The 144,179-nt window shown below is 44.9% G+C and overlaps 1 protein-coding gene across 1 annotated transcript; it reads right to left on the bottom strand.

Moving 5' to 3' along the window:
• Positions 1–91,505: 91,505 nt before the first annotated feature.
• Positions 91,506–143,914, bottom strand: LOC144599948 (kazal-type serine protease inhibitor domain-containing protein 1-like). Its single transcript, XM_078411226.1, has 4 exons — positions 143,452–143,914; positions 110,641–110,801; positions 107,783–107,930; positions 91,506–91,630 (listed from the first exon to the last, which is right to left on the bottom strand). The coding sequence occupies exons 1-4, from the start codon at positions 143,912–143,914 to the stop codon at positions 91,506–91,508; spliced, it is 897 nt and encodes a 298-aa protein (XP_078267352.1).
• Between the last annotated feature and the right edge of the window lie 265 nt (positions 143,915–144,179).

Here is a 144,179-nt window from a genome sequence, read left to right as displayed (position 1 = left end):
CGCAAGGCTCTTGATTCCCAGGGTAGGGGAATCAATATGTTGAAGATAATAGAATAAAATATTCTGTGAGACAAATAATAACAATGTGCACAAGCTCACTGGCAATGAGAAGATGATGTCTGGCGCCACCTAGTGGCGTGTTCATTTTAAAGGAAAGCACGTGCAAGACATTCCAACATTTAAACTTTTCAGCAAGTTCAACCCCATTTTTTTAGAATCTCTCTCAAATACTAAGATGTGCCTCTCTTAATAAATCAATTGAAACTTGTAAATCTGTCTTTTAACAACAGATACCTTAAGAAGGAACTTTTGTGATTCAAAGCCTGTAACTAGCAATAGACTACAAGGGATTGGCGCAGGGAACCTAGGTCTTTCTAATATGTATAAGCAATATAGATGCTAACGGAGGAGGTATGATGTGCAAGCTTGCACAGGGCACAATTGGTGGTATTGTTGATAGTGAGAAATGGCAGATGAATTGCACAATATATATATATATATTTTTTCATATTTCAGATACAGCGCGGAAACAGGCCTTTTCGGCCCACCAAGTCCGCGCCACCCAGCGATCCCCGCACATTAACACTATCCTACACACACTAGGGACAATTTTTACATTTACCCAGTCAAATTAACCTACATACTTGTACGTCTTTGGAGTGTGGGAGGAAACCGAAGATCTCGGAGAAAACCCACACAGGTCACGGGGAGAACGTACAAACTCCTTACAGTACAGCACCCGTAGTCAGGATCGAACCTGAGTCTCCGGCGCTGCATTCGCTGTAATGCAGCAACTCTACCGTTGCGCCACCGTGCCGCCCAATGATAAGGATTAGTTGATAAATTGGAAGGACAATGGCAGATCAATTTAATTTTGAGGGGAACCTAAAAAGGGTACATAATGAATGGAAGGACTCAAGGGAGCATCGAGAAACAAATGTACAAGTCCAAAGATTTCTGAAGATGGCAGCCCGGGTAGATTTAGTTTAGGTTAGTTTCGAGATATAGTATGGAAACAGGCCCTTCAGCCCACCGAGTTGGTGCTGACCAGTGATCGTCCCGTACACTAACACTATCCTACACAGTAGGGACAATTTACAATCTTTACCAAAGCCAATTAACCTATAAACCTGTACGTCTTAGGACTGTGGGAGAAAACCGGACACCCAGAGAAAACCCGCGCGGTTACAGGGAGAACGTACAAACTCCATACGGACACCACCTGTAGTCAGGATCAAACCTAAGTCTCTAGCGCTCTAAAGCTGGAAATCGTCCACAGTGCCACTGTGCTGCCCTTAATGGGGTAATACAATCATTGTGATAATCATAAAACACCCCAACAGCTCCTCTACTTCCATAGAAGTTTGAGGAGATTCACTATGTCGACAAATACTCTCTTGAACCTCTTCAGCAGTATGATAGAGAGCATATGACTGGTTGCTTCACGGCCCGATTCGGCCTTGGAACGAAGAATTATAAAAAGTGGAGGATTCTGCCCGGGTACTCACTGCCCCCACATTCAAAGGGATTTCGATTTTAGATTTAGAGATACAGCACGGAAACAGGCCCTTTGGCCCACCAAGTCCGCGCCGCCCAGCGATCCCCGCACATTAACACTATCCTACACACACTAGGGACAATTTTTTTAAACATATTACCCAGTCAATTAACCTACATACCTGTACGTCTTTGGATTGTGGGTGGAAACCGAAGATCTCGGAGAAAACCCACGCAGGTCAAGGGGAGAACGTACAAGCTCCGTACAGACGGCGCCCGTAGTCAGGATCGAACCTGAGTCTCCGGCGCTGCATTCGCTGTAAGGCAGCAACTCTACCGCTGCGCCACCGTGCCGCCGAAGAATATAGAAGACGCTGCCTCAAAAAGGCAGCCAGCGTCATCAAAGACCCACACTACCCTGACCATGCTCTCATTTCACTCCTGCCTTCAGGAAGAAGGTAGAGGAGATGAAAACTATGATGTCCAGGTTCCAGAGCAACAACTAACAATAACAAATTCCCACCAACTCTCAAGCTATTGAACACTACAAACACTAACTATACTTCAAACTGTAAACGGTCTAGATTGCACTAGAGATTTGGGGCTTTTGTTTTGCACTAAATTGGGTTTATTTTAATCATTGAACTTTTTTTCTGTTTGTTTACTATGTTATCTATTGAGTACTGTATTATAAACCTGTTGACCTGTTGTGTAACAAACCTGGTGTGCTGCTGCATAAGGTCATAAGTGATAGGAGCAGAATTAGACCATTCAGCCCATCAAGTCTACTCCAGCATTCAATCATGGCTGATTTATCTCTCCCTCTCAACTCCATTCTCCTGCCTTCTCCCCATAACCCCTGATACCCGAACTAATCACGGATCTATCTGCCGTAAAAATATCCACTGACTTAGCCTCCACAGCCTTCTGTGGCAAAGAAGTCCAGAGATTCACCAACACTAACTAAAGGAATTGCTCCTCATCTCCTTCCTAAAGGAATGTCCTTTTATTTTGAGGCCATGACCTCTGTTCCTGGACTCTCCCAATTGTGGAAACATCCTCTCCACATCCACTCTTTCCAAGCCTTTCACTCTTAGGTAAGTTTCAATGTATTCAGTGTATTACTTGTGTGGATTAAATTTCCTCTGCCACCACTTGATGAATGCAACGGGAGGGAAATCAAGAACCAGAGGACATAGTTTAGTTTAGAGAAACAGTGCGGAAACAGGCCCACCAAGTCCGCACCGACCAGCGATCCCCGCACATTAACACTACCCTAAACACACCAAGGACAATTTACATTTATACCGCCAATTAACCTACAAACCTGTACGTCTTTGAAGTGTGGGAGGAAACCGAAGATCTTGAAGAAAACCTACTCAGTCACGGGGAGAACGTAGAAACTCCATACAGACAGCACCCGTAGTCGGGATCGAACTCGGGTCTCTGGTGCCGAAAGTGCTGTAAGGCAGCAACACTACCGCTGCGCCACCGTGCCGTTTAAGGTTTATTGGTTTAAGATGAGAGGGGCAAGAATTAATAGGAGCCTGAATTAACCTTTTTTATTCAGAGGGTGGTGGGTAAATGACGTAAGCTGCTAGAGGAGGCATTTAAGGCAGATACTATAACAGCAATTAAAAGATACTTGGACAGGTACATAGATTGGAAATGTTCAGGGGGCATGGATGAGATGGGCCGAAGGACCAGTTTCCATGCTGTATGTATCTCTGATAGAGTCATCTACTTAGGCATCTCGGCTTACTATCTATAACTTTGCGTCTTCAACAAACTTATTTATCAGACCACAGATGTTCACAAGCAAGTCATTTATATATCCGACAAATAACAATGATCTTTGGTCCGATCCTTGTGGGACTGCTGTCTACAGACTTCCAGTCAGAGAAACAAACCTCCTTCACTATCCACTGCCTCCTTATCACCAAGCCAATTTTGGATCCAGTTTGACAAAATCACCTTGGATTCCATGTGTCCCGACTTCCTAGACCAGCCTACCATATGAGACCTTGTTAAAAGCCAAGCGAAAGTCCATGTGTACCACATCCACCTCCTTTCCTTCATTAATTTTCTTACTAAACTTCCGCAGAAAACACAGAATTGTGAGGCAGGAATTCCCATGCACAAAACTATTCTGACGTTCCCTAATCAGTTCCTGCCCTTCCAAATGATCATAAGTGTTATCCCTAATAATTTTTCCAATGGTTTCCAGATTACTGAGTAAAGTTCCTGTAAATTTCCTGGCTTTTCTACCACCTAATTTCCTACCACCTAATTTGAATATGTGAACAAATTATTTACCCTCCAGTTTTCCAGTCTAACTTCACGAATGGCTAAAATTGGGGGTAAATCTCTGACACAGCCACAGTAATCTCCTTCCGTGCTTCCCATAGGCTACATGTCCCCAGGATGAATTTCTTCAGGCAATGGCAATTTGTCTACTTAATTTACTTGACACATTTTTAAACTTTATTAAATATTGGTGAGACCACAGCTGGAATTTCTGGTTGCCACACGATAAGCAAGAGGAGATTGCAGAGTAGATTCACCATGATCATGAGAGTGTCCATTATGAGGAGAGACTGAATAGGACTTTTTTTCTCTTTGAAGCATAGAGCCTAAGAGGCGACTTGATGGAAGAATATAAAACAGAGCGAGATGTCCATCAGGGAATGTTGCCGACTGGCCCACTGCAGACTGCAGGAGTACGTGCTGAGGGACGCACTGAAGCTTGGTGCAGCCAACACCAAGGTTTTGTGCGGGAGAGTCACAGTCTAGGGTCCTTCCACTGCCGGGCATGGGGGGCAGGGTGTGGTGGTGAAGCCCCTCCAAATAAGGGAAGGGATTTCATGCCAGTGGGCCACAAGAATGGAAATGGTGTTGGTTAATTTTGTGTAATTGTTGTGTAATTGTTGTGTAATTGTTGTGTAATTGTTGTGTAATTGTTGTTTTGAATATCTGTATAGCCTCCGAGAATGTCGGATGGCGTTTTGGAAGGAATATGTTTTGTATATATTTATTTCTTGAATAAAGTACTTTTTGATAATAATTTTTTTTAAAGAATATAAAGCAATGAGAAGCATAGATGGAGGAGTTGGGAAAACAGAGGTATACGTTTAAGAAGAAGTTTAGAGGGGAGCTGAAGACGAATAAGTTCATTCGGAGTTTCGTTAAAATTTGAAGTGTGCTTCCTGAAAGGTCGGTGTTGGTAGTTACTACCATAATGTTTAAGCAGCATCTGGATCAACATCTAAATTGCCAGGTATAGTAAGCTGTGGACCAAGAGGTAATAAATAGGATTGGTATTTGCTGGTCAGCAAAGACAGGAGAGGTCAAAGGACTTGTTTCTACAATATATATTATCTTTGAGTTGGGGAAATAAGCTTAGAATTCGAGCTAGGCCATTTATTTGTGTAATCAGAATGTTATGGAAATCTGCAACCCCAGAGCTGCTGGGTCTGGGAGTTAAGGAGCAGGTGACATCATTTAGAAAATCTTTTTTTTTTTACTATTGGGAAAGCAATCAGCCTCAGTAACTGGAATAAACAGACAGGAGGACTAAAGAGTTTGGGGCTGTCATGGGAAGTGGCTTGAGAGCAGTCAGTCTCATGGCTGAGGAAGTGCTGAAGCTCCTGACGCGTATAAACAGTAGACAAATCTCCCAGGCCGGAGCAGATATACCAGATACATTGGTGAGGCCGCATTTAAGAGTATTGTGTTCAGTTCTGGGCACTATGTCAACCTGGAAATGATGCAGGGAATATTTACGAGGATGTTGGCAGGACTTAAGAGCCTGAGCTATAAGAATAGTTGAGCAGGCTATGATTCTATTCCTTGGAGTGCAGGAGGATGAGGGGTGATCTTATAGAGGCGTCCAAAATCATGAGAGGAATAGATCAGGTAGACGGTCTCTTGCTCAGAGTAGGGGAATCGAGTGCGAGGGTACATAGAGTTAGGGAGAGGGGGGCAAGATTTAATAGGAACCTGAGGGGTAAATGTTTCACATTTTTTAGTGGGCCAAATGCAGGGTGGTGGGACTAGTGTAGATGGTACATGTTGGTTGGTGTGGGCAAGTTGGACCGAAGGGCCTGTTTCCACACTGTATCACTCTGACTATAATCCATTTGCCAGAAAATAGGTAAAACAGATTCACCATGGACACCATTCTATGTATTTTAATTAATGCCTCCTCAAACAGTCCAAACCACTAAATATATTGTTCTATTAGCCGTGGAGGACGATTTCGGTTTCGTCCTAACACGGCATGTTCTTATAAACTCTCACTTCAGATAATATCATTAGCAAATCCACAACAGATTGGGTCTATTCTCTTCAGAGAAAAATGGCTTACTGATGTGGAGGCATGGAGATGCTGCCTTACAACGACAGACACCTGACTACAGGTGTTGTCTGTACAGAGTTTGTACGTTCTCCCCGTGACCACATGGGTTTTCATCAGGTGCTCCAGTTTCCTTCCACATTCCAAAAACGAACAGGATTGTAGGTTAATTGGTTTTGGTAAAGATTGTAAATTGTCCCTAATGTGTAAGATAGTGCTAGTGTAAGGGGATCGCTGGTCAGCGTGGATTTGTTGGGCCGAAGAGCCTGTTTCCGCGCTATATCTCTAAACTAAACCTCAGTGACATCTCACTACAGATACTAAATCGCAGTTTATAAATTGTACTGTGACTTCAGTTAATTTGATCTACTTTCCAATGATCGACTCAATTACCATTATGCTGGCGAAGACACAAAGGACTCATCTAAGTAAAACAGCATTAAAAAATGCAAGCATGTAAATAATACCCAAGTAAGTTCATAAGTTCACAAGTCATAGGAGCAGAATTTGGCCCATCAAGTCCACTCTGCCTTTCAATTATGGCTGATTCATCTTTCCCTCTCAACCCCATTCTCCTGCCTTCTCCCTATAATCTTTGACACCCACACTAACCAAAAATCTGTCAATTTCCACATTAAAAATACCCACGTACACCCACATGGCCTCCAGAGCCATCTGTGGCAATGAATTCCACAGATTCAGCACCCTCTGACTAAAGATATCCCTCCACATCTCCATCATTAGGGGCGGCACGGTGGCACAGCATCAGAGACCCGGTTTGATCCTGACTACGGGTGCAGTCTGTATGGAGCTTGTAAGTTCTCCCCGTGACCGCATGGTTTTTCTCCAAGTACTCCGGTTTCCTCCCACCCTCCAAAAGATGTACAGGGTTGTAGGTTAATTTGCTTCAGTAAAATTGTAAATTGTCCTTAATGTATGGAATGAACTGCCAGAGGAGATAGTTGAAGCAGGGACTATCCCAACGTTAAAGAAACAGTTGGATAGGTACATGGATAGGACAGGTAGACACAAAATGCTGGAGTAACTCAGCGGGTCAGGCATCTCTGGAGAGAATGGGTGACGTTTCTGAAGAAGGGTCTCAACCCGAAACGTCACCCATTCCTTCTCTCCAGAGATGCGGCCTGACCCGCTGAGTTACTCCAGCATCTTGTCTACCTTTGATTTAAACCAGCATCTGCAGTTTTCTTTCCTACACATGGATAGGACAGGTTTGAAGGGATTTGGTCCAAACATGGGCAGGTGGGACTAATGTAGCTGGGACATGATGGCCGGTGTGGGCAAGTTGGGCTGAAGGACCTGTTTCCACGCTGTATGACTATGACTCTAGTGAGTAGGAGAGTGCTAGTATACGGGGAGCGGTGGTCGGCGCGGACACTGTGGGGCGTAGGGTCTGTTTCCGCTCTGTATCTCTAAACTAAACTAAACTACTTTCCTAAGGAAAAGCATAGCCATGGGCACTCGCATGGGCCCCAGCTATGCCTACCTCTTTGTAGGGTACGTCGAACAATCCCTGTTCCAGGTGTACACTGGCCTTATACCCGAACTCGATCTCCGTTACATTGACAACTGCATCGGTGCTACCTACTGCACCAACGCAGAACTCGTGGACTTCATTACTAATTTCCATCGTGCACTCAAATTCACTTTACCATCTCTGTATCTCCCTACCGTTTCTTGATCTCCATCACAGGAGATAGACTATTGACTGACGTCTATTACAAATCCACTGACTCCCCCTATCTAGACTACACTTCTTCCCACCCTGCTTCCTGCAAAGACTCTATCCCCTACTCCTAATTCCTCCGTCTGCGCTCCATATGCGCCCAAGATGAGGTGTTCCATACCAGGACACCCAAGATGTACTCATTCTTAAGGGAATGGTGGTTCCTCTCTTCTATCATAGATGAGGACCTGACTGCTGTCTAGTCGGTCTAGTCGGTACCCCGCAGCTCTGCTCTTGCTCCCCCTCGCCCCAGTCACAAGAGTCCCTCTAGTCCTCACCTTTCACCCCATTAGCCGTTGCATACAACACATAATCCTCCAACATTTTCGCCACCTCCAACGGGATCCCACCACTATTCTCACCTTCCCATCTCCACCCCATTCCGCTTTCCGCAGACCGTTCCCTCCGCAGCTCCCTGGTAAACTCATCCCTTCCCACCCAAACCACCCCCTCCCCAGGTACCTTCCCCTGCAACCGCAGGAGATGCAACATCTGTCCCCATACATCATCCCTCAACTCCGTCCAGGAACCCCAACAGCCTTTTTAGGTGAGGCAGAGGTTCACTTGCACCTCCTCCGACCTCATCTACTGTATCCGCTATTCCAGGTGTGGACTCCCATATATCGGTGAGACCAAACGCAGACTGGACGATCATTTCGCCTTGGCCAACGTGATCTCCCAGTTGCCAAACATTTTAACTCCCCTTCCCATACTGACCTTGGCCTCCTCCACTGTCACAGTGAGGCCTAACGCAAATTGGAGGACCAGCACCTCATATTTTGCTTGGCCAGATTACAACCAACCTTACAATATTGATTTCACTAATTTCAAGTAATCCCTGCATTCCCTCTTTCTCCATCCCTCCCCCACCAGTCATCGTGCCAGTTCTGAATCCTCTCTACATTTAGAAAATAGTCTGCGCCTTTATTCCTACTACCAAATTGCATGACTCCACAGTTGTGGACCACAATTCGGGTTCCATATCCTGCTTCTAAATATACAACAATAGAAGTAGGCAAACAAAAACAAAATTAAAATTGTTTGCATATGTGGCATTGCACTAGTCTTTTTGTTTAGCTGCAAGAAAATATTAGTCTTCTTGCGACCCGAAGCGTCACCCATTTCATTTCTCCAGAGATGCTGCCTGACCTGCTGAGTTAATCCAGCATTTTGTGTCTATCTTTGGTGTAAACCAGCAACTGTAGTTCCTTCCTACTCCTTTCAAAGGTACATCCTTTTATTCTGAGGCTATGTGCTCTGATCCTAGACTCTCCCATTAGTGGAAACAGCCACTCCACGTGCTCTCTATCTAGCCTTTCACCGTTTCAGTAAGTTTCAATTAGGTCCCCCCTCATCCTTCTAAACTCCAGTGAGTACAGGCCCAGTGCCTTCACAGGTTAACCCAATCATCCCTGGGATCATTCTCGTAAACCTCATCTGGATCCTCTCCAAAGCCAGCACATCCTTCCTCAGATATGGGGCCCAAAACTGCTCAATATGCTCCAAATCCAGTCTGACCAGGGCCTTACAAAACCTCAGCATTACATCCCTGATTTTATATTCTAGCCCTTTCAAAGTAAATGCTAGCATTGAATTTGCCTTCCTTACTACAAATCCAACTTGCAAATTAACCTTCTGTGAATCCTGCACCAGCACTCCCAAGTCTCTTTGCACCTCCGATTTCTGAATCCTCTCTACATTTAGAAAATAGTCTGCGCCTTTATTCCTACTAGCAAATTGCATGACTCCACACAGTTGCGGACCACAATTCGGGTTCCATATCCTGCTTCTAAATATACAACAATAGAAGTAGGCAAACAAAAACAAAATTAAAATTGTTTGCATATGTGGCATTGCACTAGTCTTTTTGTTTAGCTGCAAGAAAATATTAGTCCAGAATAGGAAAGTCTATATTTTCACATGCATTATCCACGATTTATCCCCATCTCCACCTCATAATGAAACTACCCCAATGGCAGGACAGAAAACAGCGGCAAATGCTGTAGCTTTTCTTTTCTTCATTATGTGGCATTCTGATGGCAAACAACAAGTGATGGCAAACGACAATCACAATCAGTGAAAATCAGAATAAAACATCAAATACTGGAAATCAGAAACAAAAACAGAATGTGCTGGAAAAAAATCAGCAGGTCAGAATTAAATCACAATTAAACATCGCCTCTACCTGTGCTTTACTGTTGTCGATACAAAATGCTGGAGCAACTCATCGGGCCAGGCAGCGTCTCTGGAGAGAAGGAATGGGTGACGTTTCGGGTAGAGACTGTTGGTATCTTGAAAAATAAAACATAAAATCAACTGATATTATATTTGACTCAAATCTTAAAACTGTCATAAATGCAAATGCAAATTCCAGAAGATATCCCTCATGTAATATTTCAGACTGTGGCCATGTGTTTCCTACAAGACAGAACAGCTCAGGAGTACAAAATGATATTTATTTCTTGCAGTTGACAGAGAATGTTTGCGATTTGACATGGTTTTATTTTGAATTTTATCAGCTATTCTTTTGCTTCACTTCATTCCAAAACAAAGGATTCAGGTTAAAATCCAGGATGACAGGAGTAAAATGCCTCTTAATATAACTTTACACAGCAGTATGCTAAAAATTCACAACATAAGTATGACATCCTTCTTACAAATAGTTTGCAACGTCAATCGTATGTCAACTTTACAGAAATTATTTGTTATTCAGATCGTCACAGATGGAAAATGCAATTTGTTTTACTTGAAGCTAGCAATGTATTGTGAATAAAAACAGCATCATAAAGAATTTCCAGAAGAAATAAAGACATCTCTGAAATGTAAAGTAAAAAATGTAGTTCCATACAGAACACCTTATTTTCACATCAGATTTTCATTAAATTGACTGTTTCAAACTGAATCAATGCAAACAGACTAAACTTGCTGACTGCCTATCAGTCTCTTAAGCTCAAATAAATAAAGATCTCAATTTTTCTTACCTACAGCCCAACAAGAGAAAAACACTGATTAGCGAAACACTGCACTACAATAAATCTAACATTTAAACCTACTACAGAGCCAAATATAATTAGGAGATGACTCCTGGGGGCAATGTAGAAGAACGGATACTAAAATAAGTCTCACCATCATCTAAATCTACAACATTTGTAGAAAATGAGGACAAATCAAATGAGATCAGGCATATATTTCTTATTTCTCTCCTGCCAGTAAGAATAAGGGCTAAAGCACTCAATGTACTACCAAGGTTACACTGCACACTTTGGGTTGCACTATGCTGTTCTGGTTTACCTAGAATAACTAATATTTTAAATTGTTGTGTAATAATTGTGTGCCTGCAGAGCTGCAGCAAGTAAGAATTTCATTGCTCCGGTCCTGGTACAAATAATGCTGACAATCTGCTTGCATCTTTACTCTGATATGAGAAACGGTTGGGTAAACTTCGCCCTTTTTAAATCTGAAGAGGATAATTGAGAAGGACCTTATGCTAACCGGCATATAAGATGTGTTGACCCTATTACCTCTATAGGGTATCAACTGACGTGTCGAACAAAAGACTCTAAACCAAGGTTTAGTACAACTTAATCTTTATTAAAGGTAGACACAAAATGCTGGAGTAACTCAGCAGGTCAGGCAGCATCTCGGGAGATCTTTATTAACAATTGAGTAACTTAAACATGCATGCAAACTATTGACTTGGATGCAGATATTACCCGTAAGAATGAATTAGCCCGACCCACTCTGTTGGAAGGGGTTGTCTTCTCTGGGCTTTGAACTCGGGTCCCTCCGTCTTGCCCTGGTTGTTCCCTCGTTGTGGCCCCTAAGTCTCCGATAGCCCTTTTTTTATACTAATTTTCCTTCAAACTTCTAAAAGAAGCCTTTATTCTAACCCAAGGTTCTCACAATTCTGAAGTAAATCATTTCAAGTGGTTAATATCGTGGAGATCGCGGTCCCTTGATTAGGGTTCGACTTCGGGAGCTCAAGGCTGCAGGAGCTTTGAGCGCCCCGATCGCAGGAGCTTCGACTGCCCCAACGTGGGGGTTTCAATCGCCGGCTGTGGGAGCTTCGATCGCCCCGACTGCGGATGGTTCGACTGCCCCGACCGCGGGAGAATAAAGAGTGAAGATTAGACATTGTTGCCTTCCATCACAGTGAGGAATGCTGGGAAACTGCTGTGGAGGATGTTTATGTTAACTTTTATGTAGTTGTGTGTGTTGTGTGTCTTGTTGCTTTGAGTACGGCTGTATGGTAAATCGAGTTTCACTGTACCTTAATTGGTACACGTGACAACAAAATACCTTTGAACCTTTGAAGTTGTCACTCATCCAAGTGCTGAATAAACAAAAGGCATCTTCATTCCTTATCAGGCTAGAGAGTTCTTAATTATGTTGCCTGTTCATATTTTCAATTGCATTATACAGTTCCTTTGCAAAATGGCTGTTCCAGACACCTTATCTTCTCAAGGCCACACTACATAGACATGAAGTAATCTTCAGCTCTGTTCTCACCAGATGGCCGTCACGTGACCATCTTCTTTGTTTTCCTGGTCTCGGCATTTCTCTGTCTCTCTCTCTCTAGCTAGTAGCATACTCCCAAAGCTTGTCAGGATACTTGACATCAAGTCTCCGGCCACAAATGGCAAACAGAGCAGAAACAAGTTTACAATGAGGTTATAAATTAAGTTGTAGATTCAGTATAAAGATATACTGTAACTTCAATTTAGAAAAATGGAAACAAATACGCGATGTCCCAAAATGTTTTGCCAAGTTTACATCTTCAGTGTGTCCAAGTTTTTGAGCAGGTGAAGGAAATGAAGATGGAAAAGTGCAAATATACATTAAATTAGGATAACTAATATTTTATAAAGAGTGGCTAAACAATTGTTTTTATTCAAATGGCAGCCCAGCTTCAGTTAAACATCTCACCTAAAATATGGCATTTCCATCAATACACATTGCCATGAGTACCCCAATGAATTATGCACTTTTCAGTACTGAATATTTAAACAATCTGCATCAGGAAGCACTGACCGAATAATATACAAAATTAATCGATTTTGTTTCTATGAAATTAATAATGTCAAAATTCAAAAATGACACAAAGTGCTGGAGTAACTCAGCAGGTCAGGCAACATTTCTAGTGAACATGAGCAGGTGACTTTGCGGGTCGGGACCCTTCTTCAGACTGAGTCTGAATCGCAACCGAGTGAGGTGGAAGGAACTGCAGATGCTGGTTTACACCGAAGATACACACAAAATACTGGAGTAACTCAGCGGGACAGGCAGCATGTCTGGAGAGAAGGAATGATTGATGTTTCGGGTCGAGACCCTTCTTCAGACTGAGAGTCAAGGGAGAGGGAGACACAGAGATAAGGAAGGGTAAGGTGTGAAAATAAGATATCAAAGGAGATGTGAGATCAAGGAAAATGTAGAAAAGTTCATTGTTAGCTAGGAGGTGACAACGAAGGATACAGAGATACAATTTAATCAGGGGAACAGTCCGAATGGTCAGAGAACTAGGAAGGGGGAGGGATGGAGAGGGCGGGAAAGCAAGGGTTACTTGAAGTTAGAGAAGTCAATATTCATACCGCTGGGGTGTAAGTTGCCCAAGCAAAATATGAGGCTGTTCCTCCAATTTGCGCTGGGCCTCACTCTGACAGTGGAAGAGGCCCAGGAGAGAAAGATCAGTATGGGAATGGGAGGGGTGTTAAATATTTAGCAACTGAGAGATCAGGTAGTTTTAGGCAGACTGAGTAGAGGTGTTCAGCGAAACGATCGCTGAGCTTGCGTTTGGTCTCCACACCAGGAACAGCGGATACAGTCGATGAGGTTGGAGGAGGTGCAGGTGAACCTCTGCCTCACCTGAAAAGACTGTCGGGGTCCTTGGACAGAGTCGAGGGAGGTGGATTCGGGACAGGTGTTGCATCTCCTGCGGTTGCAGGGAAAGTACCTGGGGAGGGGGTGGTTTGGGTGGGAAGGGATGAGTTAACCAGGGAGTCGCGGAGGGAATGGTCTCTGCAGAAAGCGGAAAGGGATGGAGATTGGAAAATGTGGCTGGTGGTGGAATCCCGTTGGAATCGGCGGAAATGTCGGAGGAGTATGCGCTGTTTGCAACGGCTGATGGGGTGAAAGGTAAGGTCGAGGGTATGGGATGAAAGGTGAGGACTAGGGTATGGATGAATAAGGATCCCGACCTGGAACATCACTTATCCATTATCTTCATGGATGCTGCTTGTCTCTCTGAGCTTCTCCAGCACTTTGTGTCCTTTTTTTGTAAACAAGCATCAGCAGCTCCTTGATTCTACATATTAAAATTGAATATAGGAAAAATATCAGGAAACCTAACCAATAAAACAGAGCTACAAAAGGAACGATCAGAGTTTCACCTTTTTCCACTAGTGAACAAACAGTTACACAACATACACCTCATATTAGAAGGTGTATAATTCATCATAATTAGCATCTCAAAGCTGTATAAAAGGTTTTTGTTAAGTATGTCCTACTGGTAAACTAATTCCCCTCCATGGCATCTTATTCACCTGTGCAAGTAAATGCTAACCTTCCTCTAATTACAGCACCACACTGTACGCCAGCCAAGTCATGCGGCCTAAAGATATAAAGAAATAAATGCTAATTTCTTAATCCTTAAAAGGAAAAACTGTCATGAAATTATGAAATGCAATACTGGAATAGCAACTTCAAATGCTAGAAATGTTGAACAGGTCAGACAGCATCCATGGAGAAAGAAACAAAGTTGGTGTTTCAGATTGATGGCGTACATAATACAATATGATAATGTGTTTTCAATCATCTATATACTAAAACTCTCGTTTGTTCCTAAACTACAGGCAAAATGGTACGCGATAGCGCGACAATTTTAGGCCCACCTTACTCACCGTCGTCCCTTTCGTGCTAATGGAAGAAGTTTCATTGAAATCGGTGTTATATTTTTAGTTATTCACGTTTTAAAGTTTAAATCTTTCTCCTAGGGAGGGAGGGGGGGAGGTAGGGAGGGGGGGGGGAGGGAGGGGGGAGGAGCAGGGGGGGTTGAGGGGAATGGAGTGGGGAGGGAGTGTAAGGGGGAGGGGAGGTGGAGAGCGGTGGAGGGAGGGGGGAAGGGGAAGGGAGGAGAGGGGAGGGGTGGAGAGAGAAGGTGCTGCACCAATGCAGGAGAGGTTTGGGCCCAATGGGTCCACTTGGTCTATACAGACTGAATTTGTACAACTGGATGGTATCATGAATACATTAATCACACTGGGTCTTTATTCTTTTTTGATGCATCTTCCATTTGGCTTCAAATGGGATTAGCAAATTAAACCATCTGGACTCAGAAGAGAATTAAGGCGATGGTCCTCAGTGGGCCTAATACTTTTCGATCACTACCGTCTGCTTGGCTCCTACAAAAAGCACATGTGAAATTAATTGATGTACAACTGTGTTGCATGTGTTTTGGATCGGTACTTTCAGCCTGAGATCAGCTTTGTGGCCAGTTTTATTTTCATTAGGATTATTCAATTTTGTGAGTCATGTAGAAAGTTTCTGTCTTCGTAATCTTTTTGACTTGGCCAATGTATGGCAACTTCATGAGGGGAATCACAAAGGATTTCATGTGGATTAAGTGTCAGTGGGGATCATTTAAGAACTGGTGAACATGGAACAGTACGGTTTGGAATACCAATGGAAAATGACTAGAAGCAATCTAGTAAAAAAGGCAATTTAGTGCCAATTTGACTGGGTGAAAATGGATCTCAGAAGGACTTGCAGGCAAGACAGTAATGAACAAAGAGTAACCTTTAATTTGAATATGGGATAGGCTAAAATTTGATCAAAGGGAGGTAGTAAACTGTGTTTAAGGTAAATAGATAGGTAGATCGATTCTGTGACTTAACTTAACTGTAAATATAGCAAGAATCTGAGATATACCATTAATAAATTAATCTCCAAAAAGTGCTCTATTAGCTGAGGCAATTAGAAATGGATAATCAATGCTTTATTACACATCAGATTTATATATTCCTTGTTAACTTTTCAATATGACATCTATTTTGTTCTAAGGCCTGCAATGCTTCCTAACATGCATAACAGCAACAGCCATTCCTGAGCCTGGTACAGTGTTAACAAAATACTAATACAAACATCTTAGGTACCACCTCAACACAGTCCTATTTTCTTAATCCGTATCAATCCCCATATCCAGTATTTTCAGCTGGACCATGCTCAAGATCCAAAAACATGACTGACTGGGCTTCATTATTTTTCCAAATTATATTTTGTTCATAAAATTTGCTAATGCACAATACAGAATATTCACACAGAGTCATGAGCAGTAAGTCTAAGGGGTCTTTGCACAGGTTTCATCCCCTCAGTGTGAAATGGTGAAGTGCCGCCCATTGTCAGTGTTGGTCTCAGCAACTTTGTTACTGCAACCGTGGAAGAATTAACATGAATGCAATATCTGGAATGTCAAGTCAAGTCAAGCACATTTAAAAACAACCCATGTTGACCAAAGTGCTGTACATCTGTTTAGGTACTAAGGAAAAAATGAAACATACAGTAGCACACAAACATAACAGCACATACAAAACAGTTCACAGCGCCTCCTCAGTGGGCCTCAAACGCTAGGGAGTAGAAATAGGTTTTGAGCCTGGACTTAAAGGAGTCGATGGAGGGGGCAGTTCTGATGGGGAGAGGGATGTACTGCTATTTACATCATTCCATAAAAACATTTCACGAACTCATGAGATGTTGATGAGTGAGCTTCAAGCCTTGTGGACCATGCTTTACACTGTACCTCGGTATATGTGAGAATAAAACTGTAGCCTTTACCTATAGAACTTCTGTGAGGACTACACCAAGCTTCAATGTGTCCGTGTGTGTGTAGTCCTGGATCGTGGAATGTACCAGATAAAATCCATCGGGTGGCGTCAAATCTCAAAAGAGATTTTTTCAATCTCTTACCTCGACGGAGATGCGATTTTTCTCCGTATCGTATCTCCGTCCCCTCTGCGGCCTAACATTGAGGAGTTGGTGGCCTTTCCTGGAGACCGGCCCTGGCGCAGACTTTAACATCGCGGAGCTGCGATCCTTTGCCGAGGATCGACTGTGGAGAGTGGGGCCTGTGAACTTAACATCGTGAAGCCCGGTCTCTGGTAAGAAGAGGCTGACTCGGGGGCTCCATGCAATGGAGATTGTTTCAACCGGCCCGACACGGGGAGTTTTAATCATCCCGACGCGAGGGCTTCGAACATCGGACCGTCGGCTGCGGTGACTGCGGATGGTTCAACAGCGAGTGAACAAAGAAGATGATTGAACTTTATTACCTTCCATCACAGTGAGGAATGTGGAATCCGCTGTGGTGGATGTTTTCTGTAAAACTTTACTTTATATGGCTGTTGCTTTTCACTTAGTATGGCTGTATGGTAACTCAAATTTCACTGTACCTTAATTGATACATGTGACAATAAATTGATCTTGAAATCTTTTTAAAAATTGTCATGGACTGCTGCTTGCACTGGAAGATCAGTAAGTTTCAGCGAGGCCAAAATGCTTCTTTCATCCAGTTAATAATCATACAGCAGTAGTTGATATATGCTTGTTTCTCTCGAAATAAGCCTTTGTTACCTTGCTGTTTGGGATGAACTTCAACAATGACTACTGCATCTCCTTCCATGTTTGCATGGCAAATATGCAATCCAGAAAGAGATGGATGACAGTATCATCCTCACCAGAGCTGCCTTGGGTGTATTTAAAGTCCGCTGTGCATGTAAGACAAGAGCGGAGGACAACTCTCACTATCGGCCAAGCAAGGTCTTTATGCTTGCTTCCAATTCCGGTATTAAGGCATCACACTAAATAACTTGACATTCAGCTCAGGGAATCATCTAACATGATCCACCATCTCCTTTTCACCGAGGCCCTTGAAACTATTTCATTTAAACACAAAATGCTGTAGTAACTCAGCGGGACAGGCAGCATCTCTGGATAGAAGGAATGGGTGACATTTCAGGTTGAGACCCTCTGTGTATATCTTCGATGTAAGTCAGCATCTGCAGTGTCTTCCTACACTATTTCATTTAAATCACTGTCTGATTTACTGCGGTTAAAACTGTTTGAGAGATAAGAGCTAAATTGGGTGTAATGCTCTCGCCCCATTCTTTTGGAGATCTGTACATAATGCACCAGTGGACACAATCCATTTACAATCTACAGATTAAATGGAAGACTTGAATATGCTACAAACCAGAAACAGGGTACGCCAGCGTACACATCCTACACCAAAAGCATCCTGCACTTGCTGACTGGGTTCTTTTCCACAATCAAGAACCACTCCTGCATTTCCAGTGTAAGCTGCATTTTGGCTCTGCACTCCAGCCAATTCACGTGCCAATCTGAACTAGATGCTCATGTGTGCAGGTAATCGGACATGACAGTAAAGGAGGCAAAGGATCAGATAGACTAGCTACCAACACTGAATGGACTTCTGCTTGGCAACAATTGTAGCTTGTACTTTCCAGCATTACCAGAGCCAGGTTCATCTCCTTCAATAACCATGACATAGGCATTCCACTATCAAGAAGAGATTATTTTTCTCAATCAGTGAAGCAGCACAGTCAGCAAATGGACAAAACTGATCCCATATGCTCAAACTTCAAGCTTAAAAACAAGGGTCAACATTCTAGAGGCCAATCTCTTAGATATCAGGGGTTATGTCAGATAATTGAAGGAATGCAAATGTTACAACTTTGCTCAAAATTAATAGTCATTTATGACCTTGAGGAATGAATAAAAGATTCTGAATTGGGATGGCCTTTAGGGGATCGGGGCATCACTGGTATTCCACAGGAAATCTAAAGCGATATATGTTGGTAGGAAGACACTTTTCTCATAGGAACCTGTAAAAAGTCCGTTTAAAATAAATCATATAACATAAGACTGCAGGTTTATGGGTTGGTTCTGCTCTCTGCATTCTACTTGAGTCTGTTATGCAGTGAAGATTTTAAACATGTATAGTTTAATGGACAACATCCACATTGCAACTCTAGGAGACGATTCTCAGCCCCGCGGAGGAAGTAGTTAAAAAGTTTTCCTTTGGTAAAATCCTTGGTAATTACAGCAACTGAAAACCCCCTTTCCTGAAGGTAATCACTGGCAGTGGGATATTCGATCATAAATTCATATCAGACATGTGCCATGTTTTATGCTTCAGTGGAGTTTTCATCTACTCCAGAAATTGGTTTTCTGCTGTCAGATGATTTTCATAGTCCTCAGGGTGGGCTAGCATCAAGGTTGTTGCAAAAAGTGTATTGTAGCTCGTGTATCGATTGTGGAGATCCTCAAAATACTCCTTCCAATGGGTGCTTGTTGCCTTCTTCCGTGAAAAGCTCATCTCCATTTTGGCTCTCAATGAGGTTAATCCTTGGATGATTGGACATTAGGTGGCTTTGATAACCCTGAAGAAACCAGGCATATTATAGCTATGAATTGCAGGATCTCTTACATGCCCTACATCTACAATCCATTTTGTACATCTGTACAGTTGTCAGAAGAGTGTCATTTAAACTCAGAAGGCAGTGGAGGCCAATTCTCTGAATGCATTCAAGAGAGAGCTGGATAGAGCTCTTAAGAATAACGGAGTCAGGGGGTATGGGGAGAAGGCAGGAACGGGGTACTGATTGAGAATGATCAGCCATGATCACATTGAATGGCGGTGCTGGCTCGAAGGGCCGAATGGCCTCCTCCTGCACCTATTGTCTATTGTCTAAAACTGGAATTACTATTTATAATTAAAAAACAAATTAATTTTATTTCATTTCAACCCAGCCGTCAAGCAGTCACTGACCGCCACTCAAATATATCTCTCACATTGTCATTAGGTTCCATCTACTCCATGTAGAGTATCGCATGTAGAAATTAATAATCTGATGGAGGATAGTTTTCAACAGCTACAGCCCATGGTGCTCCCCAGGTGGGGAACAAAAAAAATACAAATTTAATCTGAAATAATGCATCTTCTCATTATTTTACATATGATTTAGGCAGTTCATTTAAGGATACCCATAATTATCAAGAATACTTCCAGGAATCCATTGCTCCGATAATTGGTGAACTGGGAAAACCATGGGCTAAAATCTTTTTGACGATTTAGTAGTTGTAGAGAAAGCCAGAGAGATACATCTGTTCAGGTAAGATTTTTGTTTTGCACTAAATGAGCTAATTCAACTAATTCAGTACTATATTGTGTTGGGAACCGAGATTTGCAAGAGATCATGTACATAATTATCATGCTGGAAATTGTGCTGGAAATTGGACAAAAAGAGAAATGCAAAAGAGTTCAAAGCTCTGATGAGCTCCATACCCTGCCTTGGCCTACAGATGAGTATAAGCAGAAACTAATCTTGTAGTGCACTCTGCAGTACCTTCTGGTTATCAGCATGCACTGAAGATAGAGGAGATGCACTTGACTGGCCTTAGCAACTGCTGTTGATGTCATTTGCTTCCATTCAAAGAATATTGACAAGGAAACGTATGGTAACATTTCTCAGCTGTGTCCTTTATTTTCTAGTTGGATGTAGCTTTATGACACCAACCCCATCCTCCTTCTCTCACTCCCTCGCCGTCCGCTTTGCCAAGAAAAGGAAACAGAAAAGGGCGGCACGGTGGCGCAGCCGTTAAACTACTGCCTCACAGTGCCAGAGACCCGGGTTCGATCCTGACTATGAGTGCTGTCTAGATGGAGTTTGTACGTTCTCCCCATGACCGCGTGGGTTTTCTCTGAGATCTTTGGCTTCCTCCCACATTCCAAGGACGTAGAGGTTTGTAGGCTAATTGGCTTGGAATAAGTATAAATAGTCCCTCAGATAGTGTTTAGGATATCTCTAAACTAAAGTGTGTAGGATATCTCTAAACTAAACTAAACAGCCAGGAAACGCCATCCAGGTTTCCTAGTCTGGGCAATGCTGATTTGTTAGATTGTATTTTTGGCAAACAATTATATTAGTACATAAATTTTCTGAAATTCGCTTACCTCAACCAACAACTCCCATCCTCCTCAACAGCTGAAGCCCTGAGCCAGAGATGCAGGAAATGGCCCTTTCACCATTCGGGAGACCAATTGCAAGAAGAAGTCACATTGGAATTGGATCACTGAATGGCAGGGGCTGTCTGCCGATGTAAAGACCTGGCAATTCTGCCTCACTGGTGGGCAGCCGGAGGAGAGCTGACTGGCTCAGCAGTCGGCAAGCTGCTCCACTCTTCCAGTGTCACTCTCATTGGAAAAGAGGCAAAGTGTTGGCGGCTACTTCTGCAACTGCTGCATGCGGCTTGAATAATCTGATCCAAAGAATAGCCATTTGGTTGAGGCAGCTTAGACTTGTTTAGTTTAGAGATACAGCGTGGAAACAGGCCCTTCGGCCCACCAAGTCCGCATCGACCAGCGATCCCCGCACATTAACACTGCCCTACGCACATCGAGAACAATTTACATTAACACCAAGCCAATTAACCTACGAGCCTGTACGTCTGTGTGTGAGAGTGTGGGAGGAAACCGAAGATCTCGGAGTAAAACCCACGCAGGTCACAGGGAGAACGTACAAACTCCGTACAGTAGTCGGGATCGAACCCGAGTCTCCGGCGCTGCAAGCGCTGTAAGGCAGCAACTCTACCGCTGCGGCACCGTGCCACCCTGAATCAATTCTTGTTATTACTGGAACCATCCATACCCCAGCTCAGTGTGTTTAAATGAAAACAGTAAGGATTGATAAAATAAAATAGCAATGTAAGCATTTGATATTCTATTTTAACAGTGTTCTTGTAACAGCACTTCATCTAAACATTATATTATCCCTAGAGCAACCATATTTTTAAAACCTTGTTCAGAGTTTATATAATTTTTTGAATGTGTATGAACAGTTTTGTGGCCATCATACTTAATTTGCAGACTGCTGTTAGCGACTCTCCACTGCTTGTGCTTTGCCTTTGTGGAGATGGATTTCTTCCCACTTTCATTGTATATGGAAGATAGAAATATTATTTGCAGAGGTACATCTTTCTCCACTTGTGAAAGTGTTTTAGACAGGTGGCCACTTATTTCACTGTGTTAAGTACACCAGAGCACACAGTGTGACCATTCTTCTCCTTTAGTACAGACAGAAAGTACTGCATAGCAAAATATATTTCTTCATTTTCTATCCAGAGTCCCTGCTCTTGTATCATGGATGACAACTGCTCAAACACTGTGTGTAGTGATCCATATCATCAGCACAGATTTCAGTTCTCCATCTAACGAGCTCTTAATTTGTCAGAAACTAAAGTTGGATGGTGACTGCTCTGATAAATCTACAGCAATTCCTCTGTTGATTCATGGTTTGTGTTTCAGGATATCATTGCTAAATAAAACATGTTTTTTTCCAAAGCTATACTGCTTAACTGCGCCTTTCACCAATAAATTGATTCAGATCATCCTTGAAGCAAAATTGTTAAGAGCTTGGTGGCTTTGGGTATTTTACTGGGAAAGTAATTCAGCAAGATAAATTCCGCTTTCATGATGATTTTGTCAGTATCGAGGGACAGTTGTTTTAACGTGTGAACATTTAAACTCATGGTGTTGTTATGTATTGAACACGAGTACTGGCAAAAAAATCTAAATGACGGAAAATGTGATTTATAGTGATACAGTGTGAAAACAGGCCCATCGGCCCAACTTGCCCACACCTGCCAACATGTCCCATCTACACTAGTCCACACCTTGAACCTATGTCCTCTGGTCCTCAATTCCCTTACTCTGGGGCAAGAGACTGTGCATCTACCCGATCTATTCCTCTCATGATTTTGTACAGCTCTATAAGATCACCCCTCATCCTCCTGTGCTCCATTGAATAGAGACCCAGCCAACTCAACCTCTCCCTATAGCTCACACCCTCTAGTCCTGGCAACATCCTCATAAATCTTATCTGAATCCTTTCAAGCTTGACAATATCTTTTCTATAACATGGGGCCCAGAACTGAACACAATATTCTAAATGCGGTCTCACCAACATCTTATACAACTGCAACATGACCTCCCAACTTCCTCTACGCACTCCTCTGACTGATGAAGGCCAAAGTGGCAAAAGCCATTTTGACCACCTTATCCACCTGCGACTCGACCTTCAACGAACCATGCACCTGTACTACGAGATTCCTCTGCTCTACAACACTACCCAGAGGCCTACCATTCACTGTGTAGGCCCTGCCCTTGTTAGATGTCCCAAAATGTAACACCTCACATTTCTCTTCACTATTAAATTCCATCAACCATTCCTCCGCCCACCTGGCCAATCGATTCAGATGCTGCTGCAATCTTTCATCTTCCCTGTCTGCAAAACCACCCACTTTTGTATCATCAGCAAACTTGCTAATCTTGCCATGTAGGTTCTCATCCAAATCATTGATGTAGATGACAAACAGTAACGGACCCAGCATCGAACCCTGAGGCACACCACTTGTCACTGGCCTCCGGTTCGAGAAGCAACCTTCCACCATCACCCTCTACTTCCTTCCATAAAGCCAATTTGCTATCCATTCAGCTATCTCTCCTTGGATCCCATGAGAACTAACCTTCAAGAGCAGCCTACCATGCGGAACCTTGTTGAATGTCTTACTGAAATCCATGTATATAACATCTACAACTCTGCCCTCATCGACCTTTTTGGTCATGTCTTCATAAAAATCTTTCAGATTTGTGAGACATGACTTCCCATGAACAAAACCATGCTGTCTATCCCTAATCAGCCCTTGCCCACCCAAATGCCTGCATAACCTATCCCTCAGAATACTCTCTAGTAACTTACCAACTACAGATGTTAAGCTCATCGGCCTATAGTTCCCAGCATTTTCCCTGCAGTCCTTCTTGAAAAGAGGCACAACATTTGCCACCCTCCAGTCTTCCGGCACCTCTCCTGTATTTTAGACTGACTCGTAAATTTCAACGAGGGCTCCCGCAATTTCCTCTCTAGTTTCCCACAATGTCCTTGGATATATCTGATCAGGCCCTGATGATTCGTCTACCTTCATACACAACAGTATCTTCAGTACTTCTTCAACGGTAACACTGACTGCCCTCAAAACACTTCCATTGACTGCCCCAAGTTCATCCGTCCTACTGTCTTTCTCCTCAGAGCTACTGGAGATGAGCAAAGACCTCAATGAATATTTCTATCCTGTTTTTACCTTGGAAAGCATGAAGACCAGAGAGCCTGGGAAATTTAAGAGTGATGGCTAGAGGAAAATCTGTACGAGGTGAGTAAAGTTCAGGAGCTTTTTAAAGAGCGCCGGTCAGCCCGGGGCAATTACCTTGAAGGTTGCAGAGGATCAGCAGCCAGACCAGCCAGGGAGTGGATTGGCTGAAGGAAGGCTTTCTCCTACATATCTTCAGGGCCGGGACATACCTTGCGCGGCAATTGAAGGAGATTGGCTGCAAAAGCTAAATTAATTAATTAATTGGTAAGTTAGTTAATTAGTAAGTCGATCAGCAAATAAAAGTAGGGCTTGCTCTAGGGGAGAGGCCCTATTGAGGTGAAGTGTGAGCCTTTGGCTCAAGAGGCCGAGGAAAAGTGAGAGTTTTTGGCTCAAGAGTCTGGCTCAAGAGTCTTTGGCAATGAGGCTGAGGGAAGGAGGCTACACTTGAACTGGTTCTGCATGTGTCTGATATTTAAACTTGTGACTTATTGCAGTACAGAAGGAGGCTATCGGCAGCAGAGAAGGGAATAGGTTTCACTCAAATCTGAGTGTGTCTCATTCGTAATTTGTGATTTCGTCCACTGAAGTAATGGCAGGCAAGTTGTTACAGTGTCTCCTGCAGGATGTGGGAAGTCAGTGACACTGCTGGTGCCTCTGACAACTACACCTGCAGAAATTGTGTCAAGGTGCAGCTCCTGAATGAACGTGTTAGGGAACTGGAGCAGCAGCTGCATGACCTCAGGACCATCCGGGAAAACGAGAGTTTCCTGGACAAGACCTACAGTGAGGTTGTCACACTGACGATACAGGAAGAGTGAAGGTGGGTGACAACGAGGAAGAGAAGTAAACGTGGAGTGCAAGAGCCCCCTGATGGCTGTACCCATTGAAAACAGGTACACTCCTTTAGGAGCTGTCGGAGCGGACAACACGACAAGATTGAGTGGCTGTGACTCCAACCCTGGTGCTGAGTCACAACGGGGAAGAGTGACGTCAGGCAGAGCCGTAGTGGTGCGGGACTCGATTGTCAGAGGTGCGGACAGGAGTTTCTGCGGCAGCAGGCGAGACTCCAGGATGGTGGTTGCCTCCCTGGTGCCAGGGTCCAGGATGTCTCGGAGTGGCTGCAAGGCATCCTCAAGAGTGAGGGGGAGCAGCCAGAGGTTGTTGTGCATGTTGGCATGAATGACAGAGGTAGGAAGAGGAAGGAGGTTCTGCAAAATGAGTATGGAATTGGGTCGAAGACGGAAAAGCAGGACCTGCAGGGTAGTGATCTCAGGATTGCTTCTAGTACCTCGTGCTAGTGAAGGTAAGAACAGGAAGATAGGGGAAATGAATGCGTGGCTGAGGAGATGGTGCAGGGGGCCAGAGAGTTTTATATTTCAGGATCATTGGGATCTCTTCGGGGGCAGGGGTGACCTGTACAAAAGGGACGTGTTGCACCTGAACAGGAGGGGGACCAACATCCTAGCGGGCAAGTTTGCAAATGCTACACAGGAGGGTTTAAACTAGATTGGCAAGGGGGTGGGATCTCGTGCAGGACAGAGGCATGTGAGATGTTAGAAGTTGGTATGGAGGGTGGTGTGGGAATGGTTTGTGGACAGAATAGGCAGGTGAAAGGCGGAGAGTGAGGAAGGAGGGTTGGTTTAAACTGCACGTATTTTAACGCAAGGGGCCTGACGGGTAAGGCAGATGAGCTTAGGGCATGGATAGGTACGAGCGACTGGGACGTTGTAGCCATGACTGAAACCTGGTTAAGGGAGGGGCAGGACTGGCAGCTCGATGTTCCGGGGTACAGGAGCTCCAGGAGAGACAGGGGTGAGGGAAAAAGAGGAGGGGAGGTTTGCATTGTTGGTTGAGGAGGATGTCACGGCAGTGATCAGAGGTGACATTACGGACGGTTCGCCTCGTGAGGCTAAATGGGTGCAGCTGAGGAACAAAGAAGGGATGATCACCTTGATGGGGGTTTACTACAGACTCCTAAATAGTCAACGGGAATTAGAAGAATAAATGTGCCAGGAGATTGCAGACAGCTGCAGGTCAAATAAGGTTGTTGTAGTAGGGGATTTTAACTTTCCCAATATAGACTGGGAAAATCATTGTGTGAAGTGTTTAAATTCCTCAAGTGTTCAGGAGAGTTTTGTTAGGCAGTATGGAGAGGCCCTCACATGTGAGAGGGCAACGCTGGATCTAGTATTGGGAAATTGGGAAGGGCAAGTGAATGAACTGTTTGTGGAGGAGCCTTTTGGGGCCAATGACCACAGTTCGATCAGGTTTAAGATAGTTGTGGATAGGGACGGAGAAGGTCCACATGTTAAAATACTCACCTGGGGTAAGGCCAACTTTGAGGGTATGAGAGAAGGTCTCGCTCAAGTTGACTGGAGCAGGTTATTTGAGGGGAAAGGAATATCAGCCAAGTGGGATGTTTTTAAAAGGGTGCCGACAAAAGCTCAGGATATGCACGTCCCCGTTAGAGTGAAGGGCAAAGCAGGCAAACGTAAGGAAGCTTGGCTGACGAGGGGAATTGAGGCAGTGGTCAAAAACAAGAAGGATGCATGGGACAGGTCTAAGCAGATGGGATCAAGTGCATCCCTGGAGGAGTTTTGGGAACTAAGGAGTAAACTGAAAAAGGAGATCAGAAGGGCAAAAAGGGGCCAGGAAATAGCTCTGGTGGGTCACATTAAGGGCAATCCCAAAAGATTTAAATAAATGTATAATGGGGAAAAAGGGTAACTGGAGAAAGAGTGGGACCTCTCAGGAATCAAAGTTGTCACCTCTGTGTGGAGCCCACAGGAGATGGGCAAGGTCCTCAATGAGTATTTCTCCTCTGTATTTACCGAAGAGAAGGACAGTGGGACGGAGGAACTTGGGGCAGTCAATGGAAGGGTTTTGAGAGGTGTCAGTGTTATGGTCGAAGAGGTGCTGAAGGTGCTATCGTGTATGAAGGTAGACAAATCTCCAGGGCCTGATCAGATATATCAGAGGACATTGTGGGAAACGAGAGAGGAAATTGCGGGAGCCCTGGTTGAAATTTATGAGTCGTCCTTAAATACAGGAGAGGTGCTGGAAAACTTGGCCAAGCGGGCTGAGGAATGGTTAACGGAATTTAATTCAGAGAAATGTGAGTTGTTACATTTTTGGAAGTCTAACATGGTCAGGACCTACACAGTGAATGGTAGGGCTCTGGGGAGTGTTGTGGTGCAGAGGGATCAAGAGTGTAGGTGCATGGTTCGTAGTTAAATAAGGAGATCAAAAAGGCAGAGTATTGAGTATGGAAGTTGTGAGGTCATGCTGCAGTTGTGAGAAATTGGTGAGGCCACATTTAGAGCATTGTGTTCAGTTCTGGGCACTGTGTTATAGGAAATATGTTGTCAAGCTGGGAGATTTAAAGGATGTTGCCAGGAGTGGAGGGTCTGAGCTATAGGGAGAGGTTGAATAGGCTGGAGCGCAGGAGGATGAGGGGTGATCTTATAGAGGTATATAAAATCATGAGAGGAATAGGTCGGGTAGATGGATAGAATCTCTTGCCCAGAGTAGGGGGATTGAGGACCAGAGGACATAGGTTTAGTTTAGTTTAGAGCTATAGCGCAGAAACAGGCCCTTAGGCCCACCAAGTCCGCGCTGACCAGCGATCCCGGCATATTAGCACTATCCTACACCCACTAGGGACAATTTTTACATTTACCAAGCCAATTAACCTACAAACCTGGACGTGTTTGGAGTGTGGGAGGAAACCAAAGATCTCAGAGAAAACCCACGCAGGTCACGGGGAGAACGTACAAACTCCTTACAGACAGCACCGGATCAAACCCGGGTATCCGGCGCTGCATTCGCTGTGAGGCAGCAACTCTACCGCTGTGCCACCGTTAAGAGGAAAAGATTTAATTAGGAATCTGAAGGGTAACTTTTTCATACAAACGGTGGTGGGTGTATGGAACAAGCTGCCAGAGGAGGTAGTTGAGGCTGGAACTATCCCAACATTTAAGAAACAATTAGACAGGATAGGACAGGTTTGGAGGGGTATGGACCAAACTCAGGCAGGTGGGACTAGTGCAGCTGGGATATGTTGGCCAGTGTGGGAAAGTTGGGCCAAAGGGCCTGCTTCTATGCTGTATAACTATGACTATGACTAATAGTTCAGGGCATGCATGTTCCTGTTAGAGTGAAGAGCAAGGCAGGGAGCCGTTAGGAAGTTTGGACAATGAGAGAAATAAGAAGGAGGCATGGGGCCGGTATAGGTAGCTGAGATCAAGTGTAACCCTGGAGGAGTTTCAGAAACTGAGGAGCACATTAATGAAGGAAATCAGGAGGGCAAAAAAGTGCATGGAGGTATGGAGGTAGACAAATTTCCCAGGCCTGATCAGATATGTTGGTCAACGTGGGCAAGTTGGGCCAAAGGACCCGATTCCACACTATATGATGCTATGACTCGGGGTTCTGTACTGGGTCCCTTTCTGTTTGTCATCTATATCAAGGATTTGATTGAGAATGTACAAGGCATGATTGGTAAGATTGGTAAGTGTGCAGAAAAGTGGGTGGTATTGTAGCTAGCGAAGATGGGTGTCAAAAATTGTTGTAGGATCGTGATCGGTTGGACAGGTGGACTGAGGAATAGTTGATGGATTTTAATGTAGTTGGGTGTGAGCTGTTGCACTTTGGGAAGTTATACCAGGGCAAGACCTACATAGTGAATGGCATGGCTCTGGGGAGCGTTGTAGAGCAGAGGGATTTGGGAGTGCAGGTACATAGTTTCTTGGAAGTGGCATCATAGGTAGATGGGGTAGTTAAGAAGGCCACATTGGCCTTTATCAATCAGAGTATTGAGTGAAGAAGTTGGGAGGTCATGTTACAGTTGTACAAGACATTGGTGATGCCACATTTAGAGTATTGCTTTCAGTTTTGATCACCCTGAAAAGATATTGTTAAGTTGAAAAGAGTTCAAAGATGATTTACGAGGATGTTGTTAGGACTTGAGGGCCTGAGCTTTAGGGAGAGATTGAGCAGGCTAGGACTTTATTCCTTGGTGTGCAAGAGGATGAGTGTGATCTTGTAGAGATGTATAACATCACGAGAGGAATAGACAAGGTAAAAAAGTATATTAACCAGAGTAGAGGAATCAAAAACATAGGTTTTAAGGTGAGGGGGGAAAGGTTTCATAAGAACCTGAAGGGCGACTTATTAAACACAAAGAGTGGTAGGTATTTGGAATGAGCTGCTGGATGAGGTAGTTGGGGCAGGTACTATCACAACATTTGGGAAACAATTGGACAGGTACATGGATAGGATCGGTTTAGTGGAATATGGTCCAAAAGCAGGCAGGTGGAACTAGTGTAGCTGGGGTATGTTGGTCAGCTAGGGCAAATTGGGTCAAAGGCCCTTTTCCCAGTGTATTATTATGACTCTATGATAAAAAATCTTGAATATCTGAAATAAATCTGAAAATGTTGTGAATGTATGATTCGGAAAGGTCTCACCTAAACTGTTACTCTTCAAATTATTCATATTGCAAACATTTATTGTATTTACCCTCCAAAATCCATTAGAAGGCTAAATAAACTGAAAACATTCCATACAAGTGGTCTTCTCCAGTAGCAAGATCAAAATGAACAAACCTAGGTCAAACTACTCAAATCTTGAAATACTCATTGTAGATCAAGCACAGTAAGGTATGTTGCTCGTTCTGTGTTACTAAGTAATGAGCTCCTCACTGAAGCAAGTTGGGCTAAACAGGAGAACTGAGAAAATGATGGTACAATATGATGAAACACAAGAATACTTTGCAATAAAACTCACCGCTTCCTATTTTTGCTACTCTTGGGCTAACAGGATATCAATTATTCATTAGCAGAATTCACTTACAATGAAGGTAAACATCTACGGTCCTCAACTAAATAATGAGGGTGAAAAGCTTCCATTTACTTTGGTACAATTTACTTTACAAATTATTAATCCTTGAGAATTCATTTGACCTATGGTATTTTACAATCAATTTCCTGTCATCTTTCCCATGCTATATCCCATGTTTATCAGTCTACATGGGAATTTAAACCTCCAGCCATTTAAATAACAGCAACAGGAATAGTATACTTGTACATGATTTAAGTGCATAGAAATACCCTGAAATCATTTGACTGACTATAATATTAGGTACCATTACTAGCAGGAATGAAATGCCACTTTGCCACTCTGTGCAAAACTACTGCCCAACCCACTATTTTCTTTGCACCATCAAAAAATAGTCAATGTATTGTTCATCTCATTTGTTACTTGCATTATGTGGCTGTATGCAAATTGCTTGCCTTGACTGCTTGTTTACTTATTAAAATGAATTAATTGGTTGTGAAATACACTTTTACCATGCCTCTCATGATTCAATATGCTTCAATAATGTCACCCTTCAGTCTCCTACACTCCAAAGAAAAAGGTTCCAGCCTAGGCACAGTGACACAGCGGTAGAGTTGCTTCCTTACAGCGCCAGAGACCTGGATTCGATACTGACTACAGGTGCTGTCTGCACGTTCTCCCTGTGACCACATGGATTTCCTCTGGGTGCTCCGGTTTCCTCCTACATTTCAAGGACATACAAGTTTGTAGGTTAATTGGCTTCTGTAACAATTGTCCCTAGTGTGTAGGATAAAACTGGATAAAATAGGGTGATTGTTGGTCGGCATGGACATGGTGAGCCAAATGACCCGGTTCCACACTGTATCACTAAACTAAACCTATCCATCCTCTACGTTTAACTCAAACATACAAGTCCAGACACCACATCCAATTTAATGACATTCTTCCTACAGCTGGGTGACCAGAACTGCACACAGTACTCCAAGGGTTGTCTCATTAAGTGGAAGACTCTATCCATGGTTGATAGAATTATTAACCCACTTCATTTAAGTTTAATTATAAATTCAATAGAAACATTCATTGGCTACCGGGAGGAAAGTTAGGACAAGGATACCTTTGTTTCTACATAGAAGTGTGAAAAACCTGAATCACAATGTCAAGCAGTCTTCAATACACCTGCTAATGATTTCAATGGTGGCAAGAGAGTGGGTGTGGGTAAATACAAATAGATTCATTGTCTTGAATGGTATTATAATATTACATCTGATCTGGCAGCTGAAGGAGTGGAAAAGTGCTGATCCCAGAAATAAAACTTTTTCCGTTTATATGCATGATCCAGCTTTGTTTCATCTGACTTCTTCTGCAAATCCTTCAAAACTTCTTTGCCTAAATCATTCTGATCCTTGCTCCAGGCTCAAATTCCCCCATCTCACTCTGACTTGACATCCAATCTCCTTGATGGTTTTCGAGTCTCTCCATTCCAAATATGAGCCGATCTTACTTGGTCCCTCCCTCCTTGCCTTCCAGCTGTGGCTTTGCTCCAAAGCCCAACATACCTGACACCCAGCCAGACGTTAAACTTGCCTGGGAGTGGGAAGGGAATAGAGATAGAAATTGTTACCCAGATCCTTTTATTAATTTTAACGATGCACTCCGTTTTGGCTTTGAAAACAGAGCACGAAAGGTTCTAATAACATGCCCCACCCTCTAGTGAGAAAACAAAAATCTATATACAAATATAAGTTACCCGTCCCATCTGAGTGAGAGTGCCAATTTGCTGTCAGGTTAAAACTGATATTGTGCTGTGGATCAAGAAGTACAAGGAACAGGATTCATCCTGTCCAATTATCTCTAAAAGTGTAAGTACGATTCAAACGTATGTCCCCTGAGGTAAGTAAATGCTGTTTAACAGCTATTTTGTTAGCTAAGCTACTTAATATGTTTCAATTTACAGCCAAAATCATGCAGCAGGACATTGCAATGGAGAAAATAAAGGGGGGATACTGGAGAAAATTTGAAAGAAAAAACAAGATTTATATTCATTTGTTAAGCAGGGGCTTGAGTTTGTCTGAATACAGGAGTCTGAAGAAAGGACCCGACCTGAAAAGTCATTTGTCCGATTTATCTCTACAGACGCTGCCTGACCCACTGAATTCCTCTAGCACTTTTTGTTCAAGATTATAGCATCTGCATTCTCTTATGTCTCTGAATAAAGACAATATCAAAGACAGAAGATTTCATTTTTGATCAATTTTGGTAAATCGAGTTTCACTGTACCTTAATTGGTACACGTGACAAAAAAATACCTTTGAACCTTTTGAACACCCAGCAAGAATCAGAATATTCAGGAGAGAAACGATTTGCAGAAAACAAAAAAATCATAGATAAACATGGATAAGATAACACAGTGAAGTAACCAGCCACCTAACCGAATAATCCAAACAGCAGAGTTTAAAACCCACCGAGCCAACAAAATTTGTAAATCAAAGCATTGGTAATTCTAAAAGTTGTTGCGAGATTATGATAATACTGTAAAACCCAATCAGTTAACCAATATATTTTTGGGAAGGAACATGTGAACTTTGAATTGTGCCAGTGGTGGTATATAAAAAATAAGGGCAATCCAAAACACACAATGTCTTAAAAATTGCCATCCTGTGCAAGAACAAGATTCTTTTTAGCACCATACTTGAAAGCACATTTTATGAACCCAAAATGAAGTCGCAATTGTTCAGTGCTTTGGCTGCGGTCTTGCATCAGTCTACAATACTACGTGCACAGAATTAATTCTGATACCAATAAGCATAGCTAATCTTAAATTCTTACAACATCATGCCCATTCTTTGTTATAAAAAATTTAAATATCTTTCTTTCCCTGTTCTCAGGTTGCGAAAAACATGACTATTCGCACATGGAAAAACTGTTTGTCTTCACAATATCCTTAATAGTGTGCAACGCCACCATTGCCTTAAAAAGACACAAACTATTATGGAATGCATGGAATTGAAACCAGAAAGAAATCTGCACTCTATTATAATTGTTTTTTCAAGTATTTCGGTCCTTTCCTAAAATCACTTTGTCAATTGATCCCATATTTTCTCATTCCACAACAACGCACCCCACTTCCCGAAATTAGTCCGAAAGTAGATGCAAAATGCTGGAGTAACTCAGCAGGATAGGCAGCATCTCTGGAGAGAATGGGTGATGTTTCGGGTTGAGCCCCTTCCCATTATAGTGCAATTGTTGTTAATTTGCTTGATCTGAATATTGCATGTGATAATTACAAAGTATGTGCAACACCGGCTAACAATGTTTAAAACATATTATTTATAAAGAGACACATATCATGCTCATTTCCTGTGTTAATTCAGACATGATCTTCCACACTGCACTAAAGCAATATAACATTTAAATACACTGAGTTAATTTTACAGTTCAACAACAATTCAAAGAAGAATTGAATATAAAATGCAGGACCTGTTCCTGCCCACTTTCCGCTGAGACTGTTCCCTCTGCAACTCCCTCGTCAACTCATCCCTTCCCACCAGAAGCACTCCCTCCCCAGGTACTTTCCCCTGCAACCGCAGGAGATGCAACACCTGTCCCCTATACATCCTCCCTCAACTCAGTCCAGGGACCCTGACAGTCCTTTCAGGGTGAGGCAGAGGTTCACTTGCACCTCTTCCAACCTCATCTACTGTATCCGCTGTTCCAGGTGTGGACTCCTATATATCGGCGAGAGCAAGCACAGACTAGGCAATCATTTCACTGAGCACCTTTGCTCAGTCCGGCTGGACCTACCTGATCTCCCAGTTGCCAAACACTATAAATCCACTTCCCATTCCCATACTGACCTTTCTATCCTGGGCCTCGTCCACTGTCAGAGTGAAGCCAAACGCAAATTGGAGGTACAGCTCCTTATATTTGGCTGTGGGGAATGTGATAACGAGTAATACGAACAGTAGAACTCAAGAGGACTATAGTGAAACTAGTAGGACGATTAGGATGGGAGGGACAGTGAGAGAGGGGATGCAAGGGTTAGTTGCAGTTAGTGAAATCATAATTAAGCTGCTCAAGCTGGGTGGGAAGGGATGTGTTTGATGAATTTAAGTGCAGGATAGAAATTGGTAGTGGTTAATGAAGTGAAGTTCATGTATAGTCTTTCCACTGACTGGGTAGCATGCAACAAAAAAGCTTTTCACTGTACCTCGGTATATGTGATAATAAACTAAGCTAAACTAAACTAAACTAAGGGGGAACACCCAGGGTGGGGCGTCTTTCATTATTTTGGCTTCTTTTTCAAGACAGCGTGAAATGTGGATGGAGTCATTGGTGGAGTCTGGTTTGTGTGATGGACTGGGCTATATCTACAACACTCTGTAATTTCTTGCTGTTCCTAATCAAGCTGTGATGTAGCCCAACAGCATGGTGCATCTGTATGAGTTTGTGAAAGTCATTGGAGACATGCCCAATTTCCTCAGTCTCGTCAGTAAGTAAGTGGTGTGCCTTTAAGCAATGTGGTTAGTCCACAACAGATCATAGGTAATATTAACAGCAAAGTACCTTGAAGCTCTCAACCATTTCCACTTCTGCACCATTAATGCTGATTGGGGAATATACTCTCCCATGCTTCCTGAAGTTAATCATCAACTCCTTCCTCTTACTAATCTTGAGGAAGAGGTTATTGTCCTGATCTCATATTACTAAGTTCTCTATCTCCTTCCAATATTCTTTCTCATCATTGTTCATGATCCAGCCCACCACATTGGTGTCATCTGCAAACTTAATGGGGCATCTTTATTGGCATGGACAAGTTGGGTTAAGGGCCTTGTTTCTGTGCCAAATGACTTGATGACTACTACAGCACTCCTCATTGAAAGCATCTATATGGGGCGCAGTCTCAAGTCATACAGCGTGGAAACAGGCCCTTCGGCCCAACTTGCCCGCGCTGACCAACATACCCCATCTACACTAGTCCCATTTGCCTGCATTTGGCAGATATCCCTCTAAACCTATCCTGTCCAAATGTTTTTTTAAACATTGTAATAGTAACCACCTCAACTACCTCCTCCGGCAGCTCATTCCATATACCTACATATAGTTACATGAAGCTGTCAACATAATCTTATTTTGTGCTCCCATTTATACTTATAATTTTACTTGACTTCCAGCACTAGACAGACTTAAAATCAATGATATACACTGGATATAAATGAAAATGGAAACTTGTTGGAAAATTTAAAACAATTTTCTGAATAGTAATATCTGAGAAACCACATTTGATACAGAGAATGCTTAAGCTCCATCTGGCTTCTTTCCTGTATCTCTGAGACTGTCTCATGTTCTCAGTATGTCAAAGGATTGATATTTGATATATCACCCAATCACCCCACCCAAAAACCTTCTTAGACCTCCCACACCTCAAACCTTCTCTAAGCTCCCCATTCTGGCCAGTGTCCAGTTTAGCACCCAAGTCAGTCACTTTAAGGCCCTCGTAGGTGGATTCCCAGCAGCAAAGCCCCTACTGAACTCAGGAAAATGAAGCCTTTCCAACATACTATATGCGAATGTTTATCGAGGAGCTTTTAAGAAATCTCTATTTTCTCAATATTACGTGATTTAATGGGGAAAAAAATCACATTTGATGAGTTCAAACCCCAATAATGTGCACTTCTGCATTTTCCTGTTTACATAGTGGATTTCAATTCTAATGAGATGAATTTAAATAACAGTAAAAGGGAACAGAAATTTGTTGTGATCCAAATAGCAGTACGGAAAGAAGTATGCCAATTTAGCTGTTCCCGAGAAATGACCTAACACAGACACATGGTAGTGCTTTGTTTAAGTACAGATTTGTGGCTACAGCTTCTGTTTCTACCGAAGATACATATCAAAACAAAATTTAAATTTGACACAGCAATCACCTCCTTAATTGTCTTTGTTTCATGATTTAACATGATAGTAATTCTATATCCAAAATAACTCTCAACAATTCTCGTGTCTCATTGATGAGGCAAATACTTGCCTCAAATCCAGGCTAGTGAAGGGGAACAATCAACTGAAACTGCAGCTTACATTTGATGATCACATCCTATTCCAATGTAAAATTAAACTTCCTTCAGAACATCTCAATTTCTGAACCTGACTTTCAGGCTGCAAGCTGATGGAAACAATCACCATCCTAAATTTACAGGAAATTTGCAGGAAATATTCAGAAATAAAGTGATTCTTTGGCAGTACAAGTTTGAAAAAGAATCAATCAATATTTATTTCTTACTAATTCCGAAGAAGTTGGAGAAACTATTTAAAAGCAATGTTTCCACACAGTTGTGGTGACTTTTGCTTTTAAATATGAAAAGAAAACAAAAATTAATAATAAAAATAGCCACTAACTGACACTGAGCCCAAGTACAACCTCAGTGTCCTAAAAGACTGTGAACTGAGTTACCAATCCCACATGATCATCATCACCGAGCCTATGTATTTCCACTTTCACCTATCGCCAAATCAACTATTCGGCTGTTAAATTTCTCAGTCTCATCTAGCTTACAAATCCATAAATATGTGCAAGCAGTCTCATAATTTTCATCTTTCATAAACATGGGTTCATCGAAAACAATACCTTCGACACCATAATTCCAAACAAACATCTTCAAACTCCTGGAGCTAGGACTCAACAGCAACTCTACAAATGGATCCTCGACTTCCTAATCCTGAGACTGCAATCAGCACATTTGACGACAAAAATCCTCCATGATAATTCTCAACATCAAGGATGCGTTCTCAGCTCTTATTATACTCCCTATATACTCATGATTCAGCAGTTAAAGTCTGCTCTAACTCCATTCAGATGACACTCACACAGTGGGCCAGATCTCAAACAGAGTACAGGAAGGAAATATAGAGCAGAGCCACATGGTGCCAAGAAAATAACCTCTACCTTGATGTCAGCAAAATGAAGGAACTAGTCATCTTCTTCAGGAAGCGGAATAGATTACACACCTTAGTCTGGATCAATGGAGCTGAAGTGGAGATGGTATTGCCATTAGTATTGGTTTATTATTGTCACGTACACCGTGAAAAGCTTTGTTTGCATGCTGTCCAGTCAATGAATTAAAAGCAATAGTGTTGGCATGATGGGCGAGTTTAACTTCCCCAATATTAACAAAGACTTCCTTAGTGCAATCTTAAACAGGGCAGACTTTGTTAGGTGTAGACCAGAAGAAACAGTTTATGGATAGACAACCAGAGGAAGGACCATACTGGACCTGGGATTGGTAAATGAGACAGGCCAGGTGACTAGCATTTCAGTTGCAGAGCATTTTGGGAATAGTGATCACAACACCATAAGTTTTAAGATAGTTACAAATAAGCAGAATCAGTAAGAATAAATCAAATAACAAAGAAGGTTACGATTAGGAATCGGCACAGATACCGTGGTCTGAAGGGCTTGTTCCTGTGCTGTACTGTTCGATGCTCTATGATAAGTCTAGATCTTGAGGGAAAGAACTAAATTGGGGTAGGGCAAGTTACAATGTTATTAAGCTGCAGCTAGGGAAATTGGGAACAACTCCTATTGACTGTCTACGTCTGACATGTGGGAGTCATTTAAAAACAAGCTGATCAGAGTTTAGGACAGGCATGTTTCAGTAAGGAGGAAGGACAAGGATGGCATGGTATGGCAACATTGGATGACCAAAGAGGTTATAAACATGGACAAAAAAGAAGGATGCAGATGTATGGTTTAAGAAGACAATGTCAGCCAAGGCCTTTGAGAAATATAAAGAAAGCATGAAAACCAGAGAGTTAACCATGAAATGTTAATGGCAAATCAGATTAAAGGGAATCCCAACGCTTCTAATACATTCATTAAAAACAAGATGGTAACACCACCCAAGGATAAAGGAAGGAATTTCTACTTGGAGGCAGAGAATGTAGCTGAGGTACTTAATGAGTATTTACCAAGGAGAAGGACACCGAGAATAATAAGATCGATGTGGGGTATAGCAATATATTTGTCCATTTTGAGATGAAGAAGAAGTTGGTGTTGGGTCTCTAGAAGAGCATTTAGGTGAATAAGCCCCTGGGGTCTGTCTATTGAGAGAGGCAAGGAAGAAGATTTCTGGGTTCTTGTATCCTCTCTAGCCACAAACAAGTTTTGATCGATCGATTGAAAGATACAGCACGGAAACCGGTTCTTTGGTCCACGGAGCCCATGTCAACCCATCAATCACCTGTTCCCACTAGTTCTAAGTTATCCCATTTTCACATCCACTCCCTACACAACAGGGGAAGCTTAAAGAGACCAATTAACCTACTGTAGAACGTGGGAGGAAACTGGAGTATCTGGAGGAAACCTAAAAACCTGCAAACGTCACACATATAGCTGTTGAGATCAGTATCGACCCCGGGTCTCTGGCACTACCAAGCAGCAGTTCTATAAGCTGCTCCACTGTTTCACAAGCAGGGCTGGGGAGTAACCAATGTTGTTCCTTTATTTAGAAGGGAAGTAAGGTTAATCCAGTTTTTTAGGCTGGTGAGTTGCACATCAGTGGGTGGGAAGCTATTGGAAAGGATTTACTTTTGTAGCAGGATTTACTTTTGTTTGTAAGAAAATGGGTTAATTATGGCTGGTCAGTATTATGTGAGATTTCGGTGCCCCATTTCAGGAACGATGCGGCTTGACAGAGGGTGCAGAAGAACCATAGAAAAAAAATAGGTGCAGGTGTAGGCCATTCCCCTAATTCCCCATTTACTAGTGCCCTCCCCAAATTCCCTGTTTACTGGTGCCCTCTTGTATTGTTCTACTTTCTATTTTCTATGTAAAATTACCCTTCCCATTCCCAGGTTTAAAGCTGGGCTGGGATATTAAAATTCACACGCAGACTGGGAATTTTGGAACAGCACTGTGGCACAACAATAGAGTTGCTGTGTAACAGTGCCAAAGATTAATGTGGGTGTCAGAGGTTATGGGGAGAAGGCAGGAGAATGTGGTTAGGAGGGAGAGATAGATCAGCCATGATTGAATGGCGTTGACTTTATGGGCCGAATGGCTTCGTTCTACTCCTATCAGAGAGTTAGATGTAGCTCTTAGGGCTAAAGGATTCAAGGGATATGGGGAGAAAGCAGGAACGGGGTACTGATTTTGCATGATCAGCCATGATCATATTGAATGGCAGTGCTGGCTCGAAGGGCCGAAGGACCTACTCCTGCACCTATTTTCAATGTTTCAATGTTTCTATCACCTCAACATTTGCTTGGGCAGCTTACAACCCAATGGTATGACTCTAGATTTCTCTCGATTTGAAGTAACCCTTGTATTTTCTCTCTCTCCGCCCCTCCCCTACCCTAGTCGTCCTGCTCGTTTAATGAACATGTTGCAGGAAAGAGATAAGGACAGCATATGAAAACAGTTGTATTTTTGTGTGAAATTATGTTTAAGTATTTGCAGTAAGACAACTCCGAATGTCTGGACTGTAATATTGTTCCTGCTCTGCAATGGCAGACAGATATGGCAGATGTTGATGGGCAGAAAGACAGATATGGCAGATGGATTGATGGGCAGAAAGGCACATAGAAATGTAGAGAATGGAGGAATATGGATCACATGAGCTAGATGAGATTAGTTTAACTTGGCACCATGTTCAAAACAGATATTGTGGGTTGAAGGTCCTCTTCCTATATGGTACTGTTCTATGTTCCATGAAACTTTGGAAAATCAGGTCTCAATCTTCAAGTGGAATTTTACCTTCAATCACTGATTGCAATGATTTGTTTTAACTTCTATGTGAAATTAAATGTTTAATTTCAAAGGAAAACCCAAGCATTTTAAAATAATTCTTTGTATTTTAGGACAAAATAATAGTTAATCTCCAGTCAGTGATTCATTTCATTTAAAGAAAAAAACACGAGGAATGTTTTTTTCTTTCATGATTCAGTGGCAGGTATAAAAAAAAAAAATCCTTTGGAAAATTGATTTAACTTACAAAACCTTTATCTTGGGAATTCTTTAAAATGATTAATCTAACATTATTTATTTAGTGTAACTACAGGATTATAATTTTCCCATGGTGTATTGTGTGGCTAATTACACAAACAATTTCAATTTATAAGTTGTTGTTGTTGTTGTTGTTCGTCCTTCGGGTTCAAAGATAGACAATAGACAATAGGTGCAGGAGTAGGCCATTCAGCCCTTCGAGCCAGCACCGCCATTCAATGCGATCATGGCTGATCACTCTCAATCAGTACCCCGTTCCTGCCTTCTCCCCATACCCCCTCACTCCGCTATCCTTAAGAGCTCTATCCAGCTCTCTCTTGAAAGCATCCAACGAACTGGCCTCCACTGCCTTCTGAGGCAGAGAATTCCACACCTTCACCACTCTCTGACTGAAAAAGTTCTTCCTCATCTCAGTTCTAAATGGCCTACCCCTTATTCTTAAACTGTGGCCCCTTGTTCTGGACTCCCCCAACATTGGGAACATGTATCCTGCCTCTAATGTGTCCAATCCCCTAATTATCTTATATGTTTCAATAAGATCCCCCCTCATCCTTCTAAATTCCAGTGTATACAAGCCTAATTGCTCCAGCCTTTCAACATACGACAGTCCCGCCATTCCGGGAATTAACCTAGTGAACCTACGTTGCACGCCCTCAATAGCAAGAATATCCTTCCTCAAATTTGGAGACCAAAACTGCACACAGTACTCCAGGTGCGGTCTCACCAGGGCCCAGTACAACTGTAGAAGGACCTCTTTGCTCCTATACTCAACTCCTCTTGTTACGAAGGCCAACATTCCATTGGCTTTCTTCACTGCCTGCTGTACCTGCATGCTTCCTTTCAGTGACTGATGCACTAGGACACCCAGATCTCGTTGAACATCCCCTCTTCCTAACTTGACACCATTCAGATAATAATCTGCCTTTCTATTCTTACTTCCAAAGTGAATAACCTCACACTTATCTACATTAAACTGCATCTGCCATGTATCCGCCCACTCACACAACCTGTCCAAGTCACCCTGCAGCCTTATTGCATCTTCCTCACAATTCACACTACCCCCCAGCTTAGTATCATCTGCAAATTTGCTAATGGTACTTTTAATCCCTTCATCTAAGTCATTAATGTATATCGTAAATAGCTGGGGTCCCAGCACCGAACCTTGCGGTACCCCACTGGTCACTGCCTGCCATTCCGAAAGGGACCCATTTATCCCCACTCTTTGCTTTCTGTCTGTCAACCAATTTTCTATCCATGTCAGTACCCTACCCCCAATACCATGTGCTCTAATTTTGCCCACTAATTTCCTATGTGGGACCTTGTCGAAAGCTTTCTGAATGTCGAGGTACACCACATCCACCGACTCTCCCCTGTCAATTTTCCTAGTTACATCCTCAAAAAATTCCAGTAGATTTGTCAAGCATGATTTCCCCTTCGTAAATCCATGCTGACTCGGAATGATCCTGTTACTGCTATCCAAATGCTCAGCAATTTCGTCTTTTATAATTGACTCCAGCATCTTCCCCACCACTGATGTCAGACTAACTGGTCTATAATTACCCGTTTTCTCTCTCCCTCCTTTTTTAAAAAGTGGGATAACATTTGCTATCCTCCAATCCACAGGAACTGATCCTGAATCTATAGAACATTGACAAATGATCTCCAATGCTTCCACTATTTCTAGAGCCACCTCCTTAAGCACCCTGGGATGCAGACCATCAGGCCCTGGGGATTTATCAGCCTTCAGTCCCATCAGTCTACCCAAAACCATTTCCTGCCTAATGTGGATTTCCTTCAGTTCCTCCATCACCCTAGGTTCTCCGGCCCCTAGAACATTTGGGAGATTGTGTGTATCTTCCTCAGTGAAGACAGATCCAAAGTAACGGTTTAACTCGTCTGCCATTTCTTTGTTCCCCATAATAAATTCCCTTGCTTCTGTCTTCAAGGTACCCACATTTGCCTTGACTATTTTTTTCCTCTTCACGTACCTAAAAAAACTTTTGCTATCCTCCTTTGACCATGATGACCATGACTTCACTTTCAGTTGGAGGATTGGTGACTGTGGGTCCGGAAGTGACTGGTGAGGCCAATCCGGGCCCGGAAGGCATGCCCACACGTAGGACACAAGTGGATGGCTGCTGCAGTGGAAGTGGAGGTAGCCCGGGCCTTGCGCGCGGTGCGTTTCCTCTGGGCCTCTGCAGTGCGTCTGTGCTCTGCTGCACGGGCTCCTGTGGTGAGCTTGCTACGCCAGGTTGGACGGTCCAGAGCAATAGACTCCCAAGTGCTGAGGTTGATGACCAAGTCTTTGAGGGACACTTTGAGGCAGTCCTTAAACCGTTTCTTCTGTCCTCCTACTGAGCGCTTGCCCTGACACAGTTCTCCATACAGAAGCTGTTTTGGCAGTCGACTCTCGGGCATTCTGACGACATGGCCTGCCCATCTGGCTTGGGCTTTCCGTAGGAGGGTGTGGACGTTGGGGATTCCGGCCCGTTCCAAGACCTCTGTGTCGGGAATTTTGTCCTGCCACCTGATGTGAAGGAGTCTACGTAGGCAGCTCAAGTAAAAGTGGTTGAGCTGTTTGGCATGTCTGCTGTAGACAGTCCAAGTCTCACTGGCATAGAGAAGAGTGGTGAGTACCACTGCACGGTAGACCTTCAGCTTGGTGGTAAGGCTGAGTCCTCTCCGCTCCCAAACATTCCCACGGAGTCGCCCAAAGGCAGCGCTGGCCTTGGCAATCCTGTTGTTGACCTCAGCGTCAATGTTCACCACTCGCGAGAGTGTACTACTCAGATAGGTAAAGCTGTCGACTGCCTGTAGGTTCTGCCCCTTCACCGTGATGTGTGGTTCCTGATAGGGCTTTCCAGGCGCTGGCTGGTACACAACTTCAACACCTTCATGCATGGCATTATTATGGAAAATGGTCTATCTTGAATAAAAATCTTATTTGTTTTTACTTGATGAATAATTCTCACTATTCTTGGACTCTGGATGACATATCTGCATGGGTCACATAGACACACATTTTTTTCTATTCCATTGCACTAATATTGGAAAGAACATAGAAGTCATGTTAACTTGACTACACAAATGCAAACTCCTAGGATCTGTGATATGATGTTCCATTTCCAGGCACATGGTATTGCCACTTTCAAAGAGAGCTAAGGACCTGGAACCCTTGATCTCTATTGATCAACATTCCTTAGTGCCCGACCAATTACTGTACATGTCATATCCCTCATTCACTTCCCCATATATATTATGTCTGTAAGTCATAGGAGCAGAATTAGGCTATTCGGCCCACTGAGTCTACTCTGCCATTCAATCATGGCTGATCTATCTTTCCCTCTCAATGCCATTGTTGTGCCATCTCCCCATAACCTTTGACACCTTAACTAATCAAGAATCTGTCAATCTCTGCTTTAGAAATACACAATCACGGCCTCCACAGCCATCTGTGGCAACGAATTCCACAGATTCACCACGCAGACTACCACAGATTCACCACAGACTAAAGAAATTCCTCCTCATCTCCTTTCTAAAGGTGCGTCCTTTTATTCTGAGGCTGAGCCCTCTGGCCCTAGACTCACCTACTTTTGGAAACATCCTCTATTACCTTTTGGACCTTGGGGTAAAATACTAGATCCAGGAAGCAGCTGTTCTTAGGTCGGTCCATATCTGACAGGTGGGAGACATTTAAAGACCAGCTCAGCAGAGTTTGGGACTGGCATGTTCCAGTAAGAGGCATTGGATGATGAAGACAGTCAATAGAATCAGGAATGTTTAATTGTCCTATGTACAGACAATGAAACAATGAAATTCTTACATGCAGCTGCATAACACACCTGTAATTCATAGATAAATGTAACAAAAATCAATAAATTCATAGCAATAGCACTAATCCATTTAGATGGACATGCAGCTTGTCAGTTGCAGCACTGATTTGTGCTGTTTTTTTAAGTTTGCAAACTGTAATATTTGATCTGAACTGTTCTGCTGCTTGCAAAATGGTCTTAATCTCCCAGTTGGTAACCATTTTAACTCCCCTTCCCATACCCATCTATATACTACTAAAACTCTGCGGTCCAACATTCCGTATGTATGTATGTATATGTGTATGTACGGAAGATTCCGAAGAATTTCTGTCCATAACTTACAAACCCTACTCCTCCCTGAAGGTACACCAAAGCGCTACGATTTTTGTACCGCCATATTCACCATTAACGTGGGCAACTATTGTAAGTACTTTCGTTCAAATTGAAGTTACCTTTTTAAAGCTAGAGAGATATTAAAGTTTAAATTTTCATTTCTAACCCTTTTCTTGAAGGGGCTTCAGCGCGTGATGTCACAATGGCACCCGTGCACCAATCAGAGATCAGCTCGGTTTTAAATTTACATCTTCAGCTTGTGACGTCACAATGCTTGTGTGAGATTGTTGCAACATTGTTGCGAAAGGCAACTGCCAGTTTTTTAAAGTTGTGCAAGTCACTTAACATACACAGATCAGCATGGGGCCCCTATTCCCTCCCTCCCCCCCCCTTCTCCCCTCAACCCCTTCCTCCCCACTCCTTCCCACCTCCATCCCCACTCCCTCCCCCCCTCCCTCCCCCCTCAATCCCAACCTCCATCACCACTCAGCCCCTAACTCCCCCCCTCCCTCCTTCCCTCCATCCCACCCTCCCCCACTCCCTCCCCCCTCCCTCCACCATTCCATCCCTCTCCCCCTCCCCCCTCCTTCCACCCTCCCTCCCCCCCTCCCGGTTACAATGGAAACTATACGGGGACGGGCCCAACGGGGAAAGAGGGGTACTGGGAAAAGGGGAGGTCCCACTTCCCCCCTCAACCCCTTCCTCCCCCCTCCTTCCCACCTCAATCCCCACTCCCTCCCCCCTCCCTCCCCCCTCAATCCCAACCTCCATCACCACTCAGCCCCTAACTCCCCCGCTCCCTCCTTCCCTCCATCCCACCCTCCCCCACTCCCTCCCCCCTCCCTCCACCATTCCATCCCTCTCCCCCTCCCCCCTCCTTCCACCCTCCCTCCCCCCTCCCGGTTACAATGGAAACCCTACGGGGACGGGCCCAACGGGGAAAGAGGGGTACTGGGAAAAGGGGAGGTCCCCCTTCCCCCCTCAACCCCTTCATCCCCCCTCCTTCCCACCTCCATCCCCACTCCCTCCCCCCCTCCTCCCCAACTCCCTCCCCCCTAACTCCCCCCTCCCTCCTTCCCTCCATCCCTCCCTCCCCCAATCCCTCCCCCTCCCTCCACCCTTCCATCCCTCTCCCCCTCCCCCCTCCTTCCACCCTCTCTCCCCCCTCCCGGTTACAATTGAAACCCTACGAGGACGGGCCCAACGGGGAAAGAGGGGTACTGGGAAAAGGGGAGGTCCCCCTCACTACCCCCTTCCCCCTCCCCTCCCCCCTTCCCCTCCCTCCCCCTCCCCCCTCCCTCCCCTCCCCCTCCCTCCCCTCCCCTCCTCCCTCCACCCCTCCCTCCTCCCTCCCTCCCCCTTCCCTCCCTCCCCTCCTCACGGTTACAATGGAAACCCTACGAGGACGGGCCCAACGGGGAAAGAGGGGTACTGGGAAAAGGGGAGATCCCCCTCCCTCCCCCTTCCCCCCTCTCCCCCTTACCTCCCCCCCTCCCTCCCCTCTCCCTCCCTCCTCCCCCCTTCCCCCCTCCCCCCCTCCCCTCCCCCTCCCCTCCTCCCTCCACACCTCCCTCCTCCCTCCCTCCCTCCCCCTTCCCTCCCTCCCCTCCTCCCGGTTACAATGGAAACCCTACGAGGACGGGCCCAATGGTGAAAGAGGGGTACTGGGAAAATGGGAGGTTCCCCTCCCTCCCCCCTCCCTCCCTTCTCCCTCCCCCCCTCCCTCCCCCTCCCCTTCCCCCCTCCCTCCCCTTCCCCCCTCCCCCCTCCCTACCCCTCCCCCCTACCCCCTTCCCTCCCCTCTCCCTCCTCCCTTCCCCCCTCCCCTCCCCCTCCCCTCCCCCTCCCCTCCCCCCTCCACACCTCCCTACTCCCTCCCTCGAAAAGCAACTGACAGAAGCACTAAGTAGCCGCGAATGTTTCAAAACCAGCACTTAACCGCGAATGTTTTTTTAAAAAGCACTTAACCGCGAATGTTTCAAAACAAGCAATTAAAAAGCACTTTTTTTAAAAAAGTATTTTTTTTTATTCCAAGAGAATGGGGGGGGGGTCTGAGAATGGGGACTGGGTAGGGGGACAACAGGGGTCGTTGCGGTGGGGGCTTGGTGGTGGGGGAAAGAGGGGTACTGGGAAAAGGGGAGGTCCCACTTCCCCCTCAACCTCTTCCTCCCCCCTCCTTCCCACCTCCATCCCGACTCTCTCCCCCCTCAATCCCAACCTCCATCACCACTCAGCCCCTAACTCACCCCTCCCTCCTTCCCTCCATCCGACCCTCCCCCACTCCCTCCCCCCCTCCCTCCACCCTTCCACCCCTCTCCCCCTCCTTCCACCCTCCCTCCCCCCCTCCCGGTTACAATGGAAACCCTACGGGGACGGGCCCAACGGTGAAAGAGGGGTACTGGGAAAAGGGGAGTTCCCCCTCCCTCCCCTCCTCCCTCCCCTCCCCCCTACCCCTCTTCCCCCCTCCCCCTCCCCTCCCTCACCCTCCCCTCCTCCCTCCACACCTCCCTCCTCCCTCCCTCCCCCCTCCCGGTTACAATGGAAACCCTACGAGGACGGGCCCAACGGGGAAAGAGGAGTACTGGGAAAAGGGGAGGTCCCCCTCCCTCCCCCCTTCCCGCTCCCCTCCCCCCTCCCCTCTCCCTCCCCCTCCCCCCTACCCCCCTCCCTCCCCTCCCCCCTCCCTCCCCTCCCCTCCTCCCTCCACACCTCCCTCCTCCCTCCCTCCCCCTTCCCGCCCTCCCGTCCTCCCGGTTACAATGGAAACCCTACGAGGACGGGCCCAACGGGGAAAGAGGGGTACTGGGAAAAGGGGAGGTCCCCCTCCCTCCCTCCCCCCTACCCACCTCCCTCCCCTCTCCCTCCCCCCTTCCCTCCTCCCTTCCCCCCTCCCCCCTCCCATCCCCCCCTCTCCCCCCTCCCTCCCCCCTACCCCCCTCCCTCCCCTCTCCCTCCCCCCTTCCCCCCTCCCCCCTCCCCTCCCTCCCCTCCTCCCTCCCCCTTCCCTCCCCTAACCCTCCCCCTTTCCTCCCCTCCCGGTTACAATGGAAACCCTACGAGGACGGGCCCAACGGGCCCACTCGGTCTAGTCTATCTATCTATATACTACTAAAACTCTGCGGTCCAACATTCCGTATGTATGTATGTATATGTGTATGTACGGAAGATTCCGAAGAATTTCTGTCCATAACTTACAAACCCTACTCCTCCCTGAAGTTACACCAAAGCGCTACGATTTTTGTACCGCCATATTCACCATTAACGTGGGCAACTATTGTAAGTACTTTCGTTCAAATTGAAGCTACCTTTTTAAAGCTAGAGAGATATTAAAGTTTAAATTTTCATTTCTAACCCTTTTCTTGAAGGGGCTTCAGCGCGTGATGTCACAATGGCACCCGTGCACCAATGAGAGATCAGCTCGGTTTTAAATTTACATCTTCAGCTTGTGACGTCACAATGCTTGTGTGAGATTGTTGCAACATTGTTGCGAAAAGCAACTGCCAGTTTTTTAAAGTTGTGCAAGTCACTTAACATACACAGGTCAGCATGGGGCCCCTATTCCCTCCCTCCCCCCCTTCCCCCCTCAACCCCTTCCTCCCCACTCCTTCCCACCTCCATCCCCACTCCCTCCCCCCTCCTCCCCAACTCCCTCCCCACCTCCCTCACCCCTCCTCCCCTAACTCCCCCCCCTCCCTCCTTCCCTCCATCCTCCCCCCCCTCCCTCCACCCTTCCATCCCTCTCCCCCTCCCCCCTCCTTCCACCCTCCCTCCCCCCCTTCTGGTTACAAAGGAAACCCTACGGGGACGGGCCCAACGGGGAAAGAGGGGTACTGGGAAAAGGGGAGGTCCCCCTCCCTCCCCTTCCCCCCTCCCCCTCCCCCCTAACCCTCTCCCTCCCCCTTCCCCCCTCCCCTCCCCCCCTCCCCTCCTCCCTCCACACCTCCCTCCTCCCTCCCTCCCCTCCTCCCGGTTACAATGGAAACCCTACGAGGACGGGCCCAACGGGGAAAGAGGGGTACTGGGAAAAGGGGAGGTCCCCCTCCCTCCCCCTTCCCCCATCCCATCCCCCCTCCCTCCCCTCTCCCTCCCCCTTCCCCCGTTCCCCCCTCCCCTTCCCCCCTCCCTCCACACCTCTCTCCTCCCTCCCTCCCCTTCCCTCCCTCCCATCCTCCCAATGCTTGTTTGAGATGGGTGCTACATTGTTTCGAAAAGCACCACTAACAGATCGCAGTGAGAAGCACTATGTGACCGCGAATGTTTCAAAACAAGCACTTAAAAAGCACTTATCTTTTTTTAAAGTATTTTTTTTTATTGCAAGTCACTTAACATACAGAAATCAGCATTGGGCCCCTATGCTCGTGGGCCACCGGGGCAAGTGTTTCGAAAAAAGCACTGAGAGTGTGTCTGGGGGAGAGAGAGAATGGGGGGGGTCTGAGAATGGGGACTGGGGAGGGGGACAACAGGGGTCGTTGCGGAGGGGGCTTGGTGGTGGGGGAAAGAGGGGTACTGGGAAAAGGGGAGGTTCCACTTCCCCCCTCAACCCCTTCCTCCCCCCTCCTTCCCACCTCCATCCCCACTCGCTCCCCCCCTCCCTCCCCCCTCAATCCCAACCTCCATCATCACACAGCCCCTAACTCCCCCCCTCCCTCCTTCCCTCCATCCCACCCTCCCCCACTCCCTGCCCCCTCCCTCCACCCTTCCATCCCTCTCCCCCTCCCACCTCCTTCCACCCTCCCTCCCCCCCTCCCGGTTACAATGGAAACCCTACGGGGACGAGCCCAACGGGGAAAGAGGGGTACTGGGAAAAGGGGAGATCCCCCTCCCTCCCCTCCCCCTACCCCCTTCCCCCCTCCCCTTCCCCCTCCCCTCCCCCCTCCCTCCCCCTCCCCTCCTCCCTTCACACCTCCCTCCTCCCTCCCCCCCCCCTCCCGGTTACAATGGAAACCCTATGAGGACAGGCCCAACGGGGAAAGAGGGGTACTGGGAAAAGGGGAGGTCCCCCTTCCCCCTCAACCCCTTCATCCCCCCTCCTTCCCACCTCCATCCCCACTCCCTCCCCCCCTCCTCCCCCTCCCTCCCCAACTCCCTCCCCCCTCCCCCCTAACTCCCCCCTCCCTCCTTCCCTCCCTCCCCAATCCCTCCCCCCCTCCCTCCACCCTTCCATCCCTCTCCCCCCTCCTTCCACCCTCCCTCCCCCCTCCCGGTTACAATTGAAACCCTACGAGGACGGGCCCAACGGGGAAAGAGGAGTACTGGGAAAAGGGGAGGTCCCCTCCCTCCCCCCTTCCCCCTCCCCTCCCCCCTCCCCTCTCCCTCCCCCTCCCCCCTACCCCCCTCCCTCCCCTCCCCCCTCCCTCCCCTCCCCTCCTCCCTCCACACCTCCCTCCTCCCTCCCTCCCCCTTCCCGCCCTCCCCTCCCGGTTACAATGGAAACCCTACGAGGACGGGCCCAACGGGGAAAGAGGGGTACTGGGAAAAGGGGAGGTCCCCCTCCCTCCCTCCCCCCTCCCCTCTCCCTCCCCCCCTTCCCTCCTCCCTTCCCCCCTCCCCCTCCCATTCCCCCCTCCCTCCCCCCTACCCCCCTCCCTCCCCTCTCCCTCCCCCCTCCCCCCCTCCCCTCCCTCCTCCCTCCCCCTTCCCTCCCCCAACCCTCCCCCTTTCCTCCCCTCCCGGTTACAATGGAAACCCTACGAGGACGGGCCCAACGGGCCCACTCGGTCTAGTATACTACTAAAACTCTGCGGTCCAACATTCCGTATGTATGGATGTATATGTGTATGTACGCAAAGATTCCGAAGAGTTTCTGTCCATAACTTACAAACCCTACTCCTCCCTGACGGTACACCAAAGCGCTACGATTTTTGTACCGCCATATTCACCATTAACATGGGCAACTATTGTAAGTACTTTCGTTCAAATTGAAGCTGCCTTTTTAAAGCTAGAGAGATATTAAAGTTTAATTTTCATTTCTAACCCTTTTCTTGAAGGGGCTTCAGCGCGTGATGTCACAATGGCACCCGTGCACCAATGAGAGATCAGCTCGGTTTTAAATTTACATCTTCAGCTTGTGACGTCACAATGCTTGTGTGAGATTGTTGCAACATTGTTGCGAAAGGCAACTGCCAGTTTTTTAAAGTTGTGCAAGTCACTTAACATACACAGATCAGCATGGGGCCCCTATTCCCTCCCTCCCCCCCCTTCCCCCCTCAACCCCTTCCTCCCCACTCCTTCCCACCTCCATCCCCACTCCCTCCACCCCTCCTCCCCAACTCCCTCCCCACCTCCCTCACCCCTCCTCCCCTAACTCCCCCCCCTCCCTCCTTCCCTCCATCCCTCCCCCCCTCCCTCCACCCTTCCATCCCTCTCCCCCTCCCCCCTCCTTCCACCCTCCCTCCCCCCTTCTGGTTACAAAGGAAACCCTACGGGGACGGGCCCAACGGGGAAAGAGGGGTACTGGGAAAAGGGGAGGTCCCCCTCCCTCCCCTCCCCTCCCCCCTCCCCCTCCCCCCTAACCCTCTCCCTCCCCCTTCCCCCCTCCCCTCCTCCCTCCACACCTCCCTCCTCCCTCCCTCCCCTCCTCCCGGTTACAATGGAAACCCTACGAGGACGGGCCCAACGGGGAAAGAGGGGTACTGGGAAAAGGGGAGGTCCCCCTCCCTCCCCCTTACACGCTCCCTCCCTCCCCCTCCCCCTCTCCCTCCCCCCTCCCCTCCCCCCTCCCTCCCCCTCCCCTCCTCCCTCCACACCTCCCTCCTCCCTCCCCCCTACCCCCCTCCCTCCCCTCTCCCTCCTCCCCCTTCCCCCTCCCTCCCCCTCCCCTCCTCCCTCCCCCTCCCCTCCTCCCTCCACACCTCCCTCCTCCCTCCCTCCCCCTTCCCTACCTCCCCTCCTCCCGGTTACAATGGAAACCCTACGACGACGGGCCCAACGGGGAAAGAGGGGTACTGGGAAAACGGGTGGTCCCCCTCCCTCCCCCCTTCCCCCCTCCCTACCCCCTCCCTCCCCTCTCCCTCCCCCTTGCCCCTTCCCCCCTCCCCCTCCCCTCCCCCCTCCACACCTCCCTCCTCCCTTCCCTCCCCCCCACTCCCCTCCCGGTTACAATGGAAACCTTACGAGGACGGGCACAACGGGGAAAGAGGGGTACTGGGAAAAGGGGAGGTCCCCCTCCCTCCCCCTTCCACCCTCACCCCTTCCCCCCACCCCTCCCCCTCTCCCTCCCCCCTCCCTCCACCTCCCCCCCTTCCCCCCTCCCCCTCCCTCCCCCTCCCCTCCTCCCTCCACACCTCCCTCTTCCCTCCCTCCCCCCTCCCTCCCTGCCTCACGGTTACAATGGAAACCCTACGAGGACGGGCCCAACGGGGAAAGGGGTGTGCTGGGGAAAGGGGGGGGGAGAGTAAGAGTGTATCTGGGGGAGAGAGAATGGGGGGGTCTGAGAATGGGGACTGGGGAGGGGGACAACAGGGGGCTTGGTGGTTTGGGAAAGAAGAGTACTGGGAAAAGGGGAGGTACCCCTCCCTCCCCACTCTCCTCCCTCCCTCATCCCTCCCTCCCTCCCGTCCCAGCAGCGCTGACCGCCGGGAGGTGTAGTCGCCGTCGCCTCTCCCGCTGTTTGATTTCATTTATAACAAAGACATTTATTTAAAATGAGGAATGTGATTTTCATTAAGTTTGATTTTATTTATTTTAAAAAAGCTGATGCTCTATAGATAAGTTTATTTCCTTTTCAACAAAGAACGCTGTTTATTTTAAAGTAAAATAGACCCTCCCCCCACCCCCCTCCCTCCCCTCTCCCTCCCCATCCCCCTCCCCTCCTTCCCCCTCCCCTCCCCCCTCCACTCCACCCTCCCCTCCCCCCCTCCCTCCCACTTCCCTCCCTCCCATCCTCCCGGTTACAATGGAAACCCTACGAGGACGGGCCCAACGGGCCCACTCGGTCTAGTATACTACTAAAACTCTGCGGTCCAACATTCCGTATGTATGTATGTATATGTGTATGTACGGAAGATTCCGAAGAATTTCTGTCCATAACTTACAAACCCTACTCCTCCCTGAAGGTACACCAAAGCGCTACGATTTTTGTACCGCCATATTCACCATTAACGTGGGCAACTATTGTAAGTACTTTCGTTCAAATTGAAGTTACCTTTTTAAAGCTAGAGAGATATTAAAGTTTAAATTTTCATTTCTAACCCTTTTCTTGAAGGGGCTTCAGCGCGTGATGTCACAATGGCACCCGTGCACCAATCAGAGATCAGCTCGGTTTTAAATTTACATCTTCAGCTTGTGACGTCACAATGCTTGTGTGAGATTGTTGCAACATTGTTGCGAAAGGCAACTGCCAGTTTTTTAAAGTTGTGCAAGTCACTTAACATACACAGATCAGCATGGGGCCCCTATTCCCTCCCTCCCCCCCCCTTCTCCCCTCAACCCCTTCCTCCCCACTCCTTCCCACCTCCATCCCCACTCCCTCCCCCCCTCCCTCCCCCCTCAATCCCAACCTCCATCACCACTCAGCCCCTAACTCCCCCCCTCCCTCCTTCCCTCCATCCCACCCTCCCCCACTCCCTCCCCCCTCCCTCCACCATTCCATCCCTCTCCCCCTCCCCCCTCCTTCCACCCTCCCTCCCCCCCTCCCGGTTACAATGGAAACTATACGGGGACGGGCCCAACGGGGAAAGAGGGGTACTGGGAAAAGGGGAGGTCCCACTTCCCCCCTCAACCCCTTCCTCCCCCCTCCTTCCCACCTCAATCCCCACTCCCTCCCCCCTCCCTCCCCCCTCAATCCCAACCTCCATCACCACTCAGCCCCTAACTCCCCCGCTCCCTCCTTCCCTCCATCCCACCCTCCCCCACTCCCTCCCCCCTCCCTCCACCATTCCATCCCTCTCCCCCTCCCCCCTCCTTCCACCCTCCCTCCCCCCTCCCGGTTACAATGGAAACCCTACGGGGACGGGCCCAACGGGGAAAGAGGGGTACTGGGAAAAGGGGAGGTCCCCCTTCCCCCCTCAACCCCTTCATCCCCCCTCCTTCCCACCTCCATCCCCACTCCCTCCCCCCCTCCTCCCCAACTCCCTCCCCCCTAACTCCCCCCTCCCTCCTTCCCTCCATCCCTCCCTCCCCCAATCCCTCCCCCTCCCTCCACCCTTCCATCCCTCTCCCCCTCCCCCCTCCTTCCACCCTCTCTCCCCCCTCCCGGTTACAATTGAAACCCTACGAGGACGGGCCCAACGGGGAAAGAGGGGTACTGGGAAAAGGGGAGGTCCCCCTCACTACCCCCTTCCCCCTCCCCTCCCCCCTTCCCCTCCCTCCCCCTCCCCCCTCCCTCCCCTCCCCCTCCCTCCCCTCCCCTCCTCCCTCCACCCCTCCCTCCTCCCTCCCTCCCCCTTCCCTCCCTCCCCTCCTCACGGTTACAATGGAAACCCTACGAGGACGGGCCCAACGGGGAAAGAGGGGTACTGGGAAAAGGGGAGATCCCCCTCCCTCCCCCTTCCCCCCTCTCCCCCTTACCTCCCCCCCTCCCTCCCCTCTCCCTCCCTCCTCCCCCTTCCCCCCTCCCCCCCTCCCCTCCCCCTCCCCTCCTCCCTCCACACCTCCCTCCTCCCTCCCTCCCTCCCCCTTCCCTCCCTCCCCTCCTCCCGGTTACAATGGAAACCCTACGAGGACGGGCCCAATGGTGAAAGAGGGGTACTGGGAAAATGGGAGGTTCCCCTCCCTCCCCCCTCCCTCCCTTCTCCCTCCCCCCCTCCCTCCCCCTCCCCTTCCCCCCTCCCTCCCCTTCCCCCCTCCCCCCTCCCTACCCCTCCCCCCTACCCCCTTCCCTCCCCTCTCCCTCCTCCCTTCCCCCCTCCCCTCCCCCTCCCCTCCCCCTCCCCTCCCCCCTCCACACCTCCCTACTCCCTCCCTCGAAAAGCAACTGACAGAAGCACTAAGTAGCCGCGAATGTTTCAAAACCAGCACTTAACCGCGAATGTTTTTTTAAAAAGCACTTAACCGCGAATGTTTCAAAACAAGCAATTAAAAAGCACTTTTTTTAAAAAAGTATTTTTTTTTATTCCAAGAGAATGGGGGGGGGGTCTGAGAATGGGGACTGGGTAGGGGGACAACAGGGGTCGTTGCGGTGGGGGCTTGGTGGTGGGGGAAAGAGGGGTACTGGGAAAAGGGGAGGTCCCACTTCCCCCTCAACCTCTTCCTCCCCCCTCCTTCCCACCTCCATCCCGACTCTCTCCCCCCTCAATCCCAACCTCCATCACCACTCAGCCCCTAACTCACCCCTCCCTCCTTCCCTCCATCCGACCCTCCCCCACTCCCTCCCCCCCTCCCTCCACCCTTCCACCCCTCTCCCCCTCCTTCCACCCTCCCTCCCCCCCTCCCGGTTACAATGGAAACCCTACGGGGACGGGCCCAACGGTGAAAGAGGGGTACTGGGAAAAGGGGAGTTCCCCCTCCCTCCCCTCCTCCCTCCCCTCCCCCCTACCCCTCTTCCCCCCTCCCCCTCCCCTCCCTCACCCTCCCCTCCTCCCTCCACACCTCCCTCCTCCCTCCCTCCCCCCTCCCGGTTACAATGGAAACCCTACGAGGACGGGCCCAACGGGGAAAGAGGAGTACTGGGAAAAGGGGAGGTCCCCCTCCCTCCCCCCTTCCCGCTCCCCTCCCCCCTCCCCTCTCCCTCCCCCTCCCCCCTACCCCCCTCCCTCCCCTCCCCCCTCCCTCCCCTCCCCTCCTCCCTCCACACCTCCCTCCTCCCTCCCTCCCCCTTCCCGCCCTCCCGTCCTCCCGGTTACAATGGAAACCCTACGAGGACGGGCCCAACGGGGAAAGAGGGGTACTGGGAAAAGGGGAGGTCCCCCTCCCTCCCTCCCCCCTACCCACCTCCCTCCCCTCTCCCTCCCCCCTTCCCTCCTCCCTTCCCCCCTCCCCCCTCCCATCCCCCCCTCTCCCCCCTCCCTCCCCCCTACCCCCCTCCCTCCCCTCTCCCTCCCCCCTTCCCCCCTCCCCCCTCCCCTCCCTCCCCTCCTCCCTCCCCCTTCCCTCCCCTAACCCTCCCCCTTTCCTCCCCTCCCGGTTACAATGGAAACCCTACGAGGACGGGCCCAACGGGCCCACTCGGTCTAGTCTATTATAAAACTACTGACTCCCACAACTATCTAGACTACAATTCTTCCCACCCTGCTTCCTGTAGAGACTCTATTCCCTACTCCGAATTCCGTCTACGCAGCATCTACGCCCAAGATGAGGTGTTCCATACCAGGGCATCCAAGATGTCATCATTCTTTGGGAAATGGGGGTTCCCCTCTTTCATCATAGATGAGGCCCACACCAAGTGTCTCCTCGACATCCCGCAGCTCCGCTCTTGCTCTCCCTCCCCCTAGTCGCACCAGAGACAAAGTCCCCCAGTCCTTAACTTTCACCCAATCAGCCGTCGCATACAGCACATAATCCTACAACATTTTCGCCACCTCCATTGGGATCCCACTACTAGTCATATCTTTCCATCTCCACCCCTTTCCGCTTTCCGCAGAGACCATTCCCTCCGCAACTCCATGATTAACTCATCCCTTCCCAACCAAACCACCCCCTCCCCAGGTACCTTCCCCTGCAACCGCAGGAGATGCAACACCTGTCGGTATACCTCCTCCCTCGGCTCTGTCTAGGGACCCCGACAGTCCATTCAGGTTAGGCAGAGGTTCACTTGCACCTCCTCCAACCTCATCTACTGTATCCGTTGTTCAAGGTGATTGAATGGGGAAGTAGACTTGATGGGCCGAACAGCCTAATTCTACTCCTATCACTTATGACCATATGACCTAATGATAGGTGATGTTTCGGCTCGGGACCCTTCTTTAGTCTGATGGAATGTCAGCTATCCTTTTTGTCCAGAGGTGCTGCTTGTCCCGCTGAGTTGCTGCAGCACTTTGTGTCTATCTTTGGTATAAACCAGCATCTACAGTTCTTTGTTTCTCCATCATGCGGCTGGGGATTATGGTGTAAAGGATGCATGATAACTTTCTCATTTGGAATCAGTATCAACCCAGATATTCTTGGACTATGATCCCACAGTTGAGCACTAGGCCTTAATCTAAAACACCATGACTGATTTCATCACTTCTGGCTGTCGGCCTTCCACAGCCTCCAACCTTATCGTTTCCCAGCCCCGCACAGCCCGTTTTGACCTGGCAGACCCAGACCTAGCAGACCCAGACCCAGTGTTTCAGCCTGCTCCTGTCCCACGGAAATTATTTCCACGTACCTCAACTCCATCGTATCTCCCCCTGGTCCAATCTCTCCCGACCTATGTCCAAGACATCTCACATGCCCTTTGTCTCTTTAATGACTTCCGCTTTCTGAGCCCCCACTCCCTCATCTTTACTATGAACGTTCAGTCACTCTATACCTCCATCCCCCACCAGGAAGGCCTTAAAGCCCTCCATTTCTTCCTCGACTGCAGAACCATCTAATTTCCCCCTACTAACACTCCACTCCACCTAGCGGAGCTGGTCCTCAACAACTTCTCCTTTGTTTCCTCCCACTTCCTCCAAGTCCAAGGCGTAGCTATGGGCACCCACATGGGCGCCAGCTATGCCTGCCTCTTTGTAGGGTATATTGAACAATCCCTATTCCAGGTGTACACTGGCCCTATCCCCAAACTCTATCTCCGTTACATTGATGACTGCATCGGTGCTACCTCTGCACCCATGCAGAACCTATGAACCTCATCAACTTCACCAATTGTCATTCTGCACTCAAATTTACTTGGACCATCTCCGACTATTCCCTCTTCTTTCTTGATCTCAGTCTGCATCACAAGAAATAGGCTATTGACTGACGTCTATTACAAACCCACTGACTCCCACAACTATCTTGACTACACTTCTTCCCACCCTGCTTCCTGCAAAGACTCTATCCCCTACTCCCAATTCCTCCGTCTATGCCGCATCTGCGCCTAAGATGAGGTGTTCCATACTAGAGCATCCAACACGTCCTCATTATTTAGGGAAGGGGGTTGAGGCCCTCACTCGTGTCTCCTTGCTACCCCACAGCTCCGCCCTTGCTCCCCCTCCCCCCAGCCGCAACAGAGACAGAGTCCCCCTAGTCATTACCTTCCGCCCCATCAGCCGTCGCATACAACACATAATCTACCGTGCAGTGGTACTCACCACTCTTCTCTATGCCAGTGAGACTTGGACTTTCACTTGAGCTGCCTACGTAGACTCCTTCACATCAGGTGGCAGGACAAAATTACCGACACAGAGGTCTTGGAACGGGCCGGAATCCCCAGCGTCCACACCCTCCTACGGAAAGCCCAAGCCAGATGGGCAGGCCATGTCGTCAGAATGCCCGAGAGTCGACTGCCAAAACAGCTTCTGTATAGAGAACTGTGTCAGGGCAAGCGCTCAGTAGGAGGACAGAAGAAACGGTTTAAGGACTGCCTCAAAGTGTTCCTCCAAGACTTGGACATCAACCTCAGCACTTGGGAGTCTCTTGCTCTGGACCGTCCAACCTGGCGTAGCAAGCTCACCACAGGAGCCCGTGCAGCAGAGAACAGACGCACTGCAGAGGCCCAGAGGAAACGCACCGCGCGCAAGGCCCGGGCTACCTCCACTTCCACTGCAGCAGCCATCCACTTGTGTCCTACGTGTGGGCGTGCCTTCCGGGCCCGGATTGGCCTCACCAGTCACTTCCGGACACACAGTCACCAATCCTCCAACTGAAAGTGAAGTCATGGTCATCTTCGAACCTGAAGGACCAACAACAACAACAACAACAACAACACATAATCCTCTGAAATTTCCACCACCTCCAATGGGATCCCTCCACTAGCAACATTAATGTACAGAAGGATCGCTTCTAGGTCCTTTGCTCCCTGAAAGTGCATGCATAGAGTGCAGAGTGAGTGTAGATAGGGTGATAAAGAAGGCATTTGATATGCTTGCCATTGTGTATAAATATGGGCCATTAGGTATCAATTTAGTTTAGTTTAGTTTAGAGGTACAGCATGAAGACAGGCCTTTTGGCCCACCAAGTCCATGCCAAGCATAGATTACCCGTTCACCCTAATTCTATGTTCTCCCACTTTCATATCCACTCCCGACACACTAAGGGGGATTTACGGAGGCCAATTAACCTAGAAACCTACAAGAGGGGGAGAGAAAGGCGAAAGAGGGAGAGAAAAAAAAAAAAGAGGGGGAGCGAAAGTCGAAAAAGCAGGAAATAAAATAAAAACGTCCACCGGGTGGCGCTTCGATGGCAGCCTCGCCTACAGCCTGTCTGTCCTTTTCGTCTTTTTTTTGTTATCTTTGGTGTGTTTAAAAAATATTTGTTAATGTTCTCTGGTTTGTTTTATGTGGGGGGTGGGCGGGAGGGGCGGGAGAAACTTTTTTTCAATCTCTTACCTTGCCGGACATGCAATTGTTGTCCGGATCGCATCTCCGGTTGCTCTGCGGCCTAACATCGTGGAGCTGGAGGCCTTGCTCAGGACTGGCTTTGAGTCCCAATGCAGGGCGTGGATTTACCATCAGAGCGAGCGATCCCTTGCCTGGGTTCGATGCTCCAACCACAGCCTACGGACTTTAACATCGAGGAACTCGCAGTCTCGGGTTGAGAAGATCGTCGGGAAGCTCCGAAGCCGCATGACGTTTGACTAGCCCCGACCCGGGTCCGATCGCCCAGCGCGGGGAGCTGAGATTTCCCCCGATGCAAGAGCTTGATCGCCCCGATGAGGAAGGCCCGCCGCCAGCTATGGGAGTAAGATCGTCCCGTCAACGGAAGTTTAGAGACCGCTGGAGGATGAAGCAGTGAAGAGATTGAACTTTTTTTCGCCTTCCATCACAGTGAGGAATGGGGAGTCACTGCGGTGGATGTTCATGTTAAAATGTTTTTTTGTGTGTTCTGTTGCTTTTTATTGGTATGACTATATGTTGAAAAACATACTTGGCTAATAAAGTATGATTATGATTATGAAGAAGGTGGCAAGGGGGCGAGGGGGTGGGGGGAGTGGTAGTTAAATTAGACCAGGACTTACACAGTAAATGGTAATGCCCTGGAGAGTGTCATATAGCAGAGACATAGCGGTACAGATACATAGTTCCCTGTAGGTGGCAACACAGGTAAACAGGATGATGAAGAAGACATTTGGCAGGCTTGCCATAATTAGTAAGGAGCACAAGAGTTGGGACATCATTCTACACTGTACAAGATTTTGATGAGATAAAATTTTGGAGTCCCCACCGACCGTTTTATGTTATTTCACTTTCTCATCAACTCCTTACACACACGGCATAATTTTACAGAGGCCAATTAACCTAAAAACACGCACATCTTTGCAATGAACCTGAGCATCAGGAGGAAACACACATGGTCACAGAAAGAGCATACAAACTCCACACAGACAGCAGCCGAGGTTAGGATTAATTTTGGGTCTCTGGCACTGTGGGGGACGAGCTCTATGAGCTGCACCCCAGTGCCCCCTAGTCCTGGTCACCCTAATATAGGTAGGATGTTATTAAGCTGGAAAGGGTTCAGCAAAGATTAATCGGGGTGCTACCAGGAATTTAGCGCTTGAGGTATAAGGAGAAGCTGAATAGACTGAGACTTTTTACCCTGGAGGGTAGAAGACTGAAGGTTGACCTTATAGTAACATACAAAATCAAGAGAGGCATCGAGAAGTTAAATGGTCATAGTCTTTTTTCCAGGACGGAGGAGTCCTGACCCAGTGGCCATAGGTTTAAGATGAGAGGGGAAAGATATAAAAGGGGCAATTTTTGAGTAAATGAAATGACCAGCTAGAAGAAACTCTGGAGGTGGGTGTCATGGCAACATTTTAAGAGACATTTAGACAGGTATTTGGATAGGAATGATTTAGACTGATATGTGCCAAACACGGGAAAATGGGATTAACTCAACTATAAACCTGATCAGCATGAAGCACTTGAACTGCAGGGCTTGTTTGGATACTGTATGATTTTATGACTCTACCTGGGCTTATTTCTGCTGCCCTTCCTATATAAAGGAATGATTTCAGCTAACCTCCAGTCTGCTGATACCTCACCTGTGGCTTACAAAAATGCAAAAACATCCATCAGGCCACCAGCTATTCCCTTCCTTGATTCACATAAAATCCTGAGATAGATCTTATCTGGGCCTGGGAAGTTATCAATCCTTATGCATTTCCATGATTTCTAATACCTTAACCTTCTTAATGCTGACCTGCTCCAACCTGTCAAAGTACCCCTCTAAGAACTCACTATCTTCCACGTTTCTTTTCCATACCTTCGTAAATTCTGAATTCTCCAATTTCAAGTAACGTTCAACACCCCAACCAGCACAGCGAGCATCCATTTCTCCCACCACCTCACAATCCCATCTCCGACAGCCTACTTCTTCCCCCTCTTCCATCTCCATTCCAGAGTTCATCTCCCTATTATCTATTTACTAAAGGGCGGCACAGTGGCGCAGCAGTAGAGTTGCTGCCTTACAGCGCCAGAGATCGGGTTCTATCCTGAATACAGGTGCTGTATGTACGGAGTTTGCACGTTCTCCCTGTGACTTGTCAAAGTCAAACTCTTCAATAAGACTCGTGGACGACTTGATTAACCATCAGCAGTGAGTTTATTTTACTTGCACAAGGAGAGAGTGTCACAGTCAAAGCCTGCGATCACAACTCTAAGATTAAGTTGGTACCGCAGAGCATTTATACACCAGAAAGATAATTACTAAGGAAGTACGAGGGTGAGATAGATTGATATGTAAATGACAGAATCTATACTTTACAATTTCATTGCACAAATGTCGAGACTTTTTAGCTCCGTCCTTAACCGGGTACAAAAGGTAAGGATAATTAGTATGTTAATAATCCCGACAGACACTAGATCGCAACCTGGCCCAGCAGGATACATGGATAATGAAAGTACCTGTGCTCAATAGTGGTTTCCAGCTGGCGGTTTCTGAGTGCTGCAATGAACTAAGGTAAAGACAATGAGTTAGCATCTTTGGGAGTTCGCGCGTAACGGAACACAAAGGTGAGGGAACAATGTGTTAATGGTATGTGCATCAGGGCTGGGGAGTAGTGGAGATGGCAAATGGTATTGGAACTGGCGGCAGGACCCAAGAGATGCAGCAGAGGGCGTAGCAGTGTTGGAAATTGTTTGGTGACATGGAAGGCACTCGCTGTTGACTTTATTAAATGTATTTAATAAATAGAGCACCTTCAACAATTTTGGGACTTCCACAGACTGCCTGGGTTTCTCCAGGTGTTCCAGTTTCTTCCCACACTCCAAAGACATTCAGGTTTGTAGGTTAATTGGCTTCGGTAAAAATTGTTGATTGTTCCCTGTATGTAGGATATTGTTAATGAATGGGGTGATCACTGGTCGTCGTGGATTCTGTTCCGTGTCTCTAAATTAAACTAACCAATAAAATGGTTCTATTCTTTGTCCCTCTGAGTAACCTTTGGAAAAAGTTAAAATCTTACAGATTTCTATCGTCCCTCCTCACTGTGTTTGACCATTTTCTGGCAAAAATAACAGCTCAGCAATAACAAAAAAGAATATTGCCTTAATCTGCCCTGTATAGCTGAGCAAAATGCAGCCAACCACAACAATGCCATGCTGGCTCAAGTCAGCTAATTCAGTACACACCAGGGGTTGGAGTCTGCATGTGTTATGTGCAATGAAAAAGAACAGTCACAAAAGAAAAGAATGAAGAGTGAAATGAATCAATACCTTAGGACACAATTTGAGTGAATAAACAGAAAAACCTACTTACCAATGTCAATTCTTTGTTGTAATGCAATGGATTCATTCGAGACACAAGGTTCATAAGGCAGGTTTCTGGCAGCAGCTGTGCATATGTGGTCTGCAATAAAAAGTATCGTTGCATTATCTTGTAACACAAACAGCAGATCCTTTCCGTCAGAAATCGGAATGTAGTTTTGGCAAGAAAATATAAAGCCAGAACATATATCAAAGCTACAAAATTTGACCTGCAGTTTAGAGATCTTCACGAGAAGCTTCCTGGTTAATTATTTAATGAAGGTAGACACAGAATGCTGGAGTAACTCAGCGGGACATGCAGAATCTCTGGAGAAAAGAATGGGTGACGTTTTGGGTTGAGACCCTTCTTCAGACTGATGTCAGAAGAGTGGGTGGGACAGAGATAGAATGGAGTAGGAGCCAGTAGGACTGGTGGGAGAACTGGGATGGGGGAGGGGATGGAAAGCGAGGGAAAGAAAGGGCTATTTGAAGTTAGAGAGGTCAATGTTCATACCACAGGGGTGTTAGCTACCCAAGCAAAATATGAGGTGCTGTTCCTCTTATTTGCGCTGGGCCTCACTCTGACAATGGAGAAGGCCCAGGACAGAATGGTCAGATTGGGAATGGGAGGGGGAGTTATGGTGTTGAGCAACGGGGAGATCAGGTAGGTTAAGGCAGACTGAGCGGCGGTGTTCAGTGAAATGATCGCTGAGCGTGGTCTCGCTGATGTACAGGAGTTGACACCTGGAACAGTGGATACAGTAGATGAGGTTGGAGGTGCAAGTGAACCTCAGCCTCAACTGAAAAGACTGTCGGGGTCCTTGGATGGAGTCGAGGGGGGAGGTAAAGGGGCAGGTGTTGCATCGGTCTCTGCGGAAAACAAAAAGGGGTGAAGATGGGAAGATGTGGCCAGTAGTGGGATCCCGTTGGAGATGGCGAAAATGGTGGAAGATTATATGCTGTATGCGACGGCTGATGGGGTGGAAGGTGACGACAAGGGGGATTCTGCCCTTGTTACGAATGGGGAAGGGGGAGCAAGAGCGGAGCTGCGGGGTATCGAGGAGACCCTAGTGAGAGCCTCATCTATAATGGAAGTGGGGAACCTCTGTTTCCTAAAGAATGATTTAATGAGTTCTACTCAAATTATTTCTTAGATCAGTATCTTGGCAGGTGTTCCAGCCAACAAAACTCACCTGCAGAGACAGCAAACAATGAGAAATAGTTCCCCGTTGCTTATCAAGAGTTGAAGACCAATTCACCTGCTTCAATACTGCCATGTCTGCAATCAGCTAATCAAATCTGATAGAATAACTCACTACTACACCAAGTCAAGTCAAGTCAAGTCAAGTCAAGTCAAGTCAAATTTATTTGTCACATACACATACACGATGTGCAGTGAAATGAAAGTGGCAATGCCTGCGGGTTGTGCACAAAAAGAATTACAGTTACAACATATAAATAAAGTTAATAAGTTACTATTAGTGTCGACAAAAATTTAGTCTCTGGGGTTATAAAAGTTGACAGTCCTGATGGCCTGTGGGAAGAAGCTCCGTCTCATCCTCTCCGTTTTCACAGCGTGACAGCGGAGGCGTTTGCCTGATCGTAGCATCTGGAACAGTCCGTTACTGGGGTGGCAGGGGTCCCTCATGATCTTGCTTGCTCTGGATCTGCACCTCCTGATGTATAGGTCCTGCAGGGGGACGAGTGTAGTTCCCATGGTGCGTTCTGCCGAACGCACTACTCTCTGCAGGGCCATCCTGTCCTGGGCAGAGCATAATTCTTGGATAAAATGTTAGAAATAAGCCAAATGTCAAACAAAATGTGAAACAGATTATTCCACAGATGCTGAAAACTTTTATTGACATATTTTAGAAAATGCTGGAAAAACTCAGTATCTGTAAAATGTAAAATGTAAAATGAGAAACAGGGTTTTGGCCTCTCATGCTGAACAGCTCGGCCTAACCGACCCCTGGAGGTTCTTCTTTCCATCAGCCAAAGCATATTCTTTTTTTTCTCATCCCCACCATACGTACTCTCGGATAGATTTCTTTCTTGTGGACGACAGACTTTTATCAAACCTTAAGTCATCTGAGTACCACAGCATTGTTATATCCGACCACGCCCCCACTTCTATGGAGATCAATTTATTAAAAAGCTATGTTCCATCGAGGCAGTGGCGCTTTAATTCCCCAATGCTGTCTGATAAGATATTCAAGGACTATCTTACCTCTCAAATTGGATTTTATTTTGAAATTAACAAAACTCCTGATGTCTCCCAATCAATTCTATGGGAAGCTTTTAAGGCTTATTTAAGGGGTCAGATAATATCTTTTGTTTCATATGCCAAAAAGTCAGAGGCAAAGAAACTGTCTCAAATCTCTGAGGAAATTTTAAAATTAGACAATCAGTATGCGATATCCCCATCTCCTGTTCTGTACAATAGGCACCTGCACCTCCAGACTGAGTTTGACATGTTATCAACAACCAAGGTTGAAACACTTTTGCTTAAGTCTAGGCAACGTGTTTTTGAGATGGGGGACAAAGCAAGTAAACTTCTAGCCTATCAAGCTCGTTCAGTTGCTGCCTCCAGGCTGATTACTAAAATTAAATCACCCACTGGTGCTATTCTGTCTGATACAAGAGATATAAACAAAGCCTTTGCAAACTATTATTCCGATCTTTACTCGTCTGAAAGCTCCCCAGATATCTGGGACCAGGATCACCCTCTTAACAGTATACGCTATCCTGTACTTGATGAAATGGTTTCCAGCAACCTCGGAAGACCGATTTCACTTCTTGAAATCCAAGAAGCCATTAAAGCCATGCAAAATGGTAAATCCCCAGGGCCTGACGGATATACAGTGGAGTTTTACAAGACATTTTTTCATCTTCTAGGCCCCGAACTACAAATTATGTACAATGAGTCGTTCCAGAAAGGCCAGTTGCCAGAAACATTGTCTCAAGCCTCTATTTTCTTGTTGCTTAAGAAAGATAAGGACCCGCTTCTGTGTAGTAGCAGAAGACCAATTTCTCTTCTCAATGTGGACCAAAAGATCTTGGCCAAAGTCCTTTATAACCGTCTTCGACACGTGGTCCCAGATTTAATATCAACGGACCAAACAGGCTTTATCCAGGGGAGGCACTCCTTTTTTAATACAAGGCGCCTGTTGGACATAGTTCATGCTCCAATTTCTGAACTCCCTGAAATTGTCCTCTCGTTGGACGCTGAGAAGGCCTTCGACAGGGTAGAGTGGACCTATCTTTTTTTTGTTCTTCAGAAAATGGGGATTAATGAAGATTTTATTTCATGGATGAAACTTTTATATTCAGCCCCTGTAGCTTCCGTTATCACTAATGACTTACACTCACCTTTCTTTCCCCTCAAACGAGGTACTAAACAAGGTTGTCCTCTATCACCGTTGTTATTCGCAATCGCCATAGAACCTCTGGCTATCTGGCTCCGTAGCGAGGTTAGGTTCGAAGGCATTGTCAGAGGGGGGGTCACCCACAAAGTGTCTTTGTACGCGGATGATCTACTTTTATTTATATCTAACCCCAACTCTTCCGTTTCAGTTATTATATCTATCCTTGAGCAGTTTGGTAGATTCTCCGGGTACAAACTGAACATTCAGAAAAGTGAGCTTTTTCCGATAAACCCCGCAGCCACAAGAATGCCTCATTCACTTTTCCCTTTTAAGCGCATGGATAGTGGGTTTAAATACCTTGGCATTGTCATCACTAAATCCTTCTCCCATATTTTTAATGCAAATTTTCTCCCCTTACTAGAACGTTGTAAACAAGATTTTAACCGTTGGTCTACTCTGCCCTTATCACTGGCCGGTTAACCTAATTAACCTAGTTAAAATGGTTACTTTACCAAAATTTTTATACCTTTTTCAACATATACCAATATTTATTAGGGGAAGCTTTTTTGTAAAATTGGACCAGACCATATCTTCCTTTTTATGGGGAAACAAACCACGGCGCATCAGGAAAGAGTATCTCCAGCGGTCCAAGTCAATGGGGGGGATGGGCCTTCCAAATTTCCTTAAGTATTATTGGGCATGTAATATTCAGAAGCTTCTCTACTGGTCTAATCTGGAAAACACTCCTCTTTGGGCACAAATGGAGCTGTCCTCGTGCCAGTACTCTCTTTGCTCTTTAGTTTGTTCAGGTTTACCGCTTACCTCTATTGCCTGTTCTATGCCCACCGTTACGCACACTTTAAAGATCTGGATGCAATTCAGGAGACACTTTGGTCTTACAAGGCCATCCCTGTATTCTCCAATACATCGCAATTATTTGTTTAAACCATCATGTACTGATTTTACTTTTCAAACCTGGTTTGATAAGGGTATCAGAACTGTTAATGATCTGTATGGTGATGGGACCTTCTTATCATTTCCAGACCTGTCTGAATGGTTCAACTTGCCCCGATTACATCTATTTCGCTATCTTCAGGTCAGGCACTTCTTACAAAGGCAATTTCCAGAATTTCCAAGTCAGCCCACTTACTCTGAAATTGATTCTATTCTTCTTTTGAATCCCAATGCGCAGAGACTGATTTCAATTATACACACTGAAATAGACTCCATTAAGCCTGAATCTCTCCATAATCTTAAGGTAGCTTGGGAACAGGATTTGGGGTTTGGCATGACGGATCGGACATGGGAAACTGTGCTGGGACTTGTTCACACTTCCTCAATTTGTGCTAGACATAGTCTTATACAATGTAAAATTTTGCATCGCATGCATTACACTAACGCTAGACTAGCATGTAACCGTTGTCGACAAACACCTGCCGACTTGATTCACATGTTTTGGACGTGCCCCCGCCTGTCTAAATTTTGGACGGGGATTTTTAAATCCTTTAGGGATATATCCGGTATAGATATTCTACCCAATCCTCTTACAGCTCTTTTTGGTGTCCCTTCCGGAACTAATACCCCCCGATATCTAAAAGTAATTATGTCTTTTACTTCTCTTTTGGCTAGACGTCTTATACTTCTTAATTGGAAGCATGTATTGCCACCCACTCATAATAGATGGATCAAGGATGTGTTATATCACTTAAAGCTAGAGAAGATTAGATTCTCTCTCAAAGGTTCACAGGAAAGCTTTAAAGAAACATGGTTACCGTTTCTAAATTATGCAAAAACTTTAATGATTGTTTTAGAGAATGGGGATAAACCAAAGTGTTGACTGCTTATATGTCTGCCTACACTCTTCCTCCCTTGTCTGTAATCAAAAAAAAATTATTTTAAAATTTATTTATTTTTTACTTTGTATTTGTTTTACTAATGTCAATGTTTATCTCTGCGTCTGGGATGGGGCGGGGGGTGGGGGTGGGGGTGTATCTTTACACGTATTGTTTGTTCATTGTTGAAATAATTGTAAAAACTAATAAACAGATTAAAAAAACTAAAAAAAAAACTCAGAGGAAATCTAAGAAAAAAAATCACCCAGATGGTGATTGGAATCTGTAATCAGGTGACAACGCAACATTTAAGAAGCAACTGGATAGGCATTTGAATTGCAGTGGCATTAAAGGGTACATACATGATATTAATATATAAGGGTATTAGGTTACATTAACATGGTGCATCAGAAAAAGTTTGTTCCTCTGCTTTGTTACTGTGGAAAATACTATTATGTTCTAATGTAGTGGACTAAGATCTCCTGGATATTATAGGCAGCTACAAGACTAATTAGGTTGTCATAGTAGGTGATTTTCCCAATATAGACTGGGTCTGTCATAGTGCCAAGGGCTTCAATGGGGAGGAATTTGTCTTCAGGAAGGTTTCCTCAGGTAATATGTCGAGAGGCATGCAAGGGAGAGGGTAAAGCTTGATCTCCTCTTAGGAAATTGGGACGGGCAAGTGGTTGACGTGTCCATGGGCTAGCCTTTTAGGATCAGCAACCATTGTTCTATTAGCTTTAAAATAGTTATTGATAAAGATATGGCGAAACGACTAGTGAAAATTCCAAATTGGGGCAAAGCCAACTTTGATGGAATTAGAACATGCTAAAGTTGATTGGAGTACTTTGTTTGTGGGCAAAGGTTCATCCGGTTAGTGGGATGCTTTTAAAAGTGTGATGACAAAAAAGTCAGCATGGCTTTGTGTATGGGAGATCGTGTCTTCTGATTCTGATTCAGTTTTTTGAAGAAGTGTTTTGGGGGAGTCCAGAACCAGGGGCCAGTCTAAGAATAAAGGGGAGGCCGTTTAAAACTTTTTCACCTAGTGAGTTGTGAATTTGTGGAATTCTCTGCCACAGAAGGCAGTAGAGGCCAATTCACTGGATGGATTTGTAGGATAGTGTTAGTGTGCGGGGATCGCTGGGCGGTGCGGACTTGGTGGGCCGAAAAGGCCTGTTTCCGCGCTGTATCTGAAATATGAAAATAAATAAAAAATAATATGATTTAAAAGAGAGTTAGATAGAGCTATAGGGGCTAGCGGAATCAAGGGAATCAGGGGGTATGGGGAGAAGGCAGGAACGGGGTACTGATTGAGAACGATCAGCCATGATCACATTGAATGGTGGTGCTGGCTCGAAGGGCCGAATGGCCTACTCCTGCACCTATTGTCTATTGTCTATATGGGGAGAAGGCAGACACGGGTTACTGATTGTGGATGATCAGCCATGATCACAATGAATGGCTCGAAGGGCCAAATGGCCTCCTCCTGCACCTATTTTCTATGTTTCTAAACAAAAAAGTTGATGAGGGCAATGACACAGACATTGTCTATATGGACTTCAGCAAGATATTTGATAAGGATTTGCATGGTAGGCTGCTCTGGGAGATTTAATCACGGAAGAGCTATCTAACTGGATAAAGAATTAGCTTCATGGAAGGGAGCAGAGGCTGATGGCGGAAGGTTGTTTTTCGGTTTGGAGGTCTGTGACGAGTGATATGCATCAGGGATCAGTGCTGGGACCATTGCTGTTTGTGGTTTATATTAACAATTTGGGTGAGAATGTAGGAGGTATGATTGGTAAATTTGTAGATGACACTAAAGTAGGTGGTGTCATACATAGCAATGTTGGTTATCAAAACTTACAGCAGGATCTTGATCAGTTGGGCAAGTGGGCTGAGGAATAGTTAAATGTGTTTAATGCAGATAGGTGCAAGGTGTTGCATTTTGAGAATTCAACCAAAGTGAATGGTTGGGTCCTGGGGAATGTTGTGGAGCAGAGGGATCTAGGAGTGCTGATACATAGTTCCTTGAAAGTGGCGTCACAGGTTGATAAGGTAGTTAAAGGATGGCTTTCGATACATTGGCCTTAGTTAGTCAGGCTGTGGATTACAGAAGTTGGGATATTATGTTACATTTGTCAAGATGTTGGTGAGGCTGCCTTTTCAGCATTTTGTTCAGTTTTGGTCACCTTCCTATAAGATGGATGTTGAGAAGCTAGAATAAGTGCAGAGAAAATGTACAAGGATGTTGCCAAGACTTGAGGGCATGAGCTATAGGAAAAGGTTGGGCAGGCTAGGACTTTATTCCTTGGAGCTCAGGAGGCTGATGGGTGATCTTATAGACGTGCATAAGATAATGTGGTAAATAGATAAGGTGAATGCAGAGTCTTTTATCCAAAATAGATGAATCAGGAACCAGAGGACACATTTAAGGTGAAGGGGGAAGATTTCGGAGGAACCTATAAGAGACAATCTTTTCACACAAAAGGTGGTGTGTTTTTGGAACGAGCTGCCAGGAGGCAGTTGAGCCAGGTACTATAACATTTAAAAGACATTTGAACAGGTACATGGATTGGAGAGAAATGAGCATGTGGGCCAATCGTGGCCATAGGGCATCTTTGTTGAGCCAAAGGATCTGTTTCGGTGCTGTATAACCGTAAAACTCTATGATAATGCCAAGCTCTCAGAGGCAGATACCAAAAGCTTAAGTGGCCCAAAAGTCCAGCAGAGCCTTTGACATTTAAAACAAGAGGATAGCTGGGTAGAAGGTACCATTACTCGTGGACAAAGTATGGGATTTATGGCTTAAGCCAGAGAAATGGGGAAAAATGCTTAATGAGTACTTTGTATCGATGTACACAAAGGAAAAGAACATGAAGGATAGTGAGGTTATGGAAGAGTATGCAGGCATATGAGCCTGAAAACTGTAACAACAAACTGTCTTGATTGCACTCGAGACTTGGTGCTTAGTTTTTGTTTTTCCACTATATATATTTTTTCATATATTGAACATATTTTTATGGTTTACTAGGCCAAGTGTGCCCGTTGGGCCCGTCCTCGTAGGGTTTACATTGCGACCTGGGGAAATAACTTTTTTTCTTTAAAATGAATCTTAATGGGGGGAGAGGGGAGGGGTGGGTGAGGGGGGGGGGGGTACTATGTTTACATAGCTGTTGTGTTGTTGCAAGTAAGAATTTCATTGTTCTATTTTGGGAGAAATTACAATAAAACACTCTTGACTGTTGATATTTTAGGGCATGTTGATATCAAGGAGGCAGAGGTTTGGGTCTCTTGAAGAACATTAGGGTGGATGTCTCCAGGGCCTGGCGGAATATATCCTAGATTATTGAAAGGGGAAAGAGAGGAGAACTGGGGCTTTGACAAAGATCACTGTATCCTCTTTAGCCAGGGGCGAAATTCCGAAGGGCTGGTGAGAGCCAATGTTGTTTCTTTGTTTAAGAGGGGCAATCGGGATGGTGCAGCAAATAATAGATCAGTGAGCCTTTCATCAGTGGCAGGGAAGGTATTGGAGATGATTCGTAAGGTTAAGATTTACTCGTATTTAGTAAAGCATGGGCTCTTTAGAGACCGTCAAAATGGCTTTGTACGATGGGAGGCTTCAAGTATTAGCAAGTATTTATTGAGTTTTTTGAGAAGGCGACAAAGATGGTTAATGAGGCTAGGGCAATGGATGTTGTACACTTGGACATGATCACGGTGACCTGGTAGATTAGATTCAAAATTAACTTGGCTTTAGAACACAGATGGTAGTGATGGAAGGGTGTTACTTTAATCGGAGGTTTGCAATCAGTCGAATTCTGCAGGGAGCAGTATGCAACCTCTGTCGCTTTGATCATACATAAATGATGTGGATGCAAGTGTGGGTGGATTAGTTTAGTTTAGTTTAGAGATATACCATGGAAACCGGCCCTTCGGCCCACTGAGTTTATGCCGACCAGCTCTATCCTACAGACTAGGGACAATTTACAGGTCTATTCAAACCTACAAACCCTCACATCTTTGAAATGTGAGAGGAAACCGGAGCACACGGAGAAAACTCACACAGTCACAGGGAGAATGTACAAACTCTGTACAAGCAGCACCCGAGCTCAGGATCAAACTAGTTTCTCTAGCACTGTAAGGCAGCAACTCTACCGCTGCGCCACTGCGTCGCCCGATTAAATTAGTAAGTTTGCAGACCACACAAAAATTGGAGGAATTTGGTCACCTCACACTACAAGCTGGTTGTCAATGAAAGGTGATCTTATAGAGGTGTACAAGATCATGAAGGGAATAGATAAAAGTAAATGCACAGAGTCTTTTACCCAGAGTTGGGGAATCAAAACCATGGGGCGTAAGTTTTAAAGTGAGAGCCAAAAAAAATCTGTAGGAATCTGAGGGGCATATTTTTCACATAGACGGTAGAATGAGCTACCAGTGGAAGCAGTTGAGGCACTGTTTCAAATAACAACATTGAAAAGAAAGTTGGACAGATACATGGACAGGAAAGTTTTAGAAGGATATCGGCCAAACGCGGCAGGTGGGAAGAGTGTAGATGGGGCACCTTGATCGGCATGGGCAAATTAGGTCAAAGGCCTCTTTCCGTGTTGTATAACTTTATGACTATAGCCCTGCCCTTCCAAACACATCTCCAAACTCCTGGACATAGGAATCAGCTCCCCCCTCTGCCATTGGATCCCCGCCTTTCTGATCCACGAACCTCAATTGGTGAGGATAGGTGTCAGCAACTCCACCACAAAAATTCTCAACATTCATTACCCACAAAGATAAATTCGCAGTCCCCAGCTCCACTCCCTAAATACTCACATCTGTACGGCCAAATTCAGCTGTAATTCCATCTATAAGTTTGTAGACAACACTCCCGTGGGTCGAATCACAAACAATGACGAGATGTAGTACGGGAAAGAGATAAAGAATGTAATGATATGATGTCAGGACAATAGCCTCTCCCTCAATGTCACCAAGTAGAAGGAACTAGTTGTTGACTTCAGGAAGCATGGTGGAGTTCATGTCCCAATCATATCAATGGGACGGAAATGGTTAAGAATTCCATGTTTGGCACTGCCGTTTTAGCATTTATATTACCAATGATCTGTCGTGGACCAACCATATTGATATAACAGCCAAGAAGGCACACCAATGCTTCTACCTTCTGAGGATACTGAGGAAATTCAAAATGAATTTTTGATTAAGCAGATACTAGGTGCCCAATAAATGCTGAATCTCCAACTTTTAGATCTCTTTCTTACCAAAGGTAATTAAATATATGTAATAGTATAGAATAAACAGAACAATTTTGAAGGTTGACAACAGGAGTAGTCAATTATCTGAATACTCCACTGGTTCAATTAAAACAAAATGAAGAACCAATGTCATTCATTATTTTCCTCTAAGAGATTTGCCTGAAGTAACTCAAAAACTACCCCATAACCATTTGTGGCCCCAGAATTCTATGATCTCAAGATACTAGACTCTGACTAGTATAAGACTCTGAAAATAAATCTTCATTGGGTCACTTGACTATCATGAAGTATGGAGAAATCGGCACCTGTTTTCGGATTTTAGGATATTATTAAATAAAGTATAAAGGGAATCTAACATATGTGTATATGTCTATCTCAATGATGTATAACATATGTGGTATATGTTTGTTGTATGTGTACATCAGGGCCAGGTGTCCCATGAATAGATAAGATTGAAAATAGACTTTAAAAAAACCATGTTGTAGTAAGAGTTGCCCCCTGCTGAGACATTCTGGGCTCTCAGTAAGCTCAATCATGATATTTTTCTGCTTGTAGCTGCTGAGCTGGATCTGTGACTTCACAACGCTGCTTACATAATATCTCCAACTGTGCCAGATCCCAGAACACAAGGGGAACAGTGTTACACGATTGAAACACACTTCCAAATAGGGAATTCATTACTTGCATAAACGGATGCTATTAAAACTCTGCTTTTAATATTTGAAATGTACTGTGGATATTGTCTTGCAAAATTTATGAAACTCATATATGAACGGTGCAGCACTGAAGAAGCAGCTACATAACTTAAACAGCAATTTATTTAAAATAAAACCACACCAATTTCCTTTTAACTTGCAAACCTATATAAAGTATCCAAAATTAGCTTTAAAAACATTGTACTTGTAGAAGCTGCTTCCAAATGTTGTTAAGTGTAGGAAGGAACTGCAGACGCTGGTTTAAACCGACGACGGACACAAAACGCTGGAGTAGCTTCAAACTGAAGAAGGATCTCGACCCGAAACATCACCCATTCCTTCTCTCCAGAGATGCTGCCGGTCCTGCTGAGTTACTCCAGCTTTTTGTATTTATCTCCAAATGTTGTTAACCCTTAATTCAAGAACATCTTAGATATTCATGGTTATCCATACAACCAAAAATTAACCCAATGCTCCACAACTCCACAACCATTTTGACCAAATAAAGACAAAAAAAGTATGGTATTAGTATGTTTATGTTAAAATAATCTGCATTGTGTTAAAGAGAAATAACCTTCTATATTTTACAGTACATACTACTAGGCTACAAACAAAAAACACAAGATTAACAATTTTATTTAATAACCTTTTGTTAGTTGTGATATGGCATTGAAGGACACAAAACAAGGTGAATACATGGACCATCCGTTCTACTTAATAATTAAAAACATGACATTTTCCAAAAAGTCACTGAGCGACAGTATTTCATGACAAGTCAGCAAGTTAAACAGATCTGGAAAATCCTGGATTTTCTACCAGTCTATGAATAATAGGCAGCACAGCAGAGCTACTGCCTCACGGCTTCAGCAAACATGGTTCCATCTAACCTTGGGTGCTTTCTCTATAGTTTGTATATCCTCCTCATGACCACGTGGCTTTCCACTGGGTGCTCTAGTTTCCTCCCACATGCCAAAACAAAGCATGCAAGATACTAGGCAAATTTCCCACAAGTGGTGAAGTTTAGAGCTACAGCGCGGAAACAGGCCCTTCGGCCCACCGGGTCCGTGCCAACCAGCGATCCCTGCACACTAACACCATCCTACACCCACAAGGGCCAATTTTTACATTTACCAAGCCAATTAACCTACAAACCTGTACGTCTTTGGAGTGTGGGAGAAAACCAAAGATCGCGGAGAAAACCCATGCAGGTCATGGGGAGAACGTACAAACGGGATCGAACCCGGGTCTGCTGCGCTGCATTTGCTGTAAGGCAGCAACTCTACCGCTGCCCAGTCTGAGTAGAAGTCTGAGTAGAATCTAAACTTCTCTGGCCTAAAATCTCCTGAGACGTCCAAGTTCTTTATCATTCCCAAACTTAACACTTTAGCAGTTGTAACTTTTGCTAAAACCCTGAGTTATGTAGTCCCTCCTTAAATCATTGCATCTCTCAAATTCTTTTTCCTTTTAAGTGGCCTTTTAAAACCTCTCTGTTTGACCGGGTTTTTGGTCAGCTAGCCTAATAACTCATTGTGGCTCAGCACCAATTTTAATTTGGTAATGCTACAGACACAAGTACCTTGGGACCTACTGATACATTAAAAATGCCTTATAAAGGGAATGTTTGTGCTGGTGACATTAAAAGGAATAACAATGAAGATGACAACCAGAATGCCCGAGAACTGACCAGCAACAGTCCCATCTAATATTATATGCAATAAACCAACTGCTCCAACTTCACTTTAGTTAAATCCCTCAAATGGATAAATTCCTGCGTGTAACATACAATCCAGCATAAGAGTGAGGATAACTGGTCACTTTATGTGCAATAAACTGGTGAATGAGCTGAGGTCAGTCTCCCGAGTAAAGGAAGCACCTATAAATCTAAGTTGCAGTGCATATCCTTTCCATGACAGACACTGAAAATCTAGTTTATGTCTTTCAAACACCCAGCATGAAGATGTAAAAAGCATCTCTACAATTTCTGGAATTTAAACATTAAATAAAACACATCTCAGTGGGAGATATATTGCCGAATGAAGCAACAAAGTGAAAAGAATATTGTCACTGGTAATGAATATATTGTCCAAGAGTGATCACATCTGTCCATTACAGAGAAGTACCTTCAGGTTTCTATTTCTTTTATTATTAACAAACAACGTTTTTAACATTAAATCATAAACTGCAAAAAGACACATTAAATAGCACAATCATAGGCTAGTTTCCAGCTCAACAATACAATCTCTCTGTGGTTTGGATTATTTGCATCATTCTCTTTGTTCACAACTAAAAGACAACTTTCACAAGCTGTCTCTCAGGATAGTTTTATTTACACTGTACCAGAAATCATACAGTCACACAGCATGGATGGAGGTCCATGGGCCAAAATCGTCCATGCCAAACAAGATGCATGATGCACTAAGGGAGACCCATTTGCCCACATTTGGCCCATATCCCTTATTTCTAAGATCATGTGTGGGTTGCTCGTTTAGTTTAGTTTAGTTTACAGCGCAGAAACAGGCCCTTCGGCCCACCGGGTCCGCGCCGACCAGCGATCCCTGCACATTAACAATATCCTAAACCCACTAGGGACAATTTTTACATTTACCAAGCCAATTATCTTACAAACCTGTACGTCTTTGGAGTGTGGGAGGAAGCTGAAGATCTCGGAGAAATCCCACGCAGGTCATGGGGTGAACGTACAAATTCCGTACAGACAGCACCCTTAGTCGGGATTGAACCCGGGTCTCCGGCGCTGCATTTGCTGTAAGGCAGCAACTCTACCGCTGTGCCACCATGACCCCCCAAGATCGTTGGACACACATCTGCAAGACAAGGAGAAAGAAGACAGCAAGGATACTTTGTGAGCAAGCTGATGCCTGATGAGAGCTTAACCTGTTAAGTCAGAGGTGAATCCATGCTGATTGGAAGAACCAATCTATCACCTCTTTCCAGCTTAAGAATTTTATTCCAACCAGCTTGAGCAGGATGGTTGTGGTCTTGAGCGCCTCGAGAGGTCAAGGAAATTGGAATACACTCAGAATGACAGTGAAGGACCTTAGTGAGGGAAACCCCTTCAGGAGGGACCTCTTCATCAAGAAGGTTCTGCTGGAAGCCTGCAGCAAAGGAGATCCCGGGTAATGGATACTTTGATGTTATCTTCATGTACCAGCGGGATGGCAGAAAATGCTCAAGGATTTCCGGGAGAAGGGGAATGAAGCTCCGCTGTTGCTGCTGAAGGTAGAGCCACTCTTCACCCTTCCCACTCAGAGGAACGTGTGATTACGTGTGATTACAACATATGCTGGTTGTGAATGTCCTCACCTTCCTGGCACGTTAAGTCAAGGGAGCAGAAAGCTGTGTCAATATAAAGGATCTGTTCAGGCTTTGGACCTGCATGCCTTCATCCGCTCTTTGATGTTCATATTGGTTTATGGAGCCTTCATCCACTCTTTGATGTTCATATTGGTTTATGGTATATACAGGACACACCAGGGTGTGTCGCAACAAACTTGAATATGGGGTAGCCTAGTGAAGCGCAATAATCTACAGGTCTTCGGCAGAGTCTGAGGCAAGGAGGATGAGCAGAGGGGGACAGGAGGTAAAGGTACATTCTCCACACTCTCCTGTTGTGTGTGATTCTTGTGCTTTTTCTTTCTTGGTTTAGTGCTGTACCTGCATCTTTACTTTCAGTGACTGGTCTACAAGGATACCCAGGTCTTGTTGCACTTTCCTTTTACCTAATCTGACACTATTGAGATAATAATCTGCCTCCTTGTTTTTGCTACCAAAGTGGATAACCTCACACTTATCTATATTATACTGCATCTGCCATGCATCTGCCCACTCACTCAACCTGTCCAAGTCACCCTGCAACCTCCTAACATCCTGTTTGCAGTTCACACTACCACCCAGGTTTGTGTCATCTACAAGTTTGCTAGTGTTATTTTTAATTCCATCGTCAAAATTATTAATGTATATTGTAAATAGTTGCGACCCCAGCACCGAGCCTTGCGGCACTCCACTCGCCACTGCTTGCCATTCTGAAAAGGACACGTTTATTCCTACACTTTGCTTCCTGTCTGCCAACCAATTCTCTATGCATGTCAATACCCTACCCCCAATACCATGTGCTCTAATTTTGCCCAGTAATCTCCTGCGTGGGACCTTATCAAAGGCTTTCTGAAAGTCCAGGTACACTACATCCACTGGCTCTCCTTCATCCATTTTACTTGTCACATCCTCAAAAAATTCCAGAAGGTTAGTCAAGCAAGCTTTCCCCTTCATAAATCCATGCTGACTTGGACCAATCCTTTTACTGCTATTCAAATGCACCGTTATTACTTGTTTAATAATTGACTCCAGCATCTTCCCCACCATCGATGTCAGGCTAACTGGTCAATAATTCCCCGTTTTCTCTCTCGCTCCTTTCTTGAAAAGTGGGATAACATTAGCTACCCTCCAATCCACAGGAACTGATCTCAATCTATAGAACATTGGAAAATGATCACCAATGCGTCCATGATTTCTAGAGCCACCTTCTTGAGTACCCTGGGATGCAGACCATCAGGCCCTGGAGATTTATCAGCTTTCAGTCCCATCAGTCTACCCAATACTATTTATCGCCTAATACAAATTTCTTTCAGTTCCTCTGTTTCCCCACATCCTCCGTCCTCTAGTACATCTGGGAGATTGTTTGTGTCTTCCTTAGTGAAGACAGAACCAAAGTGCCTGTTCAATTCTTCTGCCATTTCCTTGTTACAACCCTTCTGCCATTTCCTTGACCCCAAGGAAAGGGAGTAGACAAAGAATGCAGGCTTGTAGGCCAGGTGAGGCGGCCAATCTCAACTTTCCCCACTCCATGTTTTCCCATTGCTGCCTCATATCCCTCGTTTTGGTCTCCAATCTTGGCGTTGAAGTCACCCATCAGGATAATGAGGTCTCTGGCTCCAATACTACCAAGTAGGTGGTTCAAGCTGTCATAGAACCTGTCTTTGACCTTCTCCTCCTCTGCATCGTTGGTGGGTGCATAACATTGGATTATGTGGGCTTTCACTCTCTTGTTGTTGGTTTTGAAGGTTGCAGAGATGAGGCGAGAGCTGATGGGTTTCCATGCCATTAGAGCCTTTCTAGTGTCCTTCGTCATCATTATGCCACTCCCTCTGTATGTTTCGCTCTCTCATCTTCCTTTCCGGAGTAGATAATGGACTGCCCACTGGCCAATTTGATCTCCCCTGACTGTGTCCATCTTGTTTCTGCCAAGCCCAGGACTGAGAGATTGTAGCACACCATTTTGTTGGCAGCAGTGGCAGCCTTGCCAGCCTGAAACATGGTTCGGATGTTCCATGTCCCCACAAGGATGGATTTCTTTGGCGTCAGAAGGTGTGTCAGCTTCCCAGCACCCTTGTGGGTTTGGCTGGGAAGCATCATGTTTCCCGTCACTGGGGCACCTTCTTCAACCAAGTGTGTCATTTGGTTTTCATTCATCAATGTTTCTGTAACTCCCACTTTTTTCCAGGGTGGGGTAGTTAACCCTACGCCCAACCCCCAACCTGGAGGACCAGGGACTGCTTCGTCTGCCTCCTCAACCATGACCTGTCCGGTTTGGTTGAACCTGCCAGGGATATAAAACCCCACCCAGCATAGCTCACAGGATCACTGGAGTACGCAAACCTCTCCACCACGTCAAGGCTGCAGTCCAGGAGAAGACATTTTGTCCTGCCTGTCCCCTTTTCCAGTTTTCTTCTCCCCTCCTACAATCAATAAGAAGAAGGGTCTCAACCCAAATGGCCACCTATTCATGTTCTCCAGAGATGCTGCCTGATCTGCTGTGTTACTCCATTTGTGTGTATTAAGCATCTACATTCTTTGTCTCTACATTACAATTGTATTCACCTGTATATATAACACAGAAACAGGCCGTTCGGCCCAACACATGCATGCCGACCTAGATGCCCCATCTTAGTCCCATTTGCCTGCATTGGGTCCACTTTTCTCTCAACTTTTCCTATCCATGTACCTGTCCAAATATCTTTCAAATGTCCATATTACTCTGGCAGTTTGTTCCATTTACCCACCACTCTCTGTGTGAAAAACATTCCCTTCAGGTTCCTATTAAATCTTTTCTCTCTAATCTTAAATCTTGATTCCCCTACCCTGCCTCTGTGCATTCACCCTATCTATTCCCCTCGTGATTTTGTACAGCTCTATAAGATCACCCTTCAGCCCCCTGCGCTCCAAGGAATAAAGTCCAACACTTCCTATCCTATAGCTCAGGCCCTTGAGTTCTGGCAACATCGTTGTAAATCTTACCTGCGCCCATTCAATATTAATAACATCCTTCCTCTTGCAGGATGACCAAAATTGAACACAATACTGCAACTGTAAGCTAACATATCAATGTCTATACTTAATTCCCTGACTGATGGGTGCCAAACTGCTGTAGTTCGGTAATCATCGCAACAAGTCCAGAGCAGCACTATGTCCCTGCCTTTAAACTCATTTCTGGAACACCCGAGACAACGAAGACTCCTAAATTAGACTCCTATTTATTGATTATAGCTCTACCTTTAACAGCATAATCCAATTCAAACTTATCTCCAAACTCCTGAACCTAAGAATCAGCATCCCCCTCTGCTACGGGATCCCCGACTTTCTGACCCACAGACCATAATCAGCGAGAATAGGTGACAACACCTCCTCGACAATAATTCTCAACACCAGTGCCCTACACGTGTTCTCAATCCCTTACTATACTCCCTACACACTCACAACTGTGTGGTCAAATTCGGCTCTAAATTCAAGTTTGCATATGACACCACTGTGGGGGCCGGATCACAAACAATGACAAGACGGAATACAGAAAGGAGATAGAGAACAGAACAATAACCTCTCCCTCAATGTCAGCAAACTCGACTTCAGGAAGCGTAGTGGAGTACCTGCCCCAATCATCATCAATTACAGTTCCTTGATGTTAATATTACCAACGATGTGTTGTGAACCAGTGATAGCCAGGAAGGCACACCTACGCCTATTCGGAAGCTGAGGAATATGGCATCATTTGGCAATGATGTGTACAAGCTTCTACAGATACACCATAGAAAGCATATTGTCGGCTAACAGCACAGCTTGATTCGAGAACAGCTCTTCCCAAGACTGCAGGAAATTGTAGGGAGCTGTAGATGTAGACGGGTCCATCACACAGACCAGACTCTCAACCATTGATTCCATCTATATTTCACTCTGCCTCAAGAAAGCTAAGAGTGAGGCCAAGCACAAACTGGAGGAACAACACCTCATATTGCGTTTAGATATTTTACATATTTTAGATATTTTAGGTACAGTAACTTACCAAACCTCACTACCCCCCTTCACTTCTTTCCCACCCCTCACACTCACACCCACCCTCTCATCACTGCACTCATCATTAATATATAACTTATCCCTCAGAATTTCTCCAATAACCTTCCAACTTCAGATGTTTGAGGCACTGGTCCATAATTCCCATGTTTTTCTTTGCAGCCCTTCTTAAATAAATGCATATTAGTCAGCCTCCAGTCTTCTAGCACCTCACCCGGCTCTAACGGTGGTTCATATCTCTCAGTTGAGACTCCTGCAATTTCTTCCCACAGTGACCTTGGATACATCAGGAGAGGAAGCTTTATCTACCTTCATTTGTTTCGGCAGGTTCAACATGTCCTTATCAGGATGGTGGTGGCAGCAGATTATGGGAAGATCACGTGAGTGGACAATGAGCTCAGCTCCCACACCCTCAGAGGTTCTCCAATAGTTGAGGTCAGTAAAAGGCAAGAAGATGGCATTTTCGCAGTGCTAGTAGGTTGAGGTGTCGGTCGAAGAGGCCTCTAGCAGCCCTGCAGCAGCTGGGGGATTGCATTGATCAAATGCCACTGAAGGCCCCATGGAAGTCAAACACATGCGTAGAGGGAACATGGCTTGCAGCATCATGGAGCGGCAGTAGAAGACACCGACAACTTCGCCAGGCCAGGCCAACCCCTACATCACCAACCCAATCCCTCCGCCAGTCAATGGGCCTTTGACGGCAAGATAACACTCAATATTTTTAAGGACTTGATGCTTGAAAGGTGCAACATGACACCAGAGATGTGGTGCCTCTTTGTGTACTACCTCAGAAGAAATCTACAATTTTTTACACTACCATTATTGCACTTTTTGTTTTTGTTTATATGATTGAGCTTATGTATACTATGATTTTATTGGATTGTATGCAAAACAAAGCATTTCATTGTATTTAGGTACATGTAACAAATGATGTAATTAACTATTGTATTACCTATTTTACGACTGTAATACAATGTCCTCAAAAAATCTCCATTAACTTTCCCAAGGACCCTTGTCTTTATGTCTTTCTCCAGGATAAAAACAGAGGAAAAATATTCCTTGAGAATTTTGCACCTCTCTTGTGGCTCCAAACATAGATGAGAAACTTGATTTCTGAGGGGCACTATTCTTTCTTGTTATCCTTTTCCCCTTGAAATATTTATAAAATCTCTTTGGATTCTCCTTAACTTCCAGAGCTATCTCATGCCGCTGGAGTCGATGTAGGTGAGGTGCTAAAAGAGTAGTTTCACTGAGGAGAAGGACTTGGAGGACAACAAGATCAGTGTGGAGAATACAAATATGCTAGGGCAGTTTGAGATCGAGAAGGAGGTTGTGCTGAGCCTCTTGAAGAGCATTAGCGTGGATAATTCATCGCTTGATGAAATCTATCCCTGATTATTGTGGGGGGGCAAGAGAAGAGATTATCTTGTCTCTTGGTATTCTCTTCTCTTGCCTTGTAGATGCCTTGACATGGATCTTTATTTCTTCTCTAGCCACAAGCTAAGTCCCAGAGGACCGGAGAGTAGCCAAAGTTGTTCCTTTGTTTAATTAGGGAAGGAGAGTGCATCTAGGGAACTATAGGCCAGTGAGCCTCGTGTCAGTGGTAAGGAAACTATTAGACAAAACTATTGAGGTAGGATTTACTCCCATTTGCTCTTTAGCAAAAAACAACAAGGCTTGGTTCACGGCAGGTCATGTCTTACTAACTTGATTGGGATTTTTGAGGAAGTGACGAAGGTAGGGTAGTGGATATTATATACATGGATTTTAGTAAAGTTTTTGATAAGGTCCTAATGGTAGGCTGATCCAGATTAAGATGCACAGGACTCATGGTGACTTGGTTGCATGGATTTAGAAATAGCTTATTCATAAAAGACAGAGGGTTGCAGTGGAAAAAAGAAATTCTGGATGGAGGTCTGTAATCAGTTGAGCCCCACAAGGATATGTGCTGCGACATCTGCTATTTGTGATATATATGACTTAGATGTAAATGTTGATGGGCTGGTGAAGTTTGCCGACGATACCAAATTCGGAGTTGCAGGCAGTGAGGAAGGCTGTCAGAAGATACAGTGGGATATAGATCAGCTGCGTAAATGGCCAGATGGAGTTTATCCCAAGCAAGTGTAAGGTGTTGCACTGTGGAAGGTTGAATGTAAGGGGAAGTATACAGTTAACGGCTGGACCCTTAACATCACTGATGTGTAAAGGGATCTTGGAGTCCAAGTTCATAGCTCACAAAAGGTGGCAGCACAAGTAGATAGGGTGGCAAAGAAGGTATATGGTATGCTTGCCTTCATTGCTGGGGGCATTGAGTATACGAGTCAGGAAGTCATGATGCAGCTCTACAGGATTTTGGTTGGGACGCACTTAAGAGTATTGCATGTAGTTCTCGTTGCCATTTACAGGGAGCATGTTGAGGATTTGGAGAGGGTGCAAAGGAGGTCTTCCAGAATGCTGCCTGGATTAGATAGTTTTAGCTACAAGTAGAGGATGGATACATATAAACATAGCACAAAAAGTAGGAAATTTGTGTTTGGTAGATTATTTCTTTGTTGTAACAATGCTTCTTGGCAATAAATCTTATACCGTTGGAAAGCCTGTTTATTTCTCTTTTAAATGGTGCCACATTTGTAAGGAACATGCATTTGTGGGATGAGCAGCAGAGCTGAGTATGTGGGTTGCGCCCATGAAAAATCTGCCAAATCTTCTCTGCCAATGCCAAACAGCTTATTCTGCTGTTGACTCTTGTTGGGTGTTGTTTGGTGGATTGAATGATTGAAGTCTGAAGAAACAAGACATATTGGCAATTTAACAATTTATTCATTTAATAAACAGGAGCCTCAGTAGCGTGTGGAAGAACCATACACAGCCACAACAGCCTGGCACCTCCTCCTCATGCTGGTTACCAGCCTGGTCACACACTGTTGTGGGATGGCATCCCATTCTTCAACCAGCATTTGTCGCAAGTCAGCCAACGTGGTTGTGTTGGTCACTCTGGCACGAACAGCACGCCCAAGCTGATCCCACAAGTGTTCAATGGGGTTGAGGTCAGGACTGCTGGCAGGCCATTCCATCCTCTCCACTCCCAAATTCTGGAGGTAGTCTCTGAGAAACCCTGCTCTGTGGGGGCGAGCAATGTCACCAGCTTGAAGTTGCCCTATCGCACGGGCCCTATCCAGATCAGTCAAACGTGGCATGCCGATTCTTGGAGCAGACACCTACTGACCACTGTAGCAGGGCCCATGCTCACAGATGCTGCCAATCAGGTGCCAATCTGGGGGTACCAGAAGCTCAAAACAAGAGTCAATAGCATTGTTACAACAAAGAAATAATCTACCAAACACAAATGTCCTTACTTTTTGTGCTATGTTTAGATTGTTTTAGACTTTAGGGAGAGCATGGAAACAGGCCTTTCAGCCCACCAAATCTGTGCTGACAAGCAATCACCTAATATACTAGTACTATCCGACACAATAGGGACACTTTACAGAAGTCAATTAACCAATAAACCTGTATGTCTTTGGAGTGTGAGAGGAAACCGGAACACCGGGAGAAAACCCACACGGTCACAGGGAGAATATACAAACTCCATACAGACAGCACCCCTAGTCAGGATAAAACCTGGGTCTCTGGCGCTGCAGGGCAGTAATTCTACCACTGCGCCACTGTTCTGCCCTCTGGAAATTTGGAGGCTGAGGGAAGACTTGATCTAAGTATATAAAATTATGAGAGGCACACATACCATTTAGGGCAGACATTCAGAACCTTTATCCCAGGGTGGAAATGTCTAATACTAGAGGGCAGAGCTAAAAGGTGAGAGGGGGAACGCTTAATGGTAATGTGAAGGGCAGGTGTTTACACAGAGAGTGGTTCAGGCCTAGGACACATTGCCTGGGGTGGTGATGGAGGCAGGTACGATAGTGACATTTAAGAGGCTTTTAGAAAGGCAGAAGGAAGCACAAGGAATAGAGGGATATAGATCACGTACAGGCAGATGAAATCAGTTTAACTTGGCATCATGTTCGACACAAACATTGTTCCGTGTTCTATGTGCTGTGTTCTATGTACTCCTCTGGGATACACTTGAATCCAGCAGTCTGTATCTGTCCCATCCTCAATTTGTCTCCCATCAGGGTTCCTTGCTCCCACCTGCCTTGTCCACTCTAACCAGAACATGCATATCTCACTATGAAACTTTCAAAAGCATCTCTTCTTCTGGACGTTCCTTTGCCCTCAACCTACTCGAATCAACTTTTGCACGTTCATGTCTATCATCAAACTGGATCCTGGACTAATTTAGTACTTTCACTTGTGGATCAGCCCTATCCTTATCTATAACTATTTAAAAGTTAATAGAACTGCTGCCGCTTGTCTCAAAACCCTCCCGACTGACACGTCCATGAATTGACCTGCCCAATTCGCCAAGAGTAGGTCAAGCTTTATCCTCTCCCTTCTTGGGCCCTCTATATATTACTAGAGGAAACTTTCCAAAACTCAATTGACAAAATTGACCCCATCTAACCACTTGGCACTACGGCAGTCCCAGTATATAGAGAAAGTTTATTATGACTCGGGTAGTTCTCTGCAATCTTCCACATATTTGTTCCTCAAATTCCCGTTAGCTGTTTGGAGGCCAATAGTTATAAAATCATAGTCATACAGCGTGGAAACAGGCCCTTCGCCCCAACTTGCCCACACGGACAAACATGTTCCATCTACTCGAGTCTCACCTGCCTGCGCTTGTCCCTCTAAACCTGTCCTATCCATGTACCTGACTAAATATTTCTTAAATGTTGTGATGGTACCTACCTCAACTACCTTCTCCGGCAGCTTGTTCCATACACCCACCACACACAGTTTGTGTAAAAAAGTTATCCCTTGGGTTCCTCTTAAATCTTTTCCCCCTTATCTTACACCTGTATTCTCTGGTTCTCGATTCTCCTACTCTGGACAAGAGACTCTGTACATCTACCTGATCTATTCCTCTCATGATATTGAGTGTCAAATCCAAATGGTCCAATGCCAACAAGGTGATCATCCTGTTTTTATTACTCAATTCCACCCATATAACCTCACTGGATGATCCTTCAGTAATGTCATCTTATACTACTGCTGTGATGTTCTCCTTAATCAGTAAATCTGCTGCCTCCCTTCTTTTACCATCCCCCTCCCCATCTCTATCCTGTCTGTGTTGTCTGTGCGCCTTTACCAACCTAGCTAGTAACACTCTCAAAGAATAAATCTGTAAAGATTTTTCGTTCATCAGACCATATGGCTTCTGCCTATTGGATTATGATTTTCAATTACTGTTATGTTAATAATGTGCTCCAGCGTATTCCAAATAACAGATGCCAGATTAACTGGCCTTTATTTTCCTGCCTACTTTCTCTCTCCCTCATTTCCTGAACAGTGTTATATTTTCAGTTTTCCAATCCACTGGACCTCAACAAAATCCAAGGAATTCTGAAACATCAGTCAGTAACCTTAAATGACTGCAGTCATTCCTATCAGAATGAGGGTGACCTTGTAGAGACATAAAATGTGCATAATAATAATAATAATAATGCATTACATTTATATAGCGCTTTTCATATACTCAAAGACGCTTTACAGGGATTTAGAGAACATAGGGAAGTGAATAAATAAATAAATAAGTAAACGAACAGAGAAAGGAGACAGAAGGTGAGGTGACCTTCAGTGGTTGAAGGCAGTACTGAACAGGTGAGACTTCAGTGATGTTTTGAATGTGGTGAGTGTGGAGGAGTCTCTGACGGTTTGGGGTAGTGAGTTCCATAGGGTGGGAGCAGCGATGGAGAAAGATATAGGTAAGATAGGTAAGATAGGTAAGATAGATAGGTAAGATAGACAGGGTCTTGTTCACACAGCAGGGGAGTCTGGAAACAATCGCCATGTCTACGCGTGGTCTTGCCAATGAATAGGAGCCCACATTGGGAACACCGGATACAGTAAAATGAAGTTGGAGGACGTGCAAGTAAACCTCTGCCTCACATGAAAGGACAGTCGGGGTCCCTGGATGGAGTCAAGGGAAGATGTACAAGGACAGGTTGCATCTCCTGAGGTTGCAGGGGGAAAGTACCTGGGGAGGGAGTGGTTTGGGTGGGAAGGGACGAGTAAACCAGTAAGTTGCGGAGGGAACGGTCAATGGAAAGCAGGATAGGGTGGAGATGGGAAAATGTGAATAGTGGTGGAATCCCGTTGGAGGTGACGAAAATGTCAAAGGATGATGTGCTGTATGCAACAGCTGATGGGGTGAAAAGTGAGGACTAGGGGGACTCTGTCCCTGTTGCGACAGGGGAGGGGAAGCAAGAATGGAGCTGCAGGGTACCGAGGAGACACGTGTGAGGGCCTCATCTATGATAGAAGAGGGGAACCCCCCCTTCCCTAAAGAACGAGGACATCTCGGATGTCCTGGCATGGAACATCTCATCTTGGGCGCAGATGCAGTATAGACAGAGGAATTGGGAGCAGGGGATAGAGTCTTTGCAGGAAGCAGGGTGGGAAGAAATGTAGTCTGGATAGTTGTGGGAATCAGTAGGTTTATAATAGACGTCAGTCGATAACCTATCTCCTGTGATGGAGACGGTGAGATCAAGAAAGGGGAGGGAGATGTCGGAGGTCCAAATGAAGTTGAGTGCGGGATGGAAATTATTACAATATGTCTAAATGGAAATATAGGGAAGATTCTTGGTCAAGCAAATCACCATACATTCTGACAAACTGTAAGCAACACAGGGGAAGAAAAACAAGGTGGAACAGGAAACTGCAGATGCTGGTTTGCAAAAAAGGCACAAAGTGCTGGAGTAACAAACTTGTGCTGCATTCTACGCTCTGCAGCAAAACTCAACTCAAACAACACAAGGAATATGGACGAGATAAGAATTGATTTATTTATTATCTTAAAGTAATTAACAGCTTTAGTACAGATGCACCATTAAAAACATGCTGTCAGGTTGCATCACATCTTGGTTTCAAACAGTTTAGCCAAAGACCGCGAAAAATTGCAGAGCTGTAGATGTTGCCTAGCCCATCACACATATCAGACTCCCCACCATTAATTTCATCCACACCTTACACTGCTTCGGAAAAGCTGCCATCATAATCAAAGATGTCCCACCAGTCATTATTTCTTCTCCCCGCTCCTGTCGAGCAGAAGGAAGAGAAGCTTGTTTTGCACCAGCAACCTTAGGAACAGTTTTGACTCTCCATTATCAGCATTCTCAACAATTCTTCCATAAACTAGGGCACTGTCCGATTCACCTCTACCACATTTGGTCTCTGGGATTCACCTCTACCCCATTTTGACTTTGTCTCTGGAACTGGTGTGCTACAATGCTAAGAACAATGTTCTACAATCTGCAACATTCCCTTTGCTCAACCTATTGTACTTGGGTTTGGCTTGATTGTATTATGTCGACTATTATCTGATTTGATAGCTAGCAAAACAAAGCTTTACACTTTAAGGTGTAAACAAAGTGTACTTCTCAGTACAGGTGGCAATAATAAACCTAAACTTAGTGACTGCCTTCAATACAGAAGACCATGGCCTGGTTTAAAAGGCGGTAGTTTAGAATTGTTCATACATCCTAAACCCAAATTATCATAACCCAGAAAAGCCAACCTTGTCACAAAGATTATGAAGGGAGGGGATAAGGTGGAAGGGAGGTTGGGGTTTTCAGTAGACACAAAATGCTGGTAACTCAGCGGGACAGGCAGCATCTCTGGAGAAGGAATAGATGAGGTTTCGGGTCGAGATCCTTCTTCAGACAGGTTTTCAGAGCCTGCTGGCCGCGTCTCCATTTCCCCACCCCGGCTGTGGTGTATACCCGCAGCACTGGCGACCGTGAAGAGGGCGGGCTGCTAACTCACTCAAACGGTTCCCCCTCCCCATCGGCAGCGAGTCTGCTGCAATCCGCGCCCATGGCAGCTTTCACATCTCCTGTAACTGTCTGAGGCACTTACCTGCGGGTGAGCCGCCATATTGCCCCGGGACGCGGGCATGGTGACGGTTGGGAGCGCGGGCCGGGCCCACAATCAGGAGCGCGGAGGGAGCGCGAGCGCCGAATAACGGCCGGAGGGGCCGGGCAGGTCGTGGGCTCTGGAACAGCGGCCGGGGGTTGAGCGAGCATTTGCAGTCATCGAAGATGGACACAAAATGCGGGACTGGCAGCATAGAAGGAATGGGTGACTTTTCAGGTCGAGACCCTTCTTCCGTCATAGAGTTGTGTTGCACAGAAATAAGTATTTCGGTCCATACCGACTATGAACCCATTTGCCTGCGTTTGACCCATTTTCCTCCCAACCTTTCCTACCCAGCACTTTCTCTTCGTTCCATGCACCCATCACTTTCTGTGTGAAACAGTTGGTCCTCGAGTTTCTTAAACCCACCTCTCCTACACGAAGCCTTCCGGTCTCAGCTTAATGGCATGCTTCCTATAGCTGAGCAATCAGAAATGCACAGTTGTAAATGTCTCAGTTACTGAACTCTACCCCGGTTACCGAACTCAGTGCTCCAATAGAAGTGCCAAATGCCTTCTTCGCCATTCTGTCTACCTGTGTGACCACTTTCAGGGAACAATGTACCTGTGTCTCTTTGTCCAACGACGCTCTCCAGAACACTACCATTCACTGTGCAAGTCCTTTAGTTTAGAGATGCAGCAGGGACACAGACCCTTTGGCCCTCTTAGGCCACGCCGACCATGATCACCCGAAGACTAGTTTTATCCTAGACACTGGGGACAATTTTCAGAATCTGATTAACCTACAAACTTGCACATCTTTGGGATGTGGGAGGAAACCAGTGAAAACCCATGTGGTCACAGGGAGAGTGTACAAACTACATACAGACAACACCCGTAGTCAGGGTTGAACTCGAGTCTCTGGCGCTGTAAGTGCTGTCTTGGTTTAACTTGGTAAAATGAAACACCGTGTTCATTTGCCATTATTTGGCCCATTTCGCGAGCTCCTTGGGATCCTATTATAATCCTTTCTATATTTCTTCACAGTCCACTACACCACCAATTTCAGTGTCATCTGCAAGCTATGTTAACAACATTGTCATTCAGACTGTTAATATAGATGATAAACAATTGGATTAGTGGCCAGTGGTTGGGAGCACATGTCTGGAGCACAAGTGTACACCATTGATAAGAATATTGTAAAATGTTGAATATATATATAATGATTTCAGCGTAGCTAGCAATCTTCGAAAGGAGGTTTGCTTTGGAGGTTTAGCAAATAGTGAGTTTCTTAGTTGATTAGGGTAGTTTTCAAAAATATGCATGTATATTTTAAAATAATTTCTAATAATTGTATTGTCCGTAATAATACAATTAATCAGTAGTAATACTGTTGATTAACTTGAGAAATCACTGATCTGAAACAGTGAAATCTGTTTTCTCTACCAAACCTGCGTAATCTGTATTTCTAACACCTTTTGTTATTACTCTTCAATTTGAACAAATTAATATCCCCTATCAAAGAGGGAGAAGAGTTTAACAGACATCTTGAAAGTGATTATTTTTTTGTTTATGTTAACATCACTGACACTGTTTTCTGTTAATTTAACCCGTTTTATTTAAATAAGACTTATTTCCAGACAAAGATGAAGTCTTTGGATTGATTTGAAAAAGTATTTTAATATGGGTGGTGAATATTGACACATAAACATTGCAATCTAAATATTGGGAAATTAAATAAATTTAAAAAAGATTATTTGACCACTATAAAATACCCCTAGCATGCAGGTGAGTAGTAGAATCTGGGGAGAGCTGATGGAAATGTGGGGAGAATATAATCAGGTTTGTGAAAGATTGGTGTAAATGAGTGCTAGATGGTAGTGAACTCAGTGAGCTAAAGGGACTGTTTCCATGCTGTGTCTCTCTGATTCTTTGTAGGTGTCATACTATTTCCTATAGAAGTATTTGGTGATGCAGTGCTGGGAAAATTATTAAATGATAAAATCTAAACACAACAGCTCTTATTGTTGAAATGAATTTTGGTTTATCAAACTAAGATACCAGAGATGTAAAAATATGGAACTGATTTGATTTAAATAACATAAAGCTCCTGTAAAAGAGCCAAGAATACAGTTTGCCAAATTGCACAAGCTTCCTACACCCTACTAAGATCATGGTTACAATTTTTAGACTGAAGATCAATGGGCCGCTGTGTAAACTTTGCAATGGCTCCAGCCAATTCTCCTGCATACTGGTATCCTTATCATTCCACCAGGCTACATTAGTGGCTTTTTCTTTACTTATTATGTTTCTCGTATGCTAAATCCGTTTCCCAATTCTTAAATCACATCTTCTATCATTCCCTTTTTAATTCTGCTTAGTCTACATTTTGAGGTGCTTGCTTCATTCGGTGTGCTTTAGAATTAGTTTAGTTTGGGGGCTCATGTTGTCGACCCCCCCTGTGGTGAGCCCTGTCAACTGACCTCAGTCAGGCGAACGACAACAAACAGAGACAGCAGAAGCAGAGGCAGCTTCATTACTTCTGCTGCCTCAAATGCAAGAAGAAGAAGTTTAGTTTAGAGATACATTATGGAAATGGGCCCTTTGGCCCACCAAGTCCATGCCAAGCAGTGCTCCCCCTATACTAGTTCTATCCTACAAACAAGGGTCAATTTACAGAAAACCAATTAACCTACAAACTTGCATGATATATAGAAACAATGAAGCCTAAAATTCAGCAGTACATTAAGACAACAAGCATGCACTGACACCTACCTGCCTCAATGTTGGAACACCTGCAATCTATGATTAGCAAATCTGAAATCCTGCAACCTTACATGTTTTGCTTATGCATGACTGGGAAAAAAGGCTGATTAATGTATGGTGCAAGAGCCAGGATCTTTAGAAATGTTTCCATACCTACTGGGAGAAATGAAGATATTCAATACCTACTCTCTAACCCACACCTTTAATATGTAAATGACATAGAACAGATGACTTGCAGATACAGTCTGCGCTGGACTCTGTAGGAGCAGCAGATCATTGCACACAGCAAGAGTCAGCACCTGTATAACGCAGCAAACAATGTCACCTGCGTGAGTTCAGACATTCTTAAGAACTCTCAGTCAACCATGAGTTGTGTGTTGTACAAAAGATATAATAACAGATTTCCAGGTCCCTTTGAGAGAATCTCTGGTTTAACTATATACAGGTCAATTCATTATTCATAGTGCAGAAAGCTGTTATTTAAAATGGCTAATGAACACATAGATATGCTCAGGTGTGTAGGAAAGAACTGCAGATGCTGGTTTAAATCAAAGATAGACACAAAAAGCTGGAGTAACTCAGCGGGACAGGCAGCATCCTTCTTCCAGAGATGCTACCTGTCCCGCTAAGCTACTCCAGCTTTTTGTGTTTACATAGTTATGCTCCACGGGCATTTTGCATGTCACATTGACACAGGATGGTCACATTTTATTATTATCCGTTGCCACCAGAGATCTCATAATCATCATCATCTTCATCATAATCCTCTTCATCTTCATCATCTGTGATATATTTACTATCTCTGGTATGCAAATTTAATTTCATTGCTGATGAAGAATCTGCACATTAAAATAACAGACATTAATCACATAAGATAAGTTATAAATATACATGGGCCTTGATATTAACACAAGGTGGAATCATTGCGGTGAACACCACTCAAATGATGAAGTGTGGTTTTACCTCTCAGTCTATGTCTCTGCAGGAGCCAGGATGGCTAATTCAATTGACCAGCATTTTGGGTCCTACTAAGTTAATAGGGAAGGGAATATCAGTGGAAGATGTGAATGATAGAACATAGGACAGTACAGCACGGGAACAGGCTGTTCATCACACAATTTCTGAGCCAACCATGATGTCAAAGTAACCCCATCTGCCTTCACATGGTCCATATCCCGCACTCCCTGCATGTTAGCTTCTCTAAATTACTTTTACATGAGACTAGCATGTCTCTTTTGCACCATTTCACACCCCTCCCCCACTGGAAGTACGTTACAGACAGCTACCACTCTCTGTATAAAGAAACTTGTCTCATACATCTCCTTTAAACCTTCCCTGTCTATCTTAAAACTAAGTCCTCTGATATTTTACATTTCTCCCATGGGAATAGAATCTGACTATTTGGACTATCTATGCCTCTCATTATGTTATAACCTTCCATCAGCTTCCAGAGAAACTGCAGAGTTTGGCAGACATCTCTTTATCACTGATATTCTCTAATTCAGGCAACATCTGGGTGAACCTATCCTACACATTCTTCAAAGCCTTAGTCTTCCCATAATATGGAAACTAGAACTGAACACAGGACAAATGTAAACCAAGTTTCATACAGCTGCAAATTGACTTCCTTACATCTTCAATGCCATTTGCCTTCTTTACTATCCTCTGTACTCTTTCAGGGAGCTATGAACTTGCATCCCAAGATCCCACTGTACATCAATGCTCCTAAGGGCGCTGCCATTTACTGTATACTTTCTCCATACATTTGAACTCCCAAACCTCACATTGTCCAGATTAAATACCATCTCCCATTTTCCTGCCCATATCTCACAACTGATCTATTTGCTGTAGCCTTTGACAATCTTCTTTACAATTCACAACTACACCAATTTTTAAGTGATCTGTAAAGTTACTAATGAGTCCACCAACACTGTCATCCAAGTCATTTATATTTTACATTAGTCCCAGAACTAACCCCTATGAACACCACAGTCATAGAGGAAACAGGCCCCTCGGCCCAACTGGCCAACATGTCCCAGCTACACTGTCCCACCTGCCCGCTTTTGGTCCATATCCCTCCAAAGCTGCCCTACCTGTCTTAACTGTTTCTTAAATGTTGGGCTAGTCACTGCCTCAACTACCTTCTCCGGCAGCTTGTTCCATACATCCACCACCCTTTGTGTGAAAAAGTTACCCCTCAGATTCCTGTTAAATCTTTTCCCCTTCACCTTAAACCTATGTCCTCTGGTCCTCAATTCACCTACTCTGAGCAAGAGACTACCCATTCTATTCCTCTCATGATTTTATACACCTCTATAAGATCACCCCTCATCTTCCTGAGTTCCAAGGCATAGAGTCCCAATCTACTCAACCTCTCCCTAAAGCTCAGACCCTCTAGTCCAGGCAACAGGTTACAGATCCACAGTCAGAATAATGCCCATCTACCCCTGCTCTCTAGGCAATCTTTAAATCGAATCTACCTTGTTGTTGTGAATCCCACGTACCTTAATACTTTGGATCAGCCTACCATGAGGGACCTTGTCAAATGGCTTATCAAAATCTATGGAGACAACATCCACAGCCCTACTCTCATCTTTCATCTCTGTCACCTCAAAAAATTCAATAATATTCATAAAAGATGCCTCCCCTCCATAAAGCCATGCTGATTATCACTAATAAATCCCATGTCTTCCAAATGTGAGTAAATCCTATCTCTAAGAATCCTCTACAATAGCTTATCTTCCATTGGTGTAAAGATCATCGGCCTATAATTTGCTGGATTATCCCTAACAGTGGCTCTTCACCAGTCCTCCAGGGCATCACCAGTGGCTAGAGAGGATACAAAGATCTCTTGTCAAAGGCCCCGCAACCTTTCTTGCCTCTCTCAATAATCCGAGATAAAGAAAAGCCCAGGTTTCCTTATGGGGCCTAAAGGAACACATTTCTAGAGCACAAGAAAACTAAGAAACATCAAAAAATGTCCCCTTGCTGGGATTCTTCAGGCCATCCATGACCTCTAAGATGTTTGACTTGAGAGGAAGCCATTCAAACAGACTTTAAGCCAACTGCTGAATATTGTTAAAAAGCTGGTTAGGTTGTAAAACGGTCACTGTGCCCTCTCTGCATACTTATTGAAGACCTAGTTGGCTTCAAGTGAGACAGGTTTCCCTTCCCCACACGCCATGACGTATAAAATGACAATCAGTCAAATCAGGGTGGGAAATAATTAGTTAAGCGACATTCCCTCGTAACAGATGGGAATCGGACGGAGGAAATTAAAATCAAAGCCATTGTATTTAAAATCTTTATGAACAAGATACATCTGGGGATGAATTATTCAACATGTTGCCTGGCATAAAATTGATGATGTTGAATAAAAAAAGGCAAAGTCACCAAGATTGTGAATTAAATATTCTAGAATGTTAACTTTCAAAAAGGAACAGGAAAGGAGGGATAGGTATACAGTGGAGGGAATGGGATAAAGGGAGTTGAGAGGAAACATCAGAAGGTCAGGAAATCAAGTAAAATGAAGTAAAATCAATTTTGGTGGCTAATAAAAAGTAGGGGGCCAAAAACAGGATGTATGGAGTCCAATGAACAGTAGTAGTAATAGTCAAGAAATTACGAGCGCGATGCAATAATGAAGGGCATTAATCTACATATAGACTGAGCAAACCAATATTCAAGAACAGAGTATTTAAAAGATGCTTTTGTAGATCTGGGTGTTCAGGAACCAACAAAGGAACTAGTTATTACAGAAATAGTGTGTAAAGAGAAATGACAATCTTGTAGTTAAAAGCACTTTATGAAATGGTGATCATAATGTGATAATATGTTAGTTAAAGCTCAAAAATGATTCCGTTCAACGTTAAACCAGATTCTTCAATATAAAAGAAGCAAACGATGAAGGCATATGTTGTCAACGGTACATACGAAAACTTAGAATCGTGGTAAGAAGAATGCTTTTCACCCAGTGAGCAGCAAATCTTTAGAATTCTCAACCTAAGAAATGAATTCCTCAGTATATTTAAGGCAGGGATTGATCGAGTATCAAAGGATATTGAAATAGGTGCTGAGCTAAAAAATCAGCAATCTGAATAATAGCGATGGCATAAAAGACTGACCTGGCCAACTCCTGTTTCTATTTTTGACATTATAATGTTTATCTGTTTCAGTTAGAAAATGAAAATTGGATGCTTGCACTACCAGGAATGTGCTCTGCATTGGCAGACCTACTTCCTGCAGTGTAGTTAATTGAGGCAGCAACATCATACAAAGCAAAATCCTTCAAACTGGTCACTGTTTATATAAGCGGATTGTGTTCTTGATTTGATAGCTGGGATCACAACTATACTTTTGCACTTCTTTTGCATTACACTGTGGTGTCAGCCTAAGTACTTGGTCTAATCAATAGTACTAGACCCTGTGTCTTTCAAATTCAAAAATACTGCGATACTGCTCAGATTTGTGACAACCTCATGCTTCCTAAAGACATTGGGTAAAATGGCATATGAAAGATTACTGAACTGGAGAACATGACATTGGGAATAAAATATTAATATGGATAGAACTAACAGATAGAAAACAGGTTGGTAAGTTATAACTAGTGCGGTGTCCCTGGGATTAGTGTTGTGCCTCAACAAGTGAGGGTCACTAAAAATGGTAGACAACAAAATCTTTGATACAAGGACTTTGACCGACTGAATGAATTAAGAGAGGGCACAGTAGTGGAGTCAGATGGCTTAAGAAACTTATTTTCTTAAGCCATCTGACTCCACTATCTCCTCTGGCAACAAGTTCCAGATATGAACTGCTACATTTGTAAAATCTTTACCCCTGAAATCCCCTTTAAACCTTATTTTCACCTAAAACCTATGTCCTATTGTTTTGGTGATGCGTCTACGATGGGAAAAGGTTCTGTCTATCTTCCCTGTCTGTGCCTCTCATAATCTTAGATACTATTAAGAGGTCAACCCTCAGCCTATTTCCTCCAGGGAAAATAAGACCAGCCTATCCAATCTCTCCTCATAACTAAAGTCATCCAATCCAGGAAACATCCTGATGAATCTCTTCTGCACTCTCACCAGTGCAACCACAACCTTCCTATCGTGTAGCACTATTCCAAGTGCAATGCACCAGCATTTGCAAAGTTGCAACATAATGTTCCCAATATTTATATTCTATGAAACAATCATGGCATACTTTTATTGCCATTTTTGGGGACCTATGGACATGAATATTATTATTTTTTAGACTGGGGCATTTAGCATGATGCAGGAAAAAGGAGTTAGATCACAGGCCAGTAGTAAGTGAAAAGTAGCACAGGCTCAAGGAACTGAGTTGCTTACTCTTAATATGATGTTCCTTTCTGTCATCTTAAGTTACTGTTGTCCTGATTCATAACAGTAAAATGAAAAATATATATTCTAAAATATTATAGATGAATAGAGATTTACTAGAATGGTGTATGAATTCAGTGAGCAGATTGATAATCAGGTGATTTAGTCTTCAGGTAAATGGTAAAATGACGTACAGAGGTGAGAATTTTTTTAACAGAAAATTCTGTTTTAAACACTCAGGAATTTGTCATTGAAATTGATTCCAAAAGTGAATGGGTATGTAATGGGAAAAATATATTTTCATGAGAATGAAAAAAGAGCAGATGATTGGAACTGGAAACACAAGGGACTGCAGCTGCTGAAATCTTGAGCAAAAATCAAAGTGCTGGAGGAAATTAGCAGGTTAGGCAACATTAGCAAATTTGCAGATGACAAAGCTAGGTGGCAGCGTGAACTGTGAGGAGGATGCTATGAGGATGCATGGTGACTTGGACAGGTTAGGTAAGTGGACAGATGCATGGCACTTTGGTGGCAAGAACAGGAAGGCAGATTATTATCTGAATGGTGTCAAGTTAGGATAAGGGGAAGTACAACGAGATCTGGGTGTCCTTGTACATCAGTCACTGAAAGTAAGCATTCAGGTACAGCAGGCAGTGAAGAAAGCTAATGGCATGTTGGCCTTCATAACAAGAGGAGATTAGTATAAAGAGATCCTTCGGCAGTTGTACAGGGCCCTAACGAGGGGGATTCTGTCCTTGTTACGAATGGGGGGAGGGGAAGCAAGAGCGGAGCTGCGGGATGTAGAAGAGACCCTAGTGAGAGCCTCATCTATAATGGAAGAGGGGAAGCCCCGTTTCCTGAAGAATGAGGACATCTCTGATGCCCGAGTGTGAAACACCTCATCCCGGGCGCAGATGAGGCGTAGATAGAGGAATTGGGAGTGGGGGATAGACTTTTTGTAGGAGACAGGGTGGGAAGAAGTATAGTCCAGATAGCTGTGCGAGTCAGTGGGTTTATAGTAGATGTCAGTCACTAGTCTGTCTCCTGTGATGGAGATGGTGAGGTCCAGAAACGGGAGATGTCGGAGATAGTCCAAGTATATTTTAGGGCAGGATGGAAATTGGAAGTGAAGTGTATGAAGTCAGTGAGTTCTGCATGGGTACAAAAGGTAGCACCAATGCAGTCGTCGATGTAGCGGAGGTAGAGTTCGGGAATGGGGCCGGTGTACGTCCGGAAAAGAGATTGTTCGACGTACCCGACAAACAAGGGCCCATGCGAGTGCCCATAGCTATGCCTCTGGTTTGGAGGAAGTGGGAGGAGTTAAAGGAGCAGTTGTTAAGGGTAAGAACCAGCTCTGCTCGGCGGAGGAGTGTGTTAGTAGATGGAGATTGGCTGGTTCTACGGTCGAGGAAGAAACGGAGGGCTTCGAGACCATCCTTGTGGGGGATGGAAGTGTAGAGTGACTGGACATCTATGGTAAAGATGAGGGAGTGGGGACGAGGTGACAGAACAGGGCAAGGAAATAGTAACCTTGACGAGTTACTCCAATACAGCTTTTAGATTGCAGCTACAGAGGGGTGAGGATATAAGAGTATTTTTAAAGGTGGAAACATTTGCCTTCTGTGATGCTGCACTATTATTAGTGTATTATTGGTTTGTGTACAGTCATGTGTACTGAGATATGGTGAAAATGTTTATTTTTGCGTGCTCTCCAAGCAACTCAGAAGAGTACATAAGTAGTGCAAAAGAGAAAATAAACAGAGCATAGAATATAGTGCTACAGGCATAGAAACAAAGTGCAAGGCACAACAAGGTCGGCAGAGGGGCGGCAGGTGAAGGAGTGAGTGCGGAGAATTGCTGAGGAATTTAATTAGCAAATCGGTAAGCTAGCTAATTAGTCAATAGACAATAGACAATAGACAATAGGTGCAGGAGTAGGCCATTCGGCCCTTCGAGCCAGCACCGCCATTCAATGTGATCATGGCTGATCATTCTCAATCAGTACCCCGTTCCTGCTTTCTCCCCATACCCCCTGACTCCGCTATCCTTAAGAGCTCTATCTAGCTCTCTCTTGAATGTATTCAGAGAATTGGCCTCCACTGCCCTCTGAGGCAGAGAATTCCACAGATTCACAACTCTCTGACTAAAAAAGTTTTTCCTCATCTCTGTTCTAAATGGCCTACCCCTTATTCTTAAACTGTGGCCCCTGGTTCTGGACTCCCCCAACATTGGGAACATGTTTCCTGCCTCTAACATGTCCAACCCCTTAATAATCTTATACGTTTCGATAAGATCCCCTCTCATCCTTCTAAATTCCAGTGTATACAAACCTAGTCGCTCCAGTCTTTCAACATATGACAGTCCCGCCATTCCGGGAATTAACCTAGTAAACCTATGCTGCACGCCCTCAATAGCAATCCTAGTCAATTTATCAGCTAATATGAGCAAGGTTTGCTCTCGGGCAGCAGCTTGTCGGGGAGTGGCCTTGTCGAGGGAAGTGCCTTGTGAGAAAAAGTGTGAGTCTTTGGCTTGAGAGTCTTCGGCGAGGAGGCTGAGGGAGGAGACTACGCCAAAGGTTGGAGAGCGTGAGACACAGTTAAGAAATGACAGATAAGCTGAAACAGAATGATACTTGCAGGATGTGGGAAGTCAGGGACACTGCTGGTGCCTCTGGCTGCTCCAACTGTGGAAAATGTGTCCAGGTTCCGCTCCTCAAGGACCGTGTCGGGGCACTGGAGGGGCAACTGGATGACCTCAGGATCGTCTGGGAAAACGAGAGTTTCCTGGACAAGACCGACAGCGAGATCGTTACACCGAAAATACCGGAAGAGAGAAGGTGGGTGACGATGAGGAAGGGAAGGAAGCTTGGAGTACAGGAGACCCCAGGGGATGTACCTCTTGAAAACAGGTTCACCCTCATGGAAGCTGTTGGGCAGAAGACACTGCCAGTCTGAGCGGCAGACAAGTCTGTGAGGCAAAACGTGGCCAAAAAGGCAGACGTCAGGCAGAGAGGGGACTCCATAGTGCGTGGTACAGATGGGGGTTTCTGCGGCAACAGGTGGGATTCGAGGATGGTGTGTTGCCTCCCTGGTGCCAGTATCCAGGACGTCATGGACCGAATGCAGGGCATCCTCAAGGGTGAAGATGAGCAACCAGAAGTGGCAGTGCATGTCGGAACAAATTACGTCGGGAAGAAGAGGAAAGAGATTCTCCAGTGTGACTTTAAAGAGCTTGGAAGAAGGCTAAAAAGCAGGACCTCCAGGGTGGTTATCTCTGGATTGCTTCCAGTTCCTCGTGCTGTTGAGGGCAGGAACAGGGAGATCGGGGATCTGAATGTGTGGCTGAGGAGCTGGTGCTGGGGGCAGGGATTTAGATTCTTAGACCACTGGGAACTTTTTGGGGGTAAGGGTGAATTGTACAAAAGGGACGTGTTGCACTTTAACAGGCAGAGGACCAGCATTCTGGCAGGCAGGTTTGCCACTGCTGCACGGGTGGGTTTAAACTAAATAGTGGCGTGGGGGAGACAAATTGGAAATACAAGGATGGAGTTAAAGGGAAAGGGAGTATAGGAAAAGTTAAGAAAGACGCCACAATTAACAGGACAGAAAGCTCACGAAGGGATAGGAGGCCAAATGAAATAGGAATTGATGTGAAAGGTGAGATGAGTAATGGATTAATGGTATATATGAATGCGCGAAGTTTAAGAAGTAAAGTGGGTGAGCTTGGTAGATATGACATTGTGGGGATCACAGAGACATGGCTGCAGGAGAATTGGGCCTGGGGATTGGGAATTGAATATTCAGGGTTATACATCCGATAGAAAGGACTGGCATGTGGGCAGAAGAGGTGGAGTAGCTCTGTTGGTGAGGGATGAAATTCAGTCCCTTGCAAGGGGTGACATAGTGACCGATGATGTAGAGTCGCTGTGGATAGAATTGAGGAATTGTAAAGGTAACAAGCCACTAATGGGAGTTATCTACAGGCCCCCAAACAGTAGCCTGGATATAGGGTGCAAATTGCAGCAGGAGTTAAAATTGGCATGTAACAAAGGTAATGCAACTGTGGTTATGGGAGATTTCAATATGCAGGTAGACTGGGAAAATCAGGTTTGTTCTGAACCCCAAGAAAGGGAGTTTGTAGAGTGCCTCCGAGATGGATTCTGAGAGCAGCTTGTACTGGAGCCTACCAGAGAGAAGGCAATTCTAGATTTGGTGTTGTCCAATGAACCAGAGTTCATAAGGGAACTCAAGGTAAAGGAACTGCTAGGAGGTAGTGACTAAAATATGATAAGTTTTAATCTGCAATTTGAGAGGGAGAAGGTTAAATCAGAAGTGTGAGTGTTGCAGTTGAACAAAGGGGACTATGAAGGCATGAGGTCGACTGGCAAAGGATCCTAGCAGGAATGACGGTGGAAAGCAATGGCAGGAATTTCTGGGCATAATCCAGAAGATGCAGGATCATTTCATTGCAAAGAGGAAGAAAGATTCTAAGGGGAGTAAGAGGCAAACGTGGCTGACAAGGGAAGTTAGGGATGGAATAAAACTAAAAGAAAAAGTGTATAACATAGCAAAGAGTAGCGGGAAGCCAGAGGATTGGGCAACTTTGAAAGGACAACAGAAGGTAACAAAAAGGGCAATACGGGGTGAAAAGATGAAGTACGAGGGTAAGCTGACCCAGAATATAAAGAAGGATAGTAAAAGCTTCTTTAGGTATGTTAAGAGAAAAGGATTAGTAAAGACAAATGTGGGTCCCTTGAAGGCAGAAACGGTGAAATTATTATGGGAACAAGGAAAGGGCAAAAGAGTTCAACAGGTACTTTGGTTCTGTCTTCACTAAGGAAGGCACAAACAGTCTCCCAGGTGTACTAGAGGACAGAGGATCTAGGGAGACAGAGGAACTGAAAGAAATTTGCATTAGGCGAGAAATAGTATTGGGTAGACTGATGGGACTCAAGGCTGATAAATCCCCAGGGCCTGATGGTCTGCATCCCAGGGTACTCAATGAGGTGGCTCTAGAAATCGTGGATGCATTGGTGATCATTTTCCAATGTTCTATATATTCAGGATCAGTTCCTGTGAAGTGGAGGGTAGCTAATGTCATCCCACTTTTCAAGAAAGGAGCAAGAGAGAAAACAGGGAATTATAGACCAGTTAGCCTGACATCGGTGGTGGGGAAGGTGCTGGAGTCAATTATTAAAGAAGTAGTAATGGCGCATTTGGATAGCAGTAAAAGGATTGGTCCGAGTCAGCATGGATTTATGAAGGGGAAATACTGCTTGACTAATCTTCTGGAATTTTTTGAGGATGTGACAAGTAAAATGGATGGAGAGCCAGTGGATGTAGTGTATCTGGACTTTCAGAAAGCCTTTGAAAAGGTCCCACACAGGAGATTAGTGGGCAAAATTAGAGCACATGGTATTGGGGGTAGGCTATTGACATGGATAGAGAATTGGTTGGCAGACAGGAAACAAAGAGTAGGAATAAACAGGTCCCTGTCAGGATGGCAAGCAGTGGCGAGTGGAGAACTCAATGCTCGGTGCTGGGGCCGCAACTGTTTACAATATATATATTAATGATTTGGATGATGGAATTAAAAGTAACACTAGCAAATTTGCAGATGACACAAAGCTGGGTGGCAGTGTGAACTGCGAAGAGGATGCTAGGAGGTTGCAGGGTGACTTGGACAGGTTGAATGAGTGTGCAGATGCATGATAGATGCAGTGTAATATAAATAAATGTGAAGTTATCCACTTTGGCGGCAAGAACAAGGAGACGGATTATTATCTCAATGGTGTCAGATTAGGAAAAAGGGAAGTGCAACGAGACCTGGGTGTCCTTGTAGTACAGTCACTGAAAGTATACATGCAGGTACAGCAGGCAGTGAAAAAAAGCTAATGGCATGTTGGCCATAACGAGAGGATTTGAGTGTAGGAGTAAAGAGGTCCTTCTGCAGTTGTACAGGGCCCTGGTGAGACCACATCTGAAGTATTGTGTGCAGTTTTGGTCTCCTAATTTGAGGAAGGACATCCGTGCTATTGAGGCAGTGCAGCATAGGTTCATGAGGTTAATCCCTGGGATGGCGGGACTGTCATATGAGGAAAGATTGGAAAGACTGGGCTTGTATTCACTGGAATTTAGAAGGATGAGAGGGGATCTTATTGAAACATATAAAATTATAAAAGGACTGGACAAGCTAGATGCAGGAAAAATGTTCCCAATGTTGGGGGAGTCCAGAACCAGGGGCCACAGTCGAAGAATAAACGGGACGCCATTTAAAACTGAATGAGAAAAAACTTTTTCACCCAGAGAGTTGTGAATTTGTGGAATTCTCTGCCACAAAAGGTAGAGGCCAATTCATTGGATGAATTTTAAAGAGAGTTAGATAGAGCTCTAGGGGCTAGCGGAATCAAGGGATATGGAGAGAAGGCAGGCACAGGTTACTGATTGTGGATGATGCAGCCATGATCACAATAAATAGCGGTTCTGGCTCGAAAGGCCAAATGGCCTCCTGCACCTATTTTCTATGTTTCTCAGGTAGATTGGCAGATCGGGAATTCATCCTTGGAACATGTGAGGTTCATTTAAGTGTCTGATAACAGCAGGGAAGGTTCTGGTGGTACATGCTTTCAAGTTTTTGTTTCTTCTGCCTATCGGGAGAGGGGAGAAGAAATAATGTCTTGGGTACGAATTGTTCTTGATTGTGTTGGCTGCATTTCTGAGACAGCGTGAAGTGCAGATGGAGTCAATGGTGGGAGGTTTGGGCAGGTCTTGGGCATACCAGCTGCCATGCCAATTTTTGGTGCATCGGGATAGGATGCTTTCTAAGGTGCATTTATAGAAATTGGTAAGAATCAATGGAGTCATGCTGAATTTTCTTAACCAAGAAGTTACTTTGATGTGCGAATGCTTCCACTTTTGGGTCAGATGGTTGTGGGTTTGAACAACCAAGGCAGTCATGGGTGAGATTATTCTCATTTGAAAGGATATTTTGCTAACTCACTTAGGTAAATGTAAAAGATTCCATAGCACTATCATTAAGAAGAGAGAGCAATTCATCCCAGTGCCTTATGGTACCGTCACACGGCAGTAAGGGCTGCTGCCTCAAAGCTTCACTGACCCAGATGCAGTCTTATCTCTAGTGCCATCGGCTTTTCTCCCTGTGACTGAATGGGCTTCTTCTGGGTGCTCCAGTATCCCCCTGAATCCCTGTAGTTGAAACTTCAGCTTTGTTTCTGGGTCTATAGATGCTGCCTGATGTGCTGAGCCTCTGCAGTCACTTTTATTTTTATGAACTAACCTTAACATAAGAGGCCACCCTGAAGGAATAAAGATAAGCACTTTATTGCACAAAGGATTTCGGGAACCTATAGTTCTCTTCCCACAGAAGGACATGGTCATTGGATCTCGTGGAGCGTTCGCAATTAGGTTTGATGGAATTTTGTTGATGATCAGTTACTATTTCATTCAGTGAGGTCAAGGGAGTGAATCCTTCTGTTTCTCAGTTCCTCCCTGTCCAAGTGTGTCGAATCCAAATTCTTGAAAATTCAGTGTCTTTAAGGAGAGACTATCTTTAATTAACAACTAAAATATTTGTGTCTGGAAGCATTTGTGCACAAAATGATTTATTTATAACAAACAATTAAGCAGACCGGATAATCAAGGGCCCATTGTGCTTCCTTGATAATACTTTAAGCTTCTACATGTAGGTCCCTTGCAGTAGACATGTAGGTCCCTTGCAGAAGACATAAACCGTCTGCCGGAAATAGCGGGGGACCGGGGGTCTAATGAGATGGAGGAACTGAGGGAAATCCAGGTTAGTCGGGAAGTGGTAAATCCCCAGGGCCAGATAGGCTGCATCCCAGAGTGCTTAAGGAAGTAGCCTCAGAAATAGTGGATGCATTAGTGATAATTTTTCAAAACTCTTTAGATTCTGGAGTAGTTCCTGAGGATTGGAGGGTAGCTAATGTAACCCCACTTTTTAAAAAGGGAGGGAGAGAGAAAACGGGGAATTATAGACCAGTTAGCCTAACATCGGTAGTGGGGAAAATGCTAGAGTCAGTTATTAAAGATGTGATAGCATCACATTTGGAAAGTGGTGAAATCATCGGACAAAGTCAGCATGGATTTACAAAAGGCAAATCATGTCTGACGAATGTTATAGAATTTTTCGAGGATGTAACTAGTAGAGTGGATAAGGGAGAACCAGTCGATGTGTTATATCTGGACTTTCAGAAGGCCTTCGACAAGGTCCCACATAGGAGATTGGTGTACAAACTTAAAGCACACGGTATTGAGGGTTCAGTGTTGAGGTGGATAGAAAATTGGTTGGCGGACAGGAAGCAAAGAGTAGGAATAAACGGGTCCTTTTCGGAATGGCAGGCAGTGACTAGTGGGGTACCGCAAGGCTCAGTGCTGGGACCCCAGTTATTTACAGTGTATATTAATGATTTGGACGAGGGAATTGAATGCAACATCTCTAAGTTTGTGGTTGACACGAAGCTGGGTGGCAGTGTTAGCTGCAAGGAGGATGCTAGGAGGCTGCAGAGTGACTTGGATAGATTAGGCGAGTGGGCAAATGCATGGCAGATGCAATATAATGTGGATAAATGTGAGGTTATCCACTTTGGCGGCAAGAACAGGAAAGCAGAGTATTACCTGAATGGTGAACGATTAGGAGAAGGGGAGATGCAACGTGACCTGGGTGTCATGGTGCACCAGTTATTGAAAGCAAGTGTGCAGGTGCAGCAGGCAGTGAAGAAAGCGAATGGTATGTTGGCATTCATAGCAAGAGGATTTGAGGTTAGGAGCAGGGAGGTTCTACTGCAGTTGTACAGGGCCTTGGTGAGACCGCACCTGGAGTATTGTGTGCAGTTTTGGTCTCCTAATCTGAGGAAAGACGTTCTTGCCTTAGAGGGAGTACAGAGAAGGTTCACTAGATTGATCCCTGGGATGGCGGGACTTTCATATGAAGAAAGACTGGATAGACTAGGCTTGTACTCGCTGGAATTTAGAAGACTGAGGGGGGATCTTATAGAAACATATAAAATTCTTAAGGGGTTGGAGAGGCTAGATGCGGGAAGATTGTTCCCGATGTTGGGGGAGTCCAGAACCAGGGGTCACAGCTTAAGGATAAGGGGGAAGTCTTTTAGGACCGAGATGAGAAAACATTTCTTCACACAGAGAGTGGTGAGTCTGTGGAATTATCTGCCACAGAAGGTAGTTGAGGCCAGTTCATTGGCTATATTTAAGAGGGAGTTAGATGTGGCCCTTTTTGCTAAAGGGATCAGGGGGTATGGAGAGAAGGCAGGTACAGGTTACTGAGCTGGATGATAAGCCATGATCATATTGAATGGCGGTGCAGGCTCGAAGGGCCGAATGGCCTACTCCTGCACCTATTTTCTATGTTTCTATGTTTCTATACTGTAAATTTATTTCATGCACGGAGGGCCCTAGACATGGGTGTTGACATTTAATGGGTTGCAGTCGGCGGTGGAATGCTCCTGCTTGGTTTATCTTGCCTGCAGACATGCTGGTCACTCAGGCAGAAGCAAGCTGCCATGGCAGTTGTGAACACTACTTCCGGACAACTTGAATCCACCTGCCTCAAAAATCTCCAAGCCACAGAGTCCAGCTCTGGGAACCGATTCATGAAAATTGTCTTAAATCCCAAAGGATGTTGGGTCTTCTCAGAGCCCCCCATCCCCATCTACTCCCAATATTTAAGAATTAGGCAGATAGATTTCCAGAGACAAGAAACATCAAGAGGTAACAAAAAGAGCAAGAATATTGGGACAAAGGATTAGTCATGATTGTATTCGGTGGCGTTTGAAGGTCGAAGTGGACTACTACTTCTCCTATTTTCTATGTTTTGTATTGTAATCCCCAAGTTCAGATCAGGACCTATTGATCTCCTGTCTGACACACCTCTGGGCACAGAACTGCCAATCCCCACCAGCAGCATCCCCTCCCACCACCATGACCTTTCAGGCTGAGCCCATTATCAAGCTTCAGTGCCTAATCTTTGCCATAACGCTCCCACTGATCTTCAGTAACCAACACTAGCTTCAAACCCTTGCAACCAGTCCTTTTAATGAATCATTCTGCTAAATGTTCCAACCACGGGGCCTGTGGACTTTAACATCGTTAACCACCCCGACGCGGGAGTTTCGATCACCCAGACGGGGGCTTCGATCGTCGGCTGCGGGAGCTTTGATCGCCCTGACTGCAGATGGTTTGACTGCCCCGACCGCGGGAGAACAAAGGAAGAAAGTTGAACTTTATAGCCTTCCATCACAGTGAGGAATATGGAATCCACTGTGATGGATGTTTATGGTAACTTTTATGTGGTTCGTGTCTGGTTGCTTTTCACTTAGTATGGCTGTATGGTAACTCAAATTTCACTGTACCTTTATTGGTAGATGTGACAATAACCTGACCTAGAAACCTTGAACTGACTCTTTTTCCAATTCTGCAGAGATCCTCACTCAACAGGTTAATCTCAAAATCTCTTCACCAATCCTTTCAATCACCCCACCACCACCATGATCTTCAGCAGGCAATACTTGCCCCCTACCCATCTACACTTCATCCTCACTTGAAGCCCCTTTCAAACAATCTCTCAAGGCTGAACCTGGTCAAGGCTGAACCTGGTCCCTGCTTCTTACACTGTGTCCTGGGCATTATATAATTTTCCTGCAGTTTGCCTGCCTTGCGCCATCATGTGAATATGGTCAAATAGAAATTATTCATTTTCTGGCCATTGATAATGTAACAGAAGGTAGAAATACGCAGTAATGTGATGTTGTGTCTGTGGACTTTCAAAAGATATTTGACATGTTAACTTTGTCAGTGTGGTTGCAATACAGTTGACTATCAGCGTGGAGAGAGATTTGGTTAAGGATAGAAAATATTGTGGTTTATGCACTTTCCCAGGGTTCATCACCACAGCTGGTATGCTGTCTACATACATTTAGTAATTCAGACGAGAGAAACAGTGTACAATTTTGAAGTTTAAAGGTATCAAAAAAGGGTCTTAAACAGAAAGGAAAAAGAATGACAGATGAGATGCAATGCAGAAAATAGTGAGGATATAGAATTTGTTGGAAAGGACAATGATAAATAATACGTTAAATAGTATAATTTAATGTGCATACAACAAGATTTCCAGGAATTTTTCCAGGGTTAAGTGATTGCTGCTGTATGGAAAGACTGGAGAAGCTAGGGGTATTCTCCTGAGAGCAGAGAAGGCTAAAAGGATATTTGATTGTTATTTATAAAAAGGAGGAGCTGTTCACAATTATTGAAACATAGGCAATGATTTAAGAAAAATCTAACCAAGAGCTACATGAGGAGGGAATTTTTGTTGAGCAACTACTTGATAGAATTTCCACTTTCAAAAGGGAAAAGTACAAAGAAAAAATGATGAAATGCCAAAGAGTGCGACTGACCAGATTGATCTTTGGAAAAACTCTCAGAGACTTGATGGGTTGAAAAGCCTCTTCCTGTACTATATTATTGTAATATTTTTGAGATAAAGGATGGAATAATGTTGGATTAAAAAAAAGAAGGGATACTTTATCCAGAATGATATTTGTTTCAGTTAATGGTTAAATCTTAATGTGAGATTGAACTGGATTCCGTTACTTCATCTTACCAGGATCATTGACGCTCAAACGTGCAGAGGCGTGAGCTTCTCCATACTTATTCCATGTGTAACAAATGTAGATTCCCTCATCAGACTTCTTCAAACCCTGAATCTGCAACCATCCAGTGATACCATGTCGCTCTGGGCCTCCTCGAGCCTGTGGAAATATATAAAACAGGGAATACGAATTGTTGTTCTTCATGTGATCATTCCTCCTGCCACCCTTCCTGCTCAAAAGGCAGCACTGTGATAGCACTGTGTGGGTTGATGCACAGAGTCTCTTGCCCAAAGTAGGTGAATCAAGGACCAGAGGACAGAGGTTTAAGGTGACGGGGAAAAGATTTAATGGGAATCTAGGGGCTAACATTTGCACACAAAGGGTGGTGGATGTATGGAACAAGCTGTCAGAGGAGGTAGATGAGGCAGGGGCTATCCCAATATTTAAGAAACAGTTAGAAAGGTACATGTATAGGGCTGGTTTGGAAGTATATAGACCAAATGCGGGCAGGTGGGACTGGTGTAGCTGGGACATGTTGGCCAGTGTGGGCAAGTTAGGCCGAAGGACCTGTTTCCACACTGTATCACTCTATGAGTATGAGAAGGTGCGAAGGAGATTCACCAGAATGTTGTCCAGTATGGAGTGTTTCAGTTGTGAGGAGAGACTGGAGAGGCTAGGCCTCTTTTTCTGCAGTGGAGGATGTTAGGAACACTGTGATTAAGGTACACAATTATGAGGACTCTAGATTGAGATAACCTGAAGGGATTTTTTCCCAATACCAGAAGTAGACAAAACTAGAGGACAGAAATTTAGGGTACAGGGTAGGAGACTTCAAGGGGAGCTGAGAGGGGACCTTTTCCACTCACAGTTGTGATGACCTGGAATACACTGAAGCTAGGTTGCTGACAGTTTTTAAGAAGTGTTTAAATGAGCACAAGAATCCCTTAGGCAATGAAGGTCTATGGGCCAGGTGCTAGAAGATAGGAATAATATGGCCGCGTGGCCACTGGCTAGCATGGACATGATGGGCCGAAATATCTGTTTCGGCCCACCATAGCTGGCTCAGAATAGCTGCAGTATCACAGCATGGTTTGGATGCATCGCACCATGGTTTCGGAAAAGCTCCATCCAAGACTGCAATAAATTGCAGTGAGTTGTGGACGTAGCCCAGACCATACACAAACCAACCTACCTTCCATTGACTCCATCTATACTTCACGCTGCCTCGGCAAGACCACTCGCATAATCAAGGACAAATCTCACCCCAGTCACTCCCACTTCTCCCCTCTCCCATCAGGCAAGTCGTACAGTAGTGTAGAAACACACACCTCTAGATTCAAGGGCAATTTCTTCCCAGCTGTTTTCAGCAACTGAACCATCCTATCACCAACTAGTCCTGACGTACCATCTAACTCTAATAAAGTCCAATGAAGTCCGATTAAAGATAGTGCGAAGATCTCGCACTATCTTTAATCAGACTTCACTGGACTTTATTTTGCACTGAACGTTTATCCCTTTATCCTGTATCTGATTTCACTGGAACTTGCTTTTTAAATCACAAGCAACGTGCTTCTTCAACTTTGGCATCTTTTACATCTCCTACTGCTTTCACTCCAAATTCAAGAATGTCCTTCGGAAATGTTTTGCCTCCCTCTCCTCCTGAACAGGCTTCTTAAAACATGTTTCTCTGATCACACATCCTAATAATTCTTTCACTCACTTTTTCAATTGGTTACCTGTGAAATGCTTTGTAAATTTCACAATATTAAAGGTACCATTGAGCCGTGTATTATTGGTGCTATTTCAATTTATTTTGCGTTGCTGTCTTTAAATCATCAGATGTTGTGCAAGTCATTGGTGAGGCCATACCTGGAATATTGAGTTCAGTTTTGGTCATCCTGTTATAGGAAAAATGTTAAGCTGGAAAGGGGGCAGAGTAGGTTTACAAGAATGTTGCCAGGACTTGACAGTCTGAGCCATAGGGAGAGCAGGCTAGGAATTTCTTCCTTGGCGTGCAGGAGGATGAGGGGTAATCTGTAGAGGTATATAAGATCATGAGAGGAATAGATAGGATAAGTGCACACTAGATAAATGGTCTTTTACCCAGAGTAGAGGAATCACGAACCAGAGTTTATAGGTTTAAGATGACGGGGGAAAGATTTAATAGAAACTTGATTTAATAGAAACCTAAAAAACATTTGCACAGGTACATTGATAGGATAGGTTTCAAAGGATATGGGCCAAATGGAAACAGGTGGGACTAGTGTAGATGGGGCATGTTGGTCGGCATGGGAAAGTTTGGCTGAAGGGACTGTTTCCATGCTGTATGACTATGATTCCTTCATGAATTCAAGCCCCATTGTACAAACATAACTACATAATTCAAGCCACAACTCTAAATGGAACAAAGAGGGAGTGCTGAAATTACTGCAGGCGTTGGCTTCCCAATGATATTTTAGACTAAGGCTTTTGAAGACTCTTGGTTGGATTTAAGAGATCTTATGACAGCACTTGATGAAGAGCAGACGATGTCTCCCAGGCTCTTAACTAACACTTATCCCACATCTAACATTATTAGAACAGAATATCCTTTCCCCAACAGCTGTAAATGTCAGAAATCAATTAAACATTTCATAATTCAGAGCGATAATTAAAGGTAAAGGGTAAAGGTGGATCAATGGAATTGAGGGGCAGATTGATCGGTTGTTAAGGTTCCACCAATTCATCTTTTGGTGTTTCAAGAACTTTAATCATTTGAAATAAATTTTGACATGTAGATTAAGAAATTAATTTAAATATATTTATTTTATTCATCCTGTGGGAATGAACACTGAAGCTCCCTTCCCAATTTGCAGAGCAGATTCTTCACCTGAACAGAGATATGTGCATCATCTCCAGGCAGGAAGTTTTCATTCCCTTTCTTCCTCCATTCCACCAGGGCCATGGGATTAGCTGACACTTCACAGCTGAAGGTGACATAATTGCCTGCAACATTATGTGTGTTGCGAGGAGGCATGGCAATCCATGGAACTAGAACATAGAACACATATAGAACAGTTCAGCACAAAATAGGCCCTTCGACCCTGGAGTATTGTGTGCAGTTTTGGTCTCCTAATTTGAGGAAGGACATCCTTGCTACTGAGGCAGTGCAATGTAGGTTCACAAGGTTAATCCCCGGGATGACGGGACTGTCATATGAGGAAAGATTGGAAAGACTGAGCTTGTATTCACTTGAATTTAGTAGGATAAGAGGGGATCTTAAAGAAACGTATAAAATTATAAAAGGACTGGACAAGCTAGATGCAGAAAAAATGTTACCAATGTTGGGGTAATCCAGAACCAGTGGTCACAGTCTAAGAATAAAAGAATACAATTTAAAACTGAGATGAGAAAAAACTTTTTCATCCAGAGAGTTGTGAATGTGTGGACTTCTCTGCCACAGAAGGCAGTAGAGGCCAATTCACTGGATGAATTTAAAAGAGAGTTAGCTAGAGCTCTAGGGGCTAGCGGAATCAAAGGATATGGGGAGAAGGCAGGCACGGGTAACTGTTTGTGGATGATCAGCCATGATCACAATGAATGGTGTTGCTGGCTCGAAGGGCCAAATGGCCTCCTGCACCTATTTTCTATGTTTGTATGACCCAAACATGATGACGTTAATCTCCTCTGCCTGCACGTAATCCATATCCTCTCATTCCCTGCATATCTATGTGCATATCTAAAAGTATTTTAACACCACTATTGTCTCTGCTTCCTTCAGCAGCTGGCAGTGCATGTCTAGCACCCTCCACTTTCTGTGTATAAAAACCTACCCTGCCCATCTATATACTAAAACTCTCGTTTGTTTGTTTATTTGTGATCGAACTACAGCCAAAACGGTAGCTTGACAATTTTAGACCCACCTTACTCACCGTCGTCGCTTTAATGGTAAAGCAAGTCGTTTTATTGAAATCGGTGTTATATTTTTTAAGTTATTCACATTTTAAAGTTTAAATCTATCTCCTAGGGAGGGAGGAGGGAGGGAGGGAGGGGGTGGGGGGGAGGGAGGGAGGGGGGAGGAGGGGGGATAAGGGATGTTGAGGGGGATGGAGATGGGGAAGGGGAAGTGGGGAGGGGAGAGGGGGAGGGGAGGGTGCTGCACCAATGCAGGAGAGGTTTGGGCCCAACTTGGTCTAGTTTCCTTTAAATTTTCACCTCTGATTTTAAAGCTATACCCTCTAGTCATTGACATTTCCAAACAGAGAACTTGGTTCTGACAGTCTACCCTATCTGTACCTCGTAGAATTTTATATACTTCTATCAGATGTTGAATGTAAAGAGTAACAGTTGCAAGTACTTTAACACTTCCTGAAATAGCTTCCATCCCACTATCCTTTCCCATTCAGTCCACGCCCAGGTTTCACCCTTGGTAGACACAAATGCTGGGGTAATTCAGCGGGACAGGCAGCATCTCTGGAGAGAAGGAAGTGATGACGTTTCGGGTCGAGACCCTTCGGCTCAGCTTGTGGACCATTTGTCTTTGCCATAGTATCATCACATATTGTAGCCTAAATATTTAAATGCTACACTATTGGAAGTGGTGGCTTTTGGATGAAGTTATTTAGTTAAGGGATTCCCTGATATGTCTTGAAGATAAACAGGTGTTTTTCCTTTGGTTTCCTGGGGAATATTAAGCAACAACTTAAATAGTTGTAGAAACATGGAAATGCAGATGCTGGAGTACAAAAGGTCTGAAGAAGGATCTCGACCCAAAATGTCACCAATCCATGTTCTCCAGGGATGCTGCCTGACCCACTGAGTTACTCCAGCACTTCGTGTCTCTAACAAATAGACGAGTTTATAGGTATTTGTGCGACTTTGCTGCGTACATGTTGGCTGCATATTTGCCCACATAAAAACTGTCAAAACGCTTCATCAGAAGATCCAATCGGCATGTACAGTAAGTAAGCCAATGTTACTGAGGTCATGGGGAATTTTAACATGCAGCTAGACTGGGGAAAAACAAGTTGGTACCAGATCGCAACGGAAGGAATATGTAGAATGCCTACGAGATGGCTTCTTAGAGCAGCTTGTGGTTGAGACTAGTAGGGAAAATGCAATTCTGGATTTGATTAGGGAGGTTAAGGTAAAGAAACTCCTAGGAGGTAGTAACCATAATATAAAATTAAACCTGTAGTTTGAGAAGCAGAAGGTGAAATCAGATGTGCAGGTATTATTGTTTGGTAAAAGTAACTACAGAGGCATGAGGGAGGAGCTAGCTAAAGTTGATTGGAAGCAGGGACTCTGCAGAAGGAATGACGTGGGCAGCAATGGCAGGGGTTTCTGAGAGTAATTCGGAAGACATAGGATCTTTATCATCCCAAGAGGAAGAAAGATTCTAAGGGGAGAATAAGGCGACCGTGGCTGACAAAGGAAGTCAAAGATAGCATAAAAATAAAAGAGAAGGCATATATTATTGCAAAGTTTAACAGGAAACTAGAGGATTGGGAAGCTTAAAAACCAACTAAAAAAGCTGGGCAGAAAAGAAGAAATATAAAGGTAAGCTAGCCGCTAATATAACGGAAGATGCCAAAGGTACCTTCAGATAGAAAGAGAGTAAAAGAGAGGCAAGAGTGGACATTGGACCACTGGAAAATTATGCTGGAGAAGTAGTAATGGGGAATAAAGAAATGGTAGGCAAATTGAATACATTTTTTGTGTCAGTCTTCACAGCGGAAGACACCAGGAACGTGCTGGAAATTCAAGAGAGTCAAGGGGTGGAAGTTAGTGGAGTGCCTATTACTAAGGAGAAGGTACTTGGGACATTGAAAGGTCTGAAGGTAAATAAGTCACCTGGACCAGATGGACTATACTCAAGCGTTCTGAAAGAAGTAGCTTTAGAGATTATGGAGCCACTTGTAGTGATCTTTCAAGAATCACTAGAGTCAGGAATAGTCCCAGATGACTGGAAAATTGCAAATGTAACTCCACTGTTTAAGAAGGGAGAATGGAAATCAAAAGAATGGAAATTATAGGCGGTTAGCCTGGCTTTAGGTTGGATTTAGATTTTAGAGAGCATCATTAAGGATGAGGTTTCGGAGTACATGAAGCACAGGATAAAATAGGCCAAAGTCAGCCTGATTTTGTTAAAGGGAGATCTTGCCTGACAAATCTATTGGAATTCTTTCAGGAAGTAAAAACCAGGATAGACAAAGGAGAATCAGTGGATGTTGTTTCCTTGGATTTTCAGAAGGTGGTTGCTAAGGTAGCATGCGTAAGGCTGCTAAACAAGATGAAAGCCCATTGTATTAGACTCTAGAGGGAAGATACTAACATGGATAGAAGATTGGCAGTGGCAGAAGGCCAAGAGTGGGAATAAAGGGGGCTTTCTCTGGCTGGCTACCAGTGACCAGTGGTGTTCCGCAGGAGTCGGTGTTGAGCCCTCTACTTTTCACGTTGTATATTAATGATTTGGATGATGGAATTGATCACTGTGGCCAAATTTGCAGATGATATGAAGATAGATGGAGGAGCAAAATAGTGTTGAGGAAGCAGGGACTCTGCAAAAGGACCTGGACAGGTTAGGAGAGTGGGCAAATAAGTGGCAGGTGGAATACAGCACAGCAAAGTATGCGTTTATGCCCTTCGATAATAGGAATAAAGGAGTAGACTACTTCTAAATGGGGAGATGATTAAAACAATCAGAGATGCAAAGGGACTTGGGAGTGCTGGTGCAGGATTCAATAAAAGGTTAATTTGTAGGTTGAATGCGTACTAAGGAAGGAAAATGCAATGTTAGCATTCATTTTGAGAGGACTAGAATATAGAAGCAGGGATGTAATGCTAAGGCTTTGTAGAACCATATTTGGAGTATTCTGAGAAGGTCTGGGCCCCATATCTGAGAAGGGATGTGCTGGCATTGGAGATGGTCCAGAGGAGGTTTATGAGAATGATCCTGGGAATGATTGAGTTAACGTATGATGAGTGTTTGAAGGCTCTTGGCCTGTGCTTGCTGGAGTTTAGAATAATGTGGGGGGGTCTCATTGAAACTTACCAAATAATGAAAGGCTTGGATAGAGTGTGTGTGGAGATGACGTTTCCTTTATTGGGAGAGTCTAGGACCAGAGGGCATAGCCACAGAATGAAAGGACGTACCTTTAGAGAGGAGATGTGGAGGAATTTCGTTAGCCAGGGGGTGGTGAATCTGTGGAATTCATTGCCACAGAAAGCTGTGGAGGCTGCAAGAGTATCAAAGGTTGAAGTGAGAAGGGATGAATAGTGTTGAGAGGGAAAGATAGATCAGCCATAATTGAATGATGGAGCTCGATGGGCCGAATGGTCTCATTCAGCGATATGATTTATGAACTTATTAACTCCTAAAGGTCTTTGAAGCACTTTGAAAAGCCCTGCTGTTGTGAAACCGGCTATATAATTGCAATTTGTTCTTTGCCATCAGAGATCCATGGTGTAATTGCTCATATTCCTTAAACTTTTCCCTGGAGCATGGTGTGAAAATATTTGCAGACTGACGAACAGCCTGATAAGTTATAATATGAACACACCTTCCATGCATGGAGCAGTGAGATCTGTATTGTGAAAGGTTTTACAAGCTGTTATAAATCATGCAAGTGGAATAGGAGCAATGAGGGGCACTCACAGTAAGCATAGGCAAGGATCCTATTTATGTCAATTCAGAAATAGTCCACTTGCTGGAACTGTTTGAAAGGGATTATGCACAATTTACAGCCATTCAATCTGCCAGATCCAGACTGATGTTAATACTCCACTCTAGCCTCTAACCATCTTTCTTTATATCCAACCCAATCTACATATCACGTTATTCCCTTTCTCTTATATCAATTTACCTACCCAGCTTCCAGTTTCAGTGTTCACAATTATTCCGCATTGATGCTAGTCTCATAAAATCATGTCTCTCTGTGTAAAGAGATGTCTTCTGAATCTCGATTTGGATTTATTAGTCACTTTCATATTAACAGTGGACACAATTTTGGATTTTTCTTCAAGTGAAAACTTCTTATGCCTATTTTCTTAAAACACTTCATAATTTTAAAGACCTTTATCAAATCACTCCTCAATATCTTTCCAGCGATATAAAGACCAGCCGATTCAACCTTTCCCCATGGTCATGATCTGTCATTTCTGGTATTATTTTCATAAATCTTTTTTTAATGTTGGTATTGGTTTATTATTATAGTTATGTGTACCATGATAAAGTGAAACATTTTGTTTGCGTACCATTCAGTCAAATCATACTACACATGAGGACAATCAAGCCATACACTAGTACAACTGGTAATGCATAGAGTGCAGAATATAGTGTTGCAGCATTATCGCGTTACAGTTACAGAGAGATCGCAAATTTAAAAAGTGCAAGGTCCGCATTGAAGTAGGTTGGGACATAAGGACTACATCCTATTTTATGGGAGGATCATTCAGTAGTCTGTTAGCAGTTCGGAAGAAGTTGTTCCTGAATCTGGTGGTGTATACCTTCAAGCTCTTGTATCTTCTGTCCAATGGGAGGGGGGAGGACCAGGGTAAAAAAGGTCCTTAATTATGTTGGCTGTTTTCACTAGTTAGTTTGAAGTGTAAATGTCTTTGATGGAGGGAGCACATTCTCCTCTGTCTCCACAACATGATTAAACCTACAGTATGCTATTCACCTTCTCCCTGCCTGAAAAACAACTAATCACTTTCACCATCCATTATTTAACTAATTATTTCTCGATGGCATCAAAGGCCCTTTATTATCATTTGCTTCAAGTTCACTGTCAGGTCTGTTACACTTATCAATAGCCTTCTGGAAGTCCTATATCATGTCAATTATATTATCTACATCAACTCTAACCATTGGCTGAAATATTCTAAAAATTGGTAAACATCATTTTCCCGCAGCAGATCTATGCTGATGGTATAATTATTCTATTTTGTTCAAGTCAACTATTATTTAGCACATAGCACATAGCATAGGTTCAGGTTCTTCAGTTCACAATGTCTGTGCCATACATGATGCCAAGCTAAACTAATCTCATCTGCCTGCATATGATCCATACCAATCCATTTCCTGCACATTCATGTGCCCATCTAAAAGCTTCTTAAACGGCATTATCGTATCTGCATCCACCACTATCCCTGGTAGTATGTTCCAGGAACCCACCACCCTCTGGATAAAAACTTGCCCTGCACATCTCCTTTAAACTTTGCACTTCACACCTTAAAGCTATGCCCGCCAGTCTTTGACATTTCCACCCTGGGAAAAAGTTTTTGATTGTCTATCTATGTCACTCATAATTTAATATACTTTTATCAGGCCTCCCTCAGTCTCCATGCTCTAGTGAAAACAATTCCAAGTTTGTCCAACCTCTCCAATAGCTGATGCCCTCTAACCAGGCAGCATTCTGCTAAAGCTCTTCTGCACCCTCTCACAAGCCGCAACATCATTCCTGTAATGGGGTGACCTAATGCAGACTAACTAAAGTCCTATAAAGTTGCACCATGACTTCCGGACTCATACTCAATGCCCCGACTCATGAACGCAAACATACCACAAGTGTTCTTTACCATTCTATCTACTTGTGTTGCTACTTTCAAGGAGCTATGGACTTAGATCCCAAAATTCCTCTGTGCATTAATGCTGTTAAGGGTCTTGCCATTAATTATATATTTCCCCTTTACATTCGACCTCCCAAAGTGCAAAACATCACACTTGGTTGGAGTAAACGCCATCTGCCATTTCTCTGCCCATTTCTGTAGTTAGGACAACACAATGGTGCAGTTGGTAGGGCTGCTGCCTCAGTGCTAGAGACCCCGGTTCGATCCTGACCTTGGATACTGTCTGTGTGGAGTTTACACATTCTACCTGTGACCACATGAGTTTCCGCTGGTGATCTGATTTCCTCTCACATCCCAAAGACATGATTGTTTGACGGTTAATTGGCCTCAGTAAATTGTTCATAATGTGTAGGATGAGAAAGTGGGTTAACATAGTACTAGTGTGAAAGGGTGATTGAGTGTTGGTGTGGACTTGGTGGACTGAAGGTTCCATTTTCATGCTGTATCTCTAACGATTTGATCTATATCCCACTGTATACTTTGACAGCCTTCCCCACTGTCTGCAACTACCAATTTTGGTGTCAGCCACATACTTACTCATGGACCTATTTGAATATGTGAGAAGGCGTTTATATACCTCTCAAATAACGATAGTCCCAGCACAAAGTCCTGCAGAACTATACTGGTCACAGATCTCCAGCTAAAATAACACCCTTCCATCATAACCATTTGTCTTCTGTGAGTAAACCAGTACCAAGTAAATGTGGACCCCATGGATCTTAATCTTCTGGAACAGCCTACCATGGTGGACTTTATCAAATAATAATAATAATAATAATAATATTCATTTATTGTCATTGCAACGAGTACAACGAAATTAAAAAATAGCCAATCCTGACGGTGCGTACAAACATATATGCAATAAATGCAAAAACAAATAAATACATAAATACAATTAAATACAATTATATTAAGTACAAGATTTTTTAACGGTGTTGCCTAGTGCAAAGGTAGTGTTCAGTTCTCGTATGGCCCTGGGGTAAAAACTGTTCTTAAGTCTGTTTGTTCGGGATTTGATCGACCTGAAACGTCGACCAGAGGGCAAATGAACAAACAGACGGTGGCCGGGGTGGGATGGATCTTTTATTATTTTGCCTGCTCTACTGAGGCAGCGTAGGCTGAACAGGTGCTCCAGGGAGGGCAGTGAGCAGCCGATGATCTTCTGGGCCGTCGTGATGACCCTCTGAAGGGCCTTCCTGTCCTTTTCTGAGCAGCTGGCATACCATGTGGTTATACAGTATGCCAGCACACTCTCGATGGAGCAGCGATAGAAGGACAACATGAGCTTCTCCTGCAGGTTGGTTTTCCTGAGGATCCTCAGGAAGTGGAGTCTCTGCTGTGCCTTCTTTACTGTGGTGATGGTGTTGGTAGACCAAGTAAGATCCTCTGCGATGTGCGTACCCAGGAACCTGAAAGCTGGTACCCTTTCCACACAGACCCCATTGATGTAGAGTGGGTCGTAATCTCCACTGGTTTTTCTAAAGTCAATTATAAGTTCCTTTGTTTTGGAGGAGTTCAGGACCAGATTGTTCACTGAACACCATGCTGCCAGCCTTTGGATTTCATCCCTATAGGCTGTCTCATCTCCTTCTGAGATGAGTCCAACCACAGTCGTGTCATCCGCGAACTTGATGATGGTGTTGGTGGGATGGGTGGGGGCGCAGTCGTGAGTGTAGAGGGAGTAAAGGATGGGGCTCAACACACAGCCCTGTGGTGAGCCGGTGCTCAGTGTAATGGTGGAGGAGAGGTGAGGGCCTATTTTGACGGTCTGGGGGCGGTTGGTCAGGAAGTCCTTGATCCATTGGCAGATGGTTTGGGAAAAACCAAGGTCGGAAAGTTTGGTGACCAGTCTGCTCGGGATGACCGTGTTAAAGGCAGAGCTGAAGTCGAGGAAGAGCATCCTCACATAGCTCCCCTCCCCTGCCTTAATAAAATCCATGTACACAATATGCACGTTCCTATACTCATCAATCATCTACATCATCTCCTCAAAACAAAAAAATAAATATAGCAAAACCTGCCAAGGACAAGGCCATGCTGACAGTTCCTAAATAGCCCATTCCCTTGCGAGTAAATCGTATCCTGAAGAATTCCCTCTAGTAGTTTCCCTCCTACTGAGCTGAGGCTCACCAGACAATAATTTCCTGCAATTCTGCAGTTTGAAAGAACAGTGAAATGTAAAGCCAGATGGAGGGATTTGGTAGGGAGGAACTGCAGATGCTGGTTTACACAGAAGATAGACACAAAATGTTAGAGTAACTCAGCGGGTCAGGCAACATCTCCGGAGAGAAGGAATGCATGACTTTTCAGGATAAACCCTTCTTCAAAGTCTGCGTTACTCCAGCATTTTGTGTCTATCTTTGGAGGGATTTGGTGGAAGGGGATGGGGATGGAAAAGTGGGGGAGTGGGGGGATGAGAAGAAAAAAAATAGGGTGGGGTGTTACCTAATACCTAATAACTTATCTATATCGGCGAAACCAAGCGCAGGCTCGGCGATCGCTTCGCTGAACACCTGCGCTCGGTCCGCATTAACGCAACTGATCTCCCGGTGGCCCAGCACTTTAACTCCCCCTCCCATTCCCAGTCTGACCTCTCTGTCATGGGCCTCCTCCAGTGCCATAGTGAGGCCCGCCGGAAATTGGAGGAGCAGCACCTCATATTTCGCCTGGGCAGTTTGCGGCCCGGTGGTATGAACGTCGACTTCTCCAACTTCAGGTAGCTCCTCTGTCCCTCCCTTCCCCTCCTCCTTCCCAGATCTCCCTCTATCTTCCTGTCTCCACCTGTATCCTTCCTTTGTCCCACCCCCGACATCAGTCTGAAGAAAGGTCTCGACCCGAAACTTCACCCATTCCTTCTCTCCCGAGATGCTGCCTGACCTGCTGAGTTACTCCAGCATTTTGTGAATAAATCGATTTGTACCAGCATCTGCAGTTATTTTCTTATACTTGGGGAATTCCATGTTCATATTGTTAAGTTGGAAGCTACCTAAGCAGAATTTGAGGTGCTATACCTCCAGATTACGTGTCGCCTTCCTGTGTCAATTGAAGAGGCCCAGGACAGGAAAGCCAGTATGGTAATGGGAGGGGGAAGTTAAAATGATTCAGCAGGCCTAGGGAGACAAGACAAAGTCATAGTCTACAGCATAGAAACAGGTCCTTTGGCCCAACTGTCCATGCTCACCAAGATGCAAGGTGGCCCAATTAGTCTGTTTGTGCCCTATATTCCTCTGAATTTTTCCTATCCATGTACCTGTCCAAGTATCTTTTAAAGCTGTTTGAGTACCTGTCTCAAATACCTCCTCTGGAAACTTATTCCATATACCCACTCGTCTCTGAATGAAAACGTTGCTCCTCACATGTGTATTAAATCTTGCCTCTCTTATCTTAAACCTACTGTATGTTCTCGTGTTTATGATTTCCCCTTCCCCTGGCTAAAAGTCTCTGTATTCACCCTACCTATTCCCTGTGTGATTTTATACACTTCTATATGATCACCCCTCAGCATCCTGCACTATAAAGAATAACGATTTAACCTACCCAGCAAGTGTTTGGCAATACGGTCACCTCGTCTGCCCTTGGTCTTGCCGATGTAAAGGAGGCCACATGGGGAATACAGTTGCCCACTATGACAACCCTGTTGTTTCTGCATCTTTCTATAATCTACATTTCTGTTCCTCTATCTCCTGCTAGCTCTTGGAAGACCTATAGTTAATCACATTAGAATTATTGCATCTTTCTTATTTTTGGGCTGTACTCTTACTGCCTCAGTGGACGATTCCTCTGAGTCCCTTCATGACATTCTACTTGATTATTAAAGCAAGTCCTACACCTCTTTTACCTCCCTCTCTGTTAGATCAGAAACATTGAAACCCTGGAATGTTGAGCTGCCAATCCTGTTCCTCTTGCAACCAAGAATATCCACAACAGCATAGTTCCAAGCATGGATCCAAGGTCTAAGTTCATCTGCTTTACCAACAATATTCCTTGTGTTGAAATGAACACACTTCAGCCCATTAGTTTCACCCCATTCCTTAGCCTCTCTGTGCCTGTCCTTCCTTTGGGACACAACCTCTACCTTCCCATCAGTCCTTCGATTTGCTGACTTTCTTCTTTGCTTCCCCACCCCTGCTACTCTAGTTTAAACCCTCCCGAGTACCACTAGTGAATGTCCCTGCAAGGATATTAGACTCCCATGTTGCTACTCGTCTCTCTTGGAGAGGTCACCTCTGCCACAGAGTAGATCCTCATGGTCCAATAATCTGAATGCTTGCCCCATGCACCAACTCCTCAGCCATGCATTAATCCATCCCACCTTCCCATTCATACCCTCATAAGCACGAGGAATCAGCAGCAACCCAAAGATTATTACCCTTAAGGACCCGTTTTTTTAACCTATTCCCTTACTCCCTATATTCACTGTCATTCCTCATTTTGATTCCTTTTCACCATAAATGTTACTGTATATCTTAGTTTCACTGCCATTTATTCTCTTTGCTTTCCCACAGGAACTCATTATTCTCAGATTTCTTGTTTTTTTTTGGCAGAACATATTTCTCTCAAAGTCTGTGATGCAGAAGAAGGATAGATATAGGCCAGATATATGTACACCTCACATGTTGGGCCTCATAACTTCATGTTCTTGATGATAGATGAAACACGTGATGAGATATGTGATAAAGCAACAACCTAGAACCAATCCGATGTACATGAACACAATGTAAAAGCAGCCACTTATTGGAAAGACACTGGGTAGATTTTTTCTGCGGTCCCCATGTGGGAATATATTTTTGGGGAATATGGGTATTGTCTGTACAGAGTTTGTATGTTCTCGCCGTGACCTGCGTGGGTTTTCTCCAGGAGCTCCGGTTTCCTCCCACACTCCAAAGACAATAGACAATAAACAATACAATACAATACAATACAATACAATACAATACAATACAATATATCTTTATTGTCATTGTACCCAGGGGTACAACGAGATTGGGAATGCGCCTCCCATACGTTGCAATAATTTAAGTAATTTAGACAGCAGCAACCCAACGAAACGAAACAGTTGTAACAGTTTTGGACAGGGTAAAGTGCAAGTTGATCTATGCGTTGTGGCCATCCGGCTCAGCAGGACCGGTTCATAGCAGCTATGGCCCTGGGGATGAAGCTGTTCCTGAGTCTGGAGGTGCGGGCGTAGAAGGCCTTGTATCGTCTGCCCGATGGAAGGAGTTCGAACAGACTGTTGCAGGGGTGTGAAGAGTCTTTGTGGATGCTGGTGGCTTTTCTGAGGCATCGTGTGTTGTAGATACCCTCTAAGTCTGGTAGCTGTGTTCCGATGGCCCTCTGAGCTTTATGGACTACCCGCTGTAGAGCTTTCCTTTCTGCCTCCGTGCAGCTGAGGTACCACACAGGGATGCCATGCGTTAGGATGCTCTCGATGGTGCAGCGGTAGAAGGTCGTCAGCAGCTGTTGGGGTAGACCAGACTTTTTCAGTGTTCTTAAGTAGAACAGTCTTTGTTGTGCCTTCTTGACCAGCGCAGCAGTGTTATTGGACCATGTTAGGTCCTCCGAAATGTGAGTGCCCAGAAACTTGAAGCTGGACACTCTCTCCACACTGTCCCCGTTGATAGAGATCGGGGCATATTCCCCGTTATGTGACCTACGGAAGTTGATGATCAGCTCCTTGGTCTTGGTGGTATTTAGGGACAGGTTGTTATCCGAGCACCAGTCCGCCAGGTTCTGCACCTCCGCTCTATAGTTTGTTTCATCCCCGTTGGTGATCAGCCCGATCACCGTTGTGTCATCTGCAAACTTGACAATGGTGTTGGTGTCGAATGCAGGAACACAGTCCTGTGTGAAGAGGGAGTAGAGCATGGGGCTCAGAACACAGCCCTGTGGTGTGCCGGTACTCAGGGTGATAGTGGAGGACAGGTGCGGGCCCATTCTCACTGCCTGCGTTCGTTCCAGCAGGAAGTCCAGGATCCAGTCACATAATGACGAGCTGAGGCCTAGCTGGTGGAGTTTGGTGATGAGCTTGGTGGGGATGACCGTGTTGAAGGCGGAGCTATAGTCTATGAATAGCATCCTCACGTACGTGCCCTGTCTCTCTAGGTGAGTCAGGACAGTGTGAAGAGCCAGAGAGATGGCGTCCTCTGTGGATCTATTTGCCCTGTATGCAAATTGATGTGGGTCCAGTGAGTCAGGGATGCTGGATTTGATGTGTGAGAGGACCAGCCTCTCAAAGCACTTCATGACTATCGGCGTTTGGGCAACCGGGCGGTAGTCGTTCAGGTTGGAGATCTTTGCTTTTTTCGGCACCAGAACTATGATAGCCGACTTCAGGCACTTGGGGACCGTAGCCAGAGATAATGACAGGTTAAAGATCCTGGTGAATACCTCAGCCAGCTGTTCAGCACAGTCCTTCAGTACCCTTCCTTGAACTCCATCCGGTCCTGCAGCCTTGCGTGGGTTGACCCTTTGCAGAGCGCGTTGTACCTCCTGTGTGCTCAGTTGCAAGACCTGTCCCACCGCCTCGGCTGGGGTTCTTTCACTCAAGGTGGTTTTGCCAGTTTCAAAGCGGGCAAAGAAGGTGTTAAGCTCGTTGGTCAGTGCCATATCGCTGTGGGGGCAGGCAGGGCTGCTCTTGTAGCCAGTGATGTCCCTGACACCCTGCCACATGCTTCTGGTGTCCGTGGTGTTGAAGTGGTCTTCCACCCGTTGCCTATGGGTGTCTTTGGCCCTTTTAATACCTTTGTTCAGGTGTGATCTGGCAACACTGTATGCTGAAGTGTCACCAGATTTAAAGGCAATGTTGCGTGCCCTCAGCAGGTTCTGTACCTCCTTGTTCATCCAGGGTTTCCGGTTTAGGAACATCCTTATCTCCTTGTCCTCCGTGACATTCTCCACACAGCAGTTGATGTAGGAGAGCACAGTGGATGCGTATTCCTCCAAGTCTACCTCTGAACCGTAGGTGGCCTGTTGTGCAAACAGGTCCCAGTCGGTGCGATCAAAGCAGTCCTGGAGTTGTAGGGTGGCATCATCGGGCCATATTTTGACCGTCTTTATTGTGGGTTTGGTCTTGCGGATGAGGGGTTTGTATGCGGGCAGTAGAAACAGTGAGAGGTGATCGGATTGTCCCAGGGGTGGGCAGGGGAGAGCTCTGTAGGCGTCCTTTACATTGGTGCACCTTTACAATAGGTGCAGGAGTAAGCCATTCGGCCCTTCGAGCCAACACCGCCATTTAACTGTGATCATGGCTGATCATCCAAAATCAGTACCCCGTTCCTGCCTTCTCCCCATATTCCTTGACTCCGCTATCTTTAAGAGCTCTCTCTTGAAAGCATCCAGAAAATTGGCCTCCACTGCCTTTTGAAGCAGAGAATTCCCCAGAATCACAACTCTCTGGGTGAAAAAGTTTTTCCTCATCTCTGTTCTAAATGGCCTACCCCTTATTCTTAAACTGTGGCCCCTGGTTCTGGACTCCCCCAACATCGGGAACATGTTTCCTGCTTCTAGCGTGTCCAATCCCTCAATAATCTTATATGTTTCAATAAGATCTTCTCTCGTCCTTCTAAATTCCAGTGTATACAAGCCCAGTCGCTCCAATCTTTCAACATATGACAGTCCCGCCATCCCTGGAATTAACCTTGTGAACTTACGCTGCACTCCCTCAATAGCAAGAATGTCCTTCCTCAAATTAGGAGACCAAAACTGCACACAATACTCCAGGTGTGGTCTCACTAGGTCCCTGGATGACTGCAAAAGGACCTCTTTGCTCCTATACTCAACTCCTCCTGTTATGAAGGCGTACAGGTTCATAGGTTGACTGGCTTGGTAAATTTGCAAAATTATCCCTAGTGTGTTATCTATCCCTAGAATAGTGTTAATGTATGGGGACCGCTGGTCAGTGCGGACTCGGTAGGCCAAAGGGCTTGTTTCTGCGCTGTATCTCTAAACTAAACTAAACTAACAGTTTAAATAATTGGAGTACATGATGCAAATTAGTTTCCATATATTGAACCAGGATACAAGCCAACCATGGTAGAGGAACATTCTTCCAAATTTAAAGCCCAGACATTGTGATCAATTACAGCACTATGCAACATTATAGATGGTATGGTTAGACATTGTAATAGATATAGAGCTGCCAATTAAAGCATCTTCTACAAGCTTTCATTGTAATCCTTTGCAAGGCCATCCATTGAAATGACTGTAATTATACGGCCATGTATCAAAGTAGAATAGTCTGCCATGTAACATATAACACATTGCCTGGCCATCTGCTGTAACAAATTATCAAACAAAGCAAGCCCATCTGCATGATTCAATTTATTATACACTACATTATACAGGCATCATCATAATAAATTCTTCATCCATTCACCCAATCGTGGATCATCAGCCTGAAACATTAAGTCTGCTTCTCGCTCCAAGGTTACTGCCTGACCTACTAGGTGTTTCCAGCATTTTCTGATTTTACTTAACTACAAGTGATTTTATGCTTGTCCATTACATTAGATCATATGGTCACGCATTACAATAAATTGAATCATCAGCTCTCTGTATTATTGTTGTAATATATGACTTTAAAGTCATCCTTTGTAGCAGCTTGCGGGAGCATCATTGTTTACGATGAAGCAGAGGAACTTTAGTTATCTATAATCTGATACAATGGATCACAAACCTAATTTTTATATTGGTTTGTAAGGCCATCAGTTGCAGCACATGATCATCTATAGTATTAGGGCACAGGCTTATAATAAACTAGACGAAGTGGACCCGTTGGGCCCACAGGGATCACATAGTTATAGGGTTATCCATTGAGACAATACATTTGATCTTAGGGTCATTATCTGTAACAGATTCAATGATCTCCATTGAAAGACATCATCAGATCACTCAAGGGTTTTCATTAGAGGGCATTCACTGCATTAGAATGTCACAAACTCTGTCCTCAGCCACCAGCTTCTTGCTGCGTCCTGGAAACCATGTATAACTGAACTAACTATATTATACCAGTGAAACTATATTATCCCCTATATGATTCTGAGTTGAAGCTCAGACCACATAACCATGCCATCACCAATACCAACTGTTTTCATTCCCAACCACTCAGTTTAATTTACTGCTGAAACCCTCGTCAATGTTCATCATCATATCATCATATATATACAGCCGGAAACAGGCCTTTTCGGCCCACCAAGTCCGTGCCGCCCAGCGATCCCCGTACATTAACACTATCCTACACCCACTAGGGACAATTTTTTTAAAAACATTTACCCAGCCAATTAACCTACATACCTGTACGTCTTTGGAGTGTGGGAGGAAACCGAAGATCTCGGAGAAAACCCACGCAGGTCACGGGGAGAACGTACAAACTCCTTACAGTGCAGCACCCGTAGTCAGGATCGAACCTGAGTCTCCGGCGCTGCATTCGCTGTAAAGCAGCAACTCTACCGCTGCACTACCGTGCCGCCCATGTTCTAATGTTCTATTGCTTCTAGACCTGTTTTGTTCCTGGATATAAATATTTGTTTTATTCTCCATCATGTTGAATTATCCAATACTCTGCTGCCATGTCCTAAATCACAGCAAGTTCTGCTCACCCATTGCCTCTGAGCTTCTTTAAGTACATTGATGTAAAAATTCCTATTCATGGTTTGAAAGTCCTCTATTTTCTCTCCCCTCTCTATCTCTGCTATCTCTGTCAACCTAATAACAACAGCATCATCCTGCCCCTTCATCCTTCATCTCACACCAAAGAAGCGTATTCCTCCTTACGATATGAGAGTCCTGCTGACAGTGGCAGGTCAATGACATTCAAGAATGAGTTGGGGATTAGGCCACATTTGGAGTATTGTGTGCAGTTCTGGTTACCCCAATACAGGAAAGATTTGGCGGCTTTGGAAAGGGTGCAGAGGAGGCTTACATGAGTGAGAGACACAAAATGCTGGAGAAACTGAGAGGGACAGGCAGCATCGGTGGAGAGAAGGAATGGGTGATGGGTGTTTCGGGTTGAAACTCTTCTTCAGACAGAGTATGTGGAGAGGGAGTCTTGAGATATGGAAGGGTAAGGTGTGAAAACAACAGATCAAAGTAGATGCTGGTAAGAAAATGTAGAATTGTTTATTGTTTGCTGAGAGGAATAGATCGGGTAGATGCAGTGTCTCTTGCCCAGAATAGGGGAATCGAGGACCAGAGAACATAGGTTCAAGGTGAAGGGGAAAAGATTTAATAGGAATCCCTTTGCGCACAAAGGGTGGTGGGTGTATGGAACAAGCTGCCATGTTGCTCCAAATGGTTTCTGTGGGCCTCACACAATAATTGATCTTGCTATTCTCGTGTTGTTGGTGACAATTATCTGCTACCTTCGCTGAAAAGGAGGAAGGGTGGAGTTTCAGGGGAAATTATGCAATGTGCTGCAAGATGTAATTGGCACTGTCAAGTGCCTGGAAATCCATGCAATCTATAGGTTGGAGTTATTACTGCTGGAATCATGGCCAGTGTGAGAGCTTGTGATGGGCTTTTGAACATTGGAGAATGTAGTAGATGATCAAGACTACTGTTAGATGGGTGTTAGAGTATGATGTCTCTGAATTCCACTCTATTTGCAATTGTTTCACTCTAGAGATGCTGCCTGTTCCGATGAATTATTCCAGCATTTTGTGTCTATCTTCAGTTTAAACCAGGATCTGCAGTTCCTTCCTACACTGTTTGCAACGGGACCTGTTGATGTTATCATTGACTTTGACACGCATGTTGGGTTGTTAAACATGTTTCAGCGTTGCGACTAGGTTGAGGAGGTTGAGGAGGTGGTGTCCTTTTGAATCTGCAGCAACTCTCCTGCTCGCCACCTCCTTCATTGAAGTCTCCAGTGAGTGTCAGTGACTCAGGATGCTGCTCCAGTGCTTGTTGTTGTGACAGCAAACACAATCAAAACTGCACCATGATTTGCACAACGACTTACTTTACAATGTGGAGGAATGGACTATTTTATTGTCACGTGACTAGGCACAGTGAAATTCTTTGCTTGCATTCCCGATGTATACCAACAGCAGTCACCCACAGCGCTGACAAAGTTACAAAGCACGCCGGCTCCTCCTTTTGTTCTTCCCCCAACCCGCCCGCCCCCCCCCCCCCCCCCAGTTGTTCCCCCATTGTCCTTTGTTCTCCCCCCCTCCAAAATTGTCCATTGTTCTACCCCTCCCCCTTTGCCGGGTCCGGGTCCTCCACGCTCTCATCAACCGTCGACCGAGGGTCGACACGCGAGGTATCGCCGGCGCCGCTGGGCTTCACCACCGCCGAGGCCCCATCGTCGCGAGGCTTCACCGTTGCCGTCGCTTCACCACCTCCAAGGCCTCATCGCTGTCGATGTCCCACTTCCCGCCTCAGTGGTTCCGATCCGGGCCCCAGCCATAGACTCTGTCAGCCGCTCCGCTGACCCGGACTCTGACCCGTGAGGCAAGGCTCGTCCATCTGACCTATGAGGCCCCAGCCGGGCCCCAACCCGGGCTTCCACGTAGCGATCCGGAAGGCATTCAAGGCCGCGGCATCTCGATAAAGGCCTCTGGCCACGTTCCCAGCCCACAGTTGCGGCCCATCGGGAAGCCTTCTAGGCATGACTTATATCTTGACTATCCATCGGGGCCAGTTACCTGCTGGTGGTACTGGGGACTCCTGAAATTACTCCACATTATTAGACGCTAGCAGATAAAACAGCACATAAATCATTACAGGCTGTATACCAAATTTCAGATGGGGACAGGACATGATAAATTAAACTGAACCCTTGCTGTATCCTGAATTGTGTAGGAATTTGGTCTCGCTGGAAAATGTGCAGTAAATTCCTCTCTTTAGTGTCTAACGGTAATGTCTGATAAAATATGCCCTATTTGGGAAATAGGATTTTTTATACATTGCCTGCTTCAATGTCATGGAAAATAGGCACAAAATGCAAATCACCACCTTTGCATCATGTACGTTGACAAGCAATGGTAGTGGAGCCAGTTTTACTGCTTGGTACAGAGGGAATATCGCTTCCAAATGCATTTAAAATGCAAATTTATGGAACACATATAAGTATAAACAAAGACCTGCCAAGTGTGAGTCATTAGGTATGACAGTCACTCAGTCTGGTTAGGAAATGTGGCCTACTTTACCACATAGCAGTCTGAGATATGGCACAGCTCCAATGGGTTAAATGGATTTGCAATTTGTCTTCCTGTTACTGATCATAAATGTCGCTCCTAATATTTTGGCAGCAACTTTTCAAGATGTTGAAGCACGGATCAGTGTGTATAATACCCCTTGATGTGAGGACTATGAATTACTATGATTTACTCACGTCCGTTTCTGCCGGAATCTCCCGAGCTCTTTAATAAATGCCATCTATTATGGTCGGAGTTGGATAACAAAGGATCTTTGATCTACATGCTTGGGCAGACAATGTATCCTTTAAGTCTTGTGAAGTCATCAGGTTTGAAAGAAGCAGCAACTAAATCACACATAAGGTAAGGTACAAGAGACTACAGATGCTGCTCTCTCGAACAATAAAACAAACTGAGGGTGGAACTCCCATGGCTGATGCAGGGATTCAAAATTTAATTTTTTCCTCTGCCTCCACTGGTGCTGCTCAACCCAACGAGTTCCTCCTGCATTTGTTTTTTGCTCCACATTTAATTTGCTTGCCCAAATACTACATTTAATTCCCTCTTCCACATAATTAAAATATATTACGAATAGCTGGTGTCCCAGCATACAACCCTATTGTACCGTGCTGTTCATTACTTGCTACTCAAAAATACTCTGTTTCCTGTTGGCCAACTAGTTCGCTATCCATATGAGCAGTTTACCACCCTCCCCCACCCCCCACCCCCAATCCCATGTGCTATTATTTTGGGACCATTTTGAAAACTTTTTGAAACACAGACATTCAGATAGGCATATGGATATGCAGGGAATGCAGGGATATGGGTTAAGTGCAGGTAGATAAGTGATACTCTTGGCATCATATTCGGCACAGGCATTTTGGGCCGAAGGGCCTGTTCCTGTGCTATGCAGTTCTATGTTCTATAAAAGTCCAAATACACCATGTCTCCAGGTGCTCCATTATTGGATTTTTTATGATGGACTCCAGCATTCTCCCCACCACCAACAGAACATAGAACATAAACACAGAAGAGTGCAGCACAGGATCAGGTCCTTTGGCCCACAATATCTATGCTGAACATGATGCCAGGTTAAACTAATCAACTTGGCCAGAATGTGATCCATGTCACTCCATTCCCTGCATCTCCATGTGCCTATCTAAAACCCACCAGGCTCCGTGTAAAAAAAACGCACCTCACATCTTTGACATTTCCACATTCGGTACAAGGTTCTGACTGTCTACGTTATCTACGTCTTTCAAAATCTTATAAACTTCTATCAGGTCTTCCATCAGCCTCCAGTGCTCCAGAGAAAATATTCCTGGCAGCATCCTGGTAAATCTGATTTAGTTTATTTCAGAAAAACAGCTTGGAAACAGGCCCTTTGTCCCACTGAGACTGCGCTCACTAGTGTGCACCAGTTCCATACCACACACTAGGGACACTTAACCTACAAACCTGCGCATCTTTGGAATGTGGGAGGAAATCAGAGTACAGGAAGAACGCGCAACCTCCTTATAGACAGCAACCATAGTCAATATCGAACATGGGTTTCTGGTGCTGAAAGACAAAAGAAGCTGAACACAGTGTCTTTCTTCTCGGGATACGTTCCCGTCCCAGGCTCTCCAACGATTAAATGGCCAGTGAACTGATAACTCAACCAAGTCCCATTAAATTTGACAACATAAAACCAACTCCCCATCGGGGAATTGAACCCCGGTCTCCCACGTGACCAGCGGGGATACGAACCACTATGCTAACAGGAATCTTTTCTGTACGCTCTCCAATATCTCCACATCCTCCCTGTACTGGGGCGACGAGAACTGCACAAAACACTTCAAAGTGGAGAAGAAATTGTTGAGAAACCTACAATTCCCTGTTTTCTCTCTGGGGATTAACCTCGTGAACCTACGCTGCCTCAATAGCAAGGATGTCCTTCCTCAAATTAGGAGACTAAAACTGCACACAATACTCCAGATGTGGTCTCACAAGGACCCTGTACAACTGCAGAAGGACTTCTTTACTCCTCTACTCAAATCCTCTCGTTATGAAGGCCAACATGCCATTAGCTTTCTTCACTGCCTGCTGTGCCTGCATGTTTACTTTCAGTGACTGGTGTACGAGGACACCCAGGTCTCGTTGCACATCCCTATTTCCTAATCTGACACCATTGAGATAATAATCTGCCTCCTTGTTCTTGCCACCAACGTGGAAAACCTCACATTTATCAACATTAAACTGCATCTGCTATTCATCTGCCCACTCACTCAACCTGTCCAAGTCACCCTGCAACTTCCTAGTATCCTCTTTACAGTTCACACTGCCACCCAGCTTTGGGTCATCTGCAAATTTGCTTGTGTTACTTTTAATTCCATCATTTGGCCTCCACTGCCCTCTGTGGAAGAGAATTCCACAAATTCATAACTCTGGGTAACAAAGTTCCTTCTCACCTCAGTTTTAAATGGCCTCCCCTTTATTCTAAGACTGTAGCCCCTGGTTCTGGACTCGCCCAACATTGGGAACATTTTTCCTGCATCTAGCTTGTCCAGTCCTTTTATAATTTTATATGTTTCTAAAAGATGCCCTCTCATCCTTCTAACCTCCAGTGAATATGGCTAGATGCAGGAAAAATGTTGCAGCCCCAGCACTGAGCCTTGTGGCAACTCCACTCGTTACTGCCTGCCATTCTGACAGGGATCTGTTTATTTCTACTCTTTATTTCCTGTCTGCCAACCAATTCTCTATCCATGTCGATACCCTACCCCCAATACCATGCGCTCTAATTTTGCCCACTAATCTCCTGTGTGGGACCTTTTCAAAAGCTCTTAGGGCTAAAGGAATCAAGGGATATGGGAAAAAAACAGGAACGAGGTACTGATTTTAGATGATCAGCCATGATCGTATTGAATGGCGGTGCTGGCTCGAAGGGCTGAATGGCCTACTCCTGCACCTATTTTTTTGTCTCTGTTTCTATGATCACAGTCAATTTGTTCCACTTTCATATTTGTCTTTATTTGTATTCTGAACCTGTCTCAGAATCAATTCTATCTCTTTCCATCTTAATGATGAATTCTATCATGTGTTGGTGACTTTTCTCCAAAGGAGGACAACAAAAGAATCCTTTCCCTTACAAACAACCAATTCTAAGCTGGCCCACTCTCTAGTTTATTCTTCAACATATTGATCCAAAATTGTGAATTGTGAATACAATCCATGAATTCCTCCTCTACGATGTTATTCCAATATACCCCCAGATTACGGCAGTGGGTAAAGGAAATTCACCCTTATGGCATTCACAATTTACTATTAAAAAATGTATAAGGAATAGGAAGGAGAAAGGGTGGTTTCAGGGAATATTATGCAATGTGCTGCGAGATGTAATTGGCACTGTCACATGCCTGGAAGACCATGCAATCTATAGGTTGGAGTTATCACTGCTGGAATCATGGCCAGTGTGAGAGCTTGTGATGGGATATTTGAACATTAGAGAATGTAGTAGATGATCGAGCCTGCTGTTAGACGAGTGTGAGAGTTCGATGCCTCTAAGTTTCACTCTGTTTGCAACTGTTTCACTCCAGAGATGCTGCCTGTCCTGCTGAGTTACCCCATCTAAGAACTTGTTTAAAACCTATAAGTCTCAGCTCTTTAACATTCTCAGTCTCTTAGCAATATTCACTGACTGGCTAAGAGGGAGCAGTGGTGCGGGAGCGTTAAACAGCAGCTGTGAGCATGGGGTCAGGTCAGTTTCACTTGTGAGTGAGTGTCCGATAGCTGTTGCTCCCATTTGTGTATAAAAGGAAGGCAAGCACTAAAAGAGCAGTGTATTGGGAGCGGTTGTGTATGGAGAGGAGGTGTTGAATTGCAAGTGTTTTGCTGAGGGTAAGTGCTAAGGCTTTGGCTCGTGAGGCTTTGTCCAGGAGGCCAAACAGAGAGTGAAATTTAGATAAGGTAAGGTCTGTTTTTTTGTGTAACTCTTCCTTCATCTCAGTGTAGCAGAGATGACAAATAGGGTTTTCATATGCTCCTCCTGCAGGATGCAAGAAGTCAGGGAGACCCCCAGTCTCCATGAGCACTGCACTTGTGGGAAGTGCGTCCAGCTGCACTTCCTCACCGGGTGAATGAGGGAACTGGAGCTGCAGCTGGATGACCTCAGGATTGTTCGGGAAACTAAGAGCATCGTAGATAGGTGTTATAGTGAGGTGGTCACACCTAATGTACAAGCAAGGTACACCCAATATGGTTCAAGTGTAGGCAGAAATTAGTTTAACTTGGCATTGTGTTTGGCATGTGTGTTCCTGTGCTGTATTTTCCCATGTTCTATGTTTTTGGTCATTTTGCTACAGGAAAACTGTCATTAAGCTGGAAAGGATACAGAAAAGATTGATGAGGATGTTGCCAGGACTTGAGGGCCTGTGCTATAGGGAGAGGTTGGGCATGCTAAGACCTTATTCCTTGGAGCAGGAGGTTGAGAGGTGATCTTACAGAGTGTACAAAATCACAAGGGGAACATACTGGATGAATCCAGTCTTTTTCTCAGGAAAATGACATCAAGAACTGGAGGGCATAGGTTTGAGGTGAGAGCAGAATGATTTAATAGGAACCTGGGGGCAACTTTTTCACGCCGAGGCCAGTGGTTATATGGAACGAGCTGTCAGAGGAAGTAATCAAGGTAGGTACTATTATAACATTTGAAAGACAATTGAACCGGTAGATAGATAAGAACGGTTCAGAGGGATGTGAGCCAAATGCAGGCAAGTGGCACTAGCTTGGATGAGGCATCTTGGTTAACATGGACGAGGCGGGCTGAAGGGCCTGTTTAAATGCAGCATGACTCTACGAATCCATGACTGTATTGTGCACCATGGCCCTTCTTGCCTCTTTCTCCTGAACTCTGTCCTCACCGTTGCCTTGTAGTTTCTTGTCCTGTTCATGGCATTATCAATGTTTTCATTTGAAAGCCTCTTTCACATTCATCCAATGCTTCTAAGGGTCTTTACCTGCCAATATTTGTCTTTTAATCTACTTTATTATTCAAATTTCCTTTTACGGCACAGTTTTCTATCCTTCTAGTTTGCTCCTGTGTGGAGCTCTTGACAGTTGTCCACGGTTTATTTCTTGTCTTTGTGCCTGGATATTTAGGGCGGCACGGTAGCGCAGCGGTAGAGTTGCTGCTTTACAGCGAATGCAGCGCCGGAGAGTCAGGTTCGATCCTGACTACGGGTGCTGCACTGTAAGGAGTTTGTACGTTCTCCCCGTGACCTGCGTGGGTTTTCTCCGAGATCTTCGGTTTCCTCCCACACTCCAAAGACGTACAGGTATGTAGGTTAATTGGCTGGGTAAATGTAAAAATTGTCCCTAGTGGGTGTAGGATAGTGTTAATGTGCGGGGATCACTGGGCGGCACGGACTTGGAGGGCCGAAAAGGCCTGTTTCCGGCTGTATATATATGATATGATATGATATGATATATGGGAGGTCCAGGAGTAGGAGCTCTCTCTGTGTTTTTGTTGCGAACATACTGTGCATGAATTTTATTTCCTAACCTTGAACACCTTCTCAAGTTCTGCCATGATTTATCTTTAACTGGTTTTTCTCCTTCACGTTTATTAAAACTTATTGCTGCCAGGTAGTGTCAACTCTAAACAATTATTCCAGATGTTCTTTGTCCTTTTCTATGACTATGCCAAACCTTACTGCGCTGTCTCCTTCATTTGTTCTGGTCCATTCCCTAAAACTAAACCTAAGACCTCAATCTTTTCTGTTGGGCTGTTGGGCTCACTGCATGCTCATTAAAGAAGTCTTCTCATATGCACATGAAGAATTCTGCCCCATTTTGTACGATATGCTCTGTAACTGACCCAGGTAATGTTAAGATTATTGAAATCCTGTGGTCTTACATCCACATTACTGTGCCATGTCAGAAACTTTCTTGTATCTAACATTTAGGGGGTCGAAAGCACACTTCCAGCAATTAAATTGCTCAAGTTTTTGTTCTTAGTGTTCAACACATTAGGCATAATTTGTCATGAATTAAAATAAAGGAGGTACAAGGAACTGCAGATGCTGGTTCAAAAAAAAAGGCACAGATTGCTGTGTCAGGTTGCTTCTCCGAAGAACATGGATAGGTGACATTTCGTTTCTGGACTCTTCCTCAGTCTGAGGAAGGGTCTGGACCCGAAATGTCACCTATCCATGTTCTACAGAGATGCAATACAATACAATACAATACAATACAATATATCTTTATTGTCATTGTATAGGGGTACAACGAGATTGGAAATGCGCCTCCCAAACGATGCAATAATTTAATTAGCTAGTTAGTATTAATTTAAACAACCCAATGAAACAAATTGTAACAGTTTTAAAACAGAATAAAGTGCAAGTAGATCTGTGCCGGATCACTGTGCGATGTGACCATTCGGCTCAGCAGGACCGGTTCATAGCAGCTATGGCCCTGGGGATGAAGCTGTTCCTGAGTCTGGATGTGCGGGCGTAGAAGGCCTTGTATCGTCTGCCCAATGGAAGGAGTTCGAACAGACTGTTGCAGGGGTGTGAAGAGTCTTTGTGGATGCTGGTGGCTTTTCTGAGGCATCGTGTGTTGTTGATGCCCTCCAAGGCTGGTAACTGTGTTCCGATGGTCCTCTGAGCTCTATGGACTACCCGCTGAAGAGCTTTCCTCTCTGCCTCCGTGCAGCTGAGGTACCACACAGGGATGCTATGTGTTAGAATGCTCTCTATGGTGCAGCGGTAGAATGTCATCAGCAGCTGTTAGGGTAGACCAGACTTCTTCAGTGTTCTTAGGTAGAACAGTCATTGCTGTGCCTTCTTGACCAGCGCAGCAGCGTTATTGAACCATGTTAGGTCCTCCGAAATGTGAGTGCCCAGAAACTTGAAGCTGGACACTCTCTCCACACTGTCCTCGTTGATAAAGATCGGGGCGTATTCCCCGTTATGTGACCTACGGAAGTTGATGATCAGCTCCTTGGTCTTGGTAGTATTTAGGGACAGGTTGTTATTCGGAGCACCAGTCCGCCAGGTTCTGCACCTCCGCTCTGTATTTTGTTTCATCACCGTTGGTGATCAGCCCGATCATTAAACTGCTGGAGGAGCTCAGTAGGTCAGACAACAACTCTGGAGGGAAACAGGCAGATGATATTTCAGGTCAGGGTCCCTCTTCAGACCAATAGCCGACTTTATTGTTCTTTCAAACAAATGTTTCCTGGTTTCTTCTTGAACCAATATTGCTAAACATCTCCTTTTTTGTCGCTCCATCCAGCTGGTGGTCTAAAAACACTTCAACCGTGACTACTGAGTTAGCAGTTCTATCATGTTCTGTTATGGTCACCAACAAATCTCCATATCTCCCTGGCCTCACGTTATTATTTTTATTTCATTTTTGACTTAGTATTTGAGTATAAAATATTCTGTATTGCCAAGCATAATTTTTCCTTATGCTCTAGCTTTTGGCTTCCAGCATATTCCTCTGGGTCCCCAACTCATTTGCTAAACTTCTACATAACATTATGTATCCAAACTACATAAATTTTGCATGTCATACCCTGAGACTGAAAGTTGACTGTAAACCCAACAGAGACATTTCAGAATAATTAAGGGGCACTCAAGGGAAAATGCCAGGAAACAGTTCTATCTGCGAGAAAATTCAGATGAAGAGCAAGTACTCATAAAATATTTTGCCAAAGGAATGAGCAAATGTGGAAATCTTCCATAAATGCCCGGGTGCTGAAATAATTGAATAATTCAAAACTTGACTGAAAAAACCTTCTAACCAGCATCCTGGCCAGTGTTCACTGACAACCACCAAGTCCCAGATTTAAATTCCTGTGGCCTACAGAGGTTTGGTGGAGGATCGCGATAAACAAATGGCGCTTTAACTCTCTGAGCTCCAGGACTTAGAAAGGAGAGATTGGTGGACTTACTCCAGCATTTTGTGAATAAATCGATTTGTACCAGCATCTGCAGTTATTTTCTCATACGATTGTTGGACAAGTCTTACCATGAAAAGCCAACCAACACTTTTAAGGTTAGTGTTTACAAGAGTCAACAAAAAAGAAAGTAGAAGTGAGAGAGTCAGGCTGAAAATGACTTTGGATAAATTAATGCAAAGTACATAGTGACTTGGAAAGATACCATGGAACTGAGGCTACTCAGGGGGAGCTTGATTTTATTTAGGATGCTGTGAAGAATTCATTGTAAATCGAAGATGAGAATTATTTAGGGCCATGTACAGCATTTCAGCATAGAACCAGGTCCTTCAGCCCATCATGTCCACCCCAAGCTTTTTGGCCATCTACACTAATCCCATTTGCCCACATTGGAACTGCATCCATCCATGACTTGCCTGTTCAAATGTTTGCATATGCGCCTCCTAAACATGATAATTATATCTGACTCCACCACCTCCTCTGGCAGCGAGTTCCAAATATTAACTACTAAATATTAAATTAAAAATGTACCCCTCAGATTCCCTGCAACTGATGCCCTCATGTTTCGATAACCACACCGTGAGAAGAAGATTCTGACTATCGACCCTATCAATGCTTTTAATAATGTTATATACTTCCATAAGGTCCCCCTTCATCCTCCATTGCTACAGGGACAACAAATCCATCCCATCCAATCTCTTCCCATAATTAAAATCATCTATTCGAGGCAACATCTTGCTGAATCTCCTCTGGATTCTCAGCATTGCAATCACATCCTTCCTATAGTGTGGTGACCAGAACTGCACACAGTATTCCAAATAAAGTTTGTAAAGTTGTAACGTATTGCCCCATCTTTTATATTCAATGTGAAGGAAGGAACTGCAGATACTGGTTTAAACCGAAGATAGGCACATAAAGCTGGAGTAACTCAGTGAGACAGGCAGCATCTCTGGAGAAAAGGAATAGGAGATGTTTCGGGTCGAGACCCTTCTTCAGTCTGAAAGGGAAATGAGAGATGTAGATGGTGATATAGAGAGATATAGAACAAATGAATGAAAGATAAAATAAAAAGTAACGATGATAAAGGAAACAGGCCATTGTTAGCTGTGGGCTGGGTGCCTAGTTGGGCTATGTCCTGACCTATGAAAGCAATCATGTTATATGGCATCCACCACTATTATTGCCACGTTCCGGGAGTAAAATGGACATGAACATTATTTTTTTAGACTGCAAATGAGCAGGAAAGAGGAGTTCGGATCACAAGCCAGATGTAACCAGTCGATCACTGACTGGCTTACATAATCTGATATTCCTTTCTGTCATCTTAAATTCTTGTTGTGTAGATTCATAACCTTCCTGTCTTATCTTCCCATAAATCACATTCTTCCTATAGTGTGGCAACCCAAACTGCAAACAATACTGCAACAGGTGTGGGCCAACCAGGGAAAACACCAGGAAACAAATCTATCTTTAGTTTAGTTTAGTTTATTATTGACATATATACTGAGGTACAGTGAAAAGCTTTTTGTTGCATGCAGTGAAAAGACTGTACATGATTACAATCAAGCTGTCCATCGTGTACAGATCTCTTGAAATAAACATTTAAAAGAGTGGAGTGATGGTAATGTATGATTGCAAATCCACTTCGGTGCCCAGCATGCAAAGAGTCGCCCAGCTTCAGCCCCATAGCAGAAGCGTCCATGTCGCGGGACTGGAAACTGGAAGTGTCCTGAGCTAATTCTGCTACCACCATCATCTATTGTAACAAGTGATGGCTCCCACTGATTGTCGCCAGAAGCTTGCGTCCTTTTCAGGATGAACGATGACAGTGATGTCAACATTTAAAACATAGATTATGGACACGAAAGAAGAAGCGCCATCTTAGAGTGGCAAATGCTTGGGAATTCAAAGCAAGGAGTCATATTCTTAAAGTTTGGTTTAATCAGTGTTTGGCAAAGTTTCAATATAAAACTCCAACTCTAATATTCTATGCGTAGAAAAGAACTGCAGATGCTGGTTTAAATTGAAGACAGACACAAAATGCTGGAGTAACCCAGCGGGACAGGCTGCATCTCTGGAGAGAAGGAATGGGTGACGTTTCCGGTCAAGACCCTTCTTCAGACTAATCTTCTATACTCTAAGCTATGAAGGCAAGCACACCAAAGGCTTTTTGTCTGTGTTTCTACTTACAGGGAACTATGGACTTGAACCCTAAGGTCTCCCTGTTCATCATGTGAAGGGAGTAAACACCAGGACATCATGCGAACATGATGAAGTGTACACGGGCCATCTGACTCCTCATCACACTGCTGTCCTCCAGAGATAAGGGTGTGGCAATGAAGCAGGTCAGAGTAAGTCATGGCCAGATGGGAGATGGACCATTTTTAGAAATCTTCGTTTATAAAAAATATTTTAACTGAAAATGTTTCATACAGTTTTTCGGTCTGAACACAGCGAATAAATATTTTACTTTACTTTGCCCAAGTTCAGATAGAAGGAGTGTGCTTATCTGCATTATTGTACTGGGTGATTCCTCATAAAAGTTGTCTTGCTGTTGGCCCATTGTTGGGGGAGAGGTGCCCTCCATCCCAGTGAGGCCCCTTCAATCACTTGCTCAAAGGGCAGTCTGAAGAGATGGTTCCAGAGGTCAATGCCAGAACTATGGCCAAAAGGGCATGGATGTAGTTCACGAAGACTAATGGTCTCCCTTGAATTCCCGAGAAGGGAACATTCTGTAGTCCACCAACTTCATCCTAGGCCTGATATGCTGCTCAATGCACCATTCTACAGTGAACATGCAATGAACCCTGACATCTTACATGGCAGTGTGTTAGTCTTCTGGAGAGCATGACTTTGAATGTACTGGTTGTCATTTTGTTAAATCCCAGAGGAGAGAGTTGGTGGGCAGCCATTTTGAGAGGAGAGAAGACAAAATCGCCAGGAGAGTGGAAAGAAAACTGTTTTGATTGAAAGAAGGCTTTGTTTCAAGTGAAGGTGGGATATTTGAAACACGAGTGTTGGCTGAGGAAAAGATTCAACAACCAATAAAGGGCAGGGAACAGTTAGCAGAGTGGCAATGTTGTGTGAGAAACGTCATAGAGGGAAAGTGTAACACTGAGGCTTTGGTGAGAAAACTGAGAAAGGGGTATTAGCAGGTTGAGGTACGGTCTGTTCTTCCCAGCATTTTGGTGTTGGAGAAATGGCAGGTGGGATAATGGCATACTCTTCCTGCAGGATGTTGGAAATTAGGGGCATTTTCAGTGCCCTTAAGGACTACCTCTGCAGTAAGTATGTTACAACAGCAGTGGTCTGGCCTGTGATGTCAGGCCAGGCTCTGAGGCACAGCAGGAAAGGAATAAGTCAGGTAGACCCATAGCGACAGAAGACTTGTTAGTTAGGGGCACAGACAAGATATTCTGCAAATGAGATTCCAGGTGTGTTGCCTCCATGGTGTTCAGGTCCAAGTGGTTGCACAACATTCTCAAGGGAGAAGTTGAGCAGCTGGAAGTCATTGTGCATGTTGGCATTGCGACATAGATAGCAAAAGGGATGAGGTTCTGCAAAGTGAATTCAGGGAGTCAGGCAGAAAATTAAAAAGCAAGACCCTAAGGGCAGTAATCACTGGATTATCCTGTTGTCACATTCAAGTGATGGTAGAAATGGGAAGATCGGACAGATAAATACGCGGCTAAGGAGTTGGTGCAGGGGGCAGGATTCAGATTTTTAGACCATTGGGATCTCTTCTGGGGCAGAAGTGACCTGTACAAGAGGCCCAGGTTGTATCTGAAGTGGAGGGGACCAGTGTCCTTGCAGGGAGGTTTGCTAGTTCTACTCAGGGGTGTTTAAAGTAGAGAGGCAAGGGGGTGTGAACCGGAGTAGTAGGGCAGAAATTGGAAGGAGTGATGGGAAGGTAGAGATCAGGACCAGTAAGCCTCAAAGGAAGGACAGGCAGGGAAAGGTGAAGGTATATGGTGACGGTGATGGGCTGACGTGTGCTTATTTCAAATAAAGAGTATTGTGGAGAAAGCAGATGAACCTAGAGCCTGGATTGACGCCTGGGATTATGATGTTGTGGCCATTGTGGAAACATGGTTGCAGGAGGGCCTTGTCTGGCAGCTCAACGTTCTGGATTTCAATATCTCAGACGTGATGTAAAGGGAGGCAAAAGAGGTGGAGGACTTGCACTACATCAGGGAGGCTGTCACGGCAGCATCAGAGAGGACATTGAAGCATTTGTGTGCTGAGGTGGTATGGGTGAAGCTTAGAAATAAGGAAGGTGCAAGCACTCTGATGGGTTTGTACTTATAGGCCCTCCAATAGCAAGCAGAAGATAGCGGACCAGATATGTAGACAGATTACCAAAAGATGCTAAAGAAACATGGTTGTCTCAGTGAATGATTTTACATTTCCCAATTTTGACTGGGACCTGCTCAGTGCTAAAGGTTTAGACGGGGCAGAATTTTTTATATATCCAAGAGGGTTTCTTGAAACAGTAAGTGGATAGTCCAACCCGAGAATGGAACATACTGGACCTTGTGTGGGAAATGAGCTTGGCCAGCTAACTTGTGTTTCGGTGGATGAGCATTTTGGGGACAGTGATCACAACTACAAAAGTTTTAATATTATTGTTTTGAATAGGGAGAAGTTTAGACCTTATGGCACATTGCTAAATTGGAGGAGGGCAAACAACAATGTTATTAGATAGGAGCTTGGAACGGTATACTAGGAGTAATTGTTATTGGATAAGACACATCTGTCATGTGGGCTAGACACAAAATGCTGGAGTAACTCAGCGAGTCGGCATTTTGTGTCTATCGTTGGTGTAAACCAGCATCTGCAGTTTCTTCATTGGAGCATTTGTGTGCTGAGGTGGTATGGTTTATTCTGCTTTATTCTGAATTGCAATGTGATCAGTGGAAATGCACTGAATAATATCAGTATAAATGTTAAATGAAAATCAAAATTTACAAATATAGTCAATTGGGAAAATGGCAGAATTTACTTCAGACAAGTGTGAGATGTTACAATTTGGTCAATTAAAACAGGGCAGGGTTTACGCAGTAAATGGTTGTGTCCTGGAGAGTGTTGCAGAATGGAGAGGCTTAGGTATACACAGTTAGACAAGGTGGTGAAGACGGCAGTTGGAAAGCTGGCCATTATCAGTCATGGCATTGAACATTGGAACTGGGATGTCATGATATGCAAGATATTGGTGAGACTCCACCTGGAGTACTGTGAGCTGGTCTGGTCACCTAGCTGTAGGAAGTTAGTTATTTAGCTAGAAAGGGTGTAGAAAAGATTCATGAGGATGTTGCTGCAACTGGATGGCTTGAGTTATACTTAGGGCTGGGCATTGTTTCCTGGAGCAAGGGGTGATGTTACACAGATAACATTATGAGAGATATAGATAAAGTGAAAGGTGATTGTCTGGTTCTCAGGGTAGAGGATTCTAAAGCTAGAGGTCACACATGTCATGCAAGATGAGAGGGAACCAGAGGAGCAAGTATTTTCACACTGACGATGGGTTGATATATGAACCAATCTGCCAGAGGAGGTAATGGAGATAGATATAATCACAAACTTTTAAAAGACAATTAGACAGGTACATGAACAGGAAAGGTTGAAAGGTATATAGGACAAAGGGAGATGAATAGGGTAGCTCTTCTGGACACCTTGGTCAGCATTGATGCTTTAGAATGAAGGGCCTTTTTACTTGCTGGATGACTCTAAGACCCTATGACCATGTAACCATGTGGTCAACATGGATAATGTGGGTGAAGGGTCTCTCTCTGCTGTATAATTCTCTGAATCTAGGAATATAGTAACATGGTTAATACCCAATCAGAACAATATGCTGCTTCTCTGTTCATGATGGGAACACAAGCAGAAAAAACACTGGTGCAATAAATTGAAACAGATGTTGTAAGATGCTCAAACAATCTGGAGGAAGAGGCTGTGAAGAGCACATTAGGACAGAGTAGTGAATGGTTACCTGATTCACACGGCCCGTCATGCATGAGGCTGAGATTGCCATGCTTGCCACTGTGAAACGCTTCCTTCAGTCTGCAGATGTTGTTGTAAGTCCTACCATCCGACGCACATACGCTCTCCTGTGATCGGCATGTGCACTGGGGTTCAGGGATGTCTCCAAAGACTAGGGCATTGATGTCGAGCTGGCACTCCAAGTCTTCTCCACACCTTCCGTAGAAGTGGTTGGTGTTGTCCAGGTCACAGATTTGTCCTTCGGCATTGCCACATTCGAGACAGCAGTCGCACCTGTCCTGCACTGTGCCCGCCAGACAGACAGCGGGCTGGGGGCACAGCTCTGGCTGGCACACCCCACACCCATCCCCTTCGTGCAGCAGCCTCAGCCACGCCCTGTGGTAAAACGTGGGGAGACTGTGTGCAACCTGAGCGAAGAGCAGCATTACTGCAGCAGACAGCACTGAATTCATTGCGGCTCCAGAATGCAAGGGCCTCCGGTTTCAATGTATTCTGGGTCAGAGTCACTGTCCAGATACGTTCATTCTTTCACAAAGATGAGTGAACGAAACAAAATATTTTGCATATAAAATCCATCCAAGAATGTACAGTCACTGAACCAGATTCAATGAAGCGTTCAAACCGATATAGCCAGGACTTCTCGATATTATGTCAACACACGATCCAAGGTCATTCTGACATCTGAAGAAATCATCTGCATTTCACACAGTCCTGGGG

Source organism: Rhinoraja longicauda, chromosome 14, assembly GCF_053455715.1.
Source record: "Rhinoraja longicauda isolate Sanriku21f chromosome 14, sRhiLon1.1, whole genome shotgun sequence".
NCBI classification, from domain to species: domain Eukaryota; kingdom Metazoa; phylum Chordata; class Chondrichthyes; order Rajiformes; family Arhynchobatidae; genus Rhinoraja; species Rhinoraja longicauda.
The sequence above is the reverse complement of the archived record's forward strand: the minus strand, read 5'-3'. Positions and strand labels throughout refer to the sequence as shown.

What these genes read in the sequence shown, in the direction of transcription:
- LOC144599948 (XM_078411226.1), bottom strand. Translation starts at nt 143,914, where the DNA reads ATGAATTCAGTGCTGTCTGCTGCAGTAATGCTGCTCTTCGCTCAGGTT. An exon ending in TGACGGGCCGTGTGAATCAG is followed by an intron (nt 110,802 to 143,451) that starts GTAACCATTCAC and finishes TCTATGTTCTAG; the next exon opens with TTCCATGGATTGCCATGCCT. An exon ending in TTTGAGCGTCAATGATCCTG is followed by an intron (nt 91,631 to 107,782) that starts GTAAGATGAAGT and finishes TTTAATGTGCAG; the next exon opens with ATTCTTCATCAGCAATGAAA.